The sequence below is a fragment of the Eumetopias jubatus genome, unplaced genomic scaffold, assembly GCF_037043125.1.
Source record: "Eumetopias jubatus isolate StellerSeaLion01/CBP00866 unplaced genomic scaffold, mEumJub1_p1.0 scaffold_5, whole genome shotgun sequence".
Taxonomy (NCBI): Eukaryota; Metazoa; Chordata; class Mammalia; order Carnivora; family Otariidae; genus Eumetopias; species Eumetopias jubatus.
The window spans coordinates 38,719,777-38,863,955 of NW_028274811.1; the positions used below are offsets into that span (position 1 = coordinate 38,719,777).

The following is a 144,179-nucleotide window of genomic DNA, read 5'->3' on the forward strand; positions in this document are numbered from 1 at the left end:
AGTGCACCCGGGCTAAGGTGGAGTTCCCCGACCTTCAACCTTTTCACCCTGCGGCGCTGGGCTGGGTGTCTGTCAGGATGCCAGGATGCAAGGTTTATTAGTCTTCAGTTACTGAGGTGCTAATTATGGCTTGCCACTGTGCACAGATATTTACTACTGTCGATGGCATTCAACAGCCCGGAATCCAGACATTTTATAACCATTTATTAACAATCTCTCTTTTTAAACGTGGAGGCTTGAAACCTACCGGGCTCCAGTGCCAAGCTCACACTATTGAACTGTACTAAGGCTGAGCTGTCCGATCCGGTAGTCACGAGTCACATGTCCGCGTGTCTAGTGGTTAAGGTATCATCGGACAGCGCAGATGTAGAACATTTACATCATAGGAAGAAAGATGTATTGACAAGCAACGATCCAAGGTTTTTACTCTCTGAGGTCAGATTAGGTACTCTCACCTGCATTTATTTATTAATTCAGTAAACATTTATAAAGCACCTACAAAGCACTTTCGGGGGGGGGGGTGTAGATGCCCAGCCCAGAAGTGTGCCTTCCTAAAGGACTAAGGGGAAGAAACAAATTTTATTTTATTTATTTTATTTATTTATTTTTATTTTTAAATAATCCCCTATTTAATAAATCTATCCCCATCCCCTATCCCCTATTAACCCATTTCTTATGTAAATGAGTAATATTTTTTTTTTTAAGGATCATTTGGATTCCATTCATTCAACAAAAATTTATGTAGCTTCTACTATGTACAAGGCACTATGATAGGTGCTGGAGATGCACCACTTTTTTTAAAGTTTATTAAGTAATCTCTACACCCAACATGGGGCTTGAACCCACTACCCTGAAATCAGGAGTTGCTTGCTCCTCCGAATGCGCCAGTCAGGCACCCCTGGAGATACAACACTTGAACTAGGCAGTCGCCTCCTTCATAGCGATTGCAGTCTAGTGGAAGAGGCAAACACTGAAGCAAATGGAGAGATGGAAACCCATGAAAGTGATTTAAGCGGGGAAGGGGCATAGCCCTATTTGTGTATTATAAAGTTCATCCTGAAGAAGGATTGGAAGAAAGCAAAAGTGGAAGAAGGAGGCTACTGCAATTGTTCAGGTAAGAGGTGAGGATATTTTAGATGACGGTGATGGCAATCAAAGTAGAGAAAGGTACACAGATTCAAGAGATATTTAGAGAATGAAATTTATTACACCTTAGTAATATGAATTTTTAGTTGAGAATTGTCAGTTCTTTACTATGCCATATGGAATACCCTTTCTAGATAAATGAAATTAGAAAGGTAGCATAGTGGATAAGAATTCAGGCTCTGAATCAGACAGACCGAGTTCATCATTTTACTAGCTGGGTGACCTCAGGCAATTCAATTAACCACTTTGTAAAATAAGGGTCATAAAAATAAGTACCTCATAGGATCCCTATGAGGATTAAAGAAATAATATGTATACATATAATAATATGTGTATAAACCATATACACATATATATGTATACACCTGGCATATAGTAAGAACTTTAAGATGTCAGCTATTTTATTATTATTTTAGGAAAATTGGTCTATAAACACTAGTCTGATTAAAAAATAGAAGTTTACCTGTGCCCCACATTAATCTCTTTCCTAACCTAACTGAGCTATTTATCACCATATAATTGTATGATACACCTTCTCCAACTGTCAGACCATACTGCTCATTCTTCAAAACTCCACAACAGAACTCACTTCCTCTTGGTTTTTTGGTTTGGGTTTTTTTTTGGTCCAAACTCACCCCACCAGTCACTCTACTAACTTCTACTGAATCACCACATCTCAATTTAGATCCATAAAGCTATGATTAGCTTTAGTTCGTCTCTGAGTCTCTTTGTGTTTGTTTTTCATGCATATTTACCTAACTTCCCTATCTTTAGATGACAGAGTCAGAGGAAGGAATTGTGGGCACTTCTTTTAATACTTCTGTTCCACAGGTATGCAGCACTCTATGAATACTGTTACTTCCCTACACAGTTAGACATCTTTTGTTTTTAAATTGTTTTTGGAGGGGCGCGCCTGGGTGGCTCAGTCGTTAAGCATCTGCCTTCGGCTCAGGTCATGATCCCAGGGTCCTGGGATCGAGCCCCGCATCGGGCTCCCTGCTCCGCGGGAAGCCTGCTTCTCCCTCTCCCACTCCCCCCTGCTTGTGTTCCCTCTCTTGCTGTGTCTCTCTCTGTCAAATAAATAAATAAATAATCTTTAAAAAAAATAGTTTTTTTTTCCTACATTAGTATTCTATCTCTTACACTTTCTGAATGGTGAATGGATTTTTTTTTTTTTTGTAATGATACAAGGAATGAGTATGAAGAGAAGAAGGAAGAATCCTTCTAGGACTTCTGGGCTTAGCTGATCCTGGAGTTGCTCTGTGTGCAGCCTTTGACAATGAATTGGCAGCTGAGGAAGAGTGTGTGGTGGTTGTGCTCAAAGGCTTTGGAGTAAGATGCCTGGGTCTAAACTGACGCTCTGTCCCATGCTAACTCTGTTCCTTCAACCTTGGGACTCTGGATCCTCATGTGTAAAATGTGGATAATGATAATACCCATCTCTTGAGCTTGCTGTGAGAATAAAATGAGCTACACGAAGCAAGGCAATTGCCCAATGCCTGGTTCATAGTAAGTGAATGTTCAAGAAATATTAAGCTAAAGAGAAGGAAGGAAGGAAGAAAGAGAAGTGGAGACTACTGGAAGCCAGTTTGATTAGTGCCATGGTCTGAATGTTTGTGTCAAAATTTATATGTTGAGGGCGCCTGGGTGGCTCAGTTGGTTAAGCGGCTGCCTTCAGCTCAGGTCATGATCCTGGAGTCCCAGGATCGAGTCCCGCATTGGGCTCCCTGCTCAGCAGGGAGTCTGCTTCTCCCTCTGACCCTCTTCCCTCTCGTGCTCTCTCTCTCTCATGCTCTCTCTCTCAAATAAATAAAATCTTTAAAAAAAATTTATATGTTGAAATCCCAATGCCCAGTCTGAAGGTATTAAGAGGTGGAGAATTTGGAAAGTGCTTAGGTCGGGAGGATGGAGCCCTTATGAATGGGATTTGTGCTCTTATAAAAGAGAATCCAGGGGCACCTGGCTGGCTCAATTGGTTGAGCATCCGACTCATGGTTTTGGCTCAGGTCATGGTGTCGGGGTTCTAGGATGAAGCCCTGCATTGGGCTCCGAGCTCAGCAGGGGATCTGCTTGAGATTCCCTCTCCCTCTTTCTCTGCCCCTCTCCCCACTCTCTGTCTAAAATAAATAAATAAATTCTTTATTAAAAAAAGAACCCAGGGCACCTGGGTGGCTCAGATGGTTAAGCGTCTGCCTTCAGCTCGGGTCATGATCCCAGGGTCCTGGGATCGAGTCCCGCATCGGGCCCCCTGCTCCTTGGGAGCCTGCTTCTCCCTCTGCCTCTCTCTCTCTCTCTGTCTCTCATGAATAAATAAATAAAATCTTTAAAAAAAACAAATAAAAAAATAAAAAAAATAAAAAAAAATAAAAAAAGAACCCAAACAAAATAAAACAAACAAAAAGAGAACCCACAAGCTCAGCACCCCTTCCACTTTGTGAGTAAACAAACAAAAATGTGGGACCCTGAAGAGGGCCCTCACCCACCCACGCTGGCACCCTAATCTCACACCTCTAGTTTCCAAAACTATGAGAAATAAACTTCTATTGTTTATAAGACACCCAGCCCGTGGTATTTTGTTATAGCAGCCCAAAAGGAAATAATAAATGGAAATTCTAAATCTGACTGACATGAGTTAGGAACAAGTAGCCATGCTAATTGAGAAGACTTAGATATTAAGAAAAATGTAACCAAATTAGAGAAGTTGCACTTCATAGGTACTAAAATTTTGAGAAACCTCTGTTGCCTAGATTTCTCCTAAAGTAGTGATACTTGTAATTCTCAGGAATTAGCAATCACTCACTCATGCTATGACACTCCAGACTCAGGAACCACAAGCTTCAGCCTGCCATCTTGTCAACATTCCACAAATCATTGCCAGCCATGTCATGGGCTCATATGGGAAACGTGACACCTGAGTCATCAAAACACTGCTTGTTATTCCTAAATAGCCTACCTATCCAAATTGTCACCACCATTACCATCACCATCGTGGAGCAGAGTCCTAGGGCTCCCCAGGGAATGAAAGGAAGGAAGGAGGAAAGGAATAAAGAAAGGGAGGAGAAAAAGCAAAGGATCAGCTAAAGACAAACAATTATTTATTAATGAGATTCCAATTTTGAAGACCATATATATTTATATATATATATACATATATTTTTTTTTTGAAGAGAGCAAGAGAGCACATGAGTGAGTTGGGGGAGGGGAGAGGGGCAGAGGGAGACAGGGAGAGAATCTCAAGCAGGCTCTCTGCCCAGCAGTAGGCTGATGTGGGGCTTCATCTCATGACCGGGAGATCATGAACCACATGGAAATCCAGAGTCAGATGGTTAACCGACTGAGCCACCCAGGTGCCCCTCAAGGACTTTATTTTTAAAATCTATTTTGTACATTTATGACATTTAAGATTCCTATTTTTACAGTATCAATGAAATACTGCTCTAAAATATCTAAATTGGGGGCACAACCATAGGCCTGCTTTTTTTCTTTTTTTTTTTTTTTTGGTCACGCTCTCAACATCTTAGCAGCCAGAAGTCAGTATCTTTTTCTAGATGTTCTTCCATATAGTGTCTGAAAATGCAGACTCTAGTGTTTGATTGCCTGGCTTTGAATCATGGTTACCCTCCACCCCCTCTCTTGCAAACTTGTTGTGTGACCCTGGGCAAATCACTTGACCCCTCTAGGACAGTAACATGGTGATAATAGTACCTGGTACTTATTTGGTAATAGTGCTGTAATGTTATATTAGTCATCCATTAATATTTACTGAGGATCGGGACACCTGGGTGGCTCATTTGGTTAAGCGTCTGCCTTTGGTTCAGGTCACGATCCCAGGGTCCTGAGATTGAGTCCCGCATCAGGCTCCTTGCTCAGTGGGGAGCCTGCTTCTCCCTCTGCCTGCTGCTCCCTGTGCTTGTGCATGCTCTCTCTCTCTGACAAGTAAATTTTAGAAATCTTTAAACAAATATTTACTGACCATCTATTATCTACCAGGTTTTGTTGTTTCAGTGCTAAGGAAAAAGGAGGACAAAATTCTTGACTCCATGAAAATTTATATTCTAGTTAGGATGAGGTAGAGAAAACAAATAAATAAAAAATTTCAGACCATGAAAAATGCTCTGAGGAAGATAAAACAGAATTATGTGATAGAAAATAACCAGAGGAGGGAAGTGGGATGTGATGGTCTGGGAAGGCCTTCCTAAGGAGGTGGTATTTGAGCTGACAAGAAAAAGTTAACCATGCAAATATATATGGAAAAGAGTTCCAGGCAAAAAGACCAGAAAGGCCCTGAGGTGGGAGGACCTTGAAATGGTTGAGAAACCAAAGATGCTTTGTCCTCACTCCTCTCTCCCCAAACATCCAGCATACCCTCCTCACACTCAACTGATGATTTCTTCTTGATTCACCAAAAACAGAGAAGCAATCGGTAAAGTTACATGCCTTACCTCTATCAACAGGTGCTCTTTTCTCTACATATCATGAACAATCAGAACTCCAATTAAGACCTACACAACATTTGTACACTAAATCCCATTCTTTGTTCCTACTAATGATTTTATTGTTGCAGTTGCTCATCCTGCCACTCACATCATCAGATTTCCTTTCTTCATTACATCATACTCATCTGAATCCAAACATATCATCTCACCTAATGCAAGCAAGCAGACAAAGAAGTGAAAGAAAAACAGAACAAAAATGCAAGCTAACCCTATCTTTCTATCCCACAGTGCCTTCTAGCACCGTCATTGCTCTATTCCCTTTTACGGTAAACGTCTTCACAAGAACTGTCTTCCTATCTCTAATTCCTCTCCTGAACCTGTTCCAGTCTGGGGTTCATTCCTTCCACTCCATGGAACTATCCAGGTCATTAGTGATTTCCACGCTGCCAAAATCAGTGGTCAATTCCTTATCTTCATTTTACTTGATCCAAGAACTATATATATGACACAGTTGAAAACTCCATCTTTCCTAAGACATATTTCTTTTCTTTCTGTCCTGCTGCCTCATGGCCATGCCTTCTCAGCTTACTTTCCAAATAGGGGAATGCCCTAATGGCCTTTCTAGATATAGTCACTTCCTAGATGATCTTATCCAGGCCTATGGTTTTAAACACAATTTACATGCTGATGAATCCTCAATTTTTAACACCAGGCCCAATCTTTCTTATGAACTCCAGACTCACAGATCAAACTGTCTACTTGACATCTCCACTTGGATTTTTATATTATTTATCAATTATGCCTAACAAACTACCCCCAAACTTAGTGGCCTCAAACAATAACCATTTATTATCCCTCACAGTTTCTGTGGGTCAGATGTTTGGGAACAACTTGACCAGGTGGTTCTGGCTTGAGGGGTCATGAGATTACAGTCAAATGTTGGCCAGGGCTGCAGTCATCCAAAGGTTTGACTGGGGCTGGAAGATCTACTTTTAACATGGCTTACTCACAAGGCTAGAAAGTTAGTTGTGGCTATTGGTAAGAGGTCTCAGTTCCTCAAGGTTTGGGCTTGTTCACGGGATTGATTGTCATGCAACATGGCAACTGACTTTCCCTAGAACAGGAGATCCACAGTAGAAGCTACAATGCTCTTTATAAGCTAGACTTGGAAGTCAATGGCTGTTCCTTCTAGACCATTCTGTTGTTTACACAGATAAGCCCTGATCCAATGTGGGAAGAATGTACACATGGGTGTGAAGACTAGAGGGTGATGATCATTGGGGGCCATCTTGGAGGCTGGCTACCACAATGTGTAATGCCTAGGAAAATATGTAATGTCTACTTTATGTCCAATACTGAATCCATGATCTACCAACCATTCTCTAAATAGGCATCCCATTTGTTTTCCCCACCTCAGGCCAGTTACTCAGGCCAAACCCTTTGGTGTCATCCTTGATTCCTTTTTGTGTTTCATACCAACAATTAATCTCTCAGTAAAACTCATTGACTCTACTTTCAAAATATATCCAGAATCCAACTTCTTACCATCTCTTTCACTGCTATTCTAGTCCAAACCACCATCATCCTATGCTTGGATTATTATTTCCTAACTGGTTTCCCTACCTCCACTTTTATCCCTTCCAGCCTGATTACCATAAGGGAGCCATTGTGATCCTGTTTTAAAAAATTAAAAACTAGATCAGATAATTTTATTCATCTGCTTAAAACCTTCAGTGTCTTCCAGTCTCATTCAGAGTAAAAACCCAAAGTCGTTACCATGACCAACAGAGTCCCTTATGACCTGGTCTCTAACGACTTCTGTAACCTCTTTTACCATCACTTTCTTCCTGCCTCACTCCACTCCAGCCCCATTGCTCCCTACTTTCCTCAAATGTGCCAAACTGGTTCCTGCCTCATGGTCTTTGCATGTCTCTGGAAAGCTCTTCTCCCAGATATCCATGTGATTAACACTCTTCCTGCTTCCCGACCACTGCTCAGAGAGTGCTTTTAAGTTCTCCATCACTCTCTATCCCCACACTTACTTTTTTTTCCTTATAGAATGTATCTCACCTGACATATTATATGGCTGTTCATTTGGCATCATTCTCCTCCTGCTAAAATAGATCTCCAAGAGAACACCTATTTTCTTCACTGCTATATCCCCAAGGCTTATAATGGTGCTTTGCATATTATAGGTTTTCAATAAGTATTTTTTTAAGTAGGCTTCATGCCCAAAGGTGCTTGAACTCCCCATCCTGAGATCAAGAGTCGCATGGTCTACCAACTGAGCCAGCTAGGTACCCCCAGTATTTGTTGAAAGAAAGGCTAGGGTTGCCTGGCTGGCTCAGTTGGGAAAAGCATGTACCTCTTGATCCTGGGGTTGTGAGTTTAAGCCCCATGATTGGTATAAAGATAACTACAAACTAAGTAAATAAACTTAAAAAAAGAAAAGAAAAGAAAGGCTAAATGCAAGAACTGAGGGCACCTGGATGGCTCAGTTGGTTAAGCATCCAACTCTTGATTTTGGCTCGGGTCCTGATCTCAGGGTTGTGAGATTGAGCCCCGACTCAAGCTCTGCGTTATGCACGGAGCCTGCTTGAGATTTTCTCTCTCCCTCTCCCTCTGCCCCTCCCCCCTTAAATAAATAAATAAGTAAATAAATTTAAAAATGCAGGAACTGAAAGAAGCTAATCCATGAAAAGTTGCTTGGCAGAGTCCCCAGCACAAGAGTATAAGGTATTATTATTTGATGTGTCCAAATCCCAAGAGGCTTATTTTATCTATAGAGGAGAGAGCAGTTCACTTCTAATATCAGAGGAATAGCCAGAGGGAACCAAAGTCCAGTCAGTTCATTGTTGCTGTTTCCTGCTTTAAAAAAAAAAAAAAAGTCACTATGGCAGTAGCGCTTTGAACAGCTCTTCTAGATAGCCTTCTAATCTGCAAGGATGTTAGACCGGGGTCCTTAACACAGGTCCAGTGGGAACCCATGAAGCAGTCAGAGAATGGGGCAAAAACTATTTCTGGTACGTGTATACCCAGATATGCTACTTTCAACTTTTTCTCGTTTTGACACTGGTTTTGGTGTGGGAAGTAACTTTTTTTAATCGAGATACTTGTAGAGTCACGTGTAACTGTAAGAAATAATGCAGGGAGAACTTTTGCACACTTCTCAGTTTTCCCCAGTAGTAATATTTACAAAACCATAGTATAATATCACAGTCAGAATATTGACATCAATGAGTTTAGTTTTATACTTATTCATTATACATGTTTGCATGTGTGTGTATACATGTATAAATTAGATTCTTTTTTTTTTTATTTTTTTTTAATTTATTTATTCATGAGAGACAGAAAGAGAGAGGCAGAGGGAGAAGCAGGCTTCCCGCTGAGCAGGCAGCCCGATGCGGGACTCGATCCCAGGACCCTGGGATCATGACCAGAGCTGAAGGCAGACGCCCAACCATCTGAGCCACCCAGGCGCCCAATTCTTTTTTTTTTTAAAGATTTCATTTTATTTATTTGACAGAGAGAGAGAGAGCACAAGTAAGCAGAGAGGCAGGCAGAGAGGGAGAAGCAGGCTCTCCGCCGAGCAGGGAGCCCGATGCGGGGCTCGATCCCAGGACCCCAGGATCATGACCCGAGCCGAAGGCAGCCGCTTAACTGACTGAGCCACCCAGGCGCCCCTATAAATTAGATTCTATACAATGTTATCATCTCTGTAGTTCCTGTGTCTACCCCCATGGTCAAGATACAGAACACTTCCAGGGCACCTGGGTGGCTCAGTTGGTTAAGGTCTGCCTCCAGCTCAGGTCATGATCCTAGGGTCCTGAGATGGAGCACTGTGTTGGCTCCCTGCTCAGGGGGCAGTCTGCTTCTTCCTCTCCCTCTACCCCTCCCCACCACTCATGCTTGCTTACTCTCTCTATCTCTCTCTCAAATAAATAAATAAAATCTAAAAAAAAAAAAGAACACTTCCAATACTACAGGGATCCCTCATGCTGCCATTAATAACCACACCAACTTTCCCTCCACACCCCCACTTCTGTCCTCTATTCCTAAAATTGTGTCATTTTCAAAATTTTATGTAAGTAGAACCATACAATATGTAACCTTTGAGGATATTGGCTTCTTTCCTCACTCAGACTAATTCATCCAAGTTTTCGCATGTATCACTAGTTTCTTCCTTTCTGTTGCTGAGTAGCATTCCACCATATGATGGTATCTATGTCTCACACTTTGTTTAACCACTCACGTGTTTAAGGTCATCTGGGCTGATTCCAGTTTGGGGCTATTTTAAACAAAGCTGCTATAAATACTTGTATGCAGGTTTTCGCCCATGAACATGTTTTCATTTCTCTGGGATAAATTCTCAGGAGTGTAATTGTTGGTTCATATGGTAGCTGCATTCGTTTTTAGAGAAATATCAAAATGCATTTCAGAGTGGCTGCACCATTTTACCATTTATATTAGCCATTCTTATAGTTATGTAGTGTGACAGAACCTTTAAAAAAAAACCCTTATAATGGGGGCACCTGGATGGCTCAGTCATTAAGCGTCTGCCTTAGGCTCAAATCATGAGGGATGGAGCTGGCATCATGCTCCCTGCTCAGTGGGAAGCCTGCTTCTCCCCCTCCCATTCCCCCTGCTTCTGTTCCCTCTTTCGCTGTCCCTCTCTCTCTATCAAATAAATACATAAAACCTTTAAAAAAAAACCCTTGTAACATAGTTCTCCTAGAAAACAAATCTACATTTCCATAATGAAGAGAGACAATTCCAATTGACTTGCTATTTGTCTGCTAACTCACCTTGCCTTTGCATAGCCAAGATTCAAGTGACTTTTATTTATTTTTTATTTTTTTTAAGTAAGCTCTACGCCCAATGTGGGAACCGAACTCATGACCGCAAGATCAAGAGTCTCATGCTGCACTGACTGAGCCAGCTGGTGCCCCCAAGTGACTTTTCTCTGAGTCAGAAGGGCTGCTACTGGTGATCCAGACTCAGCAGAGACTGATACTTTGATGGATGTGTGTTTATTTATTTATTTTTTTAAAAGAGTTTATTTATTTATTTGACAGAGAGAGACACAGCGCAAGAGGGAACCCAAGCAGGGGGAGTGGGAGAGGGAGAAGCAGGCTTCCCGCGGAGCAGGGAGCCCCACACAGGGCTTGATCCCGACCTGAGCTGAAGGCAGTCACTTAACGACTGAGCCACCCAGGCGCCCCTGGATGTGTGTTTAATTAAATGATCATCTATAAACGTAGAGGCATGAGAGGGTCTGTTTGTAGCTATGAATTTCCTGGTTTGAAATTCTACCAAAGCTTTGTCTAACTGCATTTCAGGGAGACAGATTGTGATTGTAAATTACACAGAAATTTAAATCTGAAAAATTACTCTTAACCTCCCTTATCATACATCTGGGACAGCTCTTGGCCACAGGTTAGAGAACAGGACAAAAAAAAAAAATTTGTGGGCAAAAAAAAAATTTGTGGGCAAATCCACTCTGATTATGGAACGCCTATCCATTTCTATCAACGTGTGTGAAATTGCACAGTTAACAGTTCTTCCTTGTTAAGGCCCAGTTACCCTGAAGCCAAGAAAAGGAACGTGGTTTGAGTAAGGATGGTTTAGATGTATATTCTTCTTGTAGTCACTCTCTTTCCAGTGCCTTATATCAATAACCTCTCTTAGATAAATTGACATCTCTTTCTCCTCCTGCGAAGATAAAACTGAGAGAAAAGCCAATCTTTGTGAAGTATCCATTTTAACATCCACCTTAACTAAGGTTAACTATTTAATATTATTAGCCTTATTCTCTACTATCCCAAGAACAGTATCTAATAGATGGTAATGGGCTCAATACATATTTGTTGGATGAATTTTGAATGAACCACATGGTTAATATTTCAGTGTTTGCTAGCGAGATATTTAAGTGAAGGTTATAGTTGTGGACTTCGTGGTCAAACACACACGCATCAAGGCTGGGCCTTTCCACTCATTAGTTTCATGATCTCTCTGGGATGCAATTTTCTCATCTGTGAATATTGTTTACTATACAGGGGGACTGTGATGATGAGAAGCAACAATACATTGAAATATTTAGCACAGGGCCAGCACAGAGTATGTACTCAACAACTGTGGCTAGGATTATTATTTACAATGCCTGACTCTTAGGCTCCCGGAATCTGAACTCCCAAAAGGCTGGATCGATATAAATGGATATAACTTTTCAAACTTTTGTGATAAAAGCAATTCCTGTTCCATTTCTATCACACTACTATTAACTTCTTTCCTAGCCTTAGGCCTAATCACATCACTTACATTTCTCTTTTTTTTAATTTGTCATTTTTGGGTAACACCTCATCTATGTAGTAGGAAGAAGTGAAGGAAACGTGGATAAGCATAAAGAAAGGGAGGAGGAGAGAAGGAAGAGGCAACAGTTGGATATGGGAAAGCTCTGGGCTTGCTAAGATTGCAAATTGCAAATTCTGCTCCATCTGCAGATATGTGTGATTCTGGGTAAACCACTCAGTCTCTGGCCTTTTTCCCTCATTTGCAATGTTGGGGAGAAGGTGTCAGTGAAGGGAGTTCATTAGATGATTTCTAAGTGCATTTTGCTTTTATTACTCCGTGTAAGGGGTCCACAAACTGCAGCCGGCAAGCCAACCCTGGTTGGCACCTGCTTCTGTTTATCCGCAAGGTAACAATGGCTTTTGCACTTTTAAATGTTTTTTTTAGAAAATCAAGAAAATATGTTGTGAGATTTGAAAAGTATCTAAAATTGAAAATCTTATGTAAGTTTTATGCACAGTCTTAATCATTTGTTTACATATTACCTATGGCCAGTTTCATGCCAAGAGGGCAGAGTTGGATGAGTGCCAGGGACCTCCCAGCCCACAAAACCAAAGATATTTACTATTTAGCCCTTTTAAGAAAACGTTTGCTTTTTCCTGCTCTATGTGTAGATAGCATACCTGCTTATTTTAGGCTGACCCATCTCTATTATAGGAGGGGTGTGCTCATCAGGTATTTTTAAAAATGTTATTATTGTAAAGCATAATCCCATAAACTCTTCAGCTTTCTAAGAGGAGAGACTGTTTTGCTCACCTTTGGAATCCAAGTGCTAGTGCCTTACATAGTGCTGGCATATAGCAGGTGCTCAGTGTTGAATAAGCATTGTAAGACCAGTGCCAAGCTAGTAATTTCAAAACTTCAAAAGGAATTTCGCATGCAGTACAAACTAAGTTGCCTATTTTGGTAATTCCTATGAAAAAACTTATTTTTTAAAAACTTTTTTTGCTGACCAAAATTCTTCCTGAAAAACAAAAACAAAACCCTGCTGAATTTTAGATATCTAGTGAAAAGAGAATTTTAAAAAAAATACTAGAATCGTTCTTCTTCCTAAATAAAGCATATATTAAAAATATTGCTAAAACCGGAATGGCCTCAGCCTTCTACAACTGTGCGCCACGTTTTAAAAATGACGATTATTGGAGTCCAAGGCATGGTTGTCAGAAACATTCTACGTAACTTAAGCATAGCGGCAAGAAATACAAGCATGTGTGCTGAGCAAAATGATTGTGTAAGGAAAAAAAGTAAAATTTTGCATTCTGTGTAATGTGTCGAACGTGAACGTATTGCACGTTGTGTTGCAGATTTACTACAGCTGAGTCATTTCGGGACACAAGTGTGTTTCCAAGAAAAAAACGAGGGCAAGGAACCAGGATGAGGGGCTCGCCGGGTTCCCCCAGGCACTCCCAGCAGCAGACACCGGTACTCCGCGGCGGGCGGCGGCGTGGTCAAAAAAGGAGCCGCGGCCCCTTTAAGAGGCACAGCACCTTCTCCAAGATACCATCTTGCACCAGGAGTTCACGTAAGCTCTCCACCTACCTTGCTATATCCCTCCTCCTTAACTGGGTACGGCCGGCCGGCGGGGCGAGCGAGCCTTTTCATTGGCTTTGCGCGCACGGCCCTCTTACTTCTACTGGTTCTTGCGCCCGCCACTCGGTGCTATCTCCCGCCCACCTGAGCCGTCGGGCTAGGTTGAGTGAGGGCTCTTGGGTTAGTTCCTGTTAGGCCCCGGCCGGGGGAGTAGGTTGAAGTCTCCTAAGATGCCCGGTGGGCTGGGGCACCGGGAGCTGTGAAGAGGTCGTGAGGAGGCGGCGAGGGGAGATCCGCGGCAGGCCTGAACAGGAGCGGCGGCCGAGCCCGCCTTCCCTGCACCATGCTCATAGAGGATGTGGATGCCCTCAAGTCCTGGCTGGCCAAGTTACTAGAGCCGATGTGAGTGAGCCAGGCTGGGCCAGGGCCGGCGAACGTGGGCGTTGGGGGCCCGCGGGGGCGTGGGGGGAGGGGAGGCAGCCTGGGGGAGGGCGGAGCGGAGGGGCCGCGGTCGGGAGGTCCCGGCGCCGTCTTCTCTGTAGTACTATCACCATTGTGGGGGGGGCGGTGGCGGGGGGGAGCGAGAGCCAGGGGCGTAGAGGCGGTGTGGCTGTGGGACCGGAGTGGGGGGTGGGGGGCGGCAAGGACAGCGAGGGCTTTTTAAATATAAATATTGGGGTGCTGGAAGGGGTAGTAGGAATAGTGAGGGAATTTAAAATTTTGGTATTTGAGAACTGCGAGAGATCGCAAAGCTATCGAGGGATTTTTAAATGTGAATATTGGGATCTCGAAGGGTGTAGCAGGATGTCGAGGGCTTTATTAACCAATATTAGTACGGGACTAAAAGATCCAGAAGCGGAGTATCGAGGGCCTTTTAAAAACGTGAGGGCAGAAAAGAATAGTTGGGACATTGAGGGCTTTATAGCGATTATTGATGAGCTCTAAGGGTTCAAGAATTTTGAAGGATTTGAGAAACATGGGGTAGTTGAAAGGGATATGTGGGCATTGAAGTGTTTTTGGGAATTACTGGAAAGCTGTTAAATATGATAAGGATATGAAGGGATTTTAAAATATTATCCAGGAGTTAGTGCTAGGAGGACTAATAACTTCTAAATACCATTAAGGGTTGGAAAAAATAGGGGTTTAAAATTTTAAGGGTTGAAAGGGCTACCCTGGTATTTAGTATTATTGGAGGGTATTTGAAAGGGTTGTATAACTGAAGCATGTAAGCATTTTTAGTTATAGCTGTTGAAAGAATAAAAGGGTAGCAGAAAGAATAAGAGTTTTGTAAATATTGTTGAAGGATTGTGAGGGCAACTGAGGATATTGAGGTGTAGGATTTTTGTTGAGCTAAAAAAAGAATGAGAAGGGCTTGTTTTTTAAAAATATTTCGGTAGTATTAGCTGTAGAAATATTGGGATGCTTCAAAGGGATAGCAGAGGTACCAGCTTTGTTTGCTTGTTTTATAACCATTTTAAGAGGGTAGGATTGTTTTGTGTTTATTTGGGATACTGGGGTATGTAGTTTCTGAGATCTCCCATACAGGGAAGAGAGGGAATGGTGAAGGCAGGATTGGGAGAGAGATGATATCTAACTCTCCTGGGAAAGAAGGCATGGAAAGGGAAGGGAAGGGATCATTTCCTGCCCTCTCCTCATTTCTACTGCTTAGTTATTCTATTAGAGGTGAGGACTTACTGACTGAAGGAAACGGGGTAGAAGAGGAAGAGGTGGGCAGGCTATGCTTCATTAGATTAGATCGTTTTAGTGAAAAAAACTGAGTTTTTCAGAGGTGGAAATAAGGGATAGTTTGGAAGGCATGGAGGTATGGTAAAGTTGGGGCTCTTGGGAGACAGGTACTTCCCCGATTATCTATTTCCTGGTTCTCCTGAGAAATCTTGTTAACTAAGTCTTTTTGTTGTTGTTCTGCTACTTGATTTCTTGGATGTTAACACCTAGGAAGAGAGTCACCTGTAGTCCGATGTGTTAGCCTTTTGAAGGTAGGCCGGTTAAAGGAGACAGCATTAGGGGAGTTTTGATGTCTGAAGTGCTGTTTACATTCTGAGGATGAGGAGTATGTGAGTAGAATACAGGTATGAATGAAGGTACACTAGGACTTTTCGTTTTATATTGATGATCTACTTGAAAGTTTTGTAGAAGAATATGGGTCTCTTGAGTGTGCATCATACTTTTTCTACAGTATAGTTTTGGAACACAGCAATGGAGATGGATTGTGACAAAAGTGGGAAATAAAAGAAATAGATTTAGTGAAAATGATCGTATATAGAACAGGCTAAAAAAAAGAAAAAGGTCAATGTTTAAAAATTCTTTACCTTCATGTTATTTAACATAAACCCTTATGTGTGTGTGCGCAACAATTTTGCATACAGGCTCTGAGTTTGTTTATTGGTAGAGATCCTTCTAAAAGAGTTAAATATGTGTGTCTTTGATAGAAGGTGACAAGTTGTAACCTTATAGTTAATTGCCCTTCTTTTGTAAGCTCCCTAAAATGTTTTATTCTGGGTAGTGGTTTTTGTTTTTTTCTTTGCTTTTTAAAGATTTTATTTATTTATTTGACAGAGAGATACAGTGAGAGAGAGAACACAAGCAAGGGGAGTGAGAGAAGGAGAAGCAGGCTTCCCACTGAGCAGAGAGCCCCATGCAGGGCTTGATCCCAGGACCCTGGGAGGCAGACGCTTAATGACTGAGCCACCCAGGCGCCCCTTTTCTTTTTTCTTTTTTTTTTTAAGATTTTATTTATTTGAGAGAGAGCGTGCGCACGAGTGAGGTGAGGGGCAGAGGGTGAGGGAGAAGCAGACTCCCCGCTGAGCAGGGAGCCTGATTACAGGCTCTGTCCCTGGACCCTGGGATCATGACCTGAGCTGAAGGGAGCTGCTAACCGGCTGAGCCACCCAGGCACCGCTGGTTTTTTTCTTAATGTGGAAATTTAGTTTGGGTAGGAACTTACTAAACCTCCCAATAGTGTTTTCTCCTGGCTTTTTTTGGCTATTTATACTGATAAGTTTGTAGATATTCTGTAATTTTCATGGGTAAAAAGTATCTTTAAAGTGATTGAATTTGGTTTCCCCATTTGTTTTGAGTTACATGTTCAACTGAAAGCACACATCATGCTTTAAAAAAAAATTCGTTACCTTTTTAGGGTTAAAAAGAGCAAAAAAATCACTTTAAACTTTAATAATATAGGTGGCTTTCCTAGAAGTACAAAATAAAAGTACTAATTTTCAACTCATATAACTAATGGTTTTGGATGGAAGTGGTAATAAGAAGTAACAAATGCAAAAAAAAGGAAAATAGCAAATGCCAATATCATACATATTTTCATTCTTTTTTTTTTAAGATTTTATTTATTATTTGAGAGAGAGAGCAAGATTGAGAGAATGAGTAGAAGGAGGGGCAGAGGGAGAAGCAGACTCCCTGCTCAGCGGTGTGGGACTCGATCCCAGGATCCTGGGATCAGGACCCGAGCTGAAGGCAGACGTTTAACTGACTGAGCCACCCAGGCGCCCACATATTTTCATTCTTAGTATGTTGTCATGGGAGATTATTTTTTGTTTGTTTAGATACCCTAAAATGTAATAGATGATATACTAAAATGGATTGTATTTGTAAATTTACTTTTTGCATATTCGAGATTGAAGAAAATTTTCATGGCAGATTGGCATGTTGTTACAACATAGCATTTCAGAGCAGTTGTTAGGTTTTCAGATAATGGAGTTGCAGTGGATATGTTGGATTCATCCTATCCCTGCGTGTGATCCACTGATGCGTGTTTTATTTAGCTTAATTTACAGTTAACTAAATTTATAAAAGATTTTTAAGCATGTTGCATCTTGTCAGTGGTGAAACAAAGGCATGCGGGGTTATTTCTGAACCAAGCCAGTTTACATGTAATTACTCCCTGTAGACAAATTAGAAATATATGCTGGTAGAGCTTATCTGTTACTTTCCATTCCACTTCTTTTGTAGATGTGGGACCTATCATTTTTACTAGAGGAAAGACAGAAGGAGGGTTCCTGGAGGAAATGACTCCTTTAACTGGTTGGGAAAAACCTAGTACCATTTTTGTTGGCAGTGCAGTTAAGGGAGAGAAACTGTCGTAGTCAAGAAGTTTATATCTCTTTTCTTACTGCTACATGAACAGACTGAACTCACAAGTCTTGTTTGAGGTCTTTATCTTCCTTCACTTCCAAAATATCCTAGATATCTTAGTCATAGAAACTATGTAGGGATTATGCGCAGTTGGGAGATGTCATGGTTTCTTTCTATCAGAAATAACTTCTCATTTTTCAGTATGTGAGCCCTTTAAGAGTAAAGTCTAAGTAAATCTAGGGGATATATTTATCACTGAAGAAATTAAAAGTTTAGAAAAAGTTCAGGCAAGCACTTTTCAATAACAAACATGCATTTCTACCCAAAAACGTTCTTTAATGGGAAATGTTTTAAGTTATTTATACTAGATATATTAAATATATATAAACATATATAATTCAAGGCTGCTCGTTTGGTTTACTATAAAAATTTGTCTTGGCATATGTTTTAAAAAGAGTGATGGGTTTGTAATACTTTTTGGACACTTGCATCTGTCTATTGTAGTAAAACATCATTATGTGAATCGGGCATTTAGTTTCCAGTTTTGTCTCTATGTCTGATTTGCTGTGTGACTTCGGAGAAATTCTCTAAATTTTCTCTGAACAGTTAATCATATTAGCCTTCTACCTACCTCACAGATATGAATATTAATGTGCAGACTATAAAAAGGGCCTGTGTACCTTAGAATCATTAAATATGGTTTTTGAAATATGAAAATGTATTAAACTGTTTTTGCAAAAAATTTTACTTACTAATGTTAAGCTCTACTGTCACTTACAAAATAATAATCTAATGCATGCCAGAGCTAGAGTCTCACTGCTGGCCCTGTAGGTAGGACTGGGAATTGCTAGGGAAAGCCATGGCCATTATGTGCACTTCTATGAATTCAGTCCATATCAAAGTCTTTTTAAGTGCACTAGGAGATTGAATATGTTTTTATCTCTGAGTATGATGGATAAGGCAGCAATAAGCTTCACAGACTGAGATCATTTTATTGACTCAGTTGGTGGTGGAAGGGTTATACTTAGGTTGAACTCTAGAGTTTACATGCTACCATAGCTTTGCAATCCTTATCACATTAAATTCTGATTAGTAATGTCTGGGGCTGCTCAAATGGGAGGAAAAGTTGTCACCTAGCAGCCATGAGACCTGACCTCTCAGATAAATAAACTACAAAGATGAAATGAGTATTTTGGAGGTGTGTTCTTAAGACTGAGAAGTTCTGATAATGTGGTTAGTGGCTTCAAAGACTTAGTATGCCTCTAAACTGCTGTGGGACTTGTTTAAGGAGACTGTTAACTGTTTCACAGAAAGGACTTATTTTGACCAGAAGACTTCTTGGCAAGTTTTAGTATACTAAGTTAAGGACATGTTTGTTCTTATGTCCTTGGGTCTACCTCCTAAATACGTCTGACTTCATTCTTCCTGGCCCAACTGCTATAGGCTAGAAGCCAGAAGTTGCTTTTATAGCTCTATGTTTCCTATCACTGCTTTGTCTGATCTTCTCACAGGGTTATTACTTACTTTGTTGTTAAATTTTTTTTAACCATTTGTTATTTTGTACTATAATTATTTGTTTTCATTTTCATCCCTTGGCCACTAGACTGCAGGGCAAGGTCTGTCTTGCTCAGAGTAATTCCATTACCAAGCAAGATGCTTGGCATTTAGTGAACAGCCAGTAAACGTTTAAATGAATCAGTGTCCTTATATGTATATGTAGGTTGGTTGACAATTTGAAACGTAAGTTTTTTTTTAAGACTTTATTTATTTGACAGAGAGAGAGCAGGAGCAGGGGGAGCGGCAGGCAGTGGGAGAAGCAGGCTTCCTGCTGAGCAGGGGGCCCGCTGCAGGCTAGATCCCATCAGGACTTGGGCTGAAGGCAGACGCTTAACCGACTGAGCCACCCAGGCACCCCTAGATTTTTCTTTTTTACTAGTCTGATTTTTAGGTTATACTTAGGTGGTGACTACTGCTCTGTGAGCCATAGTCCAAGTGTCAAAATGGTGTTTGCATATGATAGATGTATGTGTGTATATGTTTTTTACTCCAAATAAATCTAGGAGTATTTTCATCTGTTCATGAAAGCCTCTAATTAAGGGGAAGATGAAAGCTTTTGTTTGAAAAGTAGAAGTGCCATTATTTCTCTTTCTTTAATATCTGTTAACAGGTTCTTAGAACTTAGTAGTTATTCACATTAACAATTTGAAAACGTCAACTCCAATATTACTTATTTTTCTTTTATTTCTTTTTTTTTTTTTAAGATTTTGTTTTAAGTAATGCCAACACCCAACGTGGGGCTTCAACTTAAAACTCCGAGATCGAGAGTTGCTCTACCAACTGAGCCAGCTGGGCACCCCCCACCTCCCTTTACTTGTTTTTCCAATATTGTTTTATCAAAGGAATAATCTGAACCCAGATCTCAGAGGCAGACTTTTTGTTTTTATATTTACTTTTTGTCTTATAAAGTAAAAATAAAAGTACTATTACAGAAAATGCAGAAAGAAAAAATAATAAAATTACTTGTGTTTGTTTATTTCTAGTTTCTCTTGTGTATATGAACTTCCATGTAGCTATAATCAGAATCAGATTTAAATTTTTTATCTGTAATTCTCCATTTGACCTTACATCAGAAACATTTTTCATATTTATGTATTGTTTTTATAACCATCACTTTGGGTGCCTAATATTTCATAAACATTTAACAATGAGAATGGTTATGTTGACTTTTTTTTCTTTTCTGCTAAAAATAATGCTGTTTTCAGGGGTGCCTGGGTGGCTAGTCAGTTAAGTGTCTGCCTTCTGCTCAGGTCATGATCCCCAGGGTCCTGGGATTGAGCCCTACCGGCTCCTTGCTCAGCGGGGAGTCTGCTTCTCCCTCTGCCCCTCCCCCCACTCAGGCGCATGCTGTCTCTCTCACTTTCTCTCAAGTAAGTAAAATCTTTTTTAAGATTTTATTTATTTATTTGACAGAGAGAGACACAGTGAGAGAGGGAACACATTACACCAAGGTAGAACTTAAAATTGAGCCCATATTCAAGAACATGTAGATTTTTCTGAAAGTGGAAAAGGTTTAAGTAGTGTTGGTTTTTTTCTAAAACAAGTAGACTTTGATAATTTTTAAGTAGTGTTTCTTGGCTTGGGGCCTAAGGTAAGGAAAGACCTTTATTTACTGTTTGGTCTTGGGATTGGGTATATGTCTGAAATCTGTAAAGCTGATATAGCAGCATAGCAGATGTGTCATATACCTGCAGTGGAGATTTCATTAAGGAGGAAAAAGACAAATTTGAGGTTTTACAGATAAGACATTTTTAAGGCAATATTTCTATTAACGTCCCCTGATGAAAATTCATTCTAGTTGATTTTTATTTTTTAAATAAAATATAGATAATTGAAAGATGTTCTTAGGACATTATTATGCAAGATGTGAATTTTAAGGAGTCCTCATATTTCTAATTTCCATTAAACTTATGGAAATTTCTTTTGTTTGTTCTTTCTTTTCATTGGAAGGTAACTACTGGTTGAGCCATGGAATGCATTGTCATGTGGATTTACAGTAGGAAAGTGTATGTGGTATAAAATAGATTTTACTCTGTGGAATTGTAGCTGAGTTTTAATTCTACAGGTGTGCTTTCTGCCTGATCTTGAGTGGATCACTTCATTTGTCTTTACATATTTACAAATTTAGTTATCTATAAAATGAATAATAACTCACTGATTGTGCTGTTAAGGCCTTTTAAAGACTATATGAGAATAGTAATTTTAGATGACTATTACTATGTTTTCTAATCTTTTTGTTATAATAGAAGCCCCTTTCTGTCTAGAAATGTGTGTATTTACCGTAGCCGTGGATCCAAAATCTTAAAATCTTTTTCATTCCCAAATACTCTTATTCCTACAGTTATGTAAGATGAATTTCCATAAGCTTTGGTCACAAATAAATAGCTAAAAGACTTTAAATACTCTGGGGTAAGAGAAGTAAGAAGTGGTCCTGTATTTGTCTTGTAAATTATCAAGGATCTTACTCACGCTCAGATTTTTGGGACACACTTCTGGAAGTTTGGTTGGGCTACTGTTCGCATTGGTGCCATAGCTATTGCAGTATTAGAATTGTCAGTTTTTAAAGATTATATAGTAGGGGGTGATGAAAGAATAAATAAGAACAATCATAAAGGTATAGAAAATTACAGCATAAAACTCCCCAGTGTATTTAAGTTTCACCATTCAATTGGTGTGACTTATTATTTCAGACTGGCAGTTTCCTTCATAGTGTGCTTAAATGTAAATGGTCCCATTCCTTTGGCTGTAAACATGCTTTTTGTATTTGGTACAGAATTCTAAACATCAGTTATTAACAATCAGTTCACTCATACTGCACAAATTTTTTAAAATCTGTGACCACTCTTTTTTCTTGGTGTCTAGTTTTTTTTTTTTCTCTTTTACCTTCTTGTAACTATTCATCATGAGGCTTAACACATCACATCAAAATATGTTTCGTCAGGAGCAACCTTACTCTGCATTTGTTTTTCAGAGTCTGAACACTAAGTACATGTATAAGGTAGCTGGGTTTGTTTAACTCCCCTCATTTATCCAGTAATCTGAATGTTGTGCTTCCTTCACACAAGAAACCTCATATTACCCAGCTTTCTACCTATTGGGTCATGAGACTCCTTAAAGGTTCTCCTAACAGCAGAAAAAATGAGATTGCCTCTTTCTACCATTCTTATTTATTTTTATTTTTAAAGATGTTATTCATTTATTAGAGCATGAGAGAGAGAGTGCGAGTGAGCATCAGTGGGGGAAAGGGCAAAGAGAGGAAGAAGCAGGTTCCCCACTGAGCAGGGAGCCCAATGAGGGGCCCATTCCCAGGACCAGGGGATCATGTGACCTGAGCCAAAGGCAGATGCTTAACCAACTCAGCCACCCAGGCACCCCTGCCATTCTTATTTTTTAAAAATCCTTTTCTTTCTCTGTTTAAAATATCTTCCTTGGGGCGCCTGGGTGGCTCAGTTGCTTAAGCGACTGCCTTCGGCTCAGGTCATGATCCTGGAGTCCCGGGATGGAGTCCCGCATCGGGCTCCCTGCTCAGCGGGGGGTCTGCTTCTCCCTCTGACCCTCTTCCCTCTCGTGCTCTCTCTCTCTCATTCTCTCTCTCTCTCAAATAAAATCTTTAAAAAAAATAAAATTAAAAAAATATATATCTTCCTTATCCAGGATCTGAACTTTTCTACATAAAGATAGAAATGTGATAGATTTTTTTTTTTTACCCTCTTCCATTTGAATGCTACATCCATTAGAACTATACTGATTAAATACCTTACTGTTTTCAGGAGTGAGATTAAATCTCTGTACACATTTCTGTTTTAAGGGATTTATGGATTAGCCAAAGTGGGCATGGCCTGTGTAACATTTTTGAACCTACTATATATATTCATTTTATTACTTATTATTAGTATTTTTTAGATTGAGTAGTTGACATACAGTGTTAGTTTCACATATACAACAGTGATTTGATTTATACATTGTATGGTGGTCACCACAATAAGTCAAATTACAATCTGTCACCATACAAAGTTATTAGAATATTATTGACTGTATTCCCTATGCTATACATTACATCCCCATGTCTTGCCTATTTTATAACTGGAAGATTGTATCTCTTAATTCCCCTCACCTATTTCATCCATCCCCCCCCAACTCCCTTTCTTTCTGGCAGCCATCAGTTTGCTTTCTGTATCTATGAGCATTTCTGTTTTGTTTTGTTTTTTAGATTCTACATTTAAGTGAAATCATACGGTATTTGTCTTTCCCTGATTTAGCACACTTAGCATATACCTAATAGGTCCATCCATGCTGCTGTAAATGGCAAGATTTCATTCTTTTTTATGGCTGAGTAATAATACATTATATATACCATGTCGTCTTTATCTTCTTAATTCCTTTATCTATCAGTGGATTTTTTGGTTGCTTCCATATCTTGGCTATTGTAAATTATGCTATGATGAACATAGGGTGCATATGTTTTTCTGAATTAGTGTTTTCATTTTCTTCAGGTAAATACCTAGAAGTGGAATTACTGTATCATGTGATAGTTCTATTTTTTAATTTTTTGAAGAACCTCTATACTGTTCTCCATAGTAGTGCATGAGGGTTCCCTTTTCCCTACATCCTCCCCAACAGTTGTTATTTCTTGTCTTTTTTTTTTTTTGAGATTTTATTTTTAAGTAATTTCTACACCCAACATGGGGCTTGAACTCAAAATCCCGAGATTAAGAGTCACATGCTGTACCCACTGAGCCCACCAGGTGCCCCTCTTGTCTTTTTGAGAATAGCCATTTGACAGGTATGAGGTGATATCTCATTGTGTTTTTGATTTGCATTTTCCTGGTGGCTAGTGATGTCGATCGTCTTTTTAAATGCCTGTTGGCCAAAAATATCTATTCAGGTCCTCTGCCAATTTTTTCTTTTTTTCTTCTTTTTAAATTTTTTCTTTGTTTAATTGAAGTATAGTTGACAGGTTTTGTTTTTTAGGCCCTCTACTCATTTTTTGGTCAGATTGCTTTTCTTATATTGATCTGTATATCCATTTTAAAATTTAGCAATTGGGTTTACCAAGGTTATCTGTTCGAAAATGTAATTTACATTTTTTTTACCTAAGAAAAATCCTGGCTTTCTTTTGAATTGCATGTTTTTATTAATATGTAGTTCCTCATCTTGCCGACTTACACTCTTTCCTAGTGCACTTTGACCCTAACTTAAGTACAACTTATTTTATTAGCTCTTGAGTTTTGTTTTGTTTTGTTTTTAAATGTTTTGTTTATTTATTTGACAGACACAGCAAGAGAGGGAACACAAGCAGGGGGAGCGGGAGAGGGAGAAGCAGGCTTCCTGCTGAGCAGGACTTCTCGGTGCGGGACTCGATCCCAGAACCCTGGGATCATGACCTGAGCTGAAGGCAGACGCTTAACGACTGAGCCACCCAGGCGCCCTATTAGCTCTGAGTTTTGTAAGATTGACAGTCATTGAAATTTGCTCCCTTGGATTTGGTGCATAAATGTGCATTGATGTTCAAAGAATTAGCCTTTCCCACAGCAATATTGGCAATAAAAAAATTATATTTTATTGAATTATAAACTTTAAAAATATAGACTAGAAGGAAGTAAAGGTGCTGATGCTTCATTTTTTTTTATAAAATTTGCTTTATTTACTTAAAAAATATATTTTTCCCATATATATATATGTATGTATATTTAGTGTACAAAAGCTTTCTGTTTCTTATAGTGTAGATAAAATATTGGGCCTGAAGATTGCTGCATGTCAGGAGTTGAGATGTGCTGCCCTGGCATAGCTGATTTTGAATGTCGAAAGACAGGTGACTGGGGCGCTTGGGTGGTCTGCCTTTGGCTCAGTCTATGATCCCGGAGTCCTGGGATCGAGCCCCGCATTGGGCTCCCTGCTCAGCGAGGAGCCTGCTTCTATCTCTCCCTCTGCTGCTGCTCCTGCATGTGCTTCTTCGCTCTTGTTCACTCTCAGATAAATAAATAAATAAATAAAATCTTAAAAAACAACCACCACCACCAAAAGACAGGTTACTACTGACTAGAAAGAAAAGAGAAGTAGATAGAGGTTGTCCCTGCTGCCCTTCTGCCACTTGTCTTCTTTCTCTTGTAGGTGCCAGATTTTTTCTTTCCTGCTTATAACTGCTAGAGTGTTTGTCAGTAATATTTAAGGTGTCAACCTTCTTGTGTTCTTATTTTTTAAAGAGATCCTTAAGATACTGAGAAGGTTATCAGTGAACTTTATCGCTATTTTTAGATGCTGGTGCCTGGGGTTATAAGGTATGGGGGAAAGGTGTCCCACTTGCCCTGGTTCTTCATCGTTGGTCACATGGAACAACAGATAGTTCCTGAGGATATCAACGGTGCTTCTACAGCCCTGCAACTCAGGGGTCAATTGCCACCCTTTCCCTGTTACCATTGAGAGAACAAATAAATGTACATATGGTCCAAAATCCTGGGTATAATTAAAACATGGAACATAGACAAATAATTTTATAAAAATAAGCAGAAAAGGACAGTCTTGCTTGTACTATGTATATGCTGTTATACAAGTCACCTTTGTTCGCAGTCACTTTATTTTAAAGACCTTTATCTTTCTAAAATAGGGATGACTTTATTAATGACATTGCTATTTGAAAAAAAGTTTGAAAATTTTTGTTTTCTCTTTGTCTAACTAGATGTGATGCTGACCCTTCAGCCTTAGCCAACTATGTTGTAGCACTGGTCAAGAAGGACAAACCTGAGAAAGAATTGAAAGCCTTTTGTGCTGATCAACTTGACGTCTTTTTACAAAAAGGTAATTATTATGTGCCTTCAGCCACATAGTTAAGATTTTAAATTTAAAACTCTGTATAAAATCTTGGAAATAAAAGTTTGGAAGGAAAGAAATCAGTCAGCATCCTTTAACATTTGAATATATCCATTCCTATTAATTATTTATCATGTATTTGGGAAGACTTTTTTTCCCCTTTCCTTTTCTTCTCTGCTTCTTTCCTTTGTTGAAGCATTTGTAAATTTAATGCTTTTTAGGGGAATGGGTCCTCTGTAGCTTGTGGCAAAATCTAATTGATGGTTGGGGGGTGACAACTTGTGGATAATGTAGCTGCTAATGCTTACTGCAATATTAGGAGTGAAGCTACTTTCTTTTTTTTTTCCCTCTTGGCTGGAGCTTCTTGCTGTCCAGGAAGAGATGGGCATGATCCTCTTCTCTTTGTGCCTTTAACTTCCCATCTGCTTACCAAAGTCCTTTCCATACCTGCAGAGCTTCCTGAGGGCCTCCCCGGCTAATTCTCTGACCTCATCTCCTACCACTTCCCCTCACTTGTTCCATTCTAGCCACCTTGTCCCCCTTGCCTTTTTTTCAGCATGGCGAACATGTTCCCAGCTCAGGGCTTTTGAACTCATTTTACTCTTGCTTGAAACGGTTTCTTCTCTTATGTTTTCTGGTCACTTCTCAAATGTTACCTTCTCAGAGTAGTTTCCCCTGAGTGCTTCATGCCCCTAATCATCCTCTTCTCTTCCCAGTCTTGGTTCATTTTGTTTTTCATGGCACTTGTCACTTCCTGCCATGTTATATGTTTATTTGCCTTTCTATCTTTGTGTATCGCTCCCCTCTCCCCCTCCTGTTTGTCTTTCCTTTGTTGAGAGTGGTGACTTGGAACCTACGGTGCTTGGCACATAAAATGTATTCAGTAAATATTGTTGAATAGATGAAAGGAATGTGGATAATGCACACTTACTGGTTGGTCTAACAGTTGGTATGGGAAGATATCCTTTAATTCAAATATCTCCTGAGAAAGGAAAGATAGTAAATATGGCTTCTTACTTGAAAAGATAAGATTACATAGTTTTTGGTGAATTATAAGGCTTTTTTTTTTTTTACACATAAAAAATCTGATATTTTCTCCAATCTCCAAAATATTAGATGAATATTTTCTTTCCAAACGTATTAATTCCTACTATTTAGTTTACAGTAGTTTCAAAACCCAAGAATGGGATTCTTCCTCATAAGGGTTAGACTCATTTTTAGTTCCACCACCAGTATTTGAGATGTCCTGTTCTCCTCAGCTTTGCCGTAGAGTGTTTTCAAACATCTGTTTTTGTTTGTGCAACACTTAAATACTATTTCTTCTTCTTAGAAACTTCAGGTTTTGTGGATAAACTGTTCGAAAGTCTCTATACTAAGAACTACCTTCCACCTCTGGAACCGGTTAAGCCTGAGCCAAAACCACCAGTCCAAGAAAAAGAGGAAATTAAAGAAGAGGTAATGCAAAGTTTTCTTTTGCTTTTGGGGGCTTCTTAGATTCTATTTTTGCTAGTATCATTTTCAGTTGGAAGTTGACCTCTTTAAAAGTAATTATCTGTTGATTGAAGCTTCTGTGTTTGGTACATGATACAGATTCTTTATCAGGGCTTCTAATTTCTTTGGACTTGAAATGTTGGAAGAATTTCAGATAGCTTGTTTAGTGTTCCAAGAAAAATTTTAGAATATTGAGGAATTCAGAGAAATCTTATTCAGGGACTTTAGAAAAAGAAAACTTGGTTAAATGTAGAGATTTGACTGAAAGTAAAGTATTGATGAAACCTTAAGAGACATTTTTAAGTAACACATTTCCATATAATAGACAAATCATTTTCTCTTTTTTTACCGGAGAGTATTTTTTATAGTTAATGTAGTTATAAATATCACTGTGAATGAGTGAAGAAAAAAAAAATGTTTTTTACAATGTTGAAGTACAAAAACATGATTATTTATGGTAATCTAATTGTTTGAACCAAGGGGAAAATTTTAGAGTTCATTTGTAATCCTTTTTATGTATAGACAAAACAGTGTTGTATGATAAGAATATGGGTTCTAAAATCAGGCTGCGTGAATTAAAATTGTTGCTGTAAAGTAAGTTACTTATTTGCTTCATTTTCACATCGGGAAAAATGATGATCATAGTAGTACTTACTTCATTGAGGTTTAAATGAGATTTTATATACATACATATCCTAATCAGCTGCCTGGCACATAAAAGTTGGTTATTATACAGAAATATTTATTAACTTTTATTTTTATTTATTATGATTAATAAGATTTTTATTTGGGAATAAATTTAAGCTTACATAAAAATGACAGGAATCCTACCTAAAACTTCATGCACTATCTTTATTCACCTATTGAAAATTTGCCCCATTTGCTTTCTCTATATATTCACACCCAAGACTGTCATCATGTTCTGAATCTAGAAGTTAGATACATCATGATCTTATGATACTCTGCATATCATAAGAATAAGGATGTTTTATTACTTTTTTTTTTTTAACTAGGCTCCACACCCAGTGTGGATTCCATTGTGGGGTTTGAACTCACTAGTGTGAGATCAAGACCTGAGCTGAGATCAAGAATCAGATGCTTAACCGACTGAGCCACACAGGCACCCCAAGGATGTTCTCTTAGATAGCTATAGTATCATTATTAGTTTCAATAAATTTAATTTTAATAAAATAATTTAATCTATCTGTATTTCAGTTTTATCACTTGACCTAACAATGTCCTGGGATTGAGTCCCGCATCGGACTCCCTGCTCGGCAGGAGGCCTGCTTCTCCCTCTCCCACTCCCCGTGCTTGTGTTCCCTCTCTCACTGTGTCTCTGTCAAATAAATAAATAAAATCTTAAAAAAAAAAAGAAAGTATTTGAAAGAAGCCAGAATAATAAAATGAGCCTTGATATACCAATCATTCACCTTCAATACTTACAGATCAATGAGCAGTGGTCTTTTGCTATACTTCAGCCAGTTTTCATCCTCTTAAATTATTTCGAAACAAGTCCCAGATATATCATTTTATCTATAAATACTTAATATGCATCTCTAAAAGGTTATATTTTAAAAGTAATCTTTTAAAATATTTTATCTTAAATAAAAATAGCAGTAACTCCTTAAAATATTAACAGATACCTAGTGTTTAAATTTCTATTTGTTCATAAATGTCCATTTTTCCCCATATGTTTTAATCAAGATCTAAATAACCAGGTTGGTTGAAATTTCCTTTTTTAAAGATTTTGTTAGAGCGAGAACGCGCGCGTGCGTACACACAAATGCAGGAGGGGGGAGGAGCACAAAGGGAAGGAGAGGGACAAGCTGACTCTGCACTGAGTGCAGAGCCTGCGTCAGGCTCCATCCCAGGACTCTGGGTTCTTGTCCTGAGCCAAAACCAAGAGTCAGATGCTTAACTGCTTAATCGGCTGAGGCGCCCCTGAAAAAAAATTTTTTTTTAAATTTCCTTCTCCTTATTCCTTCTCATTTCCCTCTTTCCAGGGTAACCACTATTCTTTCCTCTAATGCCATGTACTAGTTTTTTCTGTTTTTTCCATTTTATGTAAAAGGAATCATACAGTTTTTGCCTTTTTTAGTTCTTTTTTTTTTTTAAAGATTTTATTTATTTGACAGAGAGACACAGCAAGAGAGGGAACACGAGCAAGGGGGAGAGGGAGAGGGAGAAGCAGACTCCCTGCTGAGCAGGGAGCCTGATGCAGGGCTCCATCCCAGGACCCTGGGATCATGACCTGAGCTGAAGGCAGACGCTTAACGGCTGAGCCACCCAGGCGCCCCTTAGTTCTTTTTTTTTTTTTTAAGATTTTATTTTTAAGTAATCTCTACACCCAACGTGGGGCTCGAACTTCTTACAACCCCGAGATCAAGAGTAGCCTGCTCCACCAATTGAGCTGGTCACATATCCCATTATCTTATTATGTGAGGTTCATCCATATTGTGCATGCCCTCTGACTCTTTAATAGCATTATTGAAATACTACTCCCCTTCCATACCATTCCCCTATTTACAGTGTACAAATGTGGTGGTTTTTTATTGTATTCAGAGTTGTGCAACCATCACTATGATCCATTTTAGATCATTTTCATCATCCAAAAAAGAAACAGTGTACCCATTAATCTATCACCTTCCAACCCTTCTCCTCCAGCCCCCTAACCCTCTCTTAGGCAACCACTAATCTACTTTATTTCCTTATGGATTTGCCTATTCTGAATATTTCATGTAAATAGAGTGATACCATTTGTAGTCTTTTGTGACTGGTTTCTTTCTTTCACTTAGCATAATGCTTTCAAGGTTCATTTGGTTGTATCATGTATTCATTTTTTTAATGGCTGAATAATATTCCATTTTGTGGATATATCACATTTTCTTTATTAGGTCATCAGTTGATGCATATTTGGGTTGATAGGCAGGTGATTAATTCTTTTTTCGCTTTTAGAAATAATGCTGCTGTGAACATTTATGCCCAAGTTTTTATTTTTTTATTATTAATTAATTTATTTATTTGAGAGAGAGACAGAGATAGCAAGAGAGAGCACATGAGTGGAGAGGAGAGGGAGAAGCAGGCTCCCCAGTGAGCAGGGAGCCCGATGTGGGCCTCAATCCCAGGACCCTGGGATCATGACCTGAGCTGAAGGCAGACGCTTAACCAGCTGAGTTGCCCAGATGCCCCTATGCCCAAGTTTTTAGATGATGTTATGTTTTTATTTCTCTTCAATCCTTTAACTTTTTTTTTTTTTTGAAGATTTTATTTATTTATTTTGGAGAGAGAGAAAAAGAGCATGAGCCGGGGGAGGAGCAGAGGGAAAGGGACAAGCAGAGTCCGTGCCGAGCACAGAGCCCGATGCAGGGCTTGATCCCATGACCCTGAGATCATGACCTGAACTGAAATCGAGAGTCGGACACTCAACCGAGTCACCCTGGCTCCCTGGCTCCTTTAACTTTTTAAGAAAAGTTTTTCTCCGTTAGAGGTTAATACATGTCCATCAAAAAAATCCTTGCAAAATATAGAAAAGGAAAATGATTTCCAACTTGATGTCTTTTAAGTTTCTCTTAATCTTTATTTTTATTTATTTATTTTTTTAAAGATTTTATTTATTTGAGAGAGAGAGAATGAGAGAGAGAGAGCACGAGAGGGAAGAGGGTCAGAGGGAGAAGCAGACTCCCTGCTGAGCAGGGAGCCCGACGCGGGACTCAATCCCGGCACTCCAGGATCATGACCTGAGCCGAAGGCAGTCGCTTAACCAACTGAACCACCCAGGCGCCCTCTCTTAATCTTTAAATCCCCTTATAAATCTGCCAATATTTTTCTCTCTCCTTTTCCTCACCCCCCTTTTTTTTCCTTAAATTTTATTTTGTTGAAGGAACTCAGTCTTTTGTCCTGTAGTTTTTACTGTCTGTATTTGCAGATCACATCCAAGGGGAATAATATGTACTCTGTATTTCCTGTAAATGGGTAGAATGATTTTTAAATATAGTCTAAACAAATGAATCCTGTTTTAACCAGTGCCATATGGTTGCCATATTGTGGCTACCATTTTATGTTGCCTGAGTTTTACTAAATTGTTATCATCTGTTCCATTCACTGACTTCTGTTTGTTAAGTGAGCTTCTCCATTAGGTGGGCATTTGTTTAGCTCTTGCAAATGACTTTATTTCACCTTTCTCTAGTAGAGGCTATATATTTGTTTTGAAATTAACTTTTTTAAAAAAATAATAAAATCACAGATTATTTCCAGTCAGTCTTAACTGTTAGGCTTTAAATGAAGACAGTATTTCCATGAATTCCAATACCATTTTCTGTAAATCTTGTAAAATGTGTAGTTTTGTGGCACTTATTAACTTCACCATTTATTCTTTTTTTTTTTTTTTAAAGATTTTATTTATTTGAGAGAGAGAGAGAATGAGAGATAGAGAGCACGAGAGGGAAGAGGGTCAGAGGGACAAGCAGACTCCCTGCTGAGCAGGGAGCCCGATGCGGGACTCGATCCCAGGACTCCAGGATCATGACCTGAGCTGAAGGCAGTCGCTTAACCAACTGAGCCACCCAGGCGCCCCTTCACCATTTATTCTTGAAACCTTTTCTATGAAATAAATCTACAGTTCTCAAATTATGAGTATATTTTATAATTAGGAAAACATAAACCCATTTTACTATATGATACTTGGAGATGAAGACTTGCTCTTTCTATGATTTCATTATAAGGGATGAATTGCTGTTTTCCTCCTATACTGCTCTTCTTACCTTAAGTTAACATTTGGGGTGCCTGGGTGGCGCAGTCCGTTGAGGGTCCAACTCTGGTTTTGGCTCAGTCGTGATCTCAGGGTCGTGAGGTGGAGTCCTGTGTCAGGCTCCATGCTCAGCCCTGGAGTCTACTTGAGATTCTCTCCCTCTGCACCTCCTGCTCTTATGTTCTCTCTCTCTCTCCGTCAAATAAATAAATCTTAAAGAGAAATTAACATTTAAAATTTAGTGTATTACTGTTAAAGTAATTTCAGCATCTTTTTTACTCCTCTCTCTTGTCTAACTTTTTTGGATATAATTTGACTTCAGTATTTCATTGTATTCGTGCCCTCTCTTACACTAGAAAGATTATCGGATAGATGTGTTTGTAATTAGTAGAAGGACTGATCTTGTTCCCATTGAATGCTTTCATATAGGTATTTCAGGAGCCAGCAGAGGAAGAACGAGATGGTAGAAAAAAGAAGTATCCTAGCCCCCAGAAGACGCGCTCAGAATCTAGTGAACGAAGGTGTGTGTTTATATTTAGTTAGGGAGACACTGATAACTCTCTTTTTAGTTACCATAAGGGCATTAATGGGATTTTTAACATATGTACCGACGCCTTTCTCTAAACTGATAGAGAGGTTATCTTCCTTCCCTCCATTCTGTATTTTTTTGTCTTTGTCGTACTTTCTCTTCCTTTTATAAACAGTCATCATTATGTGCTTTCCCCAAGAGCACAGGGGTGGGAGTAGTCTCCTTAGAGGATGTTAATGAAGGAAATGTTCCATTTGGTTAGGGGTGCTCGCTATTAAAATCATCCATAGTATTTTATACTATAAATAGTTTATATGTTGATTCATCAGCCTGTCATTAAAAAATTCGTCTTTTGTTTAGGAAAACTTTGTTTCTGCCTTTTTTTCTTTTCTAGTTTTGAATTTCCATTTTTCCCCTGCCCCTCCCCATACTTTGGTTTCATCTCTTTTTTTCATTTCTCCCCACCCAGTGTAATTGAGGGAATGTTTTTTCCTTTTATATAATGGATCAGAGGAATTATGTTGTGGTTTTATGGCTTTCTGAAAAAGCACAGAGATTATGAATTTTGATGAATCAAGGAGGGTATTTTGTACTCCTGATTTGTTGGCATACTTGGTTCCTATAGTATACATATGGCTTTTATATCTGTGTATTACAGGACACGTGAGAAAAAAAGAGAAGATGGCAAATGGAGAGACTATGACCGGTACTATGAGCGGAATGAACTGTACCGTGAGAAATACGACTGGAGAAGAGGCAGGAGTAAGAGTCGGAGTAAGAGCCGAGGCCTGAGTCGAAGTCGAAGCCGAAGTAGAGGGCGCAGCAAAGATCGGGATCCAAACAGGAATGTTGGTGAGTAGAGGAGGCCTCCTCCTAAAAAGTCTGTATTGCCTATCTTCCTCTGTCATAAGGGTGTTAGAGCTCCCCTTAAACTCACATGTACCTTTAACATGTCTGAGCAACGTAAGATCTAGAATTGTCTCAGAAACCTAATGCTAATTTTGTGACAAAGATAGGGCTCTCTTGTAAGGACAGACTGACAGGAGTTGGACTAAAAAGCTGTTGTAAGGATATCATAGCACATGTCTGGACTTAAAGTCATTTCGTATAATTGCAAGTGATGTCTTTATTTTATTTTATTATGTTCATCACCACACAGTACATCATTAGTTCTTGATGTAGTGCTTCACGATTCATTGTTTGTGCATAACACCCAGTGCTCCACGCAGAACGTGCCCTCCTTAACACCCATCCCCGGGCTGACCCATCCCCCACCCCCGTCTTTTAATCAACAAAGCTATCATTGAAGGACGAGGACTACCTGCTCTGTCCCTCACCCCGTCACTAAAAACAATTGTTTTGCTTTAAGGTTGTCTAGAGTTTATAAAATTAAAAAGAAAAAAAGGTAAGTAGATAACTGGGATCCCAACCACTGATCTCTCGGGATATCAGTTTGGAAGTCAGTTCTTGGATACCTTTCTTATTAAATATCAGGCTTTCTTCATTATGTATTGATGTTGGTGTTATAAAAGATGACTTTACACAAATTACTGGTCAAGATATGTCACGTTTTTGATGTTCCTGGTTTTAGGATATGTTAATGAGAGCACTTTGAAATATGGACAGCTCAGTGAGTTTACTGCAATATTCTCTTCTTCCCTGTTCTGTGAGAAAATAAACATCGTGAAGAACATAAATGTCTAATCTTGTTTCTTGTTTTTATTTTGTCTCTGAAGCAGAGCACAGGGAAAGATCAAAGTTTAAGAGTGAAAGGAATGACTTGGAGAGTTCCTATGTGCCTGTGTCTGCACCACCTCCGAGCTCTTCTGAGCAGTACTCCTCTGGGGCACAGTCTATTCCCAGCACTGTTACTGTGATTGCACCTGCGCACCACTCTGAAAACACAACGGAGAGTTGGTCTAATTACTATAACAATCATAGCTCTTCCAATTCTTTTGGTCGAAACCCACCACCAAAGAGGCGGTGCAGAGATTATGATGGTAAAAATTCTCTTTTATATTGTACTCAAAAGTACTAGTAAAGCAGATATTGCTAATATTGCTAGCGTATGCAGAACTTAGGATGGCACAAATTCTTTTACCTTGTACCCAAAAGTACTAGTAAAGCAAATGTTGTTAATATTGCTTATCTTTTCATTATAGTCCAGATTTTGTTAAAAGGGATGAATGAGGAGGAAAGCCTCTTTTGGCATATGCTTATTTACTTTCTTGATTTAATAGTTTGGCTCTGGTTAAGAGAATGTTCAGATTTGACCCATTCGTTTGTTTTTTGTTGTTCTTGTTATTTCAAACACTAAGTATACCACAAAATTTGGTAGACATTAGGAGTCACAATTTTTTTTGTGTAGTGTTTGGTGCTGGGAATTTGTTAAGCATTATAACCTACTTAAAATTTTAATTTGCTTACTTTCCACTTGAGTGAACCTGTGTGTATGTGTGTATTTTAATTTTTCATTATGGAAATATTTAAATATTAATAAAAGTTGACAAAACAGTGTAATTAACCCTAGTGTATCCATGATCTCACATCACTAGTTAGGAGGTCATGGGCAAATTTGTTTTCATCGATACTTCTCTCCTGCTTCTCCCAGACCTGTATCATTTGAAGCAAATCGCAGACATTGTAATGTGTTTTTCTATAGATATAGAATATGTATTTTTACATTTTATTTTTAAGTAGGAAATACAATCAAATCATAACTCAAGCATTATCTCGTTCTCACCCTGGTCTCCTGGCCACAGAATTCTCATTCCCAAGGCCAATTTAATGTTATTAATTTCTTGTCTCTCTTTCCAAACATAGTTCTGTGTATATGTACATAAACAGATATGTATAGTCTCCCCTATTTTCTCTTCTACATAAACGGTAATACACTCTTCATACTCTTCTGCATGTTTTTTTCACTTAGTGGTATTTTATGGTAGTTATCCCGTATTAATACATTAGGGCTTCCTTAATACCTTTTTTAGGTTTCTTAAGTATTCTATATGTAGAAAAGTATGTTTAACTTAATTGTTTCTTAATGTGCTTTTGGGGTGTTTCTAATATTTTGTTGTTATAAACAGTGCTGCTGTGAATCACCTAGTAAATAATGCCCACTTGAATATTTTCTTTTTTTTTTTTTTTTGAATTTTATTTTTAAGTAATCTCTATACCCAATTTGGGGCTTAAACTTAAAACCCTGAGAGTTGGCGGTACCCATTCCACCAACTGAGCCAGCCAGGTGCCCTTTCCCACTTGAATGTTTTGTTTTATTTTATTTATTTTTTAAGGGGGGAGGGGCAGAGGGAGATGGGCATAGAGCCCGACCTGGGGCTCAATATCACAACCCTGAGATCATGACTGGAGCCGAAATCAAGAGTTGGATGCTTGGGACGCCTGAGTAGTGCAGTCGGTTAAGTGCTCGACTCTTGGTTTCGTGGTCTCAGGGTTGTGGGATCGAGCCTTGGCGTCAGGCTTCATGCTCAGTGTGGAGTCTGCTTTGGATTCTCTCTCCCTCTCCCTCTGTCCCTTGCCCCTGCTCATGCTCTCTCTCTCAAATAAATAAATAAAAAAGTTGGATGCTTAATCCACAGAGCCAACCAGCTGAACCTCCACTTAAATATTTTAAAGTTTCAAATTGCAGATATAGCAAGAATGTAGAATTTAGAATACTACCATGAAAACAGATAATTGAAATTAGATTGTCCAGTTAAGTCCCTTACCCCCATACCCTGCCTTTGCTAAAATGAATCTGAATTTTTTTGTTTTTTTAATTTCCTTAAAGTAATCTCTACGACCAGTGTAGGGCTTGAACTCATGACCCCAAGATCAAGGGTCGCATGTTCTACTGACTGAGCCAGCCAGGCACCCTGAATCTGAATTTTTATTAGGAAACTGTAATGGCAAATCGGTTAATCTAAAGTGGCTAGTAGCCTGTTTTGGACCCTGTTACTTGCTACCTCAACAAAGCATAGTCTCATAGGAAGTAGAGAGTACATCTGTCTGGCCTTACCTCAGGGATATGTGATGATTAACAGAGTAACACTAAGGCTTTTAAATTCCTTGGAGAAAAATTACTTTGTAAATAAGATTGGTAGGCTTTTCAGGGTCTTGTTTTATTTGTTTTCTGAACTCTAAGATCATAATAAGATTCTTCTTATATTCTTACAGAAAGAGGATTTTGCGTACTTGGTGACCTTTGTCAGTTTGATCACGGAAATGATCCCCTGGTTGTTGATGAAGTTGCTCTGCCAAGCATGATTCCTTTCCCTCCACCTCCTCCTGGGCTTCCTCCTCCACCACCTCCTGGAATGTTAATGCCTCCAATGCCAGGCCCAGGCCCAGGCCCAGGCCCTGGCCCAGGCCCAGGCCCAGGTCCAGGTCCAGGTCCTGGCCACAGTATGAGACTTCCTGTCCCCCAGGGACATGGCCAGCCTCCACCTTCTGTTGTGCTTCCCATACCAAGTAAGTACATGTTCATTAAATATTTTGTCCTTTAGCAAAGAATTGTATTTAGAAGAACCTATCTCTTCACTAACGATACTAGATTTAAAGTTTTTGAAAGGTAAATTAATAGAATTTGGAATATATTCCTATAATTAAAATGTTATTCTTTATTCTATCCATTGTTGTGTTAGATTATAGTACCTTCAAAAAATCTTGGGTGTCAAACTCTTGCTAGTTGACAATATCTTAAGAAATCCAGTTTTGAAGATGTCAGAAAAAAGAACATGCCAGTAGTTTAATGAAATTTCCTAGTTTTTAAAGAAAATCTCTTTTGGGGCTCCTGGATGGCTCACTCAGTTAAGCCTCCGACTCTTGATTTCGGCTCAGGTCATGATCTCAGGGTCATGAAATTGAGCCCTGCAGTGGGCTCCAAACTCAGCGGGGAATCTGCTTGAAATTCTCTCTCTTTGCTCCTTCCCCCACTCATGTGCCACTCTCCCTCTTTCTCTCTCTCTCAAATAAATAAATTTTATGACAGGACACATGTTACACATATTATTCTACTTCTGTGTGTATTTGAAAATTTCCAAAAAGACTTTAAAAATTATTTTAATATTCTTGAATAACTTATAAAAAGATTTATTTATTTGAGAGAGAGGAGAGCAGTTGCCCCTAAACTTTTTAGTTTTGAAATTATTGTAGACTCATAAGAAGTTGGCAAAAATAGTTTAGCACGAACCCATGTACCTATCTATCACCTAGCATTCCTGCATTAATGTTCTTTATAGAATACATTAAAGTTGATAAAGGTTTGGAGACATTGGATGCATTAGATTCTTTTTTTATTTTTTATTTTTTTTATTTATTTGAGAGAGAGAGTGAGCGAGCGCACAAGCCACGGGGACAGGCAGAGGGACAAGCAGACTCCCCTCTGGGCAGGGAGCCCGATGCGGGGCTTGATCCCAGGACCCTCAGATCATGACCTGAGCCGAAGGCAGATGCTTAACCGACTGAGCCACTCAGGCACCTGATACATATATTTAATATTGTCATGTAAATGACATAATTGTGAAGCTCAACTTGAGATTTTATTCCCCAGATAAAAAAGCATCTTCTTATATAGAAATTCTCACAATTAAAGATGTGATAGGTGGGAATATTTCTGTTTAAAAGTGAAACCCAAGAATGTCATTTCCCCCCAACATTTTGCTATGAAAAATTTCAAGCAAACTGAAAAGTTGAAATAATTGTACACTGAACACCCATATACTCATCATCTAGGTTCTGTGATTAATATTTTACTATATTTCTATTATCACGTATCTTTCTATCTCTCCCATTATTATTTTTGATGCATTTCCTAGTATGTTGCAGACATCAGTACATTTAAACATGTTCCTAATGTTGTAGAACTTAAGAGTTCTACCATTATCCCAGGGGCGCCTGGGTGGCTCAATCTTAAGCGTCTGACTCTTGATTTTGGGTCAGGTCATGATCTCAGGGTGCTGGGATGGAGCGCTGCATTGGGCTCTATGCTCAGTGCGGAGTCTGCTTGATGATTCTTTTTTCCACTCCCTCTGCCCCTCCCCCTGCTCAAGTTTTCTCTCTCTCTCAAATAAATCAATAAATATTTTTAAAATTTTTTTTTAATTTTTATTTATTTTTTTAAAGATTTTATTTATTTATTTGACAGAGACACAGCGAGAGAGGGAACACAAGCAGTGGGAGAGGGAGAAGCAGGCTTCCTGCTGAGCAGGGCGCCCGATGTGGGGCTTGATCCCAGGACCCTGGGATCATGACCTGAGCCGAAGGCAGACGCTTAACGACTGAGCCACCCAGGCACCCCAATAAATCTTTTTTTATTTTTATTTTTATTTATTTATTTATTTTTAAAGATTTTATTTATTTGAGAGAGAGAGAATGAGAGATAGCATGAGAGGGAAGAGGGTCAGAGGGAGAAGCAGACTCCCTGCTGAGCAGGGAGCCCGATGTGGGACTCGATCCCAAGACTCCAGGATCATGACCTGAGCCAAAGGCAGCCGCCCAACCAACTGAGCCACCCAGGCGCCCCAATAAATCTTTTTTTAAAAAAAGGAGCTTACCTTTATCCCAGAAAGATTGTTCAAGTGCTTTCTCAGCCATTTTTCACTCCCACTCCCCGGAGGTAACTGTCCTTTTTTCCACCCTGGAATTGTTTTGTCTGTTCTAGAGCTAAAACGTCATCTTAATTAATTATGCAACTTAGAGTGCTGAAGCCTGCATTTATCAAATTCCTTAGTTCTGTTCTATGCGAAAGTAGGTACTTTAATTACGACTATCCAAATTAGTTTTAGTATAGTATTTTTATTAGTTAGGAAACATTAATGCTCTACCTTTCTTCTTCTTTTCTTTTTTTTTTTTAAATTCTTAGGACCACCCATAACACAGTCAAGCTTGATAAACAACCGTGACCAGCCTGGGACAAGTGCAGTGCCCAATCTTGCACCAGTGGGAGCAAGACTACCTCCTCCTTTACCCCAGAACCTCCTTTATACAGTATCAGAACGTGAGTAAATATTGCTTGACTTAAAATTGCTAGGGTATAGAAAAGCTAAGTTTCAGTGTCATACTTCTAAAGAAGAATAGTTTTTCTTCTTATGGACTGTACCATGTAAAAATTATATTTGTATTCACAAGGCAATCTACTGTGTGATTATACTGTATGGCTGTATTTTATCTTGTGTGCTAATGGAAGAACAGGGCAAGGCCTTCTGCTATAAAGGAAGTAGCAACATTTAGTATCTTCTGAAGGACATGTATTTTGAAGCTTTAGTCTCTTCTAAAGGAAATTTATTTTGAAGCTTCTGTTGAAAAATTGTTCCTCTGATTGAATTTCAAAAACATAAGGCTTATCTTTTAAGAGTTATACAAAAGGTCGGATAAAATACGCCAAATAATTATTTAACTTGTATGTTGGAGTGACGATAGAGAGCATCATTTAAACTGTAATATTTAGTGGCAATGCTATTTATAACATTTATGTTTAACTATAATAATTCTTAAATCTTGGTTCTCTCTGATTTCTTAGGTTGTTTTTGTCATTATTTTTAGTTTATTTAAAGCTTTTTAAAATATTCCTTTCTCCAGAAACATAAAAATAAGGTAATTGGTTGTTAAAAATGTCAAATTGTGAGATTTTTTTTTTTTTTAAGATTTTATTTGAGAAAGTGAGAGAGAATGAGGGGAAGAAGGGTCAGAGGGAGAAGCAGACTCCCCGTTGAGCAGGGAGCCCAATGTGGGCTTGAGTCTGGGATCATGACCTGAGCTGAAAGCAGACATTTAACCCACTGAGCCACTCAGGCGCCCCGAGATTTTTTTTTTTTTACACAGCTATGTAGCTTTATGAATAAATTCATCTTTTGTGCAGTGTATTTATCATAAACATTTCTTCATCTTTATCATGTCATGGTAAGGTAATTCAGCAATATAATGAATCCCAGGTTTAAATCCTGGTTCCATTACTTAACTGTCATTGTGATCGTAGGCAAGTAACTTCACTGAATCTCAGTTTTCTCTTCTGTAAAATGGGAATAATAATAACGTTACTCACCTCAAAAGCATGTTTCAGGAATAAATGCATTAATACATCTATCTGGAATAGAACTTGGCATCTAGTAAGCTAAATATAAAGATTAGGTTTTATAATACTATGGTTACTATTGTCTCCTTAAATTGCAACTTTGCTGAAATCAAACATAATTATCTTCTCTTGAAGTGTCTACCTCCACTATCCCTGTGTGTCTTTATAAATTGAAATAACACCATCTAATCACCTAGAATTGAAACCTTGACATGATTGACTCACTGCTTTGCTTTATTTATATCTAGTTAATCAAAAAATCCTTTCTCTTTTTCTTTGAAATATCCCCTTCTATTCCTGCTGTGGCTTCTGCCTTCATTCACACTTGAATCACCTCACATTTGGGTTATTGCTATAATCTTGACTCCATTATATTTCAGTCCTCCTCAGTCACACCATGTAATGTTGCTAAGCTAATTTTCCTGAGAAAATGAATCAGAACAGTACCTCATGAGAACTCTGCAGTGGCCACAATTTCCCCCTAAATTACACATATATTTTTTTATAAGTAGTCTCCATGCCCAGCGTGGAGCCCAACACAGGACTTGAACTCAAGACCATGAGATCCAGACCTGGGCTGAGGTCAAGAGTCTGAAGCTCAGCCACAGAGCTACCCAGGTGCCCCTCTTCCCAGACTACCGATGAACCCCTCCCTATAGTTTCTCTTTCTATAATCTACCCCGCCCTTCTTGGTAATCTCTTTTTTTCACTATACTCCCACATGTATCTTCTCTGGTTAGGCCAGTTATACCTAGTCTGTGCCTCCGTTGTGACTCAACTTTCCTTCTTTCTTTCTTTCTTTTTTTTAAAGATTTTATTTATTTGACAGAGAGAGAGACCACGAGAGAGGGAACACAAGCAGGGGGAGTGGGAGAGGGAGAAGGAGGCTTCCCGCCAAGCAGGGAGCCCGATGCGGGGCTCGATCCCAGGACCCTGGGATCATGACCAGAGCCGAAGGCAGACTCTTAACCAACTGAGCCACCCAGGTGCCCCGTGACTCAACTTTCTTTTCCTGTCTTCACTCCTAGTAATCTGCTCTCTTCTCTTCTTTCAAGGCCTAAATCTTCTAAGTACATGGGGAACATTATTGCTCTGTTGTAAACTCCTACAGGACTGAAAAGCATTTATTACATAATGACATATAATTGTACACAGGCCCACTGTTAGATTTCTTTCATGTATGTTAATTTTATGTTCAGCTGAGCCTCAGAACAGAAACCACATCTTAGTATCTCACAGTCTTCTAACTACTATAGTGTCTTTTTATAGCGCATGTTTGTTTTACTGCTTCTCTCATTTTTTAGAGAAATTTTAAACGTAAAGATAGTATAATGTGTTCTCATATACTTATTACTCAGCTTCAAGATTTATCAGTCCTGTATCATTTATTCTCCCCAGTTCATCTCTTAATATTATTTCTTAATGCCTTTGGACTTGTAAGTACAAAAAATGGATTATTTATCTGAGAGTTTGTTGCAGATGGCACATTTTCTTACTGTTAAATTTAGCATTGTGACTCACGATAAAAATTCTGTTTTGTTTTGAATTTTTTAAAAAGTCTGGCAATTACCATTTATTTTAATATTGTTAAATTTAACATCGTGACTCACCCTGTAAAAATTCTGTTTTGATTTTAATTTATAAAAATCTGGCAGTTACCATTATGACTTAGCTTCATATTCATTAATGGAGCAAGTATTTATTGAATGCCTTCTATGTGCCAGGCATTGTGCTACATGCTTGAGAGCCATCATGAAAAAAGGTAAACTTCATGTTACTTGAACACCATTTTTCTCTTTTTAAAAGCAAAAATATTTGTGTAAAGGCCTTTTAAAACATATAAGTTCCAAACTTCTGTTTCAGATGCTGGTAACATTTTTAAGAAAATTTGGGGGAGCAGTGCAGTTAGCAACTTTTTATTTGCCACGTTGTAGAATTGTATGTGACAATATCTAGGGTCATTTCAATTTAAAAAATAAATTTTTACATTAAAATACAGGCTAAAAGACTATCCTTTTACATTTGGTTTTCTTAAATACTAATTACATTTTTTCCCTCTTTTTTGTCTCAGACCAGTAAAAGGTGGTAACATCCTTTTGGCATTTGTGAATTACTGACTTAGAGGAGGATAGTCTCATATATTGCATCAGCGGTTTAAAGAGATTTAGTTGGTTGTCAACTGAATATTTTGAAAGTTACAGAATTATTTGTATCAGACAATTTAAAACTTTGTACTATGCAAACTACTCTCTTCCTTATTTATTTATTTTAAAGATTTACTTATTTTAGAGCGAGAGAGCTCACACACGTGAGTGGGAGGAGGGGCAAAGGGAGAGGGAAAGAATCTCAAGCAGACTCCCCACTGAGCTTGGAGCCTGATATAGGGCTTGATCTCATGACACATGAAATCAGTACCTGAGCTGAAATCAAGAGTCAGATGCTTAACCAACTGAGCCACCCAGGAGCCCCTCTCTTCCTTTTTTAAAAGTTAAATTTTGATTCTAAAATTTATAGAGAAATTTGAAAATGTAGGAGATAGTTTCTGATCTCAGTGTAAACAGTACATTTTATTTTTGGTGTTAATGTAGTTTGTTATACTTTTTTTGTATCTTTCTATTCACTTGACTTAAAAAGTTTTTTTTTTTTTAATTTCATTCTAGGCAGGTAAGTTGAATCTTTCAAATTGTTCAGGTATGCTTTCTTCAATAGTATAATCAGTAATTTCCAAAAAAATTAGAACTTAACTTCAAATGAAGTAAAAAACTATGTTTACAATGTTAGCTCTCAAAGTTTAGTAAGTTGGGAAAGTTTAAATTATGGATATTTTGTTGTCAAAATTATTTTTAAATTTCATTACCATAGATTGTTTATAAGTGGGATAGAGTGTATCAGATGGTATTTAGTTATGAAAATTATGTCAGTAGAGATCTGGAATATACAGAGAAAAATGAAATCTGGATTTTTAGAGGTAAAAATAGGAGTCTACGCAATGCTAGGTACTGGGAATATACAGATGAGTTAAGAAATGATTCTTCTAAGAAGCAAAAAACTTAATAGTGGAAAAGAAATATGTTTTAAAAAAACAAGTACAGTGTATTTTGCTGTTAGGACTGGATGAGCAGAGTGGCTCAGAAATAGAGGTGACAAAGGAACTAACTGTCAAAAATAAAACTGTCATTTTGGCTGTGGTTATTACTTGTTTTGGAAAAGGCAATTGAATGTTAACAGAAGAAAAGAAATTATCCACATCATATAACTGGGTAGGATATCGGTGGCTCATAGTAATGGTATTTAAAACGTGATGTCAAATGGATATAGTTTGGAAAAAACTCTGAAATTTTGTTGTTTCTTGAATTAAAAATGTCACAGATACTCTGAAAAGGACTTAAATAATAGATGTAATTGAAATTTTATGGAAAGAGAGCAATATCGTAACACCTATTAAAATCAACTATTTCCTCTGAAGTACTTAAAATATTTTACACAAATTTGAATTAACCAACTCACTATATACGTTTTTGGTTTTCACAGTACCATTTTCAAGTATATTCCCTTTTTTTCCCTTAAATTCAACCTGTTTAAGTTTATTTGAAGAAGACACGGTAGGACTATTTTATGATTGCTAAGCTCACTCTAATGAGTGTGTGAAAAAGTAATAGAATATAATATTCTGTATTCTACCAATTGATTTTTAGGTTGAAGGAAGTTGTAGTCTTCAAATGAATTTATGTAAATTATCTTTATCTTTCTGAAGATATATCTCCTGTTATCAACTATGTAAAATTAGTGAAACACTATACTCCTATTAAACTTGAGATTCCTCGTTTAATCCTGTGGAACATTTCTCAGTGCAGAATCATGGATTTTGATGTCTAGAGAAGCATATTGATATCCTGTAGAGTCACTGAATATTGTTGGGTTTCTCTCCCTTTGTGTTTTACTTTGGTTTGTCTTACATTCAATATCTTACTGCCCATTTCAACATACAGAGTTCCATCCAAAATACTTGTCATTGGGATACTTTTAATAAATAAGCTTTCATCTTTTAGTTAAGTGACTCTTTATTGAGTTCCTACTATGCACCAGGCACCATTTAGGCCCTGGAGCTTCGGATGGTGTGCCAGGTACCTTGGATTCTAATACAGAAGATACATGATAAATATGGCCAATAATTGGAAGGTGTAGCTTTTTTTTTTTTTAGATTTTTTTTTTTTTAATTTATTTGAGAGAGAGAGAATGAGAGACAGAGAGCATGAGAGGGAAGAGGGTCAGAGGGAGAAGCAGACTCCCTGCTGAGCAGGGAGCCCGATGTGGGACTCGATCCCGGGACTCCACGATCATGACCTGAGCCGAAGGCAGTTGCTTAACCAACTGAGCCACCCAGGCGCCCTTAGGTGTAGCTTTTTTGTTTCCTAATTGAGCTTTTAGTTTAAAACTTAAGATTTTTTTCCTGGGAATACTCTTAATGACAAAATCAGGAAATTACAGAGTAGCTAAAATTTCAGTTTGCATAAAGACTGTCTTCACCTGACTAGAGTTAACATTAAGAATGTGAAAATTTTGCTCTCAGGCATGTAAGAAATATGAAAAACAAGAGAGGAGCGTGAACTTGGGATGTTTGTAGTTTGGAATTATCTAGTCACTCTTTATGCCCATCAGAACTAAACTGAATGAATTAAATTGTGACCAGCTCACCTTCACCATTATTGTAACCTATTTGATTTAAGAAAAACTTATTTTGGAAAATTTCAGATATACACAGAAGGAAAACAAATACTGCAGGAATCTTCAGGTACTCAGAGGCTTCAACACTCCTCAACATACATGGTTAATCTTGCTTCATCTGTAACTCACCTCTGACTTGATTATTTTAGAGCCACCCCCAAACATAACATTTCATCAGTAAGAACTTAAATATATATCTTTAAAAGATAAGGATTAAACACACTATCACAATACTTTATCACACTCCCAAAATATTTACTGTTGTCAAATATCCAATCAGTGTTCATATTTCCAAATTGTATCATAGGTGTCCTTTCACAGCTGGTTCTTTGAAGCTGCATCCAACCAAGGTTATATATTACATTTAGAAGAGACCTTTCTTAAGTCTTTAAATCTATAACGATTTCCCTTACCTCTTTTTTGGTTTTTCCTTGGTTTTTGGTTTTTCCTTGACATTTATTTAAGAAACAGATCATTGTCCTGAAGAATTTTTTCACATTCTGAACTGGCATATTACTTCCACTTGTGTCATTTAACACATTCTTCAGTCCTCTATATTTCCTGTAAATTAGGGGCTAAATTTGGAGACTTTAGATTCAGGTTCGTGTGGTTGTTTTTTTGTTTTTTTGTTTTTTTTGGTCATGAATATTTTATTGATGTACTTCCTACTGCAATATTTCATGATGTACATAATGTTGGGTTTTTTCCTTTGTTGTAAACATTTATCAGTGTGTACAGTTGTTTTCATTCTGATTCATCCATTTTAAAAGTTGCTCATGGTTTCAGCAGCCATTTGTGATCACTGCTTAGATCTGTTGTTTCATTAGGGGTTATAATAGTGTGATTCTAATTCTGTAATTTCTTCTACGTTTATTGACAGGCATTCTACAAAGTGAAACTCAGTAGTGTTAACCATTTGGTTAACTTGAAATGCAGTTTTTATAAAAGACAGGATAAATACTTGTTTCCTTTCATTTGTCAGTTTTCAGAATAATGAATTACTGCTTTCCTTGTGTCTTCCAAAGGGGATCATTATGAACTCATGGATTTTTAACATGTTTGATACGTTTCACCCCATTACATCCTTTTTGGTGTTCACATTGTTTCATCTTTGACCATGGGAGCCTCTTCGTGTTGGCTCCTGCAGATTGTTTTGTTTTTGATACACCTAATGTTCCATAGTTGTCTTGCTTCTGGAAACACAAGTTGTGTGTGTGTGTGTGTGTGTGTGTGTGTGTATGACGGTATACCAGGTTCATCTTAATTTTCTGCCCAGACCTAGAATCAGCCTTTTGTCTAAGGAAGCTTTTTGTTTTTAAATAATACTGAGAGAGTAGGTGTTGTTGAAGAACATCAGGCTTCCATTTGAATAAATTAAATGCATGTTCTTTGTCACTCATGTTGAAGGGACATTGTGCAAATTAGCCTTTAACTTTCCAGTTCACTTTGAGACAGTTATTAGTTAAATATACTGGGTACATCAAAAACTTAAACCAGTCATATGGACTGAGAATGCACTACCCCATTTTTCTCTTTAGTACACTCCTTCATTCTGCAGGAAATTCTGCACAGTAGGTCATTCTTACAACTATTTTTAGATTGTTGATATGTTAGATTGTTTTTGTAATATAATGGTTGAAAGAGACTTTTTAAATGTAAATATTGAAAGAATTGGTGCTAAGCGCACAGTTTTGTGGTCTGCTGTACAGTATGATTTGTCACTTGTCTCTTTGCTTCATACATAGGAAGAGAAAGATAGTAAAATTTAGTACATCTGTTTCCCTTCTGTATTTCCTATGAAATCAGGTGGTTGCTTTATGGCTTGTTCTGTTAAAGTGTATTAAAAATCTTTTGGAAATTTATAACTTTTAAGGACATTCATTGGGTATAAAAAAAAATTCTAAATTCACTTTATCTTGAGCCACATAGTGAATGTCTGACTTTAGGTATAAAGTATTGAGTAAATATTATAAATAGGTCTCATGGGGGTAGTCAGTAAAACAGATACTAGTAAGTGACCAGTGAAAGAAAAAAACTGCTCCTTGATACTTCTTTTTAAATCCTGTTCTACCAAATTTGACTTCATTGTGTCAGACATTCTTCCATTAGTAAATGTGAGCACTAAATGTCCTTTCTTTCAAAAAGTGGTTCCTAATATCTGAGGTAATTTCATATGTACTGTGGTTGGTCTGTGTATCTGGGGTTTTGTCCTTTTTTTCTTTGTTTGTACTTGTTATCCACCTGCTAAGGGGTAGCAAGTTTTCACTATCTTGTTTAGTTTTTTTCTTTTGAACGTTTCTTATTCTCTGTGAGGGTATCCTTGTGGGTGTGGGTGTGTGTGTATGTGTGTGTTTTTTTTTTTAATTTCTTCTTTTTTCTGCCCTCAGATATGGGAGTATGTTTTGTGTGAACCTGAAATTGTGTGAGTTTTAGGAGAAGAATTTTTGTTTTTAATGGGTATGACAGTCTTCAAAACTGCATGTTTTATTGGATACAAGTTTCTACACGAATAATAGCTTAGGGCACCTTTGTCTGATAGTGTGATATGGTTGACTGTTCAGTTTTGTGTACAGTTAACTCATAGTTATTCACTTCAGATTATGAAAGATGGAGATTATACAGGTCATACTACCTAATTCTTACTCTTTCTTTATACCTCAGTGCATCCTAACTAGTTGTATGTCTGTTTCTGGAGTTAGGAAGAATCTCAGTAATACCTTTCTCGACTGCCATTCCCATTGGTGTACTTTTCTCTGTTCTTGGCTGAAGTCTCAGGAAGTAAGGCATTACCTGAGAAGCTTGTGACTCTCATTCCCAGCTGCCCTCCTATTCTTTCCTCTGTAGGACAGCCCATGTACTCTCGTGAACATGGTGCTGCTGCATCTGAGCGACTTCAGTTGGGGACACCGCCTCCTCTGTTGGCAGCTCGTTTGGTGCCACCTCGAAACCTCATGGGATCCTCCATTGGGTACCATACCTCAGTCTCCAGCCCCACCCCTCTGGTCCCAGGTAAGCTTTGCTACAAATGGCCATCCATCTCTCTGATCTTTTGTACCACAGCTTGCCAGCCTAAGTGGTGACTGGCATCCTGATCTGCTGTCACAAATTCCCATTAAACCTCTTAGGTAGTTTTCTTCCCTGTTTCTCTGCTTCTTTGATTTGTCCCTACTGATTGATAGATGATGAGGCCTCCTGTGTGTCTGTTATCTCTGGTGTCCTCTATTTTGAGTTTTAATGCCTCAGAAACAAGTCATGCTAGTTCTTTGATTTCTAATCCAATAAATAGGAAGAGGATATCTACTTGAATGTTTTCTAATCAGTTACACATTTCAAGAAAAACTAGAGTATAATTTTTTAAAAAACAAAACAAAACCATCTGATTTCTTGCTGATCAAGGATGAACATGTCTTTTTTTTCTTCCCTCTGCCCTGTGTGTTGACTGGCTGTGTATAATGTAGTGATTTCTTGAAAACTCTTCCCTCCTACCTGCGTGTACATGTTGAAGACCTGTGTGGAATGCTTTGTGGGTGTCTCATGAGGTTTTTAACATTTCTCACTTTGCCTTTGGATCTCAGTTCATCATAATTGACTTAAGGACTTTTAAGTTTCTAGGCGTTCTTTGTATTCTCAGGAATAAGGTCATTTGATTATGTAACTTCTTTAAAACTTTCTACAGCTATAAGAGATTTAACTATAGGAGCTCTTCTGTCAAGACTACCAAGTAGTAACTGAAAACATTTTTTTATAATAATTTGCTGATCTTCTACTTAGAATCATAGAACTGATTGGCCATTATTAAGGATCTGAATGTCTCTTACCTTGTAGCTGAAACTTCCTATGAACGCCATAGAGAATTTTTCCACTAAGAAAATAAAAAAGAGATGCAAGGACTTCTAAAGCGCAGTGGGGAAAACCAGTGTCTTCACTTAATCTTTACCATTCTTTGATTTTATGTAGGATGAAGAGGATATTTACTATTTAGAGATGAATCCTCAATTTCTTTAACACTAACAAGATAGTTATTTAGCAATAGAATTTTAAAAATTAAGTATTTTTAGAGAAAACAAAGGGAACATGATAAAAGTGACATTGATGAGGTTGTTGGTAGTAAGATCATGATTATGTTTAGACATATAAAATTTGTCTTATTTAGCTGTTTGAAAGAAAGCATTTGAAATGTTTTATGTATGAAACCAGCTATTATATCTCCCTTTTAAAGTGTAGATAACCAAATTAGTAGATTGATTTTCCTCCTAATTAAAAGGGCACCTGGAAATTGGTGAGACATGATAACTGAGGAAACTCAACCAGTCCTTTATATATTATATTCATATATGTGCATGTTTCTCTTAAAATGTTCATTGATGTTAGGATTAGGTGATTAATATAGAGGATAAAAATGGCTAGGTAAATAAATCTGGAAATATCTCTGTAATCAAGAATGGATCTGTGTATCTGTGTTTTGGGACAGGAGCATTTTCATTTCTTTCACTGCTAATAGGTATGTCTATATACTGTAATTCAGATATATATGTATAGGTTGATATATTTGTTGAAGAAAAAATTCATTTTTTGCAGTTTATTTTATTAATGAGAAATTAACTTCTCTCTGATTTGTTAATGTGTTTTGTTGTTTTGTTTTCCCCCAGATACGTATGAACCAGATGGTTATAATCCAGAAGCTCCTAGTATTACCAGTTCTGGTAGATCTCAGTACAGACAGTTCTTTTCAAGAACTCAGACACAGCGCCCAAACTTGATTGGCCTAACATCTGGAGATATGGATGCAAATCCAAGAGGTGAGACTGCCTCATACTTTCTTTGATGCTGTTATACAGGAATTCAGTATAGCATTTCAGACCTCACCAAAGTCCAGAATTACTTATACATTGTCTTTTTGAAGAGTGCTATGTAATCATATCAAGTAAATTTGTTTGAGTAACTGTATCTCCAAATTTTATTTTAAAGCTATAATTAGAACATATTTATTTTAAAATAAAAATAATACTTATATTTTTTAATTGCTATTTTTGTAGACCTTTAGGCTGTTTTAGCTATTTATTGGGCACAGTGTTAGATATTAGGTAAAGAAAGATGAAATGACATGGTCGCTTGCCCTCAGAGAAACTGATCACTTAAGGGCCAACTTTGTATCATAAGAGCTATGCTTCATACTAATAACTGAGAATCTGAAACACTATAATAAAATCACTTGATCTTTTTTAGTATTTATGATTATAACCATATGTTAGGACCTTTGCAAAGCGTAGTCACAAACCTTTAAAGACTAAATGTAAAAAAATAAAATAGACTAAATGCAAGCATTTACCTTTAATATGGGTTGATGTCCTTCTTTTTCCTCCCCTCTAAAAGGTTGGGCTAGAAAGTTTGATGACATTGCAATTCTTCTTACTTATGTAGTTTGATCTGTAATATTTAATTTGAATTTGAATGACTGGCCATGGGCCATCCTGATTTAATTATATGGTGTCCATTTTCCTGTTCTTACCTTCTTTCCTATCTTGCTTTTATTAACTTTTCTTTACTGCCGTTAATATCAGTGTTACCACTACAGACTAACAGTTTTGTGTCAAGATGAAACCAAATGCTTTCATATGTATTATTATCTCTTGTATTCCTTTCCTACAACTCCTTGAAAGTGGTACTATATTTATTCTCTTTTTACAGATAAAGATACTGAGGGTTAGAGAGGTTAAAGATCTTGCCCAAGGTCACACAGCTATTAATGACAGAACTGGAACTTGAACCCAGGTGTATCTAATTCTGAAGAATATGCTTTTACCTTCTGTGCTATAATGCATAAATTATTACCAGATTACTTGAAATTAGTGGGAAGATCATATTCTCAGAAATTCATGTTTTCCCTTTGCCACTAGTCTGGTCTTTGTATGCATTCATGTATAGTAATTCATGGCTAAACTCACTGAGGTAGAAGTCATGTGGTTTTTGTATAGCAGGCTTGGTTTGTCATGTTGGCAAGTCATTGAAGTTCTAGCTATACTTTCCTTTTATTATAAAACACTTCAATAAAGAAAAGCACGAGGCAATGTTAAGAGGTAATCATAACTGTTCTGGGGAAGATATAATGGCATCTCAAATTCTAGAATGCTTAATGCCATCACAATTGCTATCTCCTCCATTAGTCTTCTGAAAACAAAGGCCATAACAGGGCAGAGATCATAGTTACTTTATTCACTAATTCATACATAAGGTCTAATATAATTGTTGGAGCTATAGCAGCTGCTGAAGAAATATATGTTATATGAGTGAACTTGCCTCACAATTTCCCTGTCACACAGTGAAATGGTATATACTACCTCCACCCCTCATCCCTGACCTAACAACTAGCTTTACATGTTATTCTTTGCTGCTAGTTTTACTTTTACAACACACCTCTTCCCACCCACAGATAAGCCATTGTAAGGTCAGTTTCTTTTAAGTATTTTAGTCTTAAATGTTGTGAATGAAATATACCAGTTTATAGTATTGGCTTTGGATTTTCCTCCCAACTTTTGAGTTTGAAAAATTTTAAACCTACAAAAAATCAAAAGAAGTACGATGAACATCTGAATACCTTCACTTTGGTTTGTCATCTGTTACCGTTTTATCACCTTCAGGTGGGAGTACTTGCTTGTATACATGTACATTCTTCTCTTTCTCCTTTCTTCCCTTCTCCCTTCACATTTCTTTTTCTTGAACTACTTGAAAGTGTATTGTAGAGATTGTGCAGTTTAGATCCTTTATTTTACATCCAAGAATAAGGTGTAGTCCTATATAAGCACAGTATCTTTGCTACACATAGGAAAATCATAATTTCATAATAATATCCTGTCTGGGTGAACTTTTTGTTGAATCACATCAGAATACAAATAATTTCACTATATTTATGGTGCTAAGTTTGATTGCTTGCCTGAGATGATAATTGTTAGATCTCTCCTTTGTAGTGTAATCATTTGTGAGTGGTACTTTGGCACCATATAAGTATCTTGTTCTCAGGGCACCTGGGTGGTTCAGTTGGTTAAGCATCTGCCTTTAGCTCAGGTCGTGATCCCAGAGTCCCGGGATTTAACCCCCCATTGGGCTCCCTGCTCACCCAGGCAGCTGGGAGCCTACTTCTCCCTCTCATCTATCCCTCCCCACTTGCTTGTGTGCCCCCCCCATGAACACTTTCTTTCTCTCAAATAGTCTTAAAAAAAAAAGAAATTTCTAAAAAAATCTTGTTCTCTAACAGTCTTTCACTGCTTTTTTTTTCTTTTGTTGCATCCATTGAGGATCCTTGCCTGAATCAGTTATTACATTGGAGTTGCCTATGACTTTTTAAACTCGGATATTGTATTTTGGATATTGTATTTTTAACAAAGGAGAAAAAGGCAGTTGATAATTTTTTCTTGCTGTTAAGCATTTCTGAAAAGGAAATGGTAGTTGGGTGCTGTTCACTGTGCTTTTTTAGCTTTTAGGCTAAATATTTTAATCACTTGAAATTCCCCAAATACCATGCATTGTTAGTAATGTTAATTTTTGTTTCCAACAGCTGCTAACATTGTCATCCAGACTGAACCACCAGTTCCTGTTTCAATTAATAGCAACATAACCAGAGTAGTTCTTGAGCCAGATAGCCGGAAAAGAGCTATAAGTGGTTTGGAAGGGCCACTCACAAAGAAACCTTGGCTGGGAAAGTAAGATAATTTGCTACTTAGTAACATCTAATTGGTGTTTTTGTTATTTTTGTGTGCATTAGTAAATTTGAAAAATTAAGAGTTGTCATTAATCAATGATTTTCAAACTATGTGTCTCAAAGTTAGGGTTCCCAGAGGCATCATTGGAACATCTTAAAATGGAAGAGCTAACAATATTAATAATAGATATTAGTAATTTGTATTTATTATATATAGGCCTAGCCCAGTATTAAGAATTATTGAGACACTGGAAATGAATAGAAAAGAAGAAAAACTTACGTACTTTTGCAGAAGTTGAAAAATACTCCATAAAAAAAATGTTCTTTCCTTGCTTTAAAGTTAGACTCCTTGGTAATTGTCGTGGATCTCTTTAGGATTTGATTTTTATTCTTATTTGGGCCTCTTTCATTTTGTGATCTTTTGCTCTTTTTAATCTTTTTTCTTTCTCTCCACCTGTTCTGTTCCCATGTAAAAGGAAAATGTGAAAATTATTTAGTAATTTCTGAAGAATGTTAAGTACTTTCTCAAGAATGTAAGAATGTCTTACAGATGACACTTCAATACATATAAACTTAAATTATTTGTTGGCCTTTCTCGTGGCTAGGCATAAGGTGGAATTAATCAAGATCTATTAATATTCTTTTCAGGCAAGGGAATAACAGTCAGAGTAAACCAGGATTCTTGAGAAAGAATCAGTATACAAACACCAAATTAGAAGTCAAGAAAATCCCTCAGGAATTGAACAACATTACCAAGCTCAACGAACACTTCAGCAAATTTGGAACTATTGTAAACATCCAGGTAAATGTGCCTAGGTTGGTGACAGAATTAATGTGGTTTTATGCATCTTTGAAATTATTCTTATCAGTTCACTTTGCTTAAATGAGCCAGTAATTAGTCTGATTGTCTTTGCTAAGTGTTTTAAGCTCCACTATATAGCTCTATGCCCAACTTTATGATGAAACTGTTAAGTTGAATTTGTTTTTTTATGCATTTGTTTATCCACAACTTCTTCCTGAAAGACACAGAGGCTAGTTAGCCTATTTTTGTTCATAGTGCTATCTCTGGACAAATGACTTTTTAATCTGCTTTAGTGTTCTCATTAGGTAGGTGAGATTTTTGGTGATTTCTAAGATTGCAGTTTTTTCTACTGAATGACTCATATTGTAGTGAAATAGTAATTGTTTAAGGATGGTTCTAATCTTGAGAATTTTAGTCAGTGTGTAACATGTTATTTAATATCTCATAAATTGTAGCTTTTGTATTCTGTCTCCAATTTATGAATTTGTGGTTAAGTGTTACGCTGTGATTGAGAGTACTTGAAGGTCTCATTAATTTGCAGTTTCAGTTAGTCACCCCTGATGGTTAATGTTGTCATCAAACCAAAATGTGATTTATATAACTGAGGTAAGAAAGTAGTATTAGGAAATTTGATATTTCAAAGAACTCAAAGAAATCTTTTTGAAAGATTTTTTTTTGAGAGATTTTTAAGCAGGTTTTGTCCCTGAATGTAGTACATGTTTAATTTTATAGATGATTGGAAATACATTAAACAAAAGTGAAAAAAACAAATCACCTAAATAGCACTACTTTGCAATAACAGTTATTAATATTTCAATGAAAAGACATACTATATTTGTTTATATGGGAGAACACACATATGCATACTTACACGTGTTCTCTTTTTATTTTTATTTATTTATTTTTAAAGATTTTATTTATTTGACAGAGAGAGAAAGCACAAGCAGGGGGAGCGGCAAGCGTAGGGAGAGGGAGAAGCAGGCTCCCCGCTGAGCAGGGAGCCCGATGCAGGGCTCGATCCCAAGACCCTGGGATCTTGACCTGAGCCGAAGGCAGACGCTTAACCAACTGAGCCACCCAGGCACCCCACATGTTCTCTTTTTAAAAATACTTTACACACTTCAAGAATACAAAGTCATACCAAATGTTTCTGACTACTTTTTTTCTCTTACGTGTTTCCTGGGTCATTATTATTTATGGCATTTAGAAAAATAAGATGGCTTAATGTAGTTTGGTAGCTGAGTCTCGTCTGGTTTCCATAAAACATACCATAGACTGGGTGGCTTAAACAACAAAAACTTATTTGGGGGGAAGTCCAAAGTTAAGGTGCTGGCCAGTTTGGTTCCTGACAAGGATTCTCTTTCTGCTTTGCAGATGGCCACTTTCTTGCTGTGTCCTCGAATTGTGGAAGAGGAGAGAGATCTCTTCCTCTTTCTATGAGGCTTCCAGTACCATCTGATTAGGACCCCACTGTTATGACCTCATTTAACTTTGTTTCCTAAAAGCTCTAACTCCAAATGTAGTCACGCTGGGGGGGTGAAGATTTCAACATAAGAATTTGGGAAGGGGTTATAAATCAGTCCCTAGCTATAGGCCATCATTTATTTACTATTCTTTGTTTTTGGGAATTTCTGTTGTTTCTATTCCTTTATATAAAAACAATGCTGTGGTGAGCCACCTTGTCGCTGAACCTTCATTATTTTTTTATGATGCATTGCTGAATTAAAGGGAATTTTAAGACTTTTATTTGAGCTGCCAAATGGTTCTCCAAAAGGGTTGTGCCAATTGGTACTCCTAAATGCACTGTATGAAGCCTCATCAACACTGTAATATGGATCCATTAAAATTTTTTTAGCCAGTTTCATAAGTGAAAAATTATACTTGTTTTAACTTCTTAAAAATAGGTTTCTAATTTATATAGATCTTTTGTAGGGTTTTTTTGGATATGCCTATTGTCTTTGCCCATTCTTTATGAAGGTATTTACAGTAGTGCTTTTCTAAGCCACTGCTTGTCATATAAAAAATACTTTTTCCATTCATCATTCAGTTTAGGGCATATGCGGATTGACAGATTTTAAAATTTTATGTGATAGAATCTACTGTTCTTTGTCTTTATGCATCCGACTTTGATATGTATGCATAAAAAGATTTTCCAGACACTCAGATTATACAGATATCCACCTTTTTTCCTTTGTGTTTTTATCAGGTTTTTTGGGGTATTGTAAAATAGTTTCTTTTTCTGGAGTTTATTTGAATGTAAGGTATCTGGGAGGGATCTAACAACTTTTCCCCAAGTGGTTAGGTAACATTACTAGGATTATTTGTTGAATAAGATAATATTCTTTACTGTATAATTTTGGAAAATATGCATATTATCCTTTAGAGGGATGGAGAACTTTACAAAGTATTCAGAATGGATTTCAGCAGGCTGTTCTGCTTTTGAATTCTTTATCAATAATTTACTTGAATTTAACTATTTGTTAATTTCTGTGGGGTGCTTTGCTTGATGCTTTTGTTTTTTCTTACAGGTTGCTTTTAAGGGAGATCCAGAAGCAGCCCTCATCCAGTATCTTACTAATGAGGAGGCCAGGAAGGCCATTTCCAGTACTGAAGCAGTTCTAAACAACCGATTCATTCGAGTTCTGTGGCATAGAGAAAATAACGAGCAGCCAGCACTACAGTCTCCAACACAGCTACTCCTGCAGCAACAACAAACACTTAGTCACCTGTCACAGCAGCACCATCATCTGCCACAGCACCTTCATCAGCAGCAGGTGCTGGTGGCCCAGTCTCCTCCCTCAACGGTACATGGGGGTATCCAGAAGGTAATCCACTGGTTCACAGAGAATGAGAGGTCCTCTGGTCCCACCCTCTATCTAGATCGTTGTTTCTCAGTTTGGGTCCTTAGGTCTTCTACATTAAAGCCACTCAGTTTTATCTACAGACCGCAGCATCTCATCTCCTGAGAACTTATTAGACATGCAGTTTCTTGGACGTCACCCCTATTTACTCAGTTGGAATCACTATGGTTGGGGCCTAAGCAAGATCTCCAGATGATTCTTAGGAACCGTAAAGTTTGACAAGTGCTGTTCTTCTACTGGAATTGATTACCTGGGTACAAATTCCTGGACCTTATCTCCCCAAACTTATAGTCAGTCTCTAGATATGAGGCACATAAATCTACATGTTAAAGAAGTACCCTTAGTGATTCTTCTCAACACTAAAATACAGTAACTGTCCACTACCAGACAACTCTGAATCTAGAACTTTTGCTTTGTTTTGTGTTAGAATCTGTTATCCTTGTACCCACTCTTCTGTCTTAATTTTTCCATGTAGAAAGCTCTTTTAAAAAGCTCTTAAAACTTTTAAAACTGAAATGTAAGCTCCAAGAAAGTGGGGATTTTGTCTCTTCATTCTGTCTTCCGTGCCTAAAACAAGGCCTGGCTCACAATACACTTGAATGAATAGATGAAGGAAGGAAAGAACAAACTACTATGCACTAGAGCCATTCCATTATTGATGATAATGATAACCTTTTTCTAGTGTTCTCTTGTTTCAGTTAAATGCATTCAGATTTTTAAAAAGGATTTCTTACCGTACATAGTTTTCTTTTTTTTTTTAAGATTTTATTTTATTTATTTGACAGTGTGAGAGGGAACACAAGCAGGGGGAGTGGGAGAGGGAGAAGCAGGCTTCCCGCGGGGCAGGGAGCCCAATGTGGGGCTTGATCCCAGGACCCTGGGATCGTGACCTGAGCCAAAGGCAGACGCTTAATGATAACAGACGCCCCCCCCTTTTTTTTTTAAAGATTTTTACGATACGTAGTCTTAACTCCAGTCATCATCCTTTTTATTTGCACCTAAGCCAGGATTTCTTTTGTCTGTTCCACTTCATGTTAGAGCCCAAAGGCAAATGCTTTCCCCAGATGTTGGCCAAATGGTGTATAAAAGTGATACTGTCAGCTGTATGATCTCTTAGACCCTGTTCTGTTATTGTTATAAGCTACCATCAATTAAAACCCCCAAATCCCTTAAAGGGAACATTTAAAAAATTATTAGAAATTTTTATCTGTGTGAGCATATATACATATATGCATGCGTTTTTATCCAGATGAGCATATATGCATATATGCATGCACCGAATTACTGTTATTGATAGGAACTACCATCAGTTAAAACCCCCAGATTCCTTAAAGGGAACATTTAAAAAACTATTAGAAATGTTTATCTATATGAGCATATATACATATATGCATGCATTTTGTTATGACATTTTTCAGACATCCATAGAAGTATGGATAATAGCAATCGTTTGTATATCTACCACTTTAAAAAATAAAACCTTACAGATAATTGAAGCACCCTCGCTTCTCATTTCTTTATTTTCTTCCCCATGGTAATCACCACCCTGAATTTGTATCATTCCTGGGCGTTTTAAAAACTTTTACCCACATATGTGTTTATTTTGTGTGTGCAGATAATGAGTAAACCACAGACATCGGGGGCCTATGTTCTTAACAAAGTTCCTGTTAAACATCGTCTTGGACATGCAAGTGGTAACCAGAGTGATGCATCACACTTACTGAATCAGTCAGGTGGCGCTGGAGAGGATTGCCAGGTATGTATTTCTGCGATCCTCAGATATATTTAAGGCTGTTCAGCAACACAGAGAAATTAAGAAATTGACTTTCATCAATATTTGTAGTGTCTTGTTTCTTCAGTCAAGGTAAATGTGAGAGCTAACCTAAGTGTGGCAGGTATACTTCTCTAATTTCCATGATTCTGCCAAAAATTGGCTAAATTTTTTTTCCTATTCAAAGCGAAGTAGGAATTTGAGAATTTAGCCATTTATTAATAGATGTCTTTCTTAGTGCATTTCTTTTCCTCTTTAAGAACGTAATGAAGAAGATTCTGTTGTAATCAGAAGTCAAACTTTGGAATGTATTTTAAGTAGTTTCTTTGCTTTTAGGACTATTATATCTGTACAGTGACTTTCCACAATGGTGATTATTTCAAAGAGGGTCTGAAAAATTCTGAAAAAGAACAAGGGACGGCTAGCCCTACTAGACATTAAAAAATACTACGAAGTCTGTATAACCAAGTCAGTTGGCACATGGATAGACCAGCGGAACAGAATAAAAGACGAGAAATATACTTCTTGGCAAATAGGAATTTTTAGATGTCAAAACAGTATCTTAGGTCAGTGAGGAAAATACAGAGTTTTTGATAAATGGTGTTTGGATAACTGGCTAGCCATATAGAAAAGATAAAATTAGATCCATTTTTAAAATTACATAATAAACTAGGATAATTTCTAAAAAGATCTTGAGATTTAGATGCCAGTGGAAATGCTAAGTGGTACAACCCCCATGAAAGCAAATTTGGCAGTGTCTGGCAAAATTATGTATGCATTTATTCTAAACCAGTAATCCTCCTCAAAATGTATGCTAAAAGTACATTTGTCAAACAAAAAATACATGTACAAGGCTAGTAATTGTAGACGCTTTATGATAGCAAAGGACTGCAAACAACCCAGATGCCCATCAATAGGGGACTAGTTACTTAAAATGTAGTAGTACATCCATAGAAGAGCGTATGTGCAACTTTACAGTCGAATGAGGAGTATGTTCATATGAACCATGAGGTGATCATCAGGCTATATTAGGTTAAAAAAAGTAAAATGGAACAAAACATATATAGTCAGCCCTGTTAGTGTAAATAAGTAGGTCCCATGAACACATATAAATATTTGCTTATTAACAGAAACAAAAATTCCTAAAATTAAAAAATTTTTTTTTAATTCCTAAAATTTAAATCTTGGTGGTTACAGCAAGAATAGAAGAAACTAGACAGCTTTGACTATGTCTTGTTTTGGAGATTTGTCTTGGAACCATGTAAATGGTGAATGCATATATATGCATAAAATGAAAAAGTCATCTCAAAATTAGAAAAATGAAACAAATTAACTAATGTTTGCATAAAAGGTACTTTAAAACAGTTACGTGACTATAGATTTGTAGTGAGATAAGCCCTGAGGACAAAAAGCAATTTTTAAAAAATACTTATTTGAGAGAGAAGGAGAGAGAGTGCGTGCATGAGCTTGAGCACTTGGGGGGGAGGGGCAGAGAAAGGGAGAGAGAAACCACCCAAGCAGACTGCACTGAGCTTGGAGCCTGACTTGGGGCTCAGTCCCACAACCCTAAGATCACGACCTGAGCTGAAACCAAGAGTTGGACACTTAACCAACTGTACCACCCAGGCGCCCCACAAAAAGCAATTTTAAAAAGTATTTTTCAGTAGTCTTGTTGGCAGTGTTGTTATTCTGAAACTGGTTTGTGAGCATTGTAGGATAAATCAAATGAATTGTATTGTTGTCACTGATAACTAAGATTTTTAGTGTGGTTGAAAAGTGTACAGTAGATGAGATTAAGTAAAAACACTGTAGTCCTGCTTTGAATTAAAAGTATGGTTGATCCTTGAGCAACATGGATTTGAATTGTGCTGGGTCCACCTGAACATGGATCTTTATTATTTATTTGTCTATTTATTTATTTATGATTTTATTTGAATTCAGGTTAATATATAGTGTATTATTAATTTTGGGGTAGAATTCAGTGATTCATCAGTTGCATATAACCCTCAGTGCTCATTCCATCAAGTGTCCTCCTTAATGCCCGTCACCTAGTTATTCCACCCCAACCCACTTCCCTTCCAGCCGCCCTGTTTTCTATAGTTAAGGGTCTCTTATGATTTATCTCCCTCTTTGTTTTTATACTATTTTATTTTTCCTTCCATTCCCCTATGTTCATCTGTTTTGTTTCTTAAATTCCACATATGAGTAAAATCATATGGTATTTGTCTTTCTCTGACTTATTTTGCTTAGCATAACACATTCTAGTTCTGTCCACATTGTTTCAAATGGCAAGATTCCATTCTTTTTTTTTTTTTTAAAGAATTCTTTTGCTGGTACACAATTACGTCTTTAAACTTATTCAGACAAGTTTTTTTTTTTTTTTTAAATTTTGTTTATTTCTTTGAGAGAGAGAGAGATAGTGAGAGAGAGCATGAGCAGGGAGGAGAGGGAGAAGCAGGCTCCCCACTGAGTAAGGAGCCCCATGTGGGGCTCAGTCTCAGCATCCTGAGATCATGACCTGAGCTGAAGGTAGACGCTTAACCGACTGAGCCACCCAGGTGCCCATAAGATTTCATTCTTTTTGATGGCTGAGTATATATATTTATAAATACCACATCTTTATCCATTAATCCATTGATGGACATCTGGGCTCTTTTAAACATGGATTTTTAAAATAATTACAGTAAAGACTGTAAATGTATTTTCTCTTATGATTTTCTGAACATTTTCTATAGCTTATTATAAGTACAGTATGTAACATACAGAGTATGTGTTAATTGACTGTTCATGTTATCAGTAAGGCTCTGGTCAACAGTAGGCTATTAAGTTTTGGGGGAGTCAAAAGTTAAATAAGTGGATTTTTGGCTGTGGGATGGGGGGTCAGCACCCCTTAATTCCTGAGTTTTTCAAGGAATTCAGATAGTTTTATCTTAGAAAACAAATAAGCAGTAAAAAACTCTAGAACATTTCTTTTTTTTTTAAAGGTGCAGTTTTTTTTTTTTTATGTTTTATTTATTCATGAGAGAGAGAGAGGCAGAGGGAGAAGCAGGCTCCCCACTGAGCAGGGAGCCCAATGAGGGGCTCGATCCCAGGACCCTGGGATCATGACCTGAGCTGAAGGCAGATGCTTAACCATCTGAGCCACTCAGGTGCCCTCTAGAACATTTCTTAAATCTCCTCACTGGAAAGATCAAGAAATAATAATCATTCCAAGGGTAATTACCCCCTGCACCCTCCCAAGCACTCAGTGGAGCCAGGGGTTCTTGAAGAAATGGCTCTCCCCAGATTTGGAGCTGACAGTGTTCCAGATGATCCTAGAATATTTTATCCAGCCAGAAAATGAAGTTGTCAGAGATTTCTAGAATCCTGTCAAAGAATGAGAAATTGTCATAAAGGCTCTAGATCTACTCACTAATTTAAAGGAAATTCGTAGGACAGCAGAACATGTTACCAGAATATCATATAATTCTGTGGTGAATATTGTAGGATGAGTGACGTGGTTTCTTCAACAATTTGCAAGGAAAAGAAAGAGATGGGAAATGAAACAGTATTAAAGGAGACTTAAAAGAGATATAACCAGTTGCAGTAGATGGACCTTAATAGATCCCAATCCAAATGGGGAAAAATGTTTAGAAAATTATAATACAATCTTAGGATGTGAATATCTAATCATATTAAGGAGTTATCTTTTCAGTGTGATGATGGTATTGTGGTTATGTTTATTTATTTATTTTAAAGATTTTATTTATTTGATGGGGAGAGACACAGCGAGAGAGGGCACACAAGCAGGGGGAGTGGGAGAGGGACAAGCAGGCTTCCCGCGGAGCAGGGAGTCCAATGCGGGGTTCGATCCCAGAACCCTGGGATCATGACCTGAGCTGAAAGCAGACACTTAATGACTGAGCCACCCAGGCACTCCATATTGTGGTTATGTTTAAAAAAGAGGTCCTTATCCTTTAAAGATACAACTGAAATATTTACAGACAGAACAACATGGTGTCTGGTATGAATGTGGAGTTGGGGACTTAAGTAAAACAAGATTATAGTGGTCTCCCCTTATCTGCAGGGTTCCAGGACCCCCAGTGGATGCCTGACACGATAGATAGTACCAAGCCCTATATATATACTATTTTTTTCCTGTATATCCCTATGCATAATAGAGTTTAATATATAAATTAGGCACAATGAAATGAATAACAACAATAATAAAATGGAACAGTTATAACAGTAGACTTTAATAAAAGAGAGGTCACTCAAAATATTGTACTGTACTCATCCTTATTCATGTGATGATGTGAGATGATAAAATGCCTACATGATGAGGTAAAGTGAGGTGAATGATACAGGCATTGTGACGTAGTATTAGGCTACTGACGACCTTCTGATGAGTCAGAGGGTCATCTGTTTCCAGACCACAGTTGACCTCACGTGTAATTGAAACCATGGAAAGCCAAACTGTGGATAAGGGGGAACTAATGTATTTTATGTCCCGATAATTGTTGGTGCTTGGTGATGGATCAGATTGGTAATTATAACTCTTTTGTTTCAAAAATTCTATTATAAAAAGATACCAAAACAAAGACAGTTTTACCGATTTGGAAGTCAGACAGCCTCAACTGACTTGACCTGCCTCTTACTGGCTGTATTAGATAACTCGGGAACATTGGTTCCCTTTTCAGTGAGTTGCTGTGGGATTGAAAAATTTCGTGTTAGTAAAGCATGGAAGGGGAGTGTTGAATACGTACTAAGTGGTCAGTAAATTATAGGTGTTGCCATTTTTTTTTTTAATAAAAACATGAATTTCAGCTATGTAGGGTTCCTACAGTACTTCAGAGACTTGTGTAGTTAAACTAGCTTAATTTTGAGGACAGTTAACTATTGTATGATTGAGAGAAGTTTTGTATTTGGTTACGAATATTTAATGATGTTATTTACACAATTGAGTTTTCTGTGAACTTCTCAATATTATATTCTGTGTCCCTTATATCATATTTAATTAAAAAATAAAAGAGGAGCATGTGTTAGGAAAGACTTGAACCAGAGAGATTGTACTGTACCATGTAGTTCTGCTATGCCTTAAGGGAAGACTAACTGGAGAGTGGTCTGTTCAGAGGGGAAAGGAATCTAAATACCAAAACCAGCACAGTAGAGATGACCACCACTTTGCTGAGATCTGTGATGAAACAACTTATGTTTGATTATTACATTTGATTAAATATAATAAGATTATGATTACAAAGTACCTTAATCCTGTGTTAGGTGATTTGAAGGAGGGTTTAAGGAAACAGGAGTAATTCTGTGATCAGATGTCTTCATTAGTCTTAACCTAGAAGGAGGGAAAACTAGAATGAGGCTAAAGCTGTAATTGGTAAAGAAGCTGCAGTCATTCCTGTTAGGTTAGAGAGAGACTTAGTCGTTTTTACTGTTTAGATAGTATTCCTCTTTTTTGTGTCTGTTCAGTAATGACTGTGGAGTGATCTTGTTTTTGTCTTGACCTATCCTGGTCCCAAGAGTGGCCATGTTGGAGGTTGATATTCTGTGAAATTGTTTTTGTTTAACAGGACAGTAAGGCCTCACTCAGAGTAGTTGGTCAGCTTCTAGATATAAGGGGCTGCAGTTCTTTTTCTCTCAATTAAAAAAATATAAGGAGAAGGGGAATAATGTGATTGCATTATGAAACACATTATTGCTAAAATTAATTTTTGTTTTTATATTTGACAGTTGAATTTATGTATACATAAGAAACTCATTTTATAAATGAAGTTTTTAAATGTAAAAAAAAAAAGTTTAGCTCCTGAAAAGAACCAAATACATGCATTCTTTCTAAAAAAACTACTTGAAAGCTTTTCTAAAATTTAATTTAATTATATTTGTGTTTCATAGATATTTTCAGCTCCAGGCCATCCAAAAATGATTTACAGCTCCTCAAACTTAAAGACACCTTCAAAACTTTGTTCAGGGTCTAAATCTCATGATGTTCAAGAAGTTCTTAAAAAGAAGCAGGTAACAGCTTTTATTCTAATTTCCTTAAAGAGGAAACGACCCATTGAATTCTTAAGTGATTATGTTAACACATTTGAATAGTTCATGTTGTTAGGGAACTACATTAAAATATTTATTTAGTTGCTTCTTTATGTAGTGTACATTTGGAAAGAAAGATGAACAGACAAGAAAGTATTTTGCAATTGCCTTTCAGTGGCTACATCAAGCACAAGGAAAGAATTTTTTCCATATAAAAATAAATGACACTGAGTTGTCCTCTTTTGTTTTTTCCTTCAAGGTAAAGAAGCAGACAGTTTTATTTCATTATTTCCTCTTTTAATTCCTCTCTTGCTTTGTAAGTTAGACAATGTTTCACATAAAGTAAAACATTTATGTAGTTGTTATTCATATGACTCACTTCTGAGTTTCATTATCTTTTTAAATTTAAACTCAAATAAGAGTTTTTCAAATAAAATAGGTATTTATATGTATTGTCTCAGTATAATTAGAGATTTGATTAACAGAGAGGAGTGAGAGGCAATATTTTCCTGGCAGAAATCCATAGAATTTGCTATGACTTCTGTCCTCTAGCTTCATCTCAGATTTTTTAAACTTTAAGCCTGAAAAATAAGGATTGGCTTATTACACGGGCAAATGAGAACAGCTCTTGTTTTTCTTCGTAAGTACATTCATGTCATGTCATTTTCTTCATAAATACATTCAAAAGTGATGTAAATGTCGTAGGTACAGTGTTTGGCATTTTAAATATTTTTTAAAGTACAGTTATAAATATAAACTCTTATACAGAAAATATATTTAAAGGTTTCATCTCTGGTTTCAGCTATTTTTTGATTAGGAGCAAAATTTTTCTTGTACAGCATAGGGATGACCCAGAAGAAATGAATTGGTATTTTATCAAATGTATGCAAACATTGGCAAATTTTGTTATCCATTACTAATTTTTTTAATGTATTCATATAGGAAGCATTGAAGCTACAACAAGACATGAGGAAAAAGAGGCAAGAAGTGCTAGAAAAACAAATAGAATGCCAGAAGGTAAGATAAGAGCTCATTATTTGCCTGCTGGAATTGATGGCTACAGTGGATTTTACAAAGATATCCCTCATAGTAAAGTTTACAAGGGTTATTTATATTAAAATTTACTAAGTGTAGTTTTACTTTTTTCTGTTTATTTTATAGATGCTAATATCTAAGCTAGAAAAGAACAAAAACATGAAACCAGAAGAGAGAGCAAACATAATGAAGACTTTGAAAGAGCTTGGTGAAAAGATCTCACAATTGAAAGATGAATTAAAAACATCTTCTGCAGTCTCCACACCATCTAAAGTAAAGACAAAAACAGAGGTATCTATTTGCATTTTCCATTCAGCATAGGATTGTTGAACATCTGTTATATGCTTGGCTCTTGAAAGTACACTGAAACCCTTAGGTAGCTAATAGTCTAATGGGGAGACAATTAGAGTAATAGTTTCTTAAAAATGTTTCTATATATTCTGTGTACTGTCTTTGAAAGAGGTGCTAATACCCTCTTTGAACAAAGATGTGTTTTTTGACTGGATTTTTGATTCCCTTTCCTGAAGATGAAATTGCTAGAGTGACGGCAAAAAAAAAAGTGTATTTTCCTGTTTCATGGATTGTTTCTCTAATATTATAGTACAGTGGAACTATCTCTTTTAATATTCAAAAGGTATCATTGGCTTTATATGGGTAAAAATGGGGCATTCTGTTGAAAAGATTAATCAGAAGTTCTAGATCCATTTATAGTCTAATTTTGTTAATTGCCATTTGTTTCCTTACCCTGGGAGAATACTTGCTGTACGCATTGGTTCCATTATACCACAGCTCTGAGTGGAGTTTTAGATTAATTTCTGGCTCTTTGAGAACTCAGAATAATAACTTTATCATATATATAGAATGCAAATTTTTATGTACAATATTATAATACAGTTGAAATTGTGGTTCTCTATATTACTGGAGGGAAATAAAGTATTTCATCAAGATTGCTTTGAAAAAATGTAGTAAAATATTTTTATTGAAATGTTCCCCAATTATAGAAGGAACATATACACATTTTAAGAGTTAGAAAGTAAAAGAGGGGCTTAGTTTTCTCACGGTCACACCATCTAAAGATGGATAGTTTGTCCCTCGCACCAAAAAAAGAATGGCAATAGTTGTAGGATTCAAATCTGAAAGCAATTATGTAGCTATTATTTATGTTTGTACCATTAACGAATATTTCCTATGTAATTTATTTTGCCCGGTTGTTTCGTTTATGACTGTTTATTATTAGAAAATTATTCTCAGCTCCCTCTTCTCAGTTGACTGTTTCCAAGGTCTGATTTTTAGGTCATCTTAAGCAGTAATACTGCTTATTACCTTTACTAATGTCAGTATACTGTCTGTGTTTTTGCGCAGTTAACCTTCCCTAAAACACTCAGGTTTATTGCATCCTCTTACTCTCATTTTGCCAAAAGAGATGTGTGTCATCCTGTTAGGATACTATTCTGAATAAGATCTTAGACGTTATCTAACAAATTCGTTTTTTTTTTAACAAATACATTTTTACTCTTAATTTTTCCAAAGGCTCAGAAAGAACTATTAGATACTGAACTGGACCTTCACAAGAGGCTATCCTCAGGAGAGGACACAACAGAGTTACGGAAAAAACTCAGTCAGTTACAGGTTGAGGTGAGATTTAAGAGGAGTTACCCACTACATTTAACACCTCAAGTAACACTGTTTTCTTCCTCTGTTTTCCAGGGTTCAGTCTGACAGTGTATATTATATTCTACCTTTTGTTGTTACTCAGGCTGCACGATTAGGTATTTTACCTGTGGGTCGAGGAAAGACCATGTCCTCTCAAGGTCGAGGAAGAGGCAGAGGCCGTGGAGGAAGAGGAAGGGGCTCACTGAATCACATGGTGGTGGACCACCGCCCCAAAGCACTATCAGTTGGGGGATTCATTGAGGAGGAGAAAGATGAATTACTTCAGCATTTCTCAGTAAGTTTTTAAAGTAGACAGATGCAGCTCTAAAAGCACTGTGTTCAGCATTTTCTTGCTGCATTCTGTATAAATGTCAAATGTTTTATAGATTAGAAAATCAAGTTGTAAAAAAGATGGGTATTAGCACATTCTTATTAATACATTTGAAGGTCAAGAAGCAGCTCGTGCTTTGTAATTCCATAATACTCCACCTAAATGCATTTGTAGTGACATGTTCTAAGCAAATATTTCATTTTTGGGGGGGTGTTATTACATGGTTTACTAGGTGTTTATAGTCAATAAGTGAAAATAATCTGGGATGAAGGCAGAATTCAAAGGAAGAATTTATTTGGGATAAGAGACATGTATCGTTGTATTCTGTATACAGTGGCAAACACTTTCAGATAAACATGCAAATAGAGATTTGTTACAGGTAACTGTCTTTAATTTGCTCCTTAAACAGAGTATATTCTCTTTCCACTCATTCATTTAATAAATACTGAGTGTTACTTGTGCTAGAGTGTTTTCATACATGATCTCATTTAATCTTAAATAACTGTATAAAGTGCATGTGAAATTCCATGTATACAAATGAGAAAATGAAAGTTTAAAACTTAAGAGTAAACCAACCAAGATCATATAGTTAGCAAGTGGCAGAACCAAGATAAAAATACACACAGTTGGGCGCCTGTGTGGCTCAGATGGTTGAGCATCTGCCTTCGGCTCAGGTCATGATCCCAGGGTCCTGGGATCGAGTCCCGCATCGGGCTCCCTCCTCCTTGGGAGCCTGCTTCTCCCTCTGCTTCTCTCTCTCTCTCTCTCTGTCTCTCATGAATAAATGAATAAAATCTTAAAAAAATATTTTAGAAAAAAAAAAAATACACACAGTTGACTGTTAACATCTGGGATCCCTATTCTTCAGACTGTTTTTTTGTTTAAAGATTTTATTTATTTGACGGCGAGAGGGAACACAAGCAGGGGGAGTGGGAGAAACAGGCTTCCCACAGAGCAGGAAGCCTGATGCGGGGCTCCATCCCAGGACCCTGGGATCATGACCTGAGCCAAAGGCAGACGCTTAATGACTGAGCCACCCAGGCGCCCCATCAGACTTTTTTGGGAGAAAACATTTCAGCCCTATTCATTTTTATTTTTTTATTATTTTTTTAGAGAGTGAGCAAGTGAGCATGAGTTGGGTGGAGGGGCAGAGGGAGAGAGAGAGAATCTCAAGCAGACTCCATGCCGGGTACACCGCCCCACGCAGGGCTCAGTCCCACGACCCTGAGATCATGACCTGAGCTGAAGTCAAGAGTTAGACACTTAACCGACTGAGGGCCACCATTTTCAGCCCTATTATGTGTTAAAGATGGTGAAGGAAATCTTAAAGAGCAAGACTTCACTCTGTTTCTTAATTAGTATGATGCCCCTTAATCCTTTTTCACCCTGACGTTTAAAGAATGATGGGTTGTTAAAGTGTCCAGATTTGAGAGCTCTGTTGGCTGCATTCTGTTCACTCTTGAGCCAGTTTCTTTCACCAGTCTGACCGTTGTAGATACATATTTTTTTGTAAACTGGGAGACTAGCTTTAAAGTGACTTCTTGAGGAGTAAAATATGGAGAGGAGCACTACACGTGAGTAGAGTATTCTTCTGGAGGCAGGGTAAATGTTGATTTTTGTCTTTTGTTGTTGAAATATATAAAATTAGTATCTCCTTGCCAAATAAGTTGGGCATTTATTTATTTTTATTTATTTGAGAGAGAGAGAGAATGAGAGACAGCACGAGAGGGAAGAGGTTCAGAGGGAGAAGCAGACTCCACGCTGAGCGGGGAGCCCGATGCGGGACTCAGTCCCGGGACTCCAGGATCATGACCTGAGCCAAAGGCAGTCGCCCAACCAACTGAGCCACCCAGGTGCCCTAAGTAGGGCATTTAGACCCATTACAAGCTCTGGTGAAGCAATACTGAAGTAAAACAGAATTGTTGTAAATTTGAATTTGCAGAAAGTTCTAGTTACAAAAACAAGGTAATCTTTGTTAGGTAAGAGGCTGTGTGTTGTATCTTGAGGGTCTCTGGAGACTATATGTAGATGTTTAAGTTTTAGCCCAGAGCTCATGCTCACATGCATCTCTGTCTTTCTCATAAGTCATTCTAGAGCATCTCATAGCCAATTTTCATGTACATATATTTGATAAATCTGAAATATGGCATTTGGTTTGTGGAAAGGGGCATGTCCAGGCATTTGGGGAAGGAGCAAACAAAGCCAATGCAGGTGAGGTAACTTCAAGAAGGAGACATTGCCATCAGTTTGGTGGTATTTTGTTGTTTAATAGGGTGCTATTAGACAGTCTTGAGTACTAGAAACACACCCTAGTAATGGATAATTGGGCAGTGTAGTATGTTTTCTTTGGAAGAACTACAGAAATATATATGCCTAGACAGTATTGTAAATAGATTTAGCAAGCATAAAGGGTAACTCTTCTTTGAGGTATTTCGTATCCCACAAAGGCAAAGGTAACATGGATATTTTCAGTATTCTTTTACCGTCCTTAATGACTGTGAAAGGATCATGGATGAACCATATCTGTATGAAAAGATGGTAGATGGGTTTTAGTGAAGCTCTTTTGCAGTATGAGGACCTAATTCTGGAATCCTTCAGTTTATTCTTTTATCGAGTAATCTACTTCTAAGAATTTATCATAAGGGAATTATGGTTGTCTGCAATAAGAGCTGTAAAGATGTCAAGTATAACACCCCTTGTAATTGTAAAAAAGGAACAGTCTAAATTCTCAGTGGCATTTTGCTGCTATTGAAAACATGTTTTTAAATAATAATATGAGAAAATTCTCAGGATTGACTTTTAGGTTAAAAAAAAGTGGGATACAAGATGATTATACATAAACTTGGAATGAAAGTCCGTTAAATTTATATTTCTTGGTTGGCAGAATTCAAGTTGGTTTTTCATTTTTTTCTTTCTGAGGAGCTATTTTCTTTGCTTTCCAAATGAACATATATTGCTTTTTAAGTCAGACTTTTTAACATCACATTCACATTTAGGATGAAATATTAGTGTTGTTGTTTTTTTTAAAAGATTTTATTTATTTGAGAGAGAGAGCATGCCAAGCGGGGGCAGAGGGAGAGGAGAAGCAGACTCCCCGCTGAGCAGAGAGCTGGTCGCAGGGCTTGATCCCAGGACGCTGAGATCATGACCTGAGCCAAAGGCAGATGCTTAACTGACTGAGCCACCCAGGCACCCCAACATTGGTATTTTTTTTTTAAATATTTTATTCATTTATTTGAGAGAGTGAGCAAGCAAGATCGTGAGTGAGCACGAGTGCAGAGGAGTAGCGGAGGGAGAGGGAGAAGCAGACTCCCCACTGAGCAGGGACCCCGATTCAGGGCTCGATCCCAGGACCCTGGGATCATGACCTAAGCAGAAGGCAGGTGCCTAACTGACTGAGCCACCCAGGCACCCCATTTTTTTAAAAGATTGATTGATTTGACACAGAGAGAGGCACAGTGAGAGAGGGAACACAAGCAGGGGGAGTGGGAGAGGGAGAAGCAGGCTCCCCGCCAAGCAGGGAACCCGATGTGGGGCTCAGTCCCAGGATCCCGGGATCATGACCCGAGCCAAAGGCACATGCCCAACCAACTGAGCTACCCAGGTGCCCCCCATATTAGTGTTTTTATACTGTATATTTTAAAACCAAATTAGAGGATATGTGTTAATGTTGGGCTTTTAGATCCCAGATGCTTATATAAAAATATGTATAAATTAAACTATATACATATTTAAAATATATATCTAATACACAATGAGAACTATATATAACATAAAGCATATGTTATATAAATGTTTTAAAGATTTTATGGTAGCGAGTGCACATGCGCATGGAGAAGGGCAGAGGGAGAGAGAGAATCTGAAGCAGACTCCTCACCGAGTAGGGATCCCAAGTCAGGGCTCGATCCCATGACAATCCCATGACCATGAGATCGTGACCTGAGCTGAAACCAAGAGTTGGATGGTTAACCAACTGAACCACCTAGGCACCCCTATATATAAATACTTTAATGGCATATATCAGAGGTTAGACTTTTTCTGTAAAGGACCAGATAGTAAATATTTTAAGTTTTTGTAGACTATATATTGTCTCTTGAGTTTTCTTCTCTTCCGCCTCCTCCTTCACCTGTTCTTCCCTCTCCCTCTTCTTTTTTTTTTTTTTTTTAACTTTTAAAAATTTTTAAGTAGGGGCGCCTGAGTGGCTCAGTCGTTAAGCGTCTGCCTTCGGCTCAGGTCATGATCCCAGGGTCCTGGGATCGAGCCCCACATCAGGCTCCCTGCTCAGCACTCTCCCACTCCCCCTGCTTGTGTTCCCTCTCTCTCTGTGTCTCTGTCAAATAAATAAATAAAATCTTAAAAATTTTTATTTTCTTTTATTTTTTTAAAGTAATCTCTACAGCCAATATGGGGCTCTAACTCAGGACCCTGAGATCAAGAGTCACATGCTCTTCCACCTGAGCCAGCCAGGTGCTCTTCTTCCCCCCTGCCTTTTTTTTTTAAGATTTTATTTATTTATTTGGAGAGAGAGAACACGCGTGGGGGTAGGGGCAGAGGGAAAGGGAGAAGCAGACTCCCCACTGAGCAGGGTGCCCGATGCTGGGCTCAGTCCCAGGACCTTGAGATCATGACCTGAGCCAAAAGCAGACGCTTAACTGACTGAGCCACCCAGGTGCCTCTCTTCTTTTTCACTCTTAATAACCTTTTAAAAACATAAAAACCATCCTTAGCTCACAGGCTATCAAAAACAAGTTGCTGGACCACATTTGGCCTGATGACTATAGTTTGCAGAGAGATGGTATGTGCTTATCATACTATTTTTTATATTAAGTATTTAGGTTAAAAAATATAAAATAGTATTCTGTGGCATATAAATAGAATTTTATGTATTTTAAAGGTAAAATCAGTCTGGAAAGAACTTTTAAAAACATCCTTATTTGTATATCTTTCATTTGACAGAGATCTGAGGATATTACAGACCTTTAAGAATTCCCTCTAAGTATTTTAATATTAAAATTTAGGTCAGAAGATGAAAATTTTAAGTCATAGAGCCTTGCTTGAGGGCATAGACAGGACAAGAGCTAAGATACTTTAACCCCTGATTAAAAGAGAGGTTTGGCAAGTTTCAACAGAAGTGTTACTTAAACTAAATGTTTGGAATACTTGAAATGCACTTAGGCATTTTCAAGTAGTATGCATCAATTATAAGATTTTTGAACTGTGTAGTGTGTTTTAGCTGTTGCACTCAATGATACAGAGTGGAACTTGATTTTTTTTTCTTCTTCCTGATTATGAAAGTAATACATGCATCTCAGGAAGTGTTTGGCTACAAGTAAAATATGAATAATTTGGGAAATGTGAACATTTATTTTCTTTCTTTTCAAGAAATCTAGAGGTAAGGAGGTTTTAGGTTTAATTTATTCAGAAACTCAGGCACTCAAATTCTTTTCGTATTTTTCCTCTAGTATCCTAGTATGTTGACTTTTGTTCTTAGGCTTTTTTCTTCATGGTGTGACACCAGGATGTCTGCAGCAACCACAAACTTAATGGCCTCTAAAAAGAATGTCCAAAGGCAGAAAAAAAACAGTACCTTTCTTATGACATTTTTAAAAATCATGAGATAACCTTCCCAGAAAATATCCCTGCCTCAACCCTCATCCTCCATGCCCACCTGACTCCTGACTCACTGTGCCCTCATGTGTCTTAGCCAGAATTGTCACTTACCCATTTGTAAGCCAATCCCTGTTGAGGAAACCCTTACCATGATTGATAAATCAGTCATGGTTCCATATGCCAGTTGGCCAATGATAAAAATCAGGATCAATTAGAATGGAAAGAGATTAAGTAGTTGGTTTAGACAACTAAGACAATGCCTTTTTTTTTTTTTACGGTTTTATTTAAATTCCAGTTAGTTAAATTACAGTATATTATTAAATTCCAGTTAGTTAACATATGGTGTAATATTAGTTTCCGGTGTACAATATGGTGATTCATACGTCACACTTCCATACGTCACCCAGTGCTCATCATGACAAGTGCTCTCCTTAATCCCCATCACCTGCTTCACCCATCCCCCACCCACCTCCCATCTGGTAACCATTAGTTTGTTCTCTATGGTTATGAGTCTGTCTCTTGGTTTGCCTCTTTCTCTTTTTTTTCTTTTGCTCATTTGTTTCTTCAGTTCCACATATGAGTGAAGTCATAATGGTATTTGTCTTTCTTTGACTTACTTTGCTCAGCACAATACTCTCTAGTTCTAGTTCTATCCACGTCACTGCAAATGGCAAGATTTCATTCTTATAGCTGAATAATACTCCATTGTCTGTGTCTTGTGTGCACACACAACACATCTTTATACATTCATCAGTCGGTGGACCCTTGGACTCTTTCTATAATTTGGCTGTTGTAAATAATACTGCTATAAATGTCGAAGTGCATGTATCCCTTTGGTTTAATGTTTTTGTATTCTTTGGGTAAATATCCAGCGGTGCAATTGCTGGATTGTAGGGTAGTTTTGGAGAGCAGAGGTGTAGTTATATTTTTAACTTTGTGAGGAACCTCCATACTGTTTTCGACAGTGACTGCCCCCAGTCTGCATTCCCACCAACAGTGCAAGAGGCTTCCTCTTTTACCACATCTTTGCCAGCACCTGTTGTTTCTTGTGTTGTTGATTTAAGCCATTCTGATAGGTGTGCCTCACTGTAATTTTGATTTGCATTTCCCTGATAAGTGATGGTGAGCATCTTTTCATGTGTCTGTTGGCCATCTGGATATCTTCTTTGGAGAAATGTCTGTTTATTTCTCTTGCCCATCTTTTTAATTGGATTATTTGTTTTGGATGGGTGTTGAATTTTATAAGTTCTTTATGTATGTTGGATACTATTTATCGGATATGTCATTTGAAAGTATCTTCTCCCATTCTATAGGTTGCCTTTTAGTTTTATTGATTGTTTCATTTCGTTGTGCAGAGGCTTTTTATTTTGATGTAGTTCAGAATTTTTTTTTGCTGTTATTTCCCTTGCCTCAGGAGACCTATCTAGAAAAACACTGCTACAGCCAGTAGCAGAGAAATTACTGCCTCAGCTCTCTTCTAGGATTTTTATGGTTTCAGGTCTCACATTTAGGTTTTTTAATCCATTTTGAGTTTATTTTTGTGTTTGGTGAAAGAGAATGGTTCAGTTTCATTCTTCTGCAAGTCAGTGTCTTCTGTGATGTTCATTGAAGAAAATTTGGAAAGCATTCAGTTCCAGAAAGAAGAAAACAACTTTAAGTACCTTAAATTCTTTTGATAGGAATGTTTTAGTTTTCTTAAAAGTTATATTGTGTACATCATTTGAAGAGCCAAATGGACATAGTATCTACAGAATTGTTAAACAGTCTCCTGCTCAGTTTCTCATTTTCTTTTCTTTAAGGATGTCTACTTTTAAATCTTTTAGCTGATTTTTGGGGTATTTTTTCATTTTTAAATAATGTGATTTTACTGTTACTTCTTGATTTTTAAATTATAAGCATTATATATTGATATTAATCCTTTTGCTTTTCAGCTCCCCAGTTTTTTTGGCTGTGTTGTATTCTCTCCTGTTTTCTCTTTTCTTATGGACTTATGCCTTTAAAAAATAAATCACTTTAGTATCATTGCATATTATGGATGCAATGCACTCTTCTGTCTGTAGCCAGAGAGCATTTTGAGTCTTAAGAAAGTCAAAAGGTTTGGAAGTGTGATTGATGAATGATGACTGACAGAACTGGCATCAGTTTCTCATCTGGGAAAATGGTTGGGCTAGATAAATTTCTCTCTGAGTAACTTCTGCCTCTAAGGTTCCAAGTACCTCTGAGTTACTACATGTAACTTTTCATTGATGGCATATAATTGATTTTCTCATATTCACGTATATATCGGTATATATTATTTTTTTGAGTTATATTTTGGGGGGCAGCACACATGTACAAAGTGTAAAAGAAATAAAAGTATATGCAGTGAAAGATAAGGTTTCCTTCTATACCCACTCAGTTTCACTCCCCATAGGTATTTATTGTTTTGTGTTTCTTACATATCTTCTTGAAGATATTCTTTTTGTATATATGTATCATTTTTGTCTCTCTTTAACACAAATGGTGGTATGTTAAACAGTACCCTCTTGCATGTGCACTTTTCATTTCATATGTGTTAGCTTGTTAATAGAGATGATGCTATATATAAGCGCACGTGGTGTTGCTCTGTTCTTTTTAATGGCTGCATGGTATTTCATTGCATCAATGTACCACACTGGATTTAAACTGTCCCATAGTGATGGAGAGCTAACTTTTGCCTACTATATTTCATTATTTCAAGCCATATTATAGATCTGTGTGTGAGATAATATATATGTGGGTATAGAAAATTAATGTATTTTAATAGATATATGACATTTTAGAGGCCAGTTTTAAAGTTGTTAAAGTACTTTTTAACAAAAAAATGAGTACATGCAAATAGTTTAAAATATGGTTAATCAGAAGTAAAAATCTCCCCTCTTTTCTTGATCTCTGCCTACTCTTTAAAGATTTATTTATTTATTTTAGAGAGAGAGAGAGTACATGAGATGGGGGAGGGTCAGAGGGAGAAGCAGGCTCCTTTGCTGAGCAGGGAGCCTCATGTGGGACTCGATCCCAAGACTCTGGGATCATGACCTGAGCCAAAGGCAGTCGCTTAACCAACTGAGCCACCCAGGCGCCCTCTCTGCCTACTCTTAAAAGGTAGTCAGATAGCTGTACAGAAAAAAATTATTAATATAAGAATATATACACAAAGTCTCTCACTTGAAAAAATTTACCAGAGTGGGCTTATATTATAAATACAGAGCTGCATTTCAGGCCTTTCTTTTCTAACATAAGTATCTTAGCTGTTTGGTGTTTTCTTATAATTATAAGGATAATACTCAATTTAAAATACTTACTGAAACAAACTATACCAAGTAGAAATGTATATAATTCAGTGATTTAGCAGAAGGTAAACGTGTATATACCTACCCCTCAGGTCAGGAAAAAGAATATTCCCAGCCCCCTTCTAGTCACTGTTTTCTCTCCTCCTTAGAAAAGTGACCATTATCCTCACTTTATGATAATCACCTCCTTGCTTTTGTTATACAGTTGATCCTTATTATTCATGGATTTTGCATTTGCACATTAACCTACCTAGTAAAATTGTTTGTAAGATCAAAAATCAATATTCAGGGTGCTTTTGTGGTCATTTTCAGACTTTGACGGAGCCGTGAGAAATTTGAGATACCCGATGTACGTGTTCCCAGCTCAATTCAAATAAAGTGATGCTCTGCCCTTCTTGTTTCAGCTCTCATACTGTAAACAGCTGTCCTTTTTGCAGTCTATTTAGTACCACATTTTTCTCATTTTTGTGCTTTTCATTGGTGTTTTTGCTATTTGAAATGCCCCCCCAATATAGTTTTCAAGTGCACTGTTGAAAGTTCAAGAGGGCTGAAATGTGCCTTATGGTGAAGATCTGTGTGTTATGTAACCTTTGTTCAGGAATGAGTGCTTTTAGCCAAGTTCGATGTCAGTGAATCAACAGTGTATTTTAAATAAGGTGTGTTTAAATATAAAACAAGGTTATGTATTGATCAGTTGAAGAAAATGTTTTCAACAGAGGCTCATAGGAACCTAACCCTCTCTTGGCCCCAGGAGCAGTGGTTCAGTATTTGCTAATTCTGTGCTTGCAGTGAACTTCATACGACTAGTGCGAATAATGAGAACCAGCTGTAGTTTTATCACCTAAATGTGTGTTCCTAAAGCTGATAATATTATTCTTTTTTAAAAATGTGAATGGAACCACACAGTCTGTATTCTTTTGTGTCTGCTTTTTTCCCTTAACATTATGTTTGTAAGATTCATTCATGTCACATGTAGCAATAATTTGCCATTTTTATTGCTGTATAATTTTCAGTTGTATAAATATAACATAGTTTATTCTTCAGTTCTCCTGTGGATAGGTATTTGGGTTATTTTCATGAACACTGTTGATAGGAGTATTCTTCTAGATCCTTCATTGTATATGTGTATAAATTTATGTTGGATATACATGGTATTATTGAATGAACTACATCAGTTTCATTAATGTAGATCCCTGCCAGTAGTGTGCGAAAATTCTTGACTTGGTATTATTAAAATACATATTTATTCTAATCACTAATCTTGTTTATTGTTGTAAGTTAGATGTGGGAGTTACATATTCTTAATTCCTGACTGCATACAAATTAAATTTCTAATTCTTCCTCCAGTAGTTTATATGCAGTACATTTAATGCCCTAAAATTCCTTTTGGAGGATAGAACTGCTACCTTCTTTGGAGGGCAACCCAGTAAATATAGGTTAAAAAATCTTTATCACTTTCTCTGGTTATAAAAGTAATATATCTTTTTTTAAATTTTTAAATAACAAAGTCTAAGGTGACTATGGTTGATCACACTGTATTATATAATTAAAATTTGCTAAGAGAGTAGAACCTAAATATTCTCATCAGAAAAAAGGTAACTATATGAGGTGATGAATGTGTTGTTAATGAACTGGATAGGGAGAATCTTCACTCTTTATATGTCTACCGGATCATCATATTTTACACTTACAGATATCCTTCAATTTTGTCAGTTTTACCTCAGTAATGCTGGAAAGAATTCAAGTAATACCGAAGTGAGCAAAATAGTGAAAAAGTCTCTCTAATTGGGCTGTGTATGTTAAACAAATAAGGGCAAAAGATGTCTACTACACACATTACCAGATTTTTTCTCCGAGCTTATTGGGATCTAAGTGACATACAACATTGTATTAGTTTAAGTTATACAACATAATGATTTGATATATGTACATATAGTGAAATGATTACTAAAATAAGGGTAGTTCAAATCCATCACCTCACATAATAAGAATTGTCTTTTTCCTGGTGATGAGAGCTACTCTCTTAGCATCTACTTGATTTTTAAAAAAGATGGTAAATGTATATTTGGATGGGGCCATTTTGTTACATCATTTTAGTATGTCCCATTGAGTTAAAATGTTTGGTATCAGGGTATAAAAATACAGCCCCCACAGGGATAATAGAGTTTTTCCTTAGATCACAGGCTGATTTTTGTGCAGACAGTAATTGACTTGGTTACGGATCTGGCTTAACATGCACTCTTTTTTTTTTAATTTTTAATTTTTAAAAAATATTTTATTTATTTATTTGACAGAATGAGCACAAGCAGGGGGAGCAGCAGAGGGAGTGGGAGAAGACACTCCCCGCTGAGTAGGGAGCCCCCCGCATGGGGCTCGATCCCAGAACCCCGGAATCATGACCTGAGCTGAAGGCATATGATTAACTGACCCAGCCACCCATGCGCCCCCACCTTTTTTAAGATTTTTGTTTATTTATTTGACAGAGAGAGAGAACATACACTCTTAACATGCAGTGATCTGAGTGTTCTGTGGAAACATTTGGCAAAAGCTTAATGACATTTATCAGCATTTTTCCTAGAAAAACTAGAGTGAACCCCCATTTTTAGAAGAACCATTTCTATTTCATTTTTCAGGATTGAACCCAGAATTGGGGATATTCTGCAATCTAGCATCATTGATAGAAAAGCTGTAGGAATGACTGAGCTTTCACTTTAGTGATACTTTGGGGCCCTATTCTTTTGTATCTGTTGCTTTTTCTTTGAAATTTTTCCTTTCTCTTAATGAAATTTCTTGGGGGGGAAGAAATTGGGTGGTAGTACTAAGAAATACATTTGAAACTGAGCAATTTTACCTTGAGTTAGGAGAGTAGGTGTTTAACATTTGTTGAATATGTAGAATGGCTGGTACTTGTCGTTGTATGGCATTTCAGAAGAGGAGGTGGAAATAGCTTTATCAGCTATGGGTTGGGCTCTAAGAGATGCTGTGACAGCAGTAGGCATTTAAAAAAATTACACTTTTAAGTTTTCAGTCTAACTATGTAGACTATCAAAGCCAAAGACCAGCAATTGTATTAAGATAGTATTTGTTGAAAAAGGATCCTAGGGAAAGAGGGGAAAAAATAAAACAAGATGAAATCAGAGAGGGTGACAAACCATAGGAGACTTTTTTTTTTTAAGATTTTATTTATTTATTTGACAGAGAGAAGACACAGCGAGAGAGGGAGCACAAGCAGGGAGAGTGGGAAAGGGAAAGAAGCAGGCATCCCGTGGAGCAGGGAGCCTGACGCGGAGCTCAATCCCAGGAGCCTGGGATCATGACCTGAGCCAAAGGCAGACGTTTAATGACTGAGCCACCCAGGCGCCCCACCATAGGAGACTCTTAATCATAGGGAACAAACTGAGGGTTTCAGAGGGGAAGGGGGTGGGGGGATGGGGTGGCTGGGTGATGGGCATTAGAGAGGGCACGTGCTGTAATGAGCACTGGGTGTTATATAAGACTGATGAATCACTGACCTCTGCCTCTGAAACTAATAATACATTATATGTTAATTGAATTTAAATTTTAAAAAGCATGAGATTAACCAACAGTGTCATTTGCATAGCTGTATACTTTGCTACACACTTTAATAATTTGTATGTTAGGGTGTATATTAATTTGTTTTTTGGTTTAATGCCTTTTAATATTTATAATTGTGCTAACAATGGTTTGCATTTGGATAGAACACTCACATTTTTCTTATGGACTCCTTAGAGCAATCCCAAAATAGGAAAAAATAAAAGAAAGCTGAGATACTTTGATATTAAGCAACTTATGGAGGCTCATTATGTTCAGTTACTTGCCAGTTAGTGGTAGAGCAGGATCAAGATTTTCATCCTAGCATCTTGTTCAATACTCTTTTTAAAAATATATTTATTTTTGAGAGAGAGAGTGAGCACGAGTGGGGAAGAGGGACAGAGGGAAAAGCAGACTCCTTGCTGAGCAGGGAGCCCAGTGCGGGACTGACTCAATCCCAGAACCCTGGGAACATGACCTCCGCTAAAGGCAGACACTTAACTAAGTCACCCAGGCACCCTTGTTCAATACTCCTGATGTCAATAAAATCATGAGCAGAGAAAAAAAAAAAAGATAGTATTTGTTGTTTTCATCATGACTTTTGTAAGTGGAGTGACAGTGTCATCTAAACCAAGACAAATTTTAAAGTTAACATGACATAAATACAAGTCATAAACTAGGCAAAATAGTATATGTGGTTCTTTAATTAAAAGGGACTTAAGGGTTGCTGGAGGGGAGGTGGGTGGGCAGATCGGGTAACTGGGTGATGGGCATTAAGGAGGGCACGTGATGTAATGAGCACTGGGTGCTACATGCAACAGATGAATACCTGAACTCTACATCTGAAACGAATGATAGACTATATGTTCACTAATTGAATTAAATACATTTAAAAAGGGAGGAGGGGATTTCACTTTTTCTAGCTCTTACTGGAGATTGTACAGATCCACTTTACTGTTTTCCTCCCCAAGTCATTATACTTTTTAAATAGTATACAATTTGAATACAGACTTTTGTGTTTTTCTAAAATCTATTTTAGACTGCAAACCAAGGGTCAAAATTCAAAGACCGTCGGCTACAAATATCATGGCACAAGGCCAAGGTGCCTTCTGTATCCACTGAGACCGAGGAAGAAGAAGTCAAGGAGGAGGTAAATGTAACAATTGAAAATAAGCATTCAGTTAGATTGTTTCTGAACTAGTATTTTTCTTGACATTAAAGTAAATAAAATATTGTTCTTTTATGCATGCAGTAACTTAAGACTAGTCTACAAGTTTACTAAAGAATCAGAACAGTTGCAGACATAAAAACCTCTTTGGGGGGATATTTTCTGGTGTAGGAGAGACTTTTTTTTTTCTTTTCTCTTTGCATTTATTTGGCTTTATTTGTGCTCTAAAAATTTTTATTCTGGTAAGTGAGGACATGGATTACATGAACAGATTTAATTTTAGCTGGTTGTTTTAGCTTTTTGTTCATGTTCCATAAGTAATAGATTTGAGGTTCTTATTTTCCTTCTGTGTACAATTGGTTAAAATGAGAGTAAGGAAGTGGGAATAATAGGGAAGAAATATGAAAACCAAGGACTTAACATAATAGAACTGCTAAATAATGAAACTCTTAAAATACATGAAAAGTAATTTTGTTTTTTTATTCCCTATTTCTAATTTCTTTATTAAAATGGACACTTAGCCAACATTGCAAATTATTCCTGATTTGTTGTAATTTTGGTTTAAAAGATGTTAGCATTTATGATTGATCAAGAGTCCTCTGATTATGTGGGTAATTTTAAAAAACAAAAGCAGAAACATTTCCCATGTTTAAAAAAAAGAAAAGGAAAGAAAAATCTTGATGTTTTGGGAATGTTTGTAGATATTCCTACTTTGTGTAAGATTGTAGATTTTTATGTAAGGTTGAGAATGTTGGCGTCATGGGGAAGTTGGTATGTTCTCCATTCACAGATAATTGGATATTACAGGAAAGGTTTAGGAGGTTGGTCACTTATTTTCCTTCTTTTTAAGTTAATGGAATAAAATTAATTTTAAATTTATTTAATTTTATTAAATTAATAGATTAGTTCTATCAAAACCATTTCATAGATTTTTTTATTTCTCCTATACTAAACATTCATATATTATTTTCTTTATTTTCCTGATGGTATTAGAATGGAAATCTGTTAAAACTAGCAAAATTAGCAAGGGGGAGGAGAATGTATATATGTTAAAAAACTGTTTTAGGTGTTTTTGCCCTGACGGATACTCTCAGTGCATCACTTGTAAATCCAGCCTGGGTTTTGTATACTAGTCTATTTGTCCTTTGGCCTAATAACTTAACTTTCTTGTACCACTAAGCAGATTTTACCCTCTCTTTCTTCAGGAAACAGAGACCTCAGATTTGTTTCTGCATGATGATGATGATGAAGATGAAGATGAATATGAGTCTCGTTCATGGCGAAGATGAAATCTGATGCGAGCTGTATAATTTTTAGGAATATTGTTTAGAAGAACAACTTTTTAAAATTATTTAAAGAAGTCAATGAGCCAAAAATTTTTTTTATTTTTCTTTTCCACACAGTAGGTTTAAGGACAGCAAGTTTGCTATTTAAACACATCTCATAACTGTTCATGATATTAAAGCACCAAAGGCCTAGTGACTTTTACACAGTTGTGAAGATCCACAGGAATGATACGGATAATCTCTAGAGCCTTATTTTCCACACCACCTGTTTTGTTGCTATTGGTGTTGGATTATGATGTAAATGACAGGGTGTTCAGAAATTTTATTTTGGATTATAATCTGATAAAATTTCATTAAATGTCAAAATCGCCTGGAATCTCTTAACTCTCAGCTATTACGGATGGGTCGTCAGAAGGAGATATTTGTAATTAAAATACCCTTTTGCTTTCAAGAGTTGTCTTGGAAGAAGAAAAGTAAATTTATTTTAATTTTTTTACTGTGGAGGAGCCCAGTTTGTATTCAATCTAAATTTTTGAGGTGGGGGGGTGTTTATGTGCAGTAGAAGTACTATTTTAGTGTAAATCAGACTGTATTCTTAAATGCTGTAAGGCAGTGGTAGCTAGCTCCATGGTATTTCCATTCTGTCATCATATTAACTGTCCTGGATTTATGCTACTGATCCTTAGTTTGCTTTGAAATTAGTGAGTATTGGTTCAGTTGGTCCTCTTTAAAAATATTCTCAGAATGTAAAAGGCTTTCACCTCTTGCCCCTTTCTTGTCCCCATTTTCTTTCTCCTGCCTTTTTATTAACAGCCCTGACTTACCCACTGTTGAGATAAGTGATTCTTTTAGCCACCAAAAGTCAGTCCCCAATAAAAAGTTTAAACCAGCACCTTGATAAATAAGTGATGTTTTGATGAGACTAATGGAAGGTTTCCGGGGTGGGGGAAGAGAGTCACCAGCTTTTCTTTTTTCTTTTTCAAAGCTTCAGTTTAGTTAATAGTTATACAAAAGAGTTAAAAAGTGTTTGAAATTCTTTTCCTAAATTTAAACCATGATGGTGAGGTCACTGGGGATAGGGTGGGGGCGGGGTGGGGTAGGGGGATGGGGATGCTAGTAATAAATGGGAGTCATAACTTGACTTTGATCAGATGACTTTATATTTTCATAATTTTGTAGCTTGTTGCTATCCATGAACATATGCATCCTTCAATAGACAGTTTCCTTCACTGTGTGCATTTTTACTGTACACTGTATAGAGTAGAGTATCTGTTAAGTAAAATATATATGTAAATTTATGTCCTTGTGTTCTGAATGTTAGAGGGAAAAGCAGAGGAGCAACACTACACTGTATTGACCCCTGGGAAAATAAAATGATTAATGTATATAGGATGTCACTTTTTCAAGGATATACGCATCTATGTTTTTATATATGTGTGGTGTGAAAATTTGAAACTTCCTGTTGGCTTCAGAAGGTTCTTGGTGATTACTATATCAAGGATTTTGTTTCCTGAGGTAAAGGCTGTTTCTCAAAATAGAAACTGTTCGCTAAGAAACCTAAAACCATCAGGACTCTAGATTTACCTAGCTGTAAGAAGTTAAATCCCACGTTCTGATTATCTTTTCTCTTCCACGTATTTTCCTGGAATGATGTCTCAAACCAGGATCATTTTTTAGTTCATGTAATTTTCCCTTCACAATAATAAGGACTTCCTTTTTCTAGGTTATTATATTTCTGATAACACTGAAGCTAAAATAAGCTCATAAAAGCAGGAAAACCTTACAACGGGGTACCTAGAATAAGCAATCTTGCTCCTTCCTCCTCCATTATCTCTAATGAAATTTTGATGTCTGTGGCTCAGTTGGTATATATTTTGAAAGATTCATTGTGGTGAATATTTTGAGTCCTGACAGTTTAAACGTGATAGAGGGAACAAAGGATTTATATATTTTTTGTACAAAGTTTTTTCTTAAACTGTATAATTTTGTAAATAATTTGTTTGGTTTTTTTGTGTACTAAACTACCAGCGTATAGATTTCAATAAGAATTGTTGTATTTTTGTATTTGGAAACTGAAAATTACAGTAAATTAATGGAGCTGTAAAAGAAAATTTTCAGTAGACTGACAGTTTAGCAGAATGAGATTCCTTTTCATATGATTTTTCTAACTTCAAAGTTGACATCGTTTGATAATACTCTCAGCCTAGAGTTGAAGATTTGACTTTTTAGTTACTGGGGGAGAGGGGATGAAAGAAAAGGGTGTTCAAGTAAAGAATAGACGGACACTGTATTCAGGAAGATTTGAAGCCCTTTCTATAAAATAGTGTAGTTTTCAATACACCTTAAAATAGGACAAATAATTTTAAAATGTCCTAAGAATCTAAGCCATATTTGACTCTCCAAAATGAATTCAAAATATGGGTTAAATATAATATTAGAAAATTTAGTTAAGGTTAGCATAAAATAGTTGAATGTATGTTTTTTTCCTTTAGGATTTTTTCACCCCCACCCTCAAAACCCCAAGCCCTAGAATTTCTCTTAAAAGTGAGTAACTACCACGGTTTGTTTTCCTGGCATCTTCCCTTACGGAAATAACATACTCCATCTGAGGCAAATTTTGTTCTTGTATGACATCTAAGAAGCTGATGAGCAGTAACAACCACCAGTCTAGATAGCCTGGTTTACTAGTGGGTTGCTGCACAGGCTTAACAAGGTAACCTTAGGGAATACAGAATTTCCCTCACTTTCTTCGTGTTGTAACATTGGGAAAACATTGTCACCAGCTAAGATGATAAATTGGGAAACAATCTAGTTAGGTAGGTCCGCGGTGATGGGTCATTATTTCAAAAAGAAAAAATCATGTGAAAAGGAATAGTGGTTCCTCTTGATGTATAGTATGCCTGTATTATAGTTTTTACAAAATTGTGAACTTGTGTAATAGTATAATAGGAGATATTGTTGAATTTCTAACTGTTTATACATTTAAATTCATATATGTAATGTTTGTTTTATCGACTACAATCTGAATTTCTAAGAAGCATGTTGACTTTTGCAATAAAGATGCAACATGGAATGGTTCACAATTGGAAAAAAAAAGATAAAAGTATTACAAATTTAAAATAATTTGGAAAATTTATGAACCATTCCAAAAATTCTAACAATCACCGAAAGAGCTGTAATTCTGGCTTGTTCTGGAAAGAAAGAAAATGTGTGTGTATGCTTGTTTGTATGTGAGAATGAGTGAGCAGTGGATATGCCTGTGTGTTTCATGTTGGGTTCATGTGCATGAGAGAATGCACTCAATATGAATTTGGGTACCGAAGTCCCTGGCTATTAAATATTCAATGAATTCAAGAAGATGTAATGAACAGGGCAGTCTTAAAAATGAATGAGAAGGGTATTGAAGTGGTAGTTGTGAGTAACCTTGGATAACCATATTTTTTTGGTCGTGGATGGGTCTTGGTATCCCAGAAACAAAAAACACAAAACAGTTTTTATGAAAAAAGTTATTTGAATGTTATCTTGAGATTTTTCAGTATGTCTACCAGTGAATTGGAAGGACATTTTCCATCAGTGGAGTGGAGAGAAGGGAAAGAACACCTTGAAGAGATGACCTACAGATAGGTCATGATGAGTATTTGTAAGGAATAACAGGAGAAGGAAGTGATAATACACACTAAGGACTGGATGGTGATGAGAAGGGGAGGTATATCACTCGGGCTTATTTTCTCATTTTAAAAAATTGCTTTTCTTATAAAATTCCCCTTCAAATGATTAGGCATTGTCTACGAAGAATTCTTTAAATCTCAACTTTACAGGAAAATACCAAGGAATGGGAGCAAATTTCATTTTCATTCTTTTCAAATAAATTTTATCTGTATTTTATGAATTAAGTAAATGGCAAGGTCTGTGTGACCATTTGTTCTGAATAGATCATAATTTAACCAGCATTATGTTTATAATTAACATTAGTTCTTGGGCATTGGGAAGGGTCCAAGCATACTTCTAAACATAAATATTTTGCTACAGTGGAGCTCTCATCAACAGAAATTACTGGTTTTATGTGCTGTTTTTACTGATTTTGATGTCAATTCTTCTAAAGCGAAGGATAAGTTTTGAATCCCAAGCCCCAGGTACTATCTAGTCTGGATCTAATTATGTTACTGTAAAACACAGGAGTGAGTGTATGTCAAAGTGTGGGATCATTTTAGATGAGAGAGTCAGGATAGCTTTAAACACGTGAACCAACATTGGTAGGGCACTTTTTTTCAATTTTAGTCTTATATCTATGTGAGGGGCTAACAATGAGTCAAAAAAACTATACTGCTGTTGCTTGTGTTTTGAATCACCATTATGCTACATTGATCTTACTGTCAAGTGATCTCCTTTCTACAGGATCATCTACCATTTGGCCTCTTAACCTGATTCTGCATTCGACCTTAGGTTAAACTGTCCCAGCATTCTGATATAGGTGACTTGATACAGTTGAAATTAAGGTCAGAATAGTGTTTGATGATTATTGGCAAGGTATTTCTCGTTGGAAGCTACTCTTTTCTTGGGCTTCTGCAATTTTGTTTTTGATGATGGTGGTGATTAAGCATGATAAACATTGCTGTTAATTTTCCTTTGTATTTGTTAATCTTTCATGAAAGAGGAGCAAGGGAAGAAGGCCCTAATCTAATACCCTATTAGCTTGTTTTCAGTGAAAATCAGCCTGTGTTTTCTACATCACTTCAGTTTTCCAACCACTTCATAGAGTTCCACTACTTTGGTATAATGGTCCATTAGTTCTTAAAATAATAGAGTCTATTAAGTATAGACTTGGTATTTCAAAATTGTTCTTTACACAATCCTCTGTTGGGGTATAGAGGTGTGAAAACAAGCTTTTCAGTGACCCTCACATTTCTGTTGGTTTTCTTAACACTGCTTTGTGAAAAGTTCATAAAAGTGGATGTCTGGTTAACACTTTTCTAAAGTCCTTGTGGTTCCTTCTCTTAGTTTGCCCTCAGCTATTACTGCGAAATATGGGTATATATTCTCCCGATTTTAAATGGAATTAGATCCTAAGGGCTAATAAAGAACTTGCTAAATTCATTTGGTTTTTTGAGGATGATTTGGCTTCAAGAATGAGCTTGCACACATGTTCAGTTTATGTTTTTGGACCAAACACTACCTATTTATCTATGGCAACATCTGTTCCTCTATAAACTATTGAGTTCTAGTTTCTGAACAAAAGGGTTATTTACTGTAGGATTGAAGTTTTTAACATTGAGAGCCTCTAGGGGGCTCCAGCAGGCAAACTTTAGTTGGCCTTAGAGCAGTGACTCAATCTTTCACAGCAACTCAGTGAAAAACACATTTTGCATTGTGAACTAGTACACACAAACACACAGAGAGAAAAGTTTACCAGTGTGTACGCTTACGCAGTAGGCACCTGGTAGTTTTGTATTCTATTAAAAACTTGTCAGGACCCAATATTTGGCTTTCAGAACTGCAGTTTGAAAAGAGTAGACTTTTGAATTGCAGGGTGAATTGCACTTTTAAACCACTCTCTCCCTTGCTGTCACATCATCACTATTTTGAATATAAAATGATAACATTTTTATCTTCTGTGTTTTGCTTGGAAAAGTAGTCAGTCTGGAGTGTGCTGTCGACCATTGGCCTAAAATTAAAGGTGGAAGTAATGTATACATTGACATCTTTATTGATTAGTGGATGCTCTTGAACATGAAGGTGGTTTTTTTTAATTTTTATTGTTATGTTAATCACCGTACATTACATGAAGGTGTTTTATAGTTTTTAGTTTTTTCAAAGATGTTATTTTAGCGTGTGTGCACGCGTGCATGAACAGGATGAGGAAGAGAGAATCTCAAGCAGACTCCTTGCTGAGCGCAGAGCCTGACGGGCTCGATCTCACTACCTTGAGATTGTGATCTAAGCTGAAACTAAGAGTTGGATGCTTAACCAACTGAGCCACCCCCCCCCCGTAGTTTTTCCATTTTTTAAATAGACAACTGTGAGAGACTTTAAACCTACTTGCAGTTTTAAATTTTTGTCATTTATCCAGAGAATGGAGTGGAATACTGTTCTATTGGTGCTACTTTTTACAAAATTCAAGTCACTTTGCAGATACATAGATACAGATATATCTATATATAGGTATATAGATATATCTATATATATAAATAAATAAAAGACCTGCCTGTGAAGTCCATACAACTGCAACTACTTAGTGGGTGTGAATCAATAAAAATTATTTGGCTTTGAATTTTATTTTGCATATGGAGTTTACCTTAGCTATCAACCATTCAAAGCAAATCAAGTATGCTATTTCTGTGAGAACACTGTACATATTCCAACATTGTGCCATTGAACTTTACCCTTTCAAACACATTGTCCAGTAGGTTTCTGATTGGTCTCGATAAACCCCTGTATAAAAAATAATTACCCATTCCATGCCCACTTTTCTTAAATTTGGGCAAGTGTGTCATTTGTAGCTTTATGTACCTGAGCTTTTTCAGTTTCCAAAATGTAAAGAGAAAGATTGGGAACGTGTTGATGAGAATGTTGCCATATCTTCAGAAAGCCGCAGAGAAAAGCCATTAAACCTGCAAAGTAATGAAATCAGTACTAATCATGGAAGTATAAGTTATATGTACATTTCAGTATTTCTATTCTCTCTTACATTCCTTGTGGGATTCCTTAAGCAATAAAGCCTGACTTTCCTGTAATACCAATGGTACCAAGTAAATGTTTTCAGTGAAACTGATTGGTCTTTTTAAGCTATTCACTTTTTAAAAATAATAACTGGCATGTATTGAATGCAGGCTGTGTACCAGATAATGGTTCAGAAGTTTGCCTACGTTCTTGCTTGCGGCTGCCCTTTGAAGAAAGTGCTCTAACCTCCTTTTGTTCAACTTGAAAACTGAGTTTTGGAGAGGTTAAGTGGATTCCAGCCTTTAGTGGTGGGACCAAGATTTAAACACTGGTCTGACTCCAGAGCTCATACTCTTAACCTCTTTGCTCTGCTGCTTCTAATAAAATGGAATACTGCAAGTCTGTAGAATGTCACTGGCCTTTTTTATCAGTGTCTGTCAAAACACTGCCATTCTGGCTCCATCTATCTCGTCTGCCTTGGATTGGAACCAAGTTCCCTTGGGGAGCAACAACTGTGTTTTTAGGTAGCATATTGGAAACCATAGACAACAGTTTATATATGCTAATTTGTGGGGAAACATTTTAAAGTAATTTTCTGTGACCTCCATAATGTACAGCCAGCCAATTTGATACATTTCACACTAATTTGGCTATATCATAACCTATGTTTATTTTATTTTCAATTTTATCTTAAATATTTTCCCCATGGCAAACTGGATTATGATAATCTTGCCGTATTTCTACCTTGCTTCTTTGTGTTTTTCAATATTTCTGGTGCCTTCTTCCTTTTAACCTTGGCATTAAAAAAATCATGTTGTACATAAATAAGTTTACATGCTTTAATTTAATGATGTTTTCATATAGTATACTGAATTTTCTAGGCAGAAAGTGCTGAGAATAGCAGTGTTCGTTTATAGTTATGTTTATGCCATAGATTTTTTTTTTAAAAATGTATTCTCAGTGAATAAAACTGATGTTCATGTCATTGTTCTATTGTTTATAGTTTGATTTTTTTTACAAGTTTGGATTTCTTATTTTAGTAATGTCATTCTAGGTCCTTGGGGAATTTCTAATTTTAGCTATTTTGGCAACTATGAAATGTTCATTGACTACTAATTGTATAGTGGTAATGGCCACCTACCAAAAAAAAAAAAAAGGCAGATGTAAGCACCCTTGGGAGAAAGGGGACTTTTTTTTTCCTTGACAGCCCATGAGGAATCTAGGCATGTTCTACTAGATTCAACAGAAAAAAGACTTTTATTCTTGACAAATTTAGTAGCCATTGGGAGTATTTCCGGTATACCAACTGTCTCAGGGAGATGGCTGAGACAAAAGACAGTGATTATAACCTTCTGCTGGTAAGAGTACATATTTTTAGGTGTTCACTCCTAAAAATTGGATTCTGCCATTAACAAATATTTCATTGTCATTAAATGCTAAAAAAGCAGGTGTGCTGTTTTTAAAGTGTTAACATGTTTTGCTTCAATTAAAGATGGTCAAGAATTTTATACACAGAACTTAATTCCTTAGAATTACTTTTTTCTTTTAAATCTACCAATGACTTTAAAGCACTTCTCTCCCTGTGATTTATTTAAATCCTAATAAATTATACATTTCTGCACTTTAGCCACTCATGTGAACATTATTTGGAGTTAGCTCAGTAGAATGTTGCTGTGCGGTCTCCTGAGGCTCCAAGTATGTCAAAGAAGTTTCATTCACTCTTAGTTTTATATTTTTGGTGACTGTTCTTGATGAGTCAGATAAAGCTAAAGAGAAGACTTTAATGATTGAAGTAAATGATTAAAATCTGCCAGAAGCGAGGACTGACTGACGCAGGAACTCTTTTTTATGGCAAGCTTCTGTGCTGGGGCCTTCATAGTTTTGGAAATCTATTTGTGACTTGTAGGCACCCATCAGTTTCTCAGAAATGACCATATCTAGAAAAAACAAAAACAAAACCCTACCTGTACATTATGACGTGTTCGGAAGACTTTAAATGTCGAAAAACAACATGTAGCCTCTTTTGCACCTCATGTCCTGCAGCCCAGGAGGATTGCATTTTCCTACATTTTGCTGTTTCAGTGATCATCACTGGCAGCGCTTTTTTGCTTCCTAGACTTTGGGTGGCAGAACTTGTGTCAGCAGAGGGTTTCACTTGTTTTTCTTCCTTTGTGGCCTACATGAGTTAGAATACGAGAATTTGCACACTTAAAATAGGAGAAAAGTACAAGTTTTGATTCTGTTCAACATTTTACTAGGGACTCCCTGAGCATGCTCGCCCAGAAACATGACCCATTTGTATGTGAGTGTGTGTGTGTGTGCCATAAGTAAGAAATTAAGAAAACATATTAGATCAGATAGGTGAAGTATTCACACACAAGCCCTGTAATAACTGTTGAGTAAGTGACTGGAAGAACCAGGGTGGATAATAACAATCTATCTCTGCTTTTTATTTGATTCATTTTCATTTCATTTCAGCACAGTCCCTTTTAATGGCACTGAGAAATCATGGTCAATTTGGGAAAAGAATTGTGAAGACTTACTACCTGATGTATTTTCTACGAATTACTATTTTTTGAGTGTTGGTTTCTTTAAAGCACGGTACCCTTTTTTGTGTAGTACTTTAAAAAAAATATTTTATTTTTAAGTAATCTCTACGCCCAGCATGGGGCTCAAATCAAGAGTCGCATGCTCCCACGACTGAGCCAGCCAAGAGCCCTGTGTGTAGTAATGTTTCTGTCAGTATTCCCTTTGTGAAGAGAGATGGCAGGCAGAATCCTGAGGACCCACAGGTCTGAGGCAGGCAACTCATCTCCCACAACTGGGGCGTCCCTCACCCTACAGTGGCCAAGAGAGACCCAGCCTTAGGGTCACAGTAATCCTGGCTACCATTTCAGTGTTCCTTATGTGACTCGCTGAGCTGCATGTTTTCAAACGTTCTCATTTAGTCCTTTCAACAACGCTGAGAGGTATACTCTGGTTTTTCTCTTTTTGTTCAAGGGAAAAGTGAGCCACAGACAGGCTCTGTCACCTCAAAGTCTCAAAGCAAAGTCCAGTTTGAAAGTCACGTTATATCTGACTTCACAGTAAGTCTTTTAACCGTTGCTTGATACTGTGTTCACGTCCCAATTCCTGCTACCTGTGCAAGCTTGGATTAATTACTCTTAAATGCTCAACTTACATAAAATGGGCATTTGAATATCAGTACCCATTTAATGTTCACAGGATTGCAATACGCATTAAATGAGATAAAACCTCTGAAAGTACTTTGTGAAATGTAAACCACTATTAGCACATCTTCTAAGCCTCATCAAATTGTCCGAATGGAGTTATATTCAACTACCATTGAATTTCCTACGTTGGCTATTAAATCTTAGGGAATTACTTAAATAACTGTGTTTAGCAATGCTGGAGACAAGGGAATACTTCATACCCGAGTTTGCACTTTTATGTTTCCATAATATGCCACATTACTCAACCAGATAAAGACAATTGGACTCTAGGTAATGACATTTTCTCACGATTTAGCGGTTGTAAATGCACATTACCCGTAGCCCTGAGCTGAGTCAAATACCGTGTGTTTTGACAGTCGTCCAAGTCACCTCCTGCAGAAGAATGAAAGAGCTCGCTTTCCTGACTAGGATACCCCTACCAGTCTCCCCTGAAGAAAGTAAGTATTTTTTGTCTACTGACAGTGTATCACAGAGAAGCGTAAGTATCACCCCAAAGTCTCAAGCCCTGTGACTTGGGAATTTAAAAGGCATACTTCAGAATCACCCTCATGGGCTGTTGTGTTATTTGCCACACAATTTGCTCCAGCCCGAAAAATCCTTTTGTTTGAATTTCTTAGTTACATAAAATGAGATTTTTCCTTGCTGTCACATTTCTGTACAGTGGGTATACCTGTGTGTAAAAAGGTGGTCAATGAATTATGCTCTACAGTGAGCCCAAAGGAAAACAGTTAAATTAGAAAAGTTGATGAAACTATTTTGCACTTGGAGTACATTTGGGGGACACAAGAATTAACCATTGAATAGATACGTCGTTAGTACACAGTATGTGAAATAACTGCACAAATTGTCCATGGATTTTTTTGTTTCTGGGTAAAAGGCAGAAAAATATTTAAAAGCAAGCTATCATTTTCCTCACCTCTTTGTAAAATTATCATTCAGATGATAAACTCTGAAAAGAGTCATGTTGTTAAAACTATTACACATTTCTTTTTTTTAGTGGGTTCTCTTGTAACCATTTAAGCAAATGTATTGATTTATTGAGTATTCTGGAAGATAAAAATGTTTTAAACACTCAACTTGAAAATACACAGACACATTTTGTCTGGAAAGGATGGAGTCTTCCCCTCCTTGCTTCCCCTCTCATGGCTAGCCTACCACACCATTAACCAGGCGGACTTTTTCTTCTCTGAGGTTGTGTTTATGTCTCTACACTTCCTCAGGACATTATCTCTCTATTCATAAAACGGCAAGACTTCTTCTTTTTTAAACCCATTTCCTGTAGCAAAGTATTTCGCTTTAGGGAGAAAGGAGGTTGTGGATCGCCAGGGGTAGTGTGCGTAATTCACTGGGAGTCCCCCTCCTTTGTTTTCTGCCTTATTCTTTCTTATTGTTGAAATGATTAACTTAATGTGACTACCCAGAAACCAGAGGCGAAATTGCACTTCAAATTTAAAATCAAAACAGGAGGGCAGGTGTAAAATTTTTGATAATGGCTTTATCTGGACTAGATCTGGAATATTAGGTGAAGGGGCCTTTTCCACTGGTCATGAATATTACCTGTGGATTCTGTTCTGACACTACGCTGTAACCCAAAAGAGTAAGCCCTTGCAGGGAAAGAAATGAGCCTGTCTTATAACCAACTAGGCGCTTTTTTTTTTTAAGGCAACAAACCTAAGGATTATGTAATCATTCAAATCTTTACAATGTTACAGTACTTTACACCCTGGGATCCCAGAAGACATGAACGTTTTGAGCTTTCCTGTAGGAAAAGATCATTTGCTATGGTCACTCTTTGCACTGGTAGTAATACTGAAAAGCAACTCAGGGAATTTTTGAAGAACTTATTTATTGCATGACATCCGGAACAAATGAGTGTCATCGGCCTATTTGTTTCAAGAGTATGTTAAATTATATGATAAACAGAGAAGAAACATCCTTGCCCTTTTCCCCCATACAAGCTGATTTTTGTATGACCTTATTAGCTAAGATTTTTCTAAGGACTTTCTCCTTCTTCTGAGCATTCAGAGGCTGGCAGCACTGGGAGGTAGAGGAATTCTGGAATAACGATTTCATTTTCTTCCTTTCTCCCACTAGCTGGTTTAATTGTTATTATAGTGCACTCTGCAGATATTTTAGTAGTGGGTATTATTCTGGGTGTTGCATTTTCAAGGTAGTAGTATCTCTCCTAAAGTAAAAATATCTGAGCAGAAGTTTGTGCAGGTCAGCTAAATAGAAGAGTGGTCTGGAAATCGTACCTTTCCATACCTTCATAGGCAAATTAAAACTTTTTTGTTTCAATGAGGCACAAAACATGTAAGAATTATCAGAATTCATCTCTTCACTCCCCCCCCCACCTTTTTCGTTTTACGGTTTATAAAGTGCCTGTGATCCTACTTCAGATTAATTGCATTCAGCTCTGTGAGAGTTTATGTATTTTTACAGATCACAGAGCGAGTAAGCATGTCCTTAGGGTTTCGAAATGTGTGGAGAAGGAATCAGAAACCTGACCAGTGTGGGTAGAAAGACCTAAATATACTGTCGCCATACACCTCTGAATTCAGCTGGTCTGTGTACCGGAAGCAGCGCCAGTTACCCAGCCTGACAGGCTGTGTTGTTTAATAAAACATAGAGGTGACGCAGAAAGTTTTGGCGGCACGTTGGGTTTGATTTTGTTAGAACAGCTAACGGCATGCGCACTTGGCCCAGCCCCTGTCCGTTTCCCCGGAACTTGGACAAATGAGCTAATGTTACTTCCAGAGAGCTTGGTTTTAGGTAATAGGCTCTCCTCTCTTTGTGGTATTTCTATTTTAATTTCACAACCTAATGATGACTGGTCCAGGGATCATTGATGTTAAGGGGGGTATGCACAGGGGATGGTGGAAAGCAGGGGGTGGGATGGATACTAAAGGAATCTATTGTTTTTGTCTTGTTTCATGACTCCTCTCGAGTCTCTTGTGGGTCTTTGGCTGCAGCCATTCCAGCTGACCACGCTCAGAGCGGAAAATGTTCACAGGCATCAAAAGAGGCTGCCCACTGAAAGAGGGTGGACCCATGCCAGGGACAGGTTCTGGTTGGAGAGGTGAGACAGGCATTCTGGCCCCAGGAGAACACGCTGTTGGTCTGGTGTAGACCTCCTCGGCGGGTAATGCACAGTCCCCTGAGCAATGCACTCTCAGGAGTGAACTGCACTAGCTACTGAAAGTAGTCCTCCCCCTACCCTCCATTTTTTTCTGGTAAGTGAAGCATTATTTTGACCGCATGGGCTAACGGCCCATCAGTGGCCCTCGCTCATGGCAGACTCCTGCAGAGATGAGACAGGATGCTGGTTCCAGCACTAGCAACATAACTCCCTCTTCCCACTGTGTAAGAAAGTGTGAGAGCACAGGAGTGAGGGAGAGTGTCCGTGCTATGGGGATAAGCTCACATCCACCCTAATTTATGACAGTGGGTCTTCCGTAAATACTGATACTCTTTAATCATAGCAAACGATGAGAAACATGCAAATGCACTGTGACACAGGATGTAGAAAATCCCTGCCTTTGAATAGTAGCTCCAAAATCTGACTGTACACTGGAAGTTTCCTAGCGAGCTTCAGAAAATGCAGGTTATTGGGCCCCAGCAATGAGGATTCTAATTCGGTAGTCCTAGAGAGGGCCTTGAGCAGACACACACCCACACATGGGCACACATCACACATGCACACACACAACACATATGCTCACTTGCACTTACACACCGCACACTCAATATGAATAAATACATATGTAAATACGCGTATATGTTTTTTAAACTTCCCCGGGTGATTCTGCATGCAGCATGAGAAATGCTTCCTAGGATCACTCCATATGTTGGTGACACGTGATTCAACAGGCAAGACAGAGATGACCTTCCCAAAGAGGGGTCATTCCCTGTGACCCTTTGGATACAAGGTCTGAAGGCTACAAGTGCCTTTGAAAGGAACTAATCCTCCGTCTCCAGCGTAGATGGGAAGAGGCACACTGGAGAAGGCACAGGGTTAGCACGCAGTCTCCTGTGGCCGCCATTTTGGTCCCCAAGTTGATACCAAGCATCCTGTACATCTTCCTTGGAACACGAAGGGAATTCTGTTCCCAAAGGATCATGAGAAATCCTCATGATGGACAGTGTGAGTTAGAAGGCAAGGTGGAAACCGTCACTATCATCCCATCACGAAAGCTGTGGACGTACAGAATGTGAATTCTGTGTGAAATACCCACTACTGCCAAACTCATAAATTGACTGCAGTAAAGCTGTCCTGAATATAATAACTATAAGTAATAATAATATATAATAATAATACCTCACAAAAACTGAGCATGTATTTTGGGTTGTCCTAAGAGCATCATTTTACAACCTAGTGGTGGGTCCTCTTGCTATTCCATGTTGCCAGTCAGGAAGCCGAGGTACTCAGAGGTCATTCCCGCCCAGTACAAAGCTAGTGAGTGGAAGAGCCAGGCTTTCAATCCGGACAGGCCAGCTCTCAAAAATGGCCCCACTTAGCAGATGCTTAGGTGGCTCAGATGGTTGAGCATCTGCCTTTAGCTCAGGTCATGATCCCAGGGTCCTGGCATCGAGCCCCGCATTGGGCTCCCTGCTCAGCAGGGAATCTGCTTCTCCCACCGCCCCTCCCCCTGCTTGTGCTTTTTCTCTCTTTCTCTCTCTCAAATAAATAAATAAAATCTTAAAAAAAAAAATGGCCCCACACAAACTACCACTCCATACTGCAGGTGCAGACACAACTTTTGCAACTCAGAAAAGGGACCGACACATTTTATTCTGTCCAAATCAGCGTGAAAGCAAAAACACAGGTTTGAATCATCCAGATTTGTACACGAGGATTTCAACATTGACAGCCTTGCCACTCATTCAGCAGCCATGGAAGAAGCTGCTTTTGGAACGGCTCGGGAAACGGGGCAGCTTTCGAAGCTGTTTCAGAGTGGTGGTGGTCCCGTTGTTTTGGTCCTCCTCCCTGCCCCCATTCAACTTCCATTCTTACTGCTTGATGTACTTAAACACTGGGAAGTGTGAGCAGAACCTGCTCTGGCGATTCTCCCGTGCCTTGCAGTTTAAACAAATACTGCCTTAGGCGGGGGCCGTGTCTCTACTACTATCGCTTCCTTCCATCCCTGTACCTAGGCGGATTTCTCTTATTTGCACCTCTTTATACTCACTCTATCCTTCAAGGTTGTCTTTATGAAGATACATCTGTTTAGCTTTGGTGATTAGCAGAAACATTAGCAGACCTACTGTTTCAGAGCATAAATAATTAATGGATGTTCCTCATTAATTTCTTCTGAAACTGACTCTTGTTAGACTACCATTAGATCTATTTCTTGAATTAAGAGCAGATACAAGGAGCAGGGACTCTCTGCCTATTTTGAAAATAGGCCATTTACTTTGGAGGGGAAATATGACATCTGAGTCCCTCCATGGCAATGAAAGGAAACCTCTTTTAATGAGATGCAACACATGTCTTTTGTTTGCCAAGCGCCTGCCATCACGGGGTGCCTGTTCTGTGATCTGGTTCTCTAATTTTCACACAAACCTGCCTTTTTCCCCACAATGTGGTGTGAGTAGTAATTATGGTCCTGACATATTTACAAACTATGACAGCAAACCTGCCTTTTAATCAAATCTGGAACAGAAGGATCCCTTCCATCTCTGCACTCGCCTGCCTTCCTCCTTTTGCTTTGTACAAACAGCCCATTTTACTCCTTGATGGGCGTTCCTCTAAGTTCATACACATACGACAGAAGACTTGCCCCAGGTTAGCTTCAGTCCCTTCCCTTGCTATTTATTAATACACATCCCCTTTGAATAATCTGTTTAAATTAATGGGCAAAAAATAAAAATATAGGTTCTGAGGCAAACAGCTCGGTGAAATACTTTCCTCAGAGCATTAGCCTAATTAATAGATTTCCTTCTATGAAAAAATCCAATGCACATCAGTATTTGCCTGCTTCTGACCCCCAGAGTAGGCAAAGTTTGTCTCCCAAATATCAACAAAATACCATCTTAGACTTCCCAAGGATCTCCAGTGACTTTTCAGTCTCGCTCTAAGCTGGCCTACCTTTCACTCAACCAAAGGGAAACTGTGGTTGATTTTTAAAACAAAACAACAGAACTAGTAGAGTAAATTTGTCATATGGAGGCAAGTAGTAATAATGTAGTAATAAAGTATCGGCTGTGCTAAAATTCTAAGTCATGGCAACCAGTGCAGCAAAGAGAAGCCATATTTCTTAGATGTTTTCTTAGCCATGTGGGCTCCTGAAGGTTTATCCCAAGGTAATAATGCCAGGTATTCTTGAAATGTCGGTGTCAACCTGAAAGATCGGCATTAGTCAATTGCTTAAATAAATTATAGTTTGGCGATGCAGCCAGTTAGACCCCACTCATTAGAAACAATATTGGCTTAATAAAAATAGGTAACTTTTTGAACATGTTAGGCATAGTGCTAAGCACTAAATAGTAGCTTTAAAGGATGTGTTCAAAAATGTCTCATTTACGTTTACAATACTCCTTAAGGTGCATAAGATTACTACCATTTTACAGATGAGAAAGCACAGAGAGATTAAGTAACTTGCCCAGGGTCACACAGTGAAGAAATGGCAGAACTGGGCTATGAATCCAGGTAAAATGAAATTGAAAAATTGTCTAAATGGATTATTAAAGGAAAAAAGGACATTATGAGCCTGATTATCCAGTGTGCTTCCATTTTAATTTTTTTTAAAGATTTTATTTATTTATTTGACAGAGAGAGACACAGAGAGAGAGAGGGAACACAAGCAGGGGGAGTGGGAGAGGGAGAAGCAGGCTTCCCGCGGAGCAGTGAGTCTGATGCGGGGCTCGATCCCTGGGACCATGACCTGAGCCGAAGGCAGACGCTTAACGACTGAGCCACTCAGGCACCCCCTGAAGACAATTTTTTCTTCTTTTATTAGTAATCATGTATTACTTTTGCATTTTTGTAATTGGAAAAAATTACTTTTATATTTGAAATAAAATGTGTTGGCTTATACTTGACGTAAAACATGGTGGCTATTTATAGACGTATGCTACAGTGTCTATTTGGTGTTTACTTAATAACCTTAAGAAGACATTCCTTTCCTTGACCCTGCTGTCTAAATTCAGAAAAGAGCAGGCAACTTGTAAAAAAAAATTCTGGAAAAAAGCATAAGGCCCTAGGTTGCTATTAAACCTGTTTCCACTATAATTTAGAATTGGTGTATAAAGCAAAAACCAGGCAATGGATCTCACATGTCTAACCAACTGCAATGCCCCCCACAGGCTGGGGCTGAGAGCGTACATGATGAGAGCAAGGTTAGGTATACAATAGGAAAAGCACACGCCAGTGCACCAACAACTCAATCTCAATATTGGTTTCTTTAATAAATGGTGCCATAAAGTTGTATTGAAGTGAATATACATTATTAGTATCGCTTACCATGTTTATGATCCACTCCACATCAAAGTGACATAAAAAGCAGAGTTATTACCAATTAATATCCAATTGCTCATCAAACTTTAATTTGTATTTGCTTTCCCCTGATTGATACATCTTTTATAACTGAAAGTCTCCATCTCTTTATAACATGTGCTATCATTCAAGGCCACTTGTTTTAATCACTCCACAAACCAGCATGAAATTGTCTAATAATTCACCCAGGTTTTGTCACAAGTGCCTGAAGGAGCAGGGGTCCCCCTCAGAACATTTGGAATTATTAAAACAGTGGAGCAGCTTCCTGGCTAGGATTGATGAATACAATGCTGCTAATTCTTTCAGAGGCATGACGTTGATTTCTTTTTTTTTTCACCTGCTGGTTTGGGTTTTGGTAGCATACCGCAGAAGAGAATTCCCCCCCCCACCCCCCCACCCCCGCTGTGGGGCTGTTGGAATAGGTTTTGGGGGAAGGTTGCAGCTGAGAGGTGCCACCTGTCAGCTTGGTCCTGTAAAACTGATCTTAAATAGTTATTCATCCACAACCAGTGCAAATTTTGATTGGAAATCTGGTAAAAACAAGCAAACAAACAAATCCTGACACCTTTTAAGTTATCTTCTTTTTTTTTTTAAGATTTTATTTATTTATTTGTCAGAGAGAGAGAGAGAGAGCACAAGCAGGGAGAGCAGCAGGCAGAGGGAGAAGCAGACTCCCCGCTGAGCAGGGAGCCCAATGCAGGACTCAATCCCAGGACCCTGGGATCATGACCTGAACCGAAGGCAGCTGCTTAACCGACAGAGCCACCCAGGCACCCCTCAAGTTACCTTCTATTAGAGAGGATACAGACCCATGCAAGAGGCTTTATTTTGTCTGGCTGTTGCAACTCAGAGAGTTCTCCAGGGTACCAGAGGGAATTCCCAGCACACTGCGGGGTGACCTACAAGATCCTGACCCTTCCCCACCTACAGAGCCCCATTGAGACTTCTCAGGGGTCCAGCCACTGCCATGTTTTAAAGGCTCCTGAGGCATTTAAACAAAATGAGAATTTGAAATTGGCATACTTAAAACCCTTGCATTAAAAAATGTAAATGCTTTTCGTATTTAAGGAAGCGGAAGAAGAAAGGGAAGAAAGGAGAAAAAAATAGAAAAGAAAAATGACCATGACTTTAAGTATAAACTTGTTAGGAGAAAAATCTCACAGGTCTGAAGGCCCTTCCCAAAAGTCTCTTGGCCAACCCCTGCGGTAGGTCCGAGGCTTGGTGTGGGAAGACAGCCACTGGGTAAATGCCTGTGTGCGGTGGGGTGGAAGTGGATATGGGGTAGTGTCTGGGCCTTTGAACCATCTTAGCATGCAGATCAAACCATCCTAAAGTGTATTTTCTTCACTCTTACTATAGTGAAGAAGGGGTTGGCTGGAAGTCACAATCCCAGTGCTACTTTCGTCTTTCTGTCCTACCATGGGTGTCTGGGTGAGCATGTCCTGAGGAGGGGCCAGGCCAACCAACAGTGTCCAGACCAAGCCAAAGGCACCGCTACCCCCCCAAACTATGGAAAAACATGGGGTGGTGATTCATGAGAACATGAATCTTGCAGTCAGAGAGTCCTGCTTGCAAAGAAATGCTGGCTACACCTTCCTCACCATCTGACATGTCACCAAACTTCTGAGCCTCATCTCTCTCAGCTATAAATGTGGGACAATAATGACACTTCCCTCCCTGTAGTATTGTTATGAGGACTAAGTGAGATCACCCTCTCAAAGCACTTGGCACGGCGCCTGGCACAGCATCAGTGTTCAGTAAACACAACTAGTCTTATTGCAAAACTATTAGTTGCTGAGCTCAAGCCTACAGAGCCAGGAACATGGGTGAGTGGGGAGAGGCACTCTGCAACCCACCAGGACAGCCAAGCATGGCTGCAAGAGGCACTCTATGTCCAGGAGAACCCGCAAGACAGCACTCACTTTATTCTTTAGATCATGAACTATCTCAGACTTCTGCTAAAGTTTAGAAAAGAATAGGACAAACACCAAAGGTACCCACTGCTCAGCTTAAAGAAATAAAACATTATGAACAACAAAATGCTCTCCAGCTATTAAAATGAATGAGCTTGAGCGAGGTGGATAAATCTCAGGAACGTCATTCTGATCAACAAGAGCGAGGGGCAATAAGATGTAAACGTATGATGCCGTTTATATCAAGTTTATCAACCTTTGCAGCAACGCTGTGTATGAATTGTTTAGTGGTGCGGACGCAGGTAGTGAAAGCGTCAAGACAGAGGGATGATAAGTCTTGGGAAAGCTTTGAAGGATGGGAGCTCTTTAATTCTCAGGTGTCCTGGCTTTGTTCTCAGCAGGGCCTAGGCCAGGAGCTCCCCTCCCTGCTGTATTACACAGATGTTAGCCCCTGTGGAGACAGAACTCTAGGCAAAGTGTTAAATACACTGAAAGCAAAATTCTTCCTTTGAATGTACTCGGCTCCCATTAATGTCCAGGGGCGCTCTCTCCACAGGCCTCCTGCGCATCATGGCATGACATATTCAACCCAAATTCTGAAGGTTGGATGTAACATAAAAGCAGCCAACCAACAGCATAAATGTATATGAAATGAAATCAATAAAAAGTGTATTTTTTTCCTCTATTGAAGAGAGTCCTGGGAGGGTACATCACAGGAGTTAGGACAATGCTAGGGAGATGCTCACAGGAAGGATGAAGGGAGGAGAATGTGGGGGCAGCGGGGAGGGTGGGAGGGAGGAGGGGAGGTTATGTTAATATTCACTGTGTGAACCGGGGTTTCCTGAGAAGTGCCTTTTCCCTCATTACTCAATGCTTATGTGATGAAATAGTGATTTGTGTTTTGTTCACCTGACTTTATCCTGAGGTCATCATGATAAAAAATTATTTCTGAGATCAGGTTGATATCACAAAAGGTCAATATCAGATTATAGATTTATTATGGACTAAAAACTGAAATCAGGCTCAGAGCGAGAAAGGCTTTTCTTCACCCATCCTTTCCTGCTATAACAGCAGTGGTATTTTTATATCTCATAAAAGTAAAATGCCAGGAATTGCAATGAGTTCTTCGCGTCGGCTATTTCATGTATCTTTCATAAAAAACATACGAGGTGGCCCAGAGACTATGTGTGGATGGGGACGGACCCTGGAGAGCCAGGATCGAACCCAGAGAGTCCAATTCCAAAACCTATACTCTATGACCACGCAGTATACCTACCCCCCTGAAACAAATACTTCGAAGGAATGTTCTTTGTTTACTAACAAAGCAATCCTCACGCTGTAATGAAACTTTACCACAGTGCTTTAGTGCTGGCTGGGCTTTGGAAATTATCTAACGCAACTCTCTCTCTCAGAAAATTTGTATTCGAAGTGATGATGTGTCTGGTAGCTGAAACGTTGGTCTGGGAACGAGGGACCTGTTTTCTAATCCCCCCTCTTGTTCTAAAATTATCCTGCTGCAGCAGACAAGTCTTTCCCAACTCTGGTCCTTGACTTTCAGAACTGTCCTCTCCACCCCCAGGGCTGGGCTTCTGCATCCTTTTTTATATGACATGACCTTGACCTTCTGTGACATCAGGTGATTGAACCCTAGATGGACACATGACCTAGGGGAGAGCAGTCAGTCGTGGTAGAATCAGCCAACTGTCCCATGGGAATTTGGACAAAGAAAGAGAGGGTTGAGAAATAATGCTCTCTCCTTCCTAGATCTGAGTGACGTCTTGCAGAAATGCCTGGAGTTGTCAGCTTCTGAATTACGTCCTAAAGCCCGGCTCTTTTTACTCCCAGCCTAGAGCAGTCTGTGTTATGTTGTCCCATCTTTGCTTCTTTCATCCTGTTCTCCCTTCTCAGAACTCTTGACCTGGGGATCACTGAAACTTTTGCAGCTACACTGTCATGACTTTGGATTATGTTTTCCAGAATTTTAGTTTATTTTGCATTAGTTATAATTCAGAATGTTTTTCTCTTATAGCAGATGGTGGTGGTGGGGACTCATTTAATCTCAAAAGAGTGCTATTTTCAGAGCACTTTATTACTAAATATATATATTTTAATACATTAATATTATTCATTACACAATATATTTACATATCATATATATATTGTGTGTGTGCACATATATATTTGTGTTCATTTCATTTCCAGGGAATAATAGATATTTTGTGACCTCTTGTCACCTGATTCCAGCCATACAGGTGTAATCATCCAGTATCATCTTGTGACTTTGCAGAGATTCAGAGACTGGTCTGTGACAAGGGGTCTCTGTATCTTTTTTGAGTTCTTTGGTTATGAGCCACAGAAAATAAATCTAGCTAATTAAAAAAAAAGGAATTTACTGAAAATATAGAGTAACACACAGAATTGAGGAAAAGCCTGAAAATCTCAGAAAATGACAGGAGCCAGGCAGTTCTGAGGCAGCAGGAATAACGGGACCATACTTTTAGACGTTGCAACTGTCGTGAATGAGCTCCTGCAGCCCTTGCCAGTCCACTCAGGCTTCAGTGCCCATGTTGAGAACACTTGCCTGGGCAACCCTGAGTCATATGCCAAACCATCAACCAGAGGAGGAGAGGACTCATGATTGACAGTCCACCAAGATTGTATCCGTTCAAGAAGGGCTAGTTCCCCAAAGCAAAACTGGAGTGTCTAATAGTGGAAGGGGGAAAGGATGATGGGTAGATTAACATTACATTCTCTCAACATTTCATCTGATCCCTCCCCAGGAGCCGTATGAGCAAGGAATCTATAGGAGGAGCTGCCATATATAGGCTTGTTATCATAGTCATGGATGAACCCCATTTAGCTCTGTTACTTGGTACAGTAGGCATGTACTTGGGATATGTGGACACGCATGATGTGCCAGGAGAGCCCCCCAGACGTACATGGGACTGCAAGGTTCTAGGTGCTAAGTTGGTGACTGCTAGTGTAATTTGAAGAGATAATCCATTCTGTGGAAGTAAAACCTACATTGTTTGCAGAGAAGGAGAATTTGATCTGTAACAACATTTATAAAACAGAATTTTTCTAAGTGGAGATACAAAAGTCAATAATTCTTTTTTTTTTAAAGAGTTCATTTATTTATTTGACAGAGAGAGAGAGCACAGCAAGGGGAGCAGGAGAAGGAGAGGGAGAAGTAGACTCCCCGTTGAGCAGGGAGCGCGATGTGGGGCTCGATCCCAGGACTCCGTCCCAGGGCCCTGAGATCATGACCTGGGCCGAAGGCAGACACTTAACCATGTGAGCCAACCAGGCACCCCTCAATAGTTATTTCTGATCAGATCCCCAAATATGTTTACTTCAAGTCAGAAAATGCCCCCTCCCCTTGACTTCCTTACTTCCTTTCAATGAAAACAAATATTTCATATTACTCAGTTTTGGATCATGTCCATATGTATAATATGAAAGCTTCCCGCTGTATTCTCTATTTAGGTTCACAGAGATCATTGTCCTCTAAAATATTCATCAGTTACTTTAAAGTAATTTTTAGTGCTCAAGTAATTTATGTTCATTGTAGAAAAAATCAGAAAACAAAGATTGGCCAAAGGAAGAAAAATGAAAACCCACAGACAACCACTTGATACTTTTCCTGTGTATAACTTTAGTGAATGTATTTACCTACATTCTGTGAAGCCTGTGTTTACATGTATTCATGCTCACAATTTTCAAAAAATGGAATCGTGTAGATTATATTGCTTTCATTATCTTTGTCTTCCAAAAATAAGTTGCTATCTTTCCATAATTATGAAAAAAATATTTCCTCTACATTGTTTTCAGACCTCCAATGAGCTGCATATTTTAGTAACATGTTAGCCTACTGGTTCATTGTAGAGCAAAAGAGAAGACACTTTGCCACATTTCTTCTCATTGGTGCCTTGATTTTGATTTGTCGTCTTTCCATGACCATGAAATCTAGATTTTTCTGAAGTGCTACATCTCCCTCTCCCTCTGCCCCTCCGCCCGCTTGTGCGCGCGTGTGCGCTCGCGCTCTAAGTAAATAAATAAAATCTTAAAAAAAAAAAAACTTAATTGCCCTGGGCAACAAAATTTCCTTTGCGGAGGCGCAGACGTGTTCAAAGTCTTTGAGCGCTTGGATGGATTCCTTACGTGGGAGAAGCTAGCACTTGCTGTGGATTTCACCACTAGGAAGAAGGAGACAGACGGCTCTGAGGCCACGGCCCAAGCCCGCAGCAGAGCCCGAAAGTGAAGTTCTAATGGCGCAGTCCCCTCCTCAGCCCGCAAAGCCTCCTGTTTCCCCTCCCGCGGCTTCAGGGCCGCCCTGGCAGGGCTGAATGGTGACTCGCCATTCACGGACCAGTCGCGGGGTGGAGAGAGGCGCAGACTCCCCAGCTCTCAGTTGCGGGGGGGGAAAGCTCGTTATCATGTGCAGGGCTCATTGATCTGTTTCAACAGCGACTCCTGAATTATATGGCCCCTAAATGTTTGCTGCCAGAGAGATCTATATTGTGGACGAGATGATGGTACTTACTGGAAACTATGGCCTGATACGTGAGTGTTGCCGTTTTGTCTCAATGGAAGTATCCCCGCGCACTTGCAGATCTCGCTCCTCGCTACGCCTTCCCTCTGTCCGGGTATGGTGTATGGGACTGGAAAATAGTGGAACAAAATAACCTACAGATGTCTTAACATTTAAAGCAAAGTGGTATTTGTGGTGTGAGTAGACAGGGGCACAAGCTGTCCAGAGGATGACTTTTTTAATTCATTAAAAAAGAAAAAAATCTTAACAAATGTGCGTACTCATTTACCCGGCAACTTTGCTTTGAACAATTCATCCCAAGTGAATGATGGTGGAAGAGCCAAACACTAAATTACAAGGGTCTTCTCTGTAGCATTGTTTACAGTGGTGAAAAAATTGAAGCCATTTCAAAACTGAACGGTAGGAGATTGGTTAAATGAATTATGATTTGGTTATATAATGGTTCTGGGCTGTCATTAAAAATAAGTTGTATTAGGGCGCCTGGGTGGCTCAGATGGTTAAGCATCTGCCTTCGGCTCAGGTCATAATCCCAGGGTCCCGGGATCGAGTCCCGCATCGGGCTCCCTGCTCCTTGGGAGCCTGCTTCTCCCTCTGCCTCTCTATCTCTCTCTCTCTCTGTGTGTCTCTCATGAATAAATAAATAAAATCTTAAAAAAAAATAAGTTGTATTAAGGCTTATGGTGACAAGGAAAGTTGTTTATGATATAATGTTAAGTTAAAAAAACCAGGCTCTGAGACAATTTTAGTTTGATGCCCGTTTTACAAATATAATCCGTGCATACACAGCCTCACCCTTAGCCAAATGCGCGCAGAGCCCTGGTCCTGCCTGTCTCTCTTGCTCAGTCTCCAGCTTTCTCTCCCTTGACTCTTTCCCTGACTCCCCCTACAACACCCAGCCCCATGGCCTAAGAAGTTCACTCTCCCTGAAACATCTTCCTTCTCCCTTAAGCAACTCATCCTTCAGATCTCAACTCAAACATCGCTTCCCACAAATAGGGGTCAGATCCCTGTTATACCATATCAGGGCCACAGAGATGAGAAAGACATTTTCTGCACAGCACTGTGGAAGTTGTCAGTGCTGTTGACCAAATAGAGAGTATTTTAAGTCTGGAAACAAGAAAATATATTTTTTTCATGAATTATAGTATCAATAAACTATTTGGGGCACCTGGGTGGCTCAGTCATTAAGTGCCTGCCTTCAGCTCAGGTCATGGTCCCAGGGTCCTGGGATCGAGCCCCACATCAGGCTCCCTGCTCGGTGGGAAGCCTGCTTCTCCCTCTCCCACTTCCCCTGCTTGTGTTCCCTCTCTCGCTGTGTCTCTGTCAAATACATAAATAAAATCTTTAAAAAATTATCAACGAACTATTCAAAATGTATTCTCCTATGTTTTCAGGCTTTGTGGACACCCTGTACTTCTGATTCCCCTCTGTCTAGGCACATGATTGATCATGCTTCCCTTGCCTCTGTGGAGTTAAGGGTGGCCATGAGACTAGCTTTGGTACATTAAATGGGTGCAGAAACAACATATATCAGTTCCCCGTAGAAGCCTGTAAAGAGCAGTCCAATTTGCTTTCATCTTTCCTCCCAGCCAAAGTCTTGCAACTGCCCAGGGGTAGAGATTCTGCCAGCCTTCAACACTGAGTGATGGTGCCCTGGGCAGAGACTACCTCCTGGTCCCCACACTTGATGGACAAGTGTGAGAGAGAAGCTCTTTGTTATTTGAGGTGACTGAGATGTAAGCATTGTTTGTTACTGCAGCATAGCCCAACTTCTACTGACTAGTATATTCTCTTATCAAAGTTGTAGTTTTAAATTCACTAAGTTTAATTTTTAGTCTCATGTATGATCCACATCTCTAAGGTGATGGACACTGTACTAGAATGTGGGGCCTCAGAACAAAGTAAACCAAGTCCTCTGCACTCATGGAGTTTCACCTGGTCAGAGACAGATCATAAAGAGAGAAAGCTGAGATCTGCATGAAAACAAGTCATATGCTCAGAATGGCAGCAGAGGGCTCCCTGGGGTCCTGCTGCCCCTGAGATTGGGTGCAGGAAGCAGCAAGCAGAGAGAAGATCAGAGGGGCAGTGAGGGAGAGGAGTAGGTCACATAGGACTTTGTAGGCCCTGGGACTGTCTTAGATTTCATTCTAGGTGTGATGGGAAGCTATTGGAAGGTTCTGAGCAGGGGTATGATATGATGAAACACTTTTAAAAAGAATCACTTTTTTGGAAAAGCAGCTAGAGAGACAGGGAGCTAAGAGTAGAAGTCAGAAGGTCAAAAGCCAAGAGGGGTGGTGGTCTGGACACGGTGATGGGCTTGGAAGTAGCTATATTTGGAAAGCGGGAGAGATGAGATGTCAGTGGATTGGATATGGGGTGAGCAAGAGAGGACTCAAACATTATTCCTAGACACTACCCTGAGCAACTAGGCAAATGATGGTACTATTTTGGGGGCAGGCTACACTGAGGGAGGAGAGAACTTAGGGTGAAGGTGGGAGAAATTAACAGTTGTATGAACGCATCTGAGTGTCTAGGGGGAGAAAAATAGGAGGATATATACGAAAATGTTCGAGTATTTGGGCTTGTGAATTGCTTTTATTTCCTTCTTTGTGCTTCTTTATATTTTCTAATGTTCCTGTAATGAGCAGAGAATAACAATTTTTATTTTTTATCCAGTCATGTTTTCCGGTTATAACTCGGGGACTGTGAGAGCGCAACAAAGTTTTCTGGGAGCCCTCACCAGTCCTATAACTTTTGAAAGTGTGTGCTTCCTGTTGCAGCAACACCCACTTTCTCGGCAGTACCCTGAGGGAGTGACCGCTATGGCGTAAGAAGGAAGAAAGTGTTATGTAGTTACATAGAGAAATACTATTTTTCAGGGTAAAAGTGAATTTTTAAAAAAGATTTATTTATTTGAGGGAGAAAGAGAGGGAGAGAGCCGGGGGGGGGGGGGGGGCAGAAGGAGAGGGAGAGAGAATCCTCAAGCAGATTCCACGCTGTGTGTAGAGACCAATGGAGTGCTCGATCTCACGCCCCGAAATCATGACCTGAGCTGAACTCAAGAGTCGAAAGCTTCACTGACTGAATCACCCAGGCGCCCCAAAGTGGATTTTTTTTTAAAGATTTTATTTATTTATTTGAAAGAGAGAGACACAGTGAGAGAGGGAACACAAGCAGGGGGAGTGGGAGAGGGAGAAGCAGACTTCCTGCAGAGCAGGGAGTCCGGTACGGGGTTGGGATCATGACCTGAGCCAAAGGCAGACGCTTAACAACTGAGCCACCCAGGTGCCCCTCCCCAAAAGTGGATTTTTAAGTACAAATTGCTTAAGCATAGCCCATACTTGAGCGCCGCCCCAAAAGTGGATTTTTAAGTACAAATTGCTTAAGCATAGCCCGTACTTGAGCCCGCCAACTATGTACTATTATTTTTCTTCCTGGTTTAACAGCTTTTTCCACTGCTGGAGGCAGCATCTTTAGTTGGGCAGACTCTGAGGTCACTCAGACCAGGGTGCAAGTCCAGGTGGAGACTGCTTGTCTCCATTACCGTAACTACTTGACAGTCTATGAATCTGTTTTCATGCTGGCACACGGGTATACAAGTAACACTTGCTACCTATAGTCGTGGGGTTGGCAGTGCCCATAAACACTCAGTAGGACACCTGTCCAGAGCGGATGCTTGGGAGATACTGGCTACTATTAGTGCTGTTGTTGGTTTTATCACGAGTGATTGGGGGAGCATGACTAGTGACAGAAGAGCTTCCCCATATAAGGACTCACTTATTTGTCTGCACCGATCATGAATGTCCACACCTAACCCTGGGAGGTAGGTACTAATAGCATTTTACAAATGTGGAAACTGTAGCTCAGAGTGGTTAATTAATTTGCCCCAAGTCACCCAGCTGGGAAGAGGCACAGCATGGATTCTGGCTCCTGTCCCTCCAACCCTAGAGCTGGTGCTCTCCAGTTATTTATTTTTTTTTTTTAAAGATTTTATTTATTTATTCATGAGAGAGAGAGAGAGAGAGAGAGACAAGCAGAGGGAGAAGCAGGCTCCCAAGGAGCAGGGAGCCCGATGCGGGACTCGATCCCAGGACCCTGGGATCATGACCTGAGCCGAAGGCAGACGCTTAACCATCTGAGCCACCCAGGCGCCCTGGTGCTCTCCAGTTATCATCTCCCACCCTCTCCCAGGGAGCTGATGCGGTGTCTCCTCTGTACACGGTGCCTCTTTGTGTACCCACCGGGCCCCTGTTTAGGAGAGGCATGTTCCTTGTTCCCCATCTGCCATTCTGATTGTCGCACACCCATCCCGATGTGGCATTTCATACCTGCAGGATTGTGAGTCTGCGTGGCGGAAGGCTCACTGTCTTATCTGCACCTACGGTTTCCAGCACCAGCCACGACTGTGGGCTGAGTGGGATGGGTCCCTGGCAGCCCAGCTCTGTAACTGCTGAGATTGTTTCATTCAAACATTCTGTTACAAGCCTGTGCATTTGACGACTTTTTTGGAGGTTGTTATCATACCACAAGTTCTTTTCGGGAGTTGGATCCATTAAGTTCTTTCTCATCCCGTTCTGTTTCAAGGAACAGACTGGAGGCACTAGTTATCTGGCTAGCACAAGTAACTACTACGTCGTGACACACCCACAGGTGCACAGACCCAAATCTGAATGCCACGGGCAAAATGTACAACAATTATGTTTTAATCCACAAGAGTAGAAGAGATCCCTGGGGAACAGACTGATAGGCAACATGTTGGGGACATTGATTTATTCTTTCCCCTTTGAACAACCCTGTGATTAGGTACCAAATACTATCCTCTGGATGCAGATAAATTACTCTTTGTAAATCTTCTACCTAAGGGTGGGGCTTGAGCTGAATTTGGAACTAAACGGCTGAGCTCCATCTGGCTAGACTGTCCATCCAGAAGTTCCTATAATCACTTTGTGAGCAAAATGGACACAAGTGAAGATGTGAAGTTTCAACAAGATATTTTGAAACCAGTGACTGAGGGGACTGTTAATTCAACAAACTCCAGCCAGTGTTCTATGGCGGGATAGTTCCTTTTGGCGGTCTAGACAGGCCCAGGCACTTGCACTATATATAGACTTCAGCTAGTTCTTAAGAAGCATATGATGGGAACTTCTTAAAATGAATGTTATTTACCTGCTAGGATGTGAATGTTGAAAGGATGTGGTCTACATTATGGACAAGGGCTCTGTAAAATGTGATATTACAAAATGGATCTTTTACGAGTTCTGGGAACAGAAACAGGTGATGTGAGTGAAATGGGAGAAAATTCTAATTTTTGCTGCCTTGCTAGAACTTAATCCAAAGTACTTAAAAAAAAAAAAAAAAACCTGTGACTAGTAGAACTACAATGTCCCTGGTCAGTTGTGCTCCCTTTGAATCTATCAGGCTCTCTGTTCCTGAAAAATAACCCTTGTACTTGAGACAATAGTCCTTTCCACCAGTGTTCATGGGGCTCGGAATCCCAGATCTCCAAGCTGTTGGGGCACTTGGGATTGTCAATCCAACTCCCAACCATGGGTGAATTGTTGTGTGGTCAAATCATCTCAGTCGGAGACTTGTGAGATGGATGGTAGTGGAGTGCAGTGGGTGAGACCTGAACAGATTTTGCTTTCATATTTATCTAGCTGTGTTCTAGGGACAAGGCAAGATTAGGTACCCCTACTACTCCGTCATCTTAACTCCTTCCAGATTTTGCTTTCAGGTGATCTTCACTAGCTCTGTGACCTTGGCGTTGCTTAGCCTCTTAAGACTTCAGCCAACACATCCTAAAATACGAATACCTCATGGGATGGTTGGAAGGATTAAATGAAGATATCTTAGTAAAGCCTTGGGTGAAGTGCCTGGCACAGCATCAATAACTATCTTTTTTTTTTTAAGATTTTATTTATTTATTTGACAGAGAGAGAGACAGAGAGAGAGGGAACACAAACAGGGGGAGTGGCAGGCAGAGGGAGAAGCAGGCTTCCCACTGAGCAGGGAGCCCGATGCGGGGCTCGATCCCAGGACCCCGGGATCATGACCTGAGCTGAAGGCAGATGCCTAACGACTGAGCCACCCAGGTGCCCCTCAATAACTATCTTTATCACCGTGATTATTGTCACCGACATCACATGGAGGAGCAAGCATGACAGAGCTGTTGTGATGTGGGGGATCAGACTCCAGCTGCTGAGACAGTGATAAGGCCATAGGCTGACATTGGATCATAAACCACACTCCTTCTCTTGAGCTGGGAACCAGTCTCCACGAGCCCCCACTATCCTGGGTTCTGGTGAGAACTCCGTTTTCCTCATTTTAAAGGAATTCTTATGATACTCTTCTCCTACCTTGAATGCTCTTTAACATCAAAAAGACCTACCTGACACAAGTGCTCTCTGTAGTATGACCACACAGGAAAACAAAATCAAATTCATAAAAAAAGGGGAAACAAACTGGTTGATTCTCCTCTCCCCCTGCCCAGACTAAAGCCTAATTCTTTCAGTACAATATTAACCTACAATATAATTATATGGTGACACATACTTTCTCATATTTTATTTCATTCCATTATTACTAGCAAACTTGGGAGGAAAATAGAGCAAAGAATACATTATCATCCTCGTTCTACAGATCAGGGGACGGAGAGAAGGTAGCTCACTTGCCTAAGCTACACAGCTGTTGGTAGAAATAAAATCAGAGTCTCTCTGGATAGGCTTCTTGCCTGTTGTCTTTCCACTGCCCCAGAGAAAGCAAATATGTGCCGCCACTCCCCCGTTCTTCACTTGCAACAGACCTCAGTATTCTTTCCCAGCACCTGAACGTACCATCAGAGTTATTCTTACACAGAGTTCCAGACAGCCATTACCAGATGACTATGAGTGACACAAGGATATGACAAACGCATTGGCCTTTCCTGGGCAAGACTATCTGGGCCTTCACCATTGATCTCATCATCTCATTCACTTGGCATATCATAGCTGGAGGGAGAATTTTTTCCTAAGAACTCTAGTGACAGGTCCTATTTCCAGTGGGGTTGAGGTCAACATTGATTGTGTGCTCCTCCAGGCCTGAATCCTGGTCATTTTCATATCTCATAACCTGAAATGGAACCTGACACAGATAGACATTGAACCATGTTTTGATGGATGGATGGATGGATGGATGGATGGATGGATGGATTTAGCAATTGAATGTGCCCATAAACATTTCTGGGGTGGAAAAGAGTCTCCACTACCGATGGTTTTATAGACTTTCACTTCAGATGATGGCTTGATGCCTTTGTGTCTCCTAGAATTGGGCTGTCAATCTAGAAAGCACTGTCCACCTTCCAAACACTATTTATCTCCATTTATCAGAGGATATTATCAGACACTATGCTGCTGAGGTAGCAAATCAGGTAGAGCTTTTAGTTCTGTGTCTGTGATAAGGATTTGGGGAAATGTGTTCTGCCAGGGGAGGGCAGGTGCATGGTCTCTCTGTTCCTCTGGCCTGGTGACAGCTGCTAGTACTCTGCTGAATGATCAATAACTGGCTGCCAGTCCAGTTATTCCTCCCTGGCTATTTTAAGAACTACCATAAAGACCCACCATGGGCTCATGAAAAATATTCAGAAACAAGGAAGCCCATTCTTCCACATTATACCAACTTTGACCTCGATTGCAGAGCCCAGAGGTGAACGCAAGTCCAGGAGTCCTTTCAAAGGGGTACCGCTAAAAGCCATTTACGATGGGGCAGAATACCAGCCATCCCCATGCACTTAGCCATCGATCACGGTGCCGTTCCCCTGGCTCCTGGACTTTGGCACTGTTGGTGAGAATGTGAGGTTCTAGCTCCTTCTGCCTTCTCTGGGTTGCTTTTCATTTTGGTTACCTCCTTCCCAAATAAAGATAAACCAAATTTGCAAGAAGTCCAGCCAGTCACTAAAGAGTCCTCGTTTCCTTTACTTACTTCTTGTTTTATATACAGAATCTCTGACAAGAAATTACAGGATTGGGGAAAGTTTTTGACCTAATAAAAACGTTTGTGGGCTTTGCTTATTTACTCTGCAATGTGTGATACAACTGGTACTGCATACGTACTTCCATTCCCTGTACTGTCTTAAAGAACAGGTTTTATAATCTCTCTCTTTTTTTAGTAGGCTCCACACCCAGCATGGAGCCCATGTGGGGCTTGAAAACATGAGCCTGAGATCAAGACCTGAGCTGAGATCAAGAGTTGGACACTTGGGGCGCCTGGGTGGCTCAGGTGGTTAAACATCTGCCTTTGGCTCAGGTCATGATCCTAGGGTCCTGGGATGGAGTCCTGCACTGAGCTCCCTGCTAACTGGGGAGTCTGCTTCTCCCTCTGCCCCTCCTCCCTGCTCGGGCTTGAGCGCTCTCTCTCTTTCTCTCTCAAATAAATGAATAAAATATTTAAAAAAAAGAAAGGGTAGGCTTCTCCAATCCCTAACCCAGGTCAGACATCCTTGTTATGGGTTCTCGCCCCACCCTCTAATATTTGATCACAGTGCTTTTAGTACTCTTTGTTTAATGATGGAGTGATAAAGCACTCTGTATTTATGTCATGTCTATCTTCCCTGCCAGAGGGTAAGCTCCCTGAGGTCAGGGACTATGTATGTTTTATTCACTGCTGTACCCATTACACTTGGTTCGGTGCCGGTCACTGAGCAGGCAGATAAATGGAGTTTGCTTGACTGCCTCCAGTGTAAAACTCAGCTTCCTTAGAATTCCATTTAATGCTTTCAGTGATCTGGTTCCCACTTGAGCTTCTGGGCCGAATTCCTGCCCTCCTGTGACCTGCACCCTACCTTCAGCTCCACTAAAACATCTGCAGTCCCTGACCTCTCTTGGGCCTCTAGACTTTTGCACAGTCTAGAACATCCACCCACCTTTGTCTGCCTGTCAGACTCCTTTCCATCTCTTAAGACTCATCTGAAATGGCACCTCCTCTGGGAGGCTATCGGCAACAGTTTCAGGCAGAATGCTGTGTTCCTGCAATGTGTTCCCACAGCACCATCCAATTCCTCTACTCCTTTATTCACTAATTTATTGAAAAATATTGACTGTGTTCCCACTGTAAGCCAGGACTTCCTCTGTGTTATAGAGATACAGAATGAACAAGATACCACCTCTGTTGCTGACAAATAAGTCAACAGGATCTATGAAGGCACTGAATGGGGTGATGAGACAGTCATTGGCAATCTTCTTTAGGGAGGGCAGAGAGGAAGGCCTGTCTGAGGAGCTGATATTTGAGCTGAGACCTAAAAAGATGAAAACAAGTCAGTCCCTCAAAGGGCTGTGGCAGTATTTACCAGGATGGGAACTGCCTATGATTTATCTGCTTCCCCAGTGCCAGCGAATGACCATCCAAGTATTTCATGAATGAATAAATGAGCCAGATTATGTTGGCTCAGAATGAACCTCAGTTATCAAACTTGCAACAGCTTCACCTCACATGAAATATTCACATCAACCCAAATCAGGCCCTTCTCAGGTGCTAATAGCTGTGGGAAGAAAGGAATTCCACTGAACCGGACCAGGTGATACCCAAGTGCAGAGAGAAGGGCAGTGTCGGTCAGTCCTGGCTTGCCCTGTTTTGGAGCTTGTGTGCGTGAATCAAGTTACCCTGTGCAGACACTTACTAGCAGGGCCAGGAGCATTGCTCCATTGTCAGTAACTTGTCATTAATATTTCCACAGCATTAAAGATAATTATCCCCTATGGAGCGGTTGGCATGTGCCAGGCGTGGTCTCACTTCATCCTCATTTTGCTCCTATTATTATCTCTGAGAAAATGAAGACTCATCAAGGCCTTTCAGCTAGTAAAGGTGAAGTCAGGGCTCACACTGGAGTCTATCTCATGGGGAAGCCTGTGCTCTTAACTCTGCAACCCAGGGCCAGTTTGATGGGTGTGCGACCTGGGCGGTGGCACAGGGCTCTGCCCTGAGAGGAGCCCCATGCTTGGTTTAGTGCTCTGTTGTTGCCATCTTGAAATTATTCTTTTTTAAAATATTTCTTTATTTATTTGAGAGATGAGGGTGGGAGGGACACAGAGAGAGGGAGAGAGACTCTCAAGCAGATTCCTCACCAAGCTTGGAGCCCGATATAGGGCTTGATCCCACGATGCTGAGATCATGACTTCAATAGTCAGTCGCTTAACCACCTGAACCACCCAGGTGCCCCCGCCATCTTGAAATTCTTAATTTTTGAGAAAGGGGATCTACATTTTCATTTTGCACTGGGTGCTGCAGACTATGTAATTGGTCTTGCCTGTATCACACTATGTCTCGAAACAATACACTGGATGTGGTAATGCACAATTTTTGGAAAACCCTGGGCCAACTGCTATATTCCCTTGAAGCCCCAAACAGAAACTCCTTCCCTCAAGATCTGTAGGTGCAAATCTGAGAATACATGGGTCTTTTTTTTTATTATTATTATAAAAGTAATACAGACAAGTACTAGAAGTAGTAACCAACGGAACTACAGTTTTATTTGTAGTGGAACAAGTTTTTATAAGGAGAAAGTTAATTATGCTGGGTATATAAAGCTCTGTATCCTCTATAGAAACTTTTGTATCTTATTTATACATTTTCTTATCCTTAGAATGATTTTTAGACTCACTCTCAGATGGATGCCTGAAGAGAAATTCTAAAAATTTGTAGCACCCTGGGGAATTGTTGTTACACTTGCAGTCTACTTTTGCTCAATTATATGCTAGGGAGGCATCTCTGACTTTCAACTAAAATGTTAACTGATATATGTTGTGAAATATTCTTATTCCTCTTGGCAAATATCCTGTTCATTTGGTAAGGGGAACTTAGCTTATATCTTGTACATTGCTCCTGCTGTCTAAATCAAGCCCATATGCCCTGAGCTCCCTTCCCTTTGCTGAAGCTGAAACTAGCCCCACTGGGGCTTACCACTTGATCTCTGGTGCTGGTGATCCTTGGGCCCTCGTGCCATGAAAAGACTCATATTGTGGAAGTTGCAGTGTTGAGGGCTGGTCAGGTAACTTCTGTTACTTAGCAACTTTCTCCTGCTTTGTTAAGTTGGGCTGTTCAATCTCCTTAATGAATAAGAGCATCAAGCCAGGTAATTGATGCCTGGACGTTTAGCTCATGAATAATTGACTGTCTGGGTAATCCTAGATACATTTCCTCGATCAGATTGTACAATGGAACAGTCATGCCATAGCCAGTGTCAAGTTTTGTGTATGTGGTTTTTGTTTTTTTGTCTTAATTGGCTTTATGATGTCAGAAATCTGCTTTATTGACCCAAAGGCTCAGAGGAACAATGGAAGCCATGATCCTCCCAAAGCTGGGACATGCTTTCTCTTTCCTCCACAAGAGCTCAACATTTTCCCTTCAGTTTGGGCTTAGAAAAGTTTCAGTTCTTCTTGTATATCTCTTCAGCTATCTTTTCCCACATACATGGGGAAGGCAATGTCGTCTAAAGGGGAGGAGGGAACTGGGAATTGGGTTTCCTGGGCAATGCCAATCACTCACTCTGCAGCTCTGGACCAACCTTAGCTTGTCTGACTTATTTTTTCATTTATGCATCCATTCAACACACATTTGGAGCACCTCCTTGTATGCCAGGCACTGAAGAGTCCATGAAATACAAGGTTGGCCTTGTCTGCTTTCATGGAGCTTACATTCTAGTGAAAGCACATGGGGGATAAATACATAAACAAGTAAAGGGAGAAGTAATTTTCAGATCGTGCTAAGTGCTAGGTTGAAAAACAAGAATGGAGTAATAGGGTAGAAAGTGACCAGTGGGAGGATGGGGTATATGGGGGTAATTTTGATTGGGTAGTCGGGGAAGGCCAGGGAAGTCCTCTCTGATGAGGTGGCACGTGAACTGAATGACAGACAAGGAGGAGGTGGCCAGGGGAAGGAATCGGGGGATAAGGTTCCAGGTAGAGGAACATGCAGACAAGGATTCTGAAATGGAAATGGGCTTGACATGATGAGCAGAATGATGGGGAGCGCAGTCTGAGGCGAGGTTGATGCCCACGTTGGCTACTTACTGTTCATACCTTCCAAGGTGACAAAGAGCTCTGTGGCCTCCCGTTGGTTATGGGTGCCTGAATGAGAGGACCCAAGTATACGCCTCACCAATGGCACACGTGGTGTCATTCTTTTAAAACAGACGTTGTCAAAACCCAGCTCAGGTGAGTCCATCGATTCCATGCGCATTTCTTAAGCTCTAGGCAGTGTTTGTGACAGTAGGTAAATGGAAGTGACTAAAGCCAAGCCCCTGCCTTCATCAACCCTACATTCTATTGGCAAAATAAACAACAAACTAACAAGAAAGTCAAATAGGACTCTGAAGTTTCTAAGACAATGAGTGCTATGGAGACAGCAGAGAAGGGCAGAGGCAGCGCGGGAGGGGTGAGGTTAGCTGAAATGGTAAATGGAGGGATCTGGGAAGGCTTCGCTGAGAAGATGACATTTGAGCTGACACCTGAAGGCAGTGTGCAAGTGAGCCACGTGACTTTCTGCAGGGAGAGCATTCCAGACAGAGGGAACAGCAAGACAACCACTTTTTTTTTCCTGGAAGACCTCCCTGCTATGTGCCTGCTAGGTTGTGTGTCCTTTTAGGAGACTTTTATCAAAATGCTTATCACTCTCCTGCTTAAAAATTTCCACAGCTCTTGGAGCCAAGCACTAGTTTCTTGCCGCGGTTTATAAGGTCCTATGTAATCCCCTCACCCCTCCAAACTCACCCCTTTCCTCTTCCTTGTGCGCTGGTCCCAGCAGCGTGTCCTTCTTCCTGGTCTTTGAACACACAAGCTCCCAGCCTGGGGTGCCGCACTTACCCTTCCTTGGCAGACTCTTCTCCGATTGTCACATTCTTCTCATTCAGCTCATAGCAACTCAGAGGAAGCTCCCCTGCCCCGCTAAGCCCTCTGACAATTCCCGATCACACAGCCACTCTGCACACTGATGGCAGTTCTCAAAAGCTTACCGCTCATTCACAAAGGATGCGGTCCTTTCCTACTGCACTGAAACTGGCCAGTTGTGTGCAACACGCTCTTTGGAGAAAAAGGAGGTTATAAATGTGAAGTGAAATCTAACACAGTACCACCTACCGCATTGTGATGTATACGGCTCTTTGGAATATGACGTTCACTTCCAGATCCTTCTATTTACCACCAGACCTGATTTTGTTTGAATTCTGAAAGACTCAGTTGCAAATGCATGCAAAATTCTCGCCCCTGTTCAGGAAGTAGGATGCAAGAGCGGAAGAAATAGACGAACTGTGATTCTCACAGGGAGAAAAATGTCTGGGGAAATAGGAGAGAAGAGTTTCCAGGTTTTCTGTATTTCTGATCTGCTAGAACTTGGATACCGAACCCAGGGATAGAGCTAGACCTTCAGTGTCCTTTTTGTTATATTAGAAAAATATTGTTTGAGAAATATAATAAATTATGGATAAATATACATGGGAAGAAATGGAATGGGGCAGAGTATATTTATAGTATTTTGTTTGTAAAGTGATGAATTTTAGTAAAGAGAAGCAACTGTCTATCACACACTTCTGGACTGATGTAGTAAAATGTGTCAATGGCAAGGTCATCCCATGTCAAAAATAATGTTTCACTCCTGTTCACGCACACAGAAGACATGAGTCTTGGAAGACCGAGTCTCCCCCACCACCACTACCACCACCACAAACAGCACCAACACACTCCCCTCCAACTCCCATAAGTGCATGAATCCACTAGGTCAAAATATCTTGATGTGCCAGGATGGCAACTCTTTTGTAGTGTTGTTTCGAGCCACATGACCGGCAAAAAAACACAGACACACATTCATCCTCCAGCTCAAACTTAATGGTGGAATAAAGAGGTGACTGTGTAAGTTTCTTTTGAACCCACTTTTGGTGGTACTTTATCAGAGCATAGGAAATTAAAGGACTTTAAAAAGGAAAATGGATAGGGGTGCTTGGGGGCTCAGTGGGAAGAGCGTGTGACTCTTGGTCTCAAGGTCGTGAGTTCGAGTCCTGCACGGGGTGTAGAGATTACTTAAATAAAAACCTTTAAGAAATAGGGTGCCTGGGTGGCTTGGTCGTTAAAGTGTCTGCCTTCAGCCCGGGGACTCGATCCCAGTCCCGCGGTCCTGGGATCAAGTCAGCGGTGCTGGGATTGAGTCCCGCATCGGGCTCCCTGCTCCGCAGGGAGCCTGCTTCTCCCTCTGCCTCTGCCCCTCTCTCTCTGTCTCTCATGAATAAATAAATAAAATCTTTGAAAAAAAAATAAAAAATAAAAATAAAATAAAAAGGGAGATGGATAGTTTCTTCTTATCAAGGAATGCCTGCTCTTAGTCCCCCAGGGAAGATAAAGGAGGGTGTTTAGATGGGGAGGGTTCTTTCTGCCCTACATCCTGACAGAAAGTGGCTCAATATGGCCCTGCTGGAAGGAACCCAATGAAAGAAAAGGGCCAAGGTAGCTGCTGTTTACCCCCAGCCTATCCATCCTCAGCCCAGTATGAAGGCACACCCTCTCCTCAACCCTGAATGAGTCATCACTGTTTCTTTCCAGTTTGGTGGATTTTTTTTTTTCTTTTTCACATTCAGGAGACCCATCAATTATGTAGGCTCAGAGATGATCTCAGGCAGTGACACCTCTGTAGGTCTGAATGGTGTTTCTGAAGGGAAACCATCTGGCTTACCTTAACTTGTTCATCCCTGGGCTTCTCTCCCAGCTTGTAAGGTGTGGCGGCCACAGAGAGAGCCAAAACCATCAATATTTCACAGCCTTAATTAAAGTAAGCCGAGAGCTGTCAGCCTCTCACAACTGGCTTCCTTTTCCAAAACAAAACAAGTGCCTGGCATCTTGCGCAGGGGGCACAGAGAGAGAATGGACTTGGGCTAAAGTTGGGGTGGGGGAATGAGGGAGCCCAGGACTTACTTCACTTACCAAGACCTCCTGGAGTTATAAACCCGCCAGAGCACAGCTGGCAAATTCCCTGGCACTGGCTTGGGGGCAGGAAAGAGGGAAGGAGGGCCTCCTCTAGAGCTCTCTAGTGACAAACTCTTGAAGGCGACTAGAAGTTGGGCAGCTGGGAACTGCAGCTCAACTTCCGCTTTGGAGCTGCATCCCCTCGTCCTGGGGGAATTAGCTCTGGGGTCCCAGCAAAGTCTTCCCCAAGGGCGGGGCCGGACGGTGGGAGGTGGGGATGGTGCAGGTCTCTCTGCTGCTGCCACTCCCTCCCCCCTCCGTCCCCAAGTGCCAAGGCCCACGCCGCCATCCAGCCCAGCGGGCAGAGGAGCTCAGAGCCCTGCGATTTATACATCTATTAATTACCTCCAGCATGGAAGAACTGCCTATAAATACAGTGGCACTTTAGATAAAACTTTCATGCAGCTATTTAGATCCTTTAAAATATAAATGATTTCCTCTAAATTTTTTATCATAAATCAGGGCATGGAGCTAGGCGACAAGATGCCGATTTCCCCCCTGATGGGAGCAAAGCCTTTGCTCGTTTTCCCTTTTTCTTTTTCTTTGCTATGTTTCTTTCTCCTCCTCCTTCTTCTTCTCCTCCTTCTCCACTGCCTCTTCATTCCCCCACTCCTCCTACTCACTTTCCTCTCCTTCTTTTTGTTAATTTACAGAGACTGGTTAATGGTTCTACTTCTCTTTGTTTCATCCAGGGGACTGAAGGGAAAGTGAACAAGTTGTAGGAAGTTTCACCCCCTTTCCTGGAGGCTTCCTGGTATGGGTGGGAAAGCCCACAGTTTAGGGCAGCAGATCTGAGTTCAAATCTTAACCCCGTGGCTTATTCCCGGGGGGCTTCAAGGAACACAACCTCTCTGAGCCCTCAGCAGTCCTCTCTCTGAAACAGAGGTAGTAACAGTACCTACATCCTAGGTAGGGTGGCTGTTGGGATTAACTGACATAATGCACACAGCCAGGAAGACAGAGTAAGAGCTCAGGAAACAATGAGCTGTGCATTGGCAGACAAGTTACTTTACCTCTCTGAGACTCAGTTGCCTCATCCATAAAGAAAAATCGGAAGGATAATTCACTTCTGGGGAGTTATTGTGAGGAATGAATAAGACAACAGCCAGACTCTAAGCTTTTAAAGCAGGAGCCACGTAGCCCTTGTTTATCATTGTATCTCCAGACCTAGCATGTGCCCAGCACAGAGGAAGTGCTTGGCAAGCATTTGATAAACACATGAAACAACAAAGCTTCCTGCTTGGTTTGCAGAGCACCCTGCAGAACCATTAGAACTTGGTTTCCATTTATGGTGATGCATTTGGCCTGTACCGTCTTTCCAAGATCCACACATAGAACTTTGATATAACCACACTGAAAGGACCCATGGATCCTGTCTCACCAACATTCTTGCCGTCCTGAGTAACCAGAGGCCAGAGCCCATGAGTGACTTGTCCAGAGTCGCATAGCAGGTTAGCTACATGTTTGAATCCAGACCTTTTCCCTTGCTGCCTCTTCACAACCAAGCTGACTGGGTAAGAGAAACGGCCTAATCCTTTGGTCAGGGAAGAGGTGACAACCAACTGGGTGACCTGGGGATTGACTTTATGACTTTGAACTCGAAGATGCCTATGAACTGGAGAAGAGAAAAGCAAAACCAGTCTTCATGGGCCAGGAACAGGACCATGTGATTATTGAGTTCAGGACAAGCACAGAGCTGGCCATGCTGCTGAGGACAGCGATATTCTAAAGTCTAGAGCTCAAAGATGATGACACAAAAGGACCTCCTTGGGGGTCAGGGGGGTATGAAAAAGCCAAGTGCTGACTGTGGGAAGGTTTTTTAAAAGATTTTATTTATTCACTTGACAGAGAGAGAGAACACAAGCAGGGGGAACAGTAGAGGGAGAGGGAGAAGCAGGCTCCCCGCTGAGCAGAGTGCCCCACTTGGGGCTCCAGCCCAGGACCTGAGCAGAAGGCAGGCGCTTAACCCATCGAGCCACCCAGGCGCCCCATGCCTGAGGGAAGTTAAGTTATAAGGAAGAGTGTCCTGGGCACTGGCGTGTTAGATCCAAACCACTGCCTGGTTCTCCTTGAAATCCTCATAGACTAAACCCAGAAAACTTGGGGCCTCTCTCATCCGTTTTGGGCTGCAGGAACCCGCTCCTATACAGCTACTGGAAGTAGACCTCCAATCCTCTGTCAGCTCTAGAGGGGTAGGGGGTAAGTGGGAGGGAGTGGGGGGCTGTCTTGGTTGTAGCTGAATTCCTATCTCCTAACATCGTGACTGCCGCACAGTAGATGCTCAATAAATGTATTCAGTGAAAGAATGCATGATGGAGAAGGGCTCTAGGAGTTCCCTGGCTTGGTCCCCTCATTTTTCAGGTGAGGAAAGTGAGGCCGTAAGGAGTCAGGGACCTGCCGGGAGGGAGCCCTCCCGCGGGAGGGCCAGAGCTCGGTGGGCCGGGACGCCGAGCAGGGGGAGGGCTGGCGCGTGCCGACCCCTCAGAGGTGCCCGGCCTCGGGCTCCCCAGTCCCTCTGGGCGTCTCGGATTGTCTGCACCCGCGCAGACAATGCGAGGCGAGCGGCCGACAGGCGAGGCCGGCAGCAGCTGCGCAGGCGGCAGGTACATGTGAGAAGTTCGTGAAAGGAGACGAGAGAAAGAGAGAGGGAGGTGAGGCGGGCGGCTGCGAACACCTGGCCCGGCAGCTCCTCCAGCTGCCTCCCCGCGATGGCATCTTGAGTTCAGGCCGGCTGTCCCATCGGGCCATCTTCTATCCCACCCTTCTGCCTCCGCCCCATCTCCCCGGAGGTGGAGCTCGGCCAGGGGCCAGGGACGGAGGTGGGACCGGGGAGCTGCTGCTTCTGCAGGTGGTCCCTGCCGGAAGCGTTCCTGGAGCGGGGCCAGCCTCTGTGCCACTGGAGTAGAGGCCGCCTCCCTTTTGGGAGAGAAGTAAATCTGGCTCATCCTCCCAGGCTCAGCCTCTAGGCTTGGAGGGTGGGGAAACTGGTGTCGGCCCAGGACGTTAGTTAAAAGCATGGGCTCAGAGGTTAGAAAAACCTGGGTTCCAATGCCCACCCTACCAGGCTTACATGTCTCCAATGCCTTGGAGAACTTAGTCTCTCTATGCCTCAGTTTTCTCATCTGGAAAATGGAGAAATAATATCAATCTCGAAGTCTTGATGTGGAGATGCAGCTATAATTCTTTTCTAAAGCACATAGCCTGGAGCCTGGCAGTCCATAACTGGTTTTTCTTGCTGTCACCATCATCCTACTGCCAGAATCTTAGGGAGGATATTATTCATGCGTTCATTCATTCCATGCAAATTGTTATATTAAGTTCCTATATGGTGCCTGGCCTGTAGAGGCACGCACTGGAGACAGAGGGACAGATAAGTCCCAGGGTCCTTCAAGGAGCTGAGATGATAAAACATCATGTTCTTACCAACAGATAATAGAAGAAGACATGAAAGACTCCAAGAAGAGAAAGGATCTCTTTGAGTCTTAGCAAAACTTACATAATTAGGTCAGGGCTTAAAAAAAAAAAAAGTAATGTCAGGTAACAAGTTTCCAGAGCAAGGTTTTCAAGTTGAGGGTCCCAGGTCACCTGCACGCAAATCACGAATGTCTATTAGGAAATACCTCAGTCCATGTGGTCAGAATCTCTGCGTGTGGTCCTCGGATGCTGTATTTTAAGGGGCCGCAGATGATTCCTGCTCATGCTAAAGTTGAAAACCACTGGCCCACAGGAAAACACCTCTGCCCGTCAGCCCCAGCACCTCCCCCAGGGCTAGTCCTTCGGGGGTGGGGGGGGGGACATAGTGCTTTGTGTTCTGATTTAGAGTTACCTGTGGCAATTTTATGTTCCCACCAGACTCTGAGCTCTTAAAGCAGTGCGCTCTATGCCTGCAGAACCTATGACAAGACCCAGCTGTTATTAGGCATTCTGAAACGATCCCAGAATGAAGAAAGTGCCCCTTTCTAGTGTCACTTCCATAAATGCTCCTGTGGTCCCTACTTGGACCCTCAGACAGATCTTGTTATGTGGGATTGTGTGGGGGCGGGGGGGGGGCGTGTGCATGTGCATTTTAATGGTAATTTAATGCCACAGGGATGAGCATGGGGCATTTGCTCTCCAGTTTACCTCTGTCCCCATCTGCCCCTTTATACACCCAACTAGTTTACTTTCCTGGACTTGCTTTGGACAGAATCGAAGTGTGCAAATCCTATAAAGTATAGAGTGTTCATGGCTCTCCTTCTCATTCTTTCCCGTGTGGTGTTTACTTCATCTCCTCTCTCTCCAGGGCCTTCTCAGAAAGACTGGTCCCTAAGGATGGGTGTCACCTTACTGCTGGCTCTGTGGAGCTGGGAGTAGAACTTCTTGAGGGGGAAGGATGAGGAAAACCCGGGGAACATAGCTTACCTGATGCAGGAGTTGTTTTTGATTTGTGATCCTAATGCCTGCGGGTGCTGGAACAGGGGCTGGTGAGCTGAAGTTCAGCACTGGAGGCCTAAGGGGGCCAGTTAATCTTGCTCTGGCTCTGACCCCTGCCTGACCTCGACCATGGCAAGCGTCTCCCAGGCCCCTGAGGGGACAAAGTGGGAAAGGGTGGGTGTGGACGGGCCTGTCCTTCTGTTTCTGAGGGTTCAGCTTCATAGACAACTAGGGAATGATGAAGTGAGTGTGGGTCTCAGAGCACCGTGGGGTCAAGACAAGTTACACATTTTTCTCCCTGGAAGATCCACCATCCCCATGTTTCTTCCCCCCTTTTGCCTTCCTGCACTGGGCAGAGAACAAGAATGAGTGATCCTAAACATTGGTGAAGTGATAAAATAATGCTGCTTTCAGCTTCTGGGAAGTTACAGGTCCTTGGAAAGAAGCTCTTGACTTACTCAAAATGTGTTTCATTAAAAAAAAAGATTTATTTATTTTAGAGAGAGACAGAACAGGAGGAGAGGGAGGGGCAGAGGGAGAAGGGGAGAGAGAGAGAGAGAATCCACAAGCAGACTTCCTACCGAGCATGGATCCCAATGCACTGGGCTGGGCTCCATCCCAGGACCTTGAGATCATGACCTGAGCCCAAACCAAGAGTCGGCCCACCTAACCAACTGAGCCACCCAGGTGCCCCCAAATGTGTTTCATGTAAATTAACCAGAATGGTAGTATTTGGCTGGAGCTGGAAGTATATATCATCTAGGCCAGCCCTCTTCTTCTGGGTAAACTGAAGCCCAGCCAGGGTCACATAAAGCCCAACATTAGAATGCTGTCTAAATCCCAGCCCTCCAAGGGCCACGTTCTGGTGTGCATTCTGTGTTTCAAGAATCCCACCAGCCTTGCTCTGTATCTTGAATCTACACTGTCTCCCCCGCAGAGCAAGCTTGCAGCCCATTTCCTGCAGTGGATTTCAGAATGGTGACTCCGTGAGGGCAGGAATGGGGTCTGATCCACATCTGTGTCCTGGTCCTCTGCATGGAGTCTGGCACAAAGCAGATGTTGAATGAAGGAAGGACAGCAGAGAACCAGTTTGTACCGTCAGACCAACCATTCTCCAAGGAGATTACTCAGGCCACTTTGGCTCCCACATGCTTTATCTTTAAGGTGAGAGAGGAAGAAGAGAGGAACAAAGATTTATTTCCTGATTTCAATGTGCCAAGCACTGTGCCAACTGCTTATTTCAGTGCATTGTTCACAGCACTCAGTGGAGGAGAAACTATTTCTCCATTTGACATATAAGGAGACTACACTACAATAAGATATGAGACGGCTGGTGGCATCTCGGTCAGCAAGAAGCAGAGATGCATGCTGAATCTGAGAGCAAAGGCTGGGCCCCAAGCATCAGGTTGTGAGGTTTGCTGAGCACTAGGTACCGTGCTCAGTGCTTTTCTTTCTCCTGTAGTTCCAAACTCCTTCACCAGAACCCAAGAAGGCAAACAGTAGGGCAGCTGCCATTTTACAGTCAAGGAAACCCAGGCTCGGAGAGGTTTAGAGGGGCAGCCCTTGGTCTCTGGCCCCTGGGCTGAGTCCTCTTCCCCAGTTAGAGGACAGAAGATGGACAGGAACCAGGCAAGGGGGCTGGCTGCGTGCGATACAGAGAAGAGATTGGCAGGACCTGCGTGTGGGGAGCCCAGACCTAGGCAGGATTTCCTCTTAGGCCAACAGCTGGCCCCTCCACACACAACCACCATGTTCATGTCTGGGAAACCGGGCCCACACCGGCGGGCGCGCAAGGCCTAGCCCTCAGGCTTGTGAGAACTCTGAAACACAAAGGCCGCTCCAGGGCAGAGGCGGGGTCGGCGTCAGAGGCTAGGTGGGCTCCGCTGGGCGCCCAGGGCTCTGCTCCGAACCCCAGAGGGCGGCGCTGCCGCGGTACCAGGACTCCCCATCCATTATTCACAATGTTTACTAGCGCGGGGGAAGGAGAGGGAAGGCGAGGGGATCAGAGCAGAGGGGAGGCGGGGGCCGGGCAGTCCGGTCCCCGAAACTTCGGGAGGACGACAAAGTGCAGAATTATGAAGAGCCTGGGAAGTCAGACGTGGTGCCTAGCACACAGTAGGCCATCAGTAAATATTCGTGGAATGGATAACGGAAGAGTGAGTGAATGGCTCTGCTCCCAACCAGCTCTACTGTCTTGGGTGACTCACTTAACTCCTCTGACCCTCGTTTTCCTCAACTTAAAACAGAGTAACAGTACCGACTCCGTAGGGTGTGAGGATACCACGAGCTAAGTCTCTAAACAACCTAGCAAGTATTAGGAGCTCAAAAATGGCAGCTATTGTTCTGGGGGAACGGGGCTTGTAAGCGTTGGCAGCCCAGCAGAAGTGTACTGACTGACTCCCAAGGCGGGGGTGGGCAGTCCTGACATGTTACTAAACAGTACTCAGTAAACTTCTTTAGACTGGCGGGTTGAGGATGGGAGGGGGGGAAGGGGACCAAGTTATCTTTTTCTAGAGAAGGCAAGCAAGAACTGCCAGCGTGGGGAGGAAGCCTCAGGCCTCCAGGACCCGGCAGGCATTTACTTCCCCCATTTCCACCCCGCCGGGCGATTGAGGTCACCTGGGGCTCGTTCTGGCAGCCCCTCACCCTCCCTGGAGCCCGTCTGGGTGCTTGGAGGCGCCTCTTCGCTGAGCCGCGGGCCGGACACTGGTGGACCGCTCGGGCGTGGGGCCAGGAGCGCCCTGGAAATGGGCAGTTTGGCGGCAGCCTGGCCGACAAGGGGTGTGTGTGTGTGTGTGTGTGTGTGTGTGTGTGTGTGTGTGTGTAGTAGGGTCAGCTTCCTGGCCCCGCTCAGCCCGGGGCTGTCCTTCGATCTGGGCAGTGCGAGTTGGGACAGGACAGAGAGGTTTGAGATTTTGGGGGGAAACAAGTCCACGAAGAAGAAGAAAGAATCCGGAAGGCCTGCCGCCCTGGAGCCAGGCGGGGCGGGGCGGCCGGGAGAGGCCAGGCCGGGCCCGGGTATAAATGCTGTGGCGGGGGTGGCCGTGGCGGGCGCACAGAGGCGCGCCTAGAGCTGCTGCCTGGCCTCGCCTCCCGGGCCGCCCCTGCGAGTCCCGGGCGCGTGAGCACGCCTGCGCGCGCCCGGGCCCTTCCTGGCAGGCTGCTTGTAAGATGAGTGAAGAAGCAGGTGGGGGAGAGGGGAGGCAGCGAGCGAGAGGGCGAGGGGAGCGCGGGCGCTGAGCGGCGCTCACTTGGAGCGCGGCGAGCGAGCGAGAAGAGCCTCATCCATGTCCCTCGCTGCCTCCCTGCCAGGCGCGCGAAGATGATGGCCATGAACGCCAAGCAGCCTTTCGGCATGCACCCGGTGCTTCAAGAACCCAAATTCTCCAGCCTGCACTCCGGTTCCGAGGCCATGCGCCGAGTCTGTCTCCCAGCCCCGCAGGTACGTAGTGGAGCATAATTACCGCTCTAAGGCACATTTTTTGACAGGCGCTAGCTTCATGTTTTTTTCATGTCGCCCAGAACAATCGCCGCTGTCTGAACCCCTCTCCTTGTCTCCCCCGCGCTCTCTCCCGGCGCGCTCTCTCTCTCATTCATGTCCCTCTGATCCACACGTCTGTTCCAGCAGAGCCTCTGTCTCCGTATTAATTTTTATGACCTGGGCTTTGAGGAGAGGCATCTCGGTTGCTTGAAAATGTGTTTTAATCCTGAGTTGACAGTATTCCCCACTGACCGTGCTGTGCGCCTTCTCGCTTGCAGCTGCAGGGTAATATATTTGGAAGCTTTGATGAGAGCCTGCTGGCACGCGCCGAAGCTCTGGCGGCGGTGGATATCGTCTCCCACGGCAAGAACCATCCGTTCAAGCCCGACGCCACCTACCATACCATGAGCAGCGTGCCCTGCACGTCCACTTCGTCCACCGTGCCCATATCCCACCCGGCTGCGCTCACCTCGCACCCGCACCACGCCGTGCACCAGGGCCTCGAGGGTGACCTGCTAGAGCACATCTCTCCCACGCTGAGCGTGAGCGGTTTGGGCGCCCCAGAGCACTCTGTGATGCCGGCGCAGATCCACCCGCACCACCTGGGCGCCATGGGCCACCTGCACCAGGCCATGGGCATGAGTCACCCACATGCCGTGGCGCCTCACAGCGCCATGCCCGCATGCCTCAGCGACGTGGAGTCGGACCCCCGAGAGCTCGAGGCCTTCGCCGAGCGCTTCAAGCAGCGGCGCATCAAGCTGGGGGTGACACAGGCGGACGTGGGCGCGGCTCTAGCCAACCTCAAGATCCCCGGCGTAGGCTCGCTCAGCCAGAGCACCATTTGCAGGTTCGAGTCTCTCACTCTCTCACACAACAACATGATCGCGCTCAAGCCGGTGCTTCAAGCCTGGCTGGAGGAAGCCGAGGCCGCCTATCGAGAGAAAAACAGCAAGCCAGAGCTCTTCAACGGCAGTGAGCGGAAGCGCAAGCGCACGTCCATCGCGGCGCCAGAGAAGCGCTCACTGGAGGCCTACTTCGCCATCCAGCCGCGGCCGTCGTCTGAGAAGATCGCGGCCATCGCCGAGAAACTGGACCTTAAAAAGAACGTGGTGAGGGTCTGGTTTTGCAACCAGAGACAGAAACAGAAACGAATGAAGTACTCGGCTGTCCACTGACTGCGGCGGGGCGCAGCGTCCAAGTCCGGGAGAGCTGAGTGTACACCACCCCCCGGAGTTGGGGAGGGGAACGGTTATGGGGGACACCAAGAAGTTTCCTGGCAGGTCAGGCTCTCTGTCCCGAAGCCACAGACTTTCCCCTTTATCCCACCTGGTTGCCTCCCGGCCTTCTTTTTCTCTTCTTCCCTTTCTATTCCCACTAGAAAAGTTACGGCGCTAAGGAAAAATCCGTCAAGGGCAGTCCTGGAGGGACTAGCGCTGTCCCTGGTGCTGAAAATCTCCCTTCCGCGCTGGGCTGCGCGACCTCAGGGCAGGAGCCCACATGCGGGGGATAGTGAGTTGGCCCGGCTGCAGGACTCTGTGGGTGAAGGCGCCGCTTTGCTAAGCGCGATTAGACAAAAGGTGAAGGGATGGGAAGGCAGTGATAAATAATAATACAAAGTCTAACTGGGGCACAAACATGTACTGGAGATTTATTTAGAGTATATAAAATACATGTATGTTTCCAAAGGATAGCCTTATACTCCTTTACCCTCTTAAATTTTATCCGTCTCATCCTTTGGTTTGTTGTAAGTTCTCTAAGGTAGCATGGGTTAGGTTCAGGGAAAGTGTTCGTGGAGTTTTGAGGTCCCAGCTGTTCTCTGTGGTAAGTCGGGCCCCAGAAAAGATGGGCCCAATTCAGCACCTGAAAATGCTGGGATCGCACCTGGTGGCAAGCAGCAGCTGACTGCTCTGGCCCATTCTCCCCAAACTGATGGTGTTTGAGGGGATAATTACTGCCTTCTGGAGAGCCAGGGGGATTGGTAGTGCTCCGGACCAACTGAGGACTCTCTGACCACAGCTCGCTGCTCCAGCCACATTCCCAGCGCAGCGTAGAGGTGGCTTTTCAAAAGTAATTGTAACTTCCCTGAATCATATGCAACTCCTTCCAACACGTCTAACCTCGTTGTGATTTTATTATTGTTGCTAGCATTGTTATTTCCTATTATTTATTTAACTCTGCTTCTTTCCATCCCCCTTATATGGGTGTCTCCAGGTGGAAGTCCACTTATGGTTTTGGGTGGAAAGAGGAGCCAGACTGCTGGCCTGGACCCTTCTCACCCACGTTCCTCTGGCCCTATCACATTTTATCTTTCGTTGCTTCATGTAATTTGTGTGTGGCTGTGTGACCTTTGGTTTTGTTCTCCAAATAGATACAAATAAAATACTGAGTTTTCTTCTCTCTTTACCCCTTGAATTAACTTCTAAAATAAATGCTTTATTTTTCAACCCGAATCACAGTGCTTTTCTTTCTCAGAGGCTAAGAAGTACTAGTTTTGGAAAGGATTTAAAAGTGAGAACCCATACGGGCTGGGTTCTCACTTCCAGCAGGCCAGTGTCTGGCCATCTCTCTCCTCTTCGATGCAGCCTCACCTTCTCACTCTGATCTCCTTTAGGGAGATCTGGCAGCTCTCTTCCGGACCTCAGGGTTACAAGGCACTTCCCAGCAGGCTTTCGTGCTTGCGAATCTATCAGCCTCTGTTCGCTCAACTTGATTCAGACCATTACAAATTTTGAGACCAGACTGATGGGAGTAGGAGTCCCCAATACTTCCACCCATTGGCTGAATAACCTGGAAGCCAGTTTCTTGCCTTTTCTAAAAGGCCTCGATTGCCTGTCTTCAGGATGAAGAGGCAAATATTTACCCCACACGTTTATTGTCAAGATTAAATAAAATTGTTTATTTAAGGCATCTGGTAGTGCTTTGTGCTTGAGATGAAACATTATTTCAGAAGATTCAAACGGCTGGATAGGAAGTGAGTGGATAGATGCAAAGAGGGAGGAAAGTGTTCTTTACTGGGACAGAGTCGGTTGGGGCCCCTCTGAGGTCGTTTCAGAAACTTAATTAAAACTATCACCCAATAACTTACTCACCCCAAGGTCTATCTCGTCTTCTCTGTGGGTTTGAATGATAAATCTGCTGCAAACATCCTAGCATAGTGCCTTGCGCACAGTAGGTGCTCAACAAATGGCAGTTACCTTCTCTCTCACCCCCTTTAAAAGGGGGAAGAAACCTTTTTGTGAGCCGCAGAAACACCTTCACGACTTAAAAATTAAAGTTCCAAGTCTAGGAGTGGTCAGCACATTTTCCCTCTGTGTCTTCAAAGAGCAGTGGGTCATCACCTCTGGCCTGAAATTCGGAACAGAGTCGTCTCCCCTCGGCGCGGTGCACCCCCTATGCTGCACAAGCAAACCTGGGGATTGCCCCCAGCCCCTGGGCCGTAGCCCCTCGCCCCCGCCTAGCGCAACAACCCCAGCGATGCCTCCACCTCCTTCTCCATCGGGTGTCCTTTAATAATAAATGCCCTATGCCATTACATTATATTGTGGGTTTTGAAAATTTAAAATACGGCTGATGCAATATTAATTGCCTATGGTGGTATAAAACACGGCCGGAGCCCAGCCGGGCTGCAGAGGAGGCGGCCGTGAGCGTCCCGCGCCGAAGTGAAGCGCTCCAGACAGACGCGCTCCAGACAGACGCGCCTTTGCGGGCTGCGGAGTTTCCTGCAGGTAAGAGCCTTCAGCTTTTCTGGCTCGGGAAAGAACCCGATATCCGCCTCCATCTCCTTTCTGAAAAGTTCCCTGCTGTTATTATATATATAATATATAAAATATATATTATATGTATATAATTTAAATTAATAACCTCAAAAGTTTGGAAGACTTTTTTTTTTTTTTTTTTTTTTTTTTTTTTTTTGAGAGGGAGAGATGAGCCGCCCAAAAGTTAAGATCTGCTCTGTAACTGGCCTGGTTGGGTTGTGAGTCGACCCACCCCTCTGTGACTGGTCCGCTTCAGGCGCCCGGGATGCCCTCGCGCACTGGTATTTTGACCAGTTTCTACCTGCGGGCCGGGGCTGCTGCTTGGTCCACGACGCGCCCTACCCTCTCCCACCCACTGAGGGCGCCGGCCAGGCCCCGTTGCCTCTCTCCTAAGGCTCTCTCAGGAAGCAACGGGAGCTGCGGTTTCTCTGGAATTGTGCAGTCGCCTCTGAGAGGCGGGGGCACAGACCTCTCAGAGAGTGGAGGGTGGGTTGGTACCAGCCGGTTTGGGGTTCACATAGGGCTCGTTTGCATCCTGGTGGGCCATTTCCTAGCCGTGTGACCTTGGGTAAGTCACATCACCTCTGTAAGCTTCTCCTGGTGGCTGCAAACCCTTACAAAAATAATTTTGAGGAGTAACTGAAAAACACTCCGGAACAGATTTTCCATTCCAAAATACCACCAATCTGAAGAATTAGTCACTGTCCGGGCGCAGCTGGGAGTTTCTTTAAACTTAGCCAAGAGAAGGGGGGGGTGGCAGGCAATGTTCAGGGCTGTTTGTAGGGAAAGCTGCATTGGGCCTTTCAAGGTGGGATTTTGAGAATCATCTGTGGAGTAAGGAGAGGATTCTAGGCACTTGGCTGTCTTGAATTAGGGTCTGACTGGAATGGGCCATGAATGCAGAAGCCAGCATGGTTGAAACCATGGGCTCCTCCTGAATCCTGGGCTCCTGTGTGATCTCTGTCCAGGAGCTTCCTCTCTCTTTGTGCTCAAGATAGTATCAGTTTTGTTCACTGTTTTATACTCAGTGCCCAGCTCAGGATCTGGCCCAGAGTGGCAGACAATAGGTATCTATGAAATGAATGAAGGAATGAAGGAATGAGGTTTTTGTTTTATAAAATGAAAGGACCCCTTCCAGCCCAACTCTTCCTAGATTCTGTGTACTGTAGGGAAGAACAGACACCATCAAGTATAGACAAGGGAGTGGGGTCAGTGTCAAGGTGGTGATCTGTAGCTCCATCTTCCATTTAAAGGCAGCCAGTTTCCTTCCTGTTTAAATTAGAAGAAATCTTGCCTCCGTCTGTGGTCATCAAGGGTATAGAGGGGGTGCTCCATGATATGGACCCTGAGAACCTAGAGGAGGAATCTGGGAAGAGGATCAGGAGGTGACCTCTGCCCTGCTGAATGTTCCGGACACTCTCTTGGCTGTTGAGCCTGGGTTATTTTACTTTCTTGCTGAGATGGAAACAACCTCTGGCTCTGGAGTAGACAGACCTGGGGGTGCAATACCTACTCCATTGCTTAGATGAAGAAGTGCCTTTAACTCTCTGAGCCTCAGTGGCTTCATACGTAAAGTAAGAAAAAAGACTATCTTTCAGGATTGCTGTGATGAGTATCACACAGGCTAGGGCCTGACCCATAGAAGGCATTAATGGATACTTAATCTTTTAAAAAAACATTACTTGGGCTCAGAAAAGTGAGAGTTAGTGTTGCAGGGGCCAAATCAGGGCTTGGCCTCAGTTGAGATCAACATTTTCCCCTCTGTGAGCCACAGTGTTCATCTATAAAACGACAGCAGCAGCAGTGGCTACCAGCTTTCCTTGGGGTTGTCAGGGGTAAGCCAGAAAGGGTACAAGTAATCTCCTTGCACACCGTGTGGCTCAGGTATGGAAGGGACAATGTAATTTGCTCTCCTGGAGTCCAAGATGTGAATAAGGTCCCCCTGAGAAGCTTGACCCCAATGGCAGGTCCTCAAACTCACGCCTTTCTTCTTTGCAGAATCCTGGCAAGCACCAACGTCTTGATTTTTAGAAGACAGCCCAGCTCTCCTCCCAAGGGGTGGGATCCAGTGGGCAGAGGAAGCAAGGATGGGGTCCCTGATTCGGTCTCCTGGGTCCGCTCCACCTTTGGGCTTGGTGTCAGAAGGTGTCAGCTGACGGCAACACTCGCTGGTGATAGCGCCTCTTTATACTGAAGGAGGGACTGATGCCCAGAGAGGGGCGGAGGGACTTAGGTGGCTCCTTCTACCTGAGATCGCTCTTTTCTCCAGTCATGCTATCTTACTACCCTGTTGTATTTTTTTCTTAGTCCTTATCATTCCCTGACGGCACCTGTTTGTTTATTTAGCAGTAAATGAGCTCAGGGCAAGTACTTCCGTACCGTACCCTTCCCCACCCCCTCCTGGGACCCACAGAGTGGGCGCTTCACAAACTGTTGTTGGATAAGCGAATAATAAAATCTAACATGTATTAAGGGCTTCCTGTATGTCAGGTACTGTTCCAAGCTCTTTATATGCATTATTAATCCTTAAACAACACGAGTAGGTCCCATTTTAAACCCCATTTTACAGATGAGAACTTGGAGGCTCAGAGTGTTTATGTAACTTGCCAGGGACAAGTTGTGACACAACAATTTGGTGGAGGGCTGGCAAAACACCGGCTTCGTGGCCTCACTGGTCCGCAAGCGAGACCCAGCTCTGTCAGGGGGCAGGGCAGGGGCGGCTGCCCGGAGTGGAGGCTGAGCAGGCGCGTCGGATTTGGCTGAAGGTGCCGCGCAAGCAACGGAGGTGGTGGAAGCCGACGATGCCCACTGTCCTCGCTGCGTTTCGGGGCCCTCCACTCGCGCCGCCTCCCAAGTCTCCGTCATTACCGGCGTCCGTGTGTTTGCTTGTCTCCCACGCACCCCGCTCTCAGCTTCCCTCCCACCTCGCAGGCGCGAAACTGACCCCAAAGTGCACGAGCGAGATGGGCCGCGACCCCCGCGCGCGCAGAAAGCCCCTTTCCCGTCTTCCCTCTCTTCCGCCGAGCGGCGGGAGGCCCCTGCGGTCACTCCGCCCCGGCGGCCGGACGGAGCCTGCGAGGACCCCGCCAGACGAATGAGGCGCCCCTTCGATCGCTCTGTTCCGATCAGGTCAGGTTTCCCTCCGCCCCCCGACGGCGCTTCCGCATTCGCCGGGCTCCCGGGGCTCCCCCGCGGGGTCAGGGTTCGCCCGGCTCCTCCCCGCGCCTCCGGGGGGCAGGGGGCTTTCTCTGCGCGTCGTTCTGGCGTGGGGAGCCCCCTGGACTGCGGGAGGAGGCGTTGCGAAGAGAGGGATGCGCGGCCCGACCCAGGCTCCTCCCGGGGAGTCCTCCCCACCGGTTGCTTTCCTTCTCCTGCGCGTGGAGGATTTGTCTCCATAAGGCGTCAGTTCTTTGCCCTTTCCCTCAGCCCAGCACTGCCCAGCCTGGCACTGGAGGCAAACTGGAACCGAAGCAGCACTCTCTTTCTCTAGAGTTTACATTTGAGTTTTAGGATTTCACACCCACAAAATCCTAGTGTTCATCTGGACGAATCCCACCCCCAATATCATATATTTTTTTCCTCCACTCAACACGCCCTTCACCCATTCCGCGCGCGCGCGCGCACACACACACACACACACACACAAACACACACACACACACACACCAGCCCAGCTCTCAAACCCCTACGTCCCCTCCTGCGACAGAGCCTCCCTATGACTGGGGCTTTGCTAGGCAGATCACCTCTTGGCAGATATAGTTAATGTCCAGCCCTCATAAATCAAGACCATAAAAAGCTTACTTTCATATGCACTCAATTTCTACCAAACCTAAACTAATTGCATAAATTCCTTTAGGCCACTCAGGGCTGCTCTCTGGGTTGGGATCTGATCAATTAGTCATTAGGCACTCCATTAGCTGGGGTTTAAGCTGCCTCATATAAATGTCTCCTGTCAATTTGCTTGTAATTGAATGAATAAAAAAGGGTACAATTATTAGCACAGAGGATCAGAATGAGGAGAGGTCAATTTTATTAAAATATTTTTAAAATGTCTTAATCTAATAATAATAACAATAACAACAACAACAACAACAACGATAATTAGAAGGCATTTAGACACCAGCCACTCCAAGAATCTCTTTCCATGTTAAGGAAGGTCTGGCCAGAGACACAGCAAACTGAGTACTATCTATGCTCTGCCACCTTGGGAAAACTAGTCTTTTCCACCCTTAGGGCCTCAGTTTCTTTACCTGTAAAATTAGTAGTTTGGAGGTGATTTTTTTTTAAACTACTTTTATATTTTGTCAGAGTAACTCATGCATATAGTTAAAATTGAACACAGAAAGACAATTTGACCAATCCCCACCCTCATCCACTTTTAGCTATTTCTTTTGGAAGTTAATTAGATGTTTAAATAATATATTTTTGATAATATTTTTCTTTTAAAGTTCAGAGTCTGTGTCTTCATGTTTTGATTAAATAATACACGATTCAAATTCAAAAGAACTACAAGATTTGCAGTGAAAAGTCTTTTTTCCATTCCTGACCCAATTTAATTCCCTTTGTTGAAGGCAAATAACATTATGAATTTCTTGTGTATACTCCAGAGAGATTTTATTGGCTGTCATTTTTTGATTTGTCATTTTTAGTCACTGTGCACCAATTTCCAGCTATGGTATCAGGAATAATAATAATCTTGAATAATCTTTCCATACCACAAAATCTAGGAAGTTTTATACAAAAATCAATAATTAAAAAATATGAACTGAATGGGCGTTGAAAATTCTGATTCTTTTTTTTTGCTAAAAATTAATTGGAAGATGCACACTCCATGATGTGTAGAAACTGCCTACTCACAAACATAAAGAGTGTTTATGGACTATTTGCATTCTATCCCAACTCCTTCAGGACAGAATTTCAAGCAACCTATCTGTAAGTACTATGGAATCAGTGAGCCCATTTTTGCAATAAGAAGAGTTTTTCTGTGGTGTATAATAGCAATGATGGGACTGGAGAAGACATCAGTGACATCATTTAATAATCCGCCTAGGGCTGCAGAAATTCCAGCCAAGTGAGGGAATTATGAACCTCAGAGCATAAATTCTATCTCTGACAGAAGTTCAAGGTGGTGATCCGGACTGACTGATGGGCGATGTACAGGGAGCCATTGTTTCAGGGGCAGGATTGATTTGTACTAAGCCTTACATACTCTCTCAATGATTTCTTCTTGTAGTGAAAAGCGTGGATTGAAAGAGTTAACTAGGAGAATCAGAATCTCTGGTCACCTTACAGACCACAGGGTGCAGTGGGAAAGAATCTGAAATGTGCACAGAAAGGTCTGAGTTCAGGCACACTGTTCTATGTGTTCTTGGCAACTCAATTCACTTCTCAGTGCCTCACTTTCCCCCACTCTAGGGTAGGGAATTGAATTAGATAGTAGTTCAATTTTGGTGAGGATTTATGGATTCCTTTGAGAATCTGAAGAAAACTATTTCCCTAATCCAGAAAAATGTACGTTTGTGCACTCAAACTTTTTTGCTAACTTCTTGAAGATTAACCATGTATCTGCTAGATTCACCCCATGAGTTTATGAGTCCCAGGTTAAGACCCCCCTGGAATAGGTCCTCTAAAGGCTACTCTTCATGTGACTATCTAAATGTGTGGTCAAATACCCATAAGCACTGACACCAGTTTAGCAAACTGGGAAGAACTTTACTGAAGGTAAAAATAAAGTGTCAATTAGAGTATGAGCCAATTGTCAATAAAGACTCCAAATGGCTTTGGCAAAATTATTCTTCAGATCAATAGTCTCCCAAGAGACAGTGTGGTGGAGTGAAAAAAGCACTACATTAGGGGTCAGAATCTAGTGTTTTTGTTTTTGTTTTAACCAGTCTGCCAACAACTAGAATTGAGATTTGGAATTGGGGGCTTCCCTGCTCTGACCCCCTCTTTTCTTATGGGTAAATGAGAGGTTCAGGCCAGATGATGTGTGAAGCTGACAGCTATGAGCTGATGTGTGTAGGCATTGGCATGTCTTACATTTAATATTTGTTTCAGCTTGTTATTTTTCTATTTTGCTTTCAAAAGGATAGCTGTACAGTCGAAGTAGAATTAGAAGGAGAGGCTACCGAGTGTGGTGTCCACTGGGTTCCCAGCATTGAGGCTCCTAAAACCATGGAGTGGAAACATAACCCCACATCCTAATGAAAAAATAAAAACACCAACAGTTTTTAAGTTTAAAAATTAAAGGCAGAGGCATGTTGAAATTAAAACATTTTGTTAGATTAAACAGTCCTGGCTCAAGCCAAGTCAGTTCATCAGCAGGTCTGGGGAGCTCCAGTGGGGAGTAGAGAGACTGAGGGGGTGGTTGTGGGCTGGGCAGAGTAGGCCGCCAGCATCCGAGCCCATTCCGGCTGTGACTGGAATCCACAGATAAGAGAATGCTGACCAGGGCTCCTGTTCTGTCTCTCAGAGCTTCATCCCCCCCTGCCCCCCGACTTTGGGCAATGCTTGCAGCTGCCAGCTCACTCAACCTTTGAGGGGCTGTATGGTCACGTGGTTCGGGTAAAATGATAAGAGCATCGGCCACCTTCAACTATTCCTTCTCCAGCTTCCTGAGGTTTCTCCTGTCCTATAGACTTTTCCCCCTGTTTTATTGAGAGATAATCAACAAATAACACTGCAGAAGTTTAAGGTGTACAACATAGTGATTTGTTATACGTAGCTATTGAAAATGATCACCACAATAAGGTTAGTTCACATCCATCACTTCCCATAATTACAATTTTTTTCCTCATGGTGAGAACTTTTAAGATCTACCCTCGGAGAAACTTTTAATATATAATACAGTTTTGCTAGCTCTAGTCATCAGGTTGTACATTACATCCTCAGAACTTATTTATTTTATAATTGGAAGTTTGCACCTTTTGACAACCTTCACCTAATTCCTGTGTTCTATAGTTTTTGCTTCTTGAGTTTTTCTCCCATAGTATTTTAATATTGTTTATGGCTTTGGGTTGGATGGCCCTACGACTTCTAGTGCTATTAAGTCATTGAGGGGAAGATCTGTATCTCTTGATCGTCACAGTAGGGCTTTCCATCATAAGAAGAGTTGTAATACTATTTCTTCAAATGCTTTCTATTATCATTGTTAGGCACATGAAATCTTAGAATGTGAAGGGAGAAGAGTTCATGGAGATCCTCTGGGTGGAGAACAAGATATTGTATTTCTTGGGGACCAAGAATTTTCACAATCTCTCCAGGTGACTCTGCTTACATGCCCGGATTGAGGAAGATGTTTTGTACACTTGCCCCCCACCCCCCACAAAGTGCCCCACACTGGAGTTTGGGTATATAGCCTGAAACACAACATTGCTTTCAATTCTTTTTTTCATTAAAGGTGGCATAAAATTTGCCTCCCATTTCACAACATATCTGTGACGATTTTGTTCTCCCCACCATTGCAACGTTAGTTTACTGAAGGAATAAATTGGGGCAGCACCCAGAACCTTTGGTGCAACCACACACTGCACCCTGATATGTGGCTCATAAGAACAAGTAGCTTAGATTGCCAGCAAATTCTAGCACAACCTCTTTATTATAGGGCAAAAATGAGATCTCAAAACAATTTAGTAGGTATATAGCAAATAACAGTTAAACAAACAACAACTCTGATGATCACTTTCGAATGGCAAGTATTTAACAAATTTTGAAATTAAATCTATGAATGAGCTATTCTTGCTTATAATCCTCCTGACCACACCCTTCCTCCCAAAGGTGAAGGCAGGAAAGGAGGATATTTTGGGGTAGAGTGTGTTCCTACTTAAAAGTACTGCTCCTTCTAAGATGTTTTACAAACCTAGGTGAAGTACATATATTATAACCCATATTTTATTTTTTAAAAATTTTATTTATTTATCAGAGAGAGAGAGATTGAGAGAATGAGTAGGTGGAGCAGCAGGCAGAGGGAGAAGCAGATTCCCTGCTGAGCAGGGAGCCTGATGCAGAACTCGATCCCAGGAGCCTGGGATCATGACCTGAGCCAAAGGCAGACATTTAACCGACTAAGCCATGCAGGCGTCCCCAACACGTATTTTAAAAATGAGGTATCAGAAAGGTTAAACAATTTGTTCAAGGTCATACAATTATAAATGATAGAACCTAGGAGTTAAACCCAGAGTTATCTACCTCTAAAGCTACCTCTACTCTTTCCACTATGCCATGTTTGCTCCTGTAGAATAAAGTGTACTTACATTTTTAGGGGTGAAAATGAAAGGACTTTTATGTGAAAGAAGCTTAGTCTTGTTTTATGGGGCCCCACGGGGGTATAATTAGATAAGAAATGAAGTCACAGAAAGAAAAATTTAGTTTCATACAAGAAAGAGGCTGTGGCTGTCAACATGGTCCAAGGAGTGGGCTGCGCTGTGAGTCCCTGTCCTGGAGGATTCAAGCCGAGATTTCAGGGAATGACGCTGGGGGGTTGGGTGGAGGGTGGGTTTCAGCATCAGATGTTTGGTTGAATGAGATCCCATCTCATTCCAGTCTGAGAACTACTGCTGCTCTGGATGTTTGTTCATTCTTAGATACCTCCAGTGAAAAATATAAAGGGACTTTCTCCTCCAAAAAAATGTACAACTTCCTTAAAGGAGCGTGGAAAAGAAATATTATTTTAATATTTTTATTCCTGCATTTGCCTTTTGGAATATTGAAACATATACTTGAAGCCAATAACAGTAAAAACAGGCTCGGCTCCTTTACCAGCTTACTATATTAGAAGAACTCAGGGTCACCCAGCCGTCTATAGTGTTATCCCTGAGGTTCACTAGAGACTTCGAGGGAAATAGGAGCTGTCATGGGCGAGCTGTTATTTAAAAACGGTTCTGTAGAGGGACGCCTGGGTGGCACAGTTTGTTAAGTGCCTGACTCTTGGTTTTGGCTCAGGTCATGATCTCAGGGTCGTGAGATGGTGAGAGGCTCCACACTCAGCTGGGAGTCTGCTTGAGATTCTCTCTCTCCCTCTCCCTCTGCCCCTCCCCCTCTTTCTCTCAAATAAATAAATTAATTAATTAATTAATTAAAAAAATAAAAATAAGACTGGTTTAGTAGAGGAGGGACTAGACTGGGGGCCCTGACTGCCTTTCGTCCACTGGCGCGGCTTTCTCTTCTCTGCCATCTTTTCCTTCTTTAAAAAAAAAAGCTTCTTTTCTTTTGTTTCTTCAGTTCTTTCCCTCCCAGTCTCCTTTTCTTTGCCCCAGTCACAGTGTGCGTGTGCTTCGGAGGATTGGTTACTGTTTTCCAGTTTCTCATGTGGACCCTGGCGTGTCGCAGACGCAGCAGGCTATGGAGGCTATCTGTGCTCCCAGACAGGGCTCACCTTCCAAAACGCAGACTAAACGTGCAAAGTGAAGACACACCAGAACAAAAAAAGATGTTTTGGGAGACTTCAACATTTGATATTTTAAAAAAGCATCCTAATAGTCAAGTTGTGTTAGGCTTCCTGAGGTAGTGTTTTTAATTTCATACAGGCACAGGGTAACAAAACCATTAAGTGTTTAAAGCTTCTAAAGATCTTCCTTTGACCCAACATAAAATAAATACAATTGTAAAAATGATTATGAATACTCTGAACTATGTTTTTTTTTTTTCATTCTCTAGCACAGGTTGACCAAAGAGCTGAAGAAAAGTGGGGGTCTCTTCTGATTTCTGTGTGTATGCCTGGCTTCATTAGAAATAGCGGAGGTCTGGGACGCCTGGGTGGGTCAGTTGTTAAGCATCTGCCTTCAGCTCAGGTCATGATCCCGGGGTCCTGGGATTGAGTCCCACATCAGGCTCCCTGCTCGGCAGAAGCCTACGTCTCCCTCCCCCACTCCCCCTGCTTGTGTTCCCTCTCTCACTGTGTCTCTCTCTGTCAAATAAAGAAATAAAAAATCTTAAAAAAAAAAAAAAGAAATAGCTGAGGTCTAAAAAAAGATAGAAGGAAAGGAGGGAAGGAAGGAAGGATGGAAGGATGAAATAGCGGAGGGTCTAGGAATATAATGAATTAATGGAACAAATATGTGTTATGTTATTACTCTGTGACAGGTCCTGCTTAAGGTGCTGGGGACTCAGCAGAGAACTCAGGGCTCAGTGCCTGTGGTCATGGAGCTTATGCTCCTATTGGAGACTAGTGATGTCTCATTACTGGGACTCCAGACCAATTTGTTTGTTAGATGTTAACCAAGTTAATCTGACCTTTATTGTCTGTAGTTCTTGGGAGCCAGGCCCAATGTTTCTGACTATCTCTGTTAGCATAGTGTATAATGTATGAATACTGTTCTCCTCCTTCCTCACCCCTCTTCAGAGAGAAAAGTCATGGAAGTTGATAAGAAGAGACAAACAATAACCCACAAACCTTCGTGACTTAGCTTAACATCAGTTGGCACCAAGTTATGGAACTAAACCATGATTTTTTTCAAAAAACAAAGACAAGAAGATGTAACAGCGGGAGAGCATGGTGTATGCTCCTGGCAGTCACAGTTGACCACCATCTGTCTCCCGTTTGGGGAGACAGATTGCATGGAGCCAGATTTCATGTGGCCCCCCTCTGTGTACCTGATGCATTGAGATGGACATATCTTCTCCAGAACAAACCAGCTACTGACTGGTATGCAGTTGGACCTTTCAGAGTTTAAGCCCAGTTAAAATGATTTCAGAGGGTGGGAGGGAGAATAAGAAGAGATGCTTCTTTTCTGAAGGATGAGAGGTTTGATGCCAATGAGGCAACACAGGTTATGTCTAGGAGAGTTAGTGAGAAACTACGTTAGCTAGGAATTGGGTGATGCTCATTTTCCTCCCAGGAGTCAGAGCAAGATTTCTTTTCTTTCAAATTTATTTTTAAAGGAAAAGTTATATGTGTCCATAATTTCAAAGTTCAAATAATTTAGCAAGGCTTGGTATGATAAAAAAATATCCTGCAGTCCTCCCCCCGACTCCGATTCTCTGGGCGATCACTTTCACTCCCTTCATCTGGTTCCCTTGCTGTTTACTTCACTGTCTCTAAATATCATGTTTATATTGCCACCTCTTGTATGTTCAATTTCCAGTAATGAGATGAAGAATTAGCTCTTCCTTGTTCTCTACCC

At 40.4% G+C, this 144,179-nt stretch overlaps 2 protein-coding genes across 5 annotated transcripts; both read left to right on the forward strand.

Moving 5' to 3' along the window:
- The first annotated feature begins 13,619 nt into the window (after window positions 1-13,619).
- RBM27 (RNA binding motif protein 27) lies at window positions 13,620-82,955 on the forward strand. 4 transcript variants are annotated; one of them, XM_028119067.2, is made up of 21 exons: window positions 13,620-13,862; window positions 25,801-25,919; window positions 27,262-27,386; window positions 32,599-32,690; window positions 33,357-33,550; window positions 34,435-34,698; window positions 36,872-37,165; window positions 39,558-39,692; window positions 48,336-48,500; window positions 50,141-50,290; window positions 53,044-53,188; window positions 53,836-53,989; window positions 56,518-56,814; window positions 58,466-58,606; window positions 64,505-64,624; window positions 65,585-65,659; window positions 65,804-65,968; window positions 67,208-67,312; window positions 67,434-67,625; window positions 81,171-81,281; window positions 82,505-82,955. In XM_028119067.2, the coding sequence occupies exons 1-21, from the start codon at window positions 13,804-13,806 to the stop codon at window positions 82,586-82,588; spliced, it is 3,186 nt and encodes a 1,061-aa protein (XP_027974868.1). In that variant the 5' UTR covers window positions 13,620-13,803; the 3' UTR covers window positions 82,589-82,955. The 4 variants fall into 4 exon arrangements, with proteins under 4 accessions (XP_027974868.1, XP_027974869.1, XP_027974870.1 ...); XM_028119068.2 differs by having other exon boundaries at window positions 34,438-34,698; XM_028119069.2 differs by lacking the exon at window positions 48,336-48,500.
- Window positions 82,956-129,145: 46,190 nt separating this feature from the next.
- On the forward strand, window positions 129,146-130,479 carry POU4F3 (POU class 4 homeobox 3). The gene is made up of 2 exons (XM_028119039.2): window positions 129,146-129,265; window positions 129,583-130,479. The coding sequence occupies exons 1-2, from the start codon at window positions 129,146-129,148 to the stop codon at window positions 130,477-130,479; spliced, it is 1,017 nt and encodes a 338-aa protein (XP_027974840.1).
- The last annotated feature ends 13,700 nt before the right edge of the window (window positions 130,480-144,179 follow it).

What these genes read in the sequence shown, in the direction of transcription:
- RBM27 (XM_028119067.2), top strand. Translation starts at nt 13,804, where the DNA reads ATGCTCATAGAGGATGTGGATGCCCTCAAGTCCTGGCTGGCCAAGTTA. An exon ending in CCCCACCCCTCTGGTCCCAG is followed by an intron (nt 48,501 to 50,140) that starts GTAAGCTTTGCT and finishes GTTTTCCCCCAG; the next exon opens with ATACGTATGAACCAGATGGT. An exon ending in AAGAAACCTTGGCTGGGAAA is followed by an intron (nt 53,189 to 53,835) that starts GTAAGATAATTT and finishes TATTCTTTTCAG; the next exon opens with GCAAGGGAATAACAGTCAGA.
- POU4F3 (XM_028119039.2), top strand. Translation starts at nt 129,146, where the DNA reads ATGATGGCCATGAACGCCAAGCAGCCTTTCGGCATGCACCCGGTGCTT. An exon ending in TCTGTCTCCCAGCCCCGCAG is followed by an intron (nt 129,266 to 129,582) that starts GTACGTAGTGGA and finishes TCTCGCTTGCAG; the next exon opens with CTGCAGGGTAATATATTTGG.